This window comes from Canis lupus, chromosome 2, assembly GCF_048164855.1.
Source record: "Canis lupus baileyi chromosome 2, mCanLup2.hap1, whole genome shotgun sequence".
NCBI lineage: Eukaryota > Metazoa > Chordata > Mammalia > Carnivora > Canidae > Canis > Canis lupus.
In genome coordinates, this window is record NC_132839.1 from 65,577,918 (window position 1) to 65,704,807 (window position 126,890).

Consider the following 126,890-nt stretch of genomic DNA (forward strand, 5'->3'; position numbering starts at 1 on the left):
TATGCTCATCCTGTCTGCATTGCACACAAAGTACCCCCACCAACTGTCAACATCCTCCACAGATGGTGCATTTGTTACAATCAATGAACCTACGCTAACATGTCACAATTATCAAAGTCCACAGTTTACATGAAGCCTCACTCTGAGTGTATTTTATATTCCACAGGTTTGAACAAACATATAATGACATGTGTCTGCCATCGCTGTATCATACAGAATGGTTTCACTGCCTTAAAAATTCTTTGGGCTCACCTGTTCATCCATTTCTCCCTTGTCATAGTTGCTTTAAAAAAAAAAAAAACAAAAACAAAAACAAAAAAACCTTAGTATAGCTTTTTATTTTGCAATAACTTAAGATTTTCAGAAAGGTGTCAAAAATATTACATATAATTCCTATATATCCCTCCACCAGTTTCTTTCATTGTGAACATCCTACATTTTCAGGGTATATTTATCAAAAACAAAAACCTGATATTTGTACATTGCTATTAACTGAACTCCAGACTTTATTGTGATTTCATCATTTTTTATGAATATCTTTTATGTGTTCACCACCCAATCCAGAAAACCACATTGCATTTAGCTGTCATATATTCTGAGTCTCCTCTGGTTTGTGACAGTTTCTCAGTCTTTCCTTGGTGGTCATGACCTTGAAAGTCTTGAGGAGAATTGTTCAGGTAGTCTACAAAGTGTCCCATAATTTGAGTTTGTCTCATGTTTTTCTCATGATTAGTTTAGGATTACAGATTTATTTGAAAAAGAGGGGTTTTCTGGAAACTAAAGATGTAAATCCCCTTCTAACTACATCAATTAGGGAGTACATATTTGCATGACACTATCACATGACATGGTGATGTTAACTTTCACCACCTGGTTAAACTAGTGTTTGCCAGGTTTCGCCACTGTTAAGACATTATTTTTCCTTTTCCCTATGCTATTCTTTGGAAAGAGTGCAGCTCAAGCTGAATAGGTAGCAAGGAAGGGGAGTGATGAAAGGGGAACCATCCACATATATTATTTGGAATTCTCTTTCATTGCTTGCTCTTTGATATATGTGTTCCATTTTGTTTTGTTTTGTTTGTTTTAACCATATGTCAGTGGTGTGAAACAGTTGGTTCCTATCAGCTTGGGAGAGCCTATTGTTAAATTTTCAGGAATTTTGCAAGCTGGTTGACATATCTTGGCAACCTGAAATCAACCATGGTAGGTGTATTTACACCATGGATATTGGCAAACACTACAAACCAGGGCTTCCCCACTCACCTCTTCCTCCAGAGAGCTGGTTGTTAAACAGTTACCAGTACACCCCTGTATGCCATATATGCCAAATAAACATAAAATGCAAAAAAAAAAAAAAAGCAAAGAAAGATTACATTAGTGATTATATATCATTATGGGCTCTTTATTTATTTGCTGATTGAAACAGAAAAAAAAGAGTGAGAACCTATCCCTCCCCTGCCACCTCACTCCTATGTTGGATATTATACCAGTGTGTACGAAGAGGCTCAGCCATAAGTCTGGGCAACCTACCTGCTGATTGCTCCCTTCAATGAGTAAAATACACCATCTCTGGAGCCCTAACACTTTTTAGATTACCAGTTGATAAGCTTTTAATATTTATATTTATTTATTTATACATGTTTTTATATATAATATTTATATTTATTTATATTATCCTGAATGTAAACACAAGGTTTCTGAATCAAGACAATCATTATTACTTAGAGCAAAGGCTGTTTCCATTCTTCATGAGCCAATTCTTCCCCCTTCTGAGGTCGTACAATGAGACTCTCACCAGCAGGGGAGGAGTCCTGAAAATAGGAAGCTGAGGGCTTATGTACATATTGCCCCCTCCACTCCAGCAAGGAGAGAAACTCAATCTCCTTAACGTCTATATATTCTCTTTGGGAAGAGAAGGAGAAAGTTCCTGAGTTTGTACCCTTCAGAATATACATAAATGTCTCCATATGTATATATGTGGAGAACAAATGAGTTTATAACCAAGGGTTTTAATCCTCTGAGATATAGACACAGAAAAAGACAAGTTTCTAAATCCTTCCTGAGGTCTGTGGCTACTCAAATACACTTCAACTTCCCAGGCTAGTCCCTAAACCAAGCCTCATTTCTTTGCTCAGAAAGCCCTAGCCATGTAGAAACATAAAATTTTTTTTTCTACTGTCCCACACCACCTTCTGGTAGAAAGCAGAACAGTAGTGATTCTAAAGTTTTATTTAACAAGAACTAAAAGGAGAACAAAACTCCTTGGCTGTCCTCAGTCTCTGGGGTCTCACACTTTCTTTTGTTATCATCTTAAAAAAACAATGTTATGGTTTAATCAAAAGAGAAGAGGCAGCCCCGATTTATGAAAACCTAAAATTAAGCGCAAAAGATTTTTGAGGACAGTATTTGTTTGGTCTTGTGAAGAAACATTTTTTACAAATCCTGTGCTTCCTGGAGAATGACAAGCAAACTCATCAGGAGAGTTAAGATCTGTGTCCCAAAGTCAGCCCCAAGGTTAGAAGTTAAAGCCCTCTGAGGGCAGTGATTCTCAAACATAGCCGATGACCAACTATATCTCTAACGCCAGGGAACACTGCAGAACTCTGGAATTGGAATCTCTGATATTCTGGTGCCCAGGAGTCCATATTTTTACAGTCTCTAGGAAATCCCAAAAAGCAAACAAATTGGGCATCAACTGCTCCAAGTTTTTTCCCAACTCAAAGGATATGGTTCTGGGAAAGGTGTACAGCTCCACCTACAGGTGATCCTTGGTATTCAGCAATTCAATGTACATCTCCATATACACTAGTTAACCAGGAATATCCTCTGGGCGGATATAAAAATAGTAACCTAAAACATTTTTTTTCTACAATTATTGCCTTCAATTATACTCTTTGAAATGTCATTTGAAATATCCAGGGACATCTTGGGCAGACTCCATAACTTTCTAGACATATTCAGTTATTAAAAGTTCAGACTAGTTTAAAACTTCAGACTTAAACACTATTTAAATCTCATCTCTCCTCTGCACCTTCCTCACCACCAAGCAACTCGGGCTATATCAGTGACATAAAGGATTAAGATAGAAGTTTGGATCATGATCCACTCTTTTCTCCTCAATCCAAGAGTCTTTAAAGCAGAAGAGTTGCAATTAGCCCTGAATACAACAGTAGCTCCCTCCTTCTCCTTTGTCTTGCTCTCCTGAGGCTGCTGGAAAGCAAGGAGGAAAGATACTTGCTGCAGGGAGAGTCCCAGGGTCCTCTTGCCGACCACCTGGTAAGTCCCTCTACTCCTGCCTTATTCCCTGACTTCTGTTTCCCTCCTGTGGAGCCTAAAGAGCTACAGGTCCCTCTTCTCAGGGTCATCATCTAAGGAAACTTAGGGTAGGTGTCCCTCTCATTCTTTCCTCCCAGCTACTTGTCCTGCTAACACAGTTGGCTCTAGCAAGTCTTTTGCCTTCAGGAATATAGAAGCAAAACACAGTTAACATCCTTCAGGGGACATGTCATGCTTCCCAAGACCCCCTTTCCACTGTCCACTCCATTCTAATAGCAGTGCCAGTGGGCCTGCAGGGTCTGCTGCAGCTCAGCAAGCTACTGGTGGGGAAGCAAGATGGCAATCCTTCATGCCAATACCTCTGATTCCTACACATGGTTTTCTTGGAGCATCCCCTGGTTGGGCTTTTGGAGGATTGAGGTATGCTTCTCCTCCCTAACAAAGCCAACAGCTCTCCACCTGGTCAAGAGGTGAAGCTTGGCTAATAGTGGTAATGCCTATTTTGCTCACCTCTGCATAATCCCTGATTGGAGCCATCAGGCCCCAATCAATGATTGGTAGCTTTCTTTAGAATGGGGCATACTCCATACTTTTTTTTGTCTTCAGCCTCAGGTCCTCGTTACCAACAATACAGGGTAAGGAAAAATTCTAAGTAGCAGTCTGTTACACAGTAGTATTCCCCCTGAAGCTGATTGTAGGAAAGACCCTGAACTCTAACCCGTCTATTTACCATTGTATTTCCCATGACCAACAAGGTACCTGTGACATGGCAGGTACTCACTAACTCAAATGAATAAGTGAATGAATGAATGAATGAATGAATTTGGTTCTATATTGGGAACCAAATTAGAGAATAGATTCTGTTCTCTTCTTACATGTGTACTTACAGATATTGCTGAGAAGCAATAGCTACCTAGTAACTATAACTAGAAATAATAAGAGCAAACAGGCATCTGACCAAATGCTATGCAGGGATTATAGCTTTAACACATCCAATAGTCCTCTGAAATGAGTAGTATTATCCCATTTTACAGAAGAAGAAACCAAGCCCTAGTTACTTTAATAAAAAGCCTGAGTGCTCTCAGGCTATAGCATGATTTCTCTCATTGAACTTCTTTTCTTGACCACATTGAGTTGCTTCTCTTGACTGAAACTCCACCAAATTTTAATCTTTTGACCCTTAAGAGTAGGGATGGCAACTTGGTGTAATTTCACAGAATAATATCTGAATGCCACAGCTCTGTGTTGATGAGAATTCTGGAATCCCAGCATGATCGAGTAATTATGCCTGCCATAAGATGTAAGGGGCAAGTGGTGGAACACATGTGCCATCCTTGATCCAGGCATCCATCCATACTTTTTCTAGCAGAAGTTAGAAGCTGGCAAAGTCTGTCTTTGGCATCTCCAGCATTACCTCCTTCTACAACCTCCTTACCCTCCTCTTCCTTAGGCTCAGTGTCTGATCTTACCTCCACTCCTATTCTGTCATGGATCACTTTTATTTCAATCTACACATACATGAAAAAAAAATCTACACGTACATGTATTGTCCCAAACTTCCCATGGGTATTTGCATTTAATCTGTAGATTCACTGGCTGCTCTGCTAAAGTAGGAAGTGCACTGGACTTACAATCAAATTGCCTGAGTTTCAGTTCTACCTCCAGTATTGATTTCCTGTATGAGCCTGTAACACAGACTTCATTTCACTCAGATTATCACTTTTGCCGAAACAACTTCCAAGGTTGCTTTAAGAATCAGATAAAACCGTGAAATTACAAGGCAATATAAACCCTAATTATTTTTTTAATTAAAAAAATTTTTAAAGAGTGATTGATTTACGAGAGACACAGAGAGAGGCAGAGACACAGGCAGAAGGAAAAGCAGGCTCCTTACGGGGAGGCTGATGCAGAACTCAATCCCAGGACCCCAGATTCAGGACCTGAGCCAAAGGCAGATGCTCAATCACTAAGTCACCCAGCTGCCCCTAAACACTAATTATTAAGACCTTAGAGCATTTGTCTGTAGTTCAGGAGGTTCAGGATCTGGTGAGAAGCTAGAGGAAATATTCTCTATGACAGGTAAGGCCTCTCAGAACCTCTGGCTTTATCCCATATAGGCAACACTGAGCAATTCATAGTGACTAAGATGGTGGGTTAGAATTTCAGCTCCACTCTGTACCAGCCATCCAACCCTGGGAAATCTGTGTCTCCTTTTCCCTATCTAAAAGAAAATTTTTAAATGCAGTAATAGTAATAGTGCAATAGGGCAGTAATGAGACCTGATGCTAAGTGTTCAAAAAATGTTAGCCATTATCTTCTCCCTGAGCTTCTATTTCTCTCTCCTGTTCTGACAATCTTCATCTTGGTTGGAAAGCTGGTTCCTGAACACAGAGACCTGCATAACGGGCAGATACCTCAAAGAAGTGCACTCTCCCATCTCAGGTACTTCCTTTGTTTAAACCAGTTCTCACACCTGCTCTCATAGACCTTTCATGGACAACTCTATCACTGTGACTCCACAGCCAGGGGATGAACGGCTCTTCAGCTTATCTGGTCTATTAATTTCCCCATAAGGCACTTCCATGGATTGTTAGGAGAGTCTGACCAAGACTGGTGATTTAGTGAAAGCACACACTTTGGAAGCCAGTAGGTGTGTGTATGAATGGCTATGTAATATTGCACAAGTTTCTTAACCTCTGGTACACTCTAGCAGACACTCTTGTTTGGCCGATCCAATATTTATTTTCATCCTCTGTCTCCTTTCTCATCTTCCATTGTGGTGGTTGGAAGACTAAATATTCATTCTCATAACTTTCTTTGCAGCTTAATGTGGTCATGTGGCAATCTTCTGGCATGTAAATAGAAGTCTTCTGGGGCTGGAGGGGGCTTCTGGGGAATGTTCTACTCTTCCAATTAAAAAAAAAAAAACAACCAAATAATCTACTGCCATCCCTTTTACTGCTTCTTGACTGGAATGCAGACGTAACGGCTGACACTGGGGCAGCTGTCTTGCAACCATGAAGAAAAGGCTGAAAGAATTGCCCAGATGTGAACCCTACCATTGTTGAACTCCTGAGTCAGCATCAAACCTGCATGAGGTAAGCAAACCCCTATTCATTCCATCTACCCTAGAAAGTTTCTCAAGATCTTTTAGTCAAAAGCATTTCTACCTGAAATAGTCAATTCCATATCTCTCAAAGGAGATTAGCTGATTCATAAGGATATTGAAAGAATTAAATGAGATCCTATATGTAAATCACCTTGAAGCTAATACAATGTCCAACGAATGTTAGACCCCAAAGACCCATCCCTTGCCTTTCCTCCTTCTTTTTCCCCTGTGGATTTAGTGAAGTGCATCTTAGTCAACAATTACACCAGTTACCATAGTTCTTCTTATATCTCCCTGTTTCCCAAAAATAGTTCCAGCAACAGAAAATGGTGCAGCAGAGTAGACTTTGAGTCAATGAGATGTGGGTTCAACACCCAGGTTGACGACTAATTAGCTATATGACCTGGGGCACATTGTTTAACTATTTCTGAGCCTTGGTTTCCTCATCTATCAGATAATACTAACATCAAAGTGCTGTGATGATAATTATAAAAGGCTGTTTGCTTAGCATAGTGTCTGGCACAAGGTAAGCAATAAAGATGGTTGATGGCAATTGCTGTTCTCACTAATCTATAAGTGCCAAGAGGGCTAAAACCACGCCTGACATGTTTCCTTTGATTCTAGGGCCTAGCAAAAATTAATTACCAAATACAAATTGGACAAATGAATGAATGAGGCAAGATGCTTTTGGAAAGTAAGTCCCATCCATCTTGTTTGTAGTTGTATCCCTGTTATCTAAGACTGTTCCCAAAAAATTGTGGAAAATCAGTATTTGTTAAATGAATTTTTGGCCTTTAATCAAGATAAGTCTCCAATTGTATAATGGAAAGCACTAAAAGATGATATTCAATTTAAGAAAATTAATTTTGTGGACTTCTCAGAGATAAACCTTTCATTAATTTGAACATATTCAATTCTTATGCTCTTTCCCTTTGGAAATTATATATAAATAAAATCCTTGTACATCAATTCTTTCTTATAATGAGATAACTAATCATAAAAGTCATTTTAATGTCACATGACATTTTCTCCCCTACTTTGGCTTAAACAAATATCCCTGTGATACAGCCCTAATGTTTATACTTATGTTCAAAAACCTGAATTTTCCCATTTGATAATATCTCTGTATTTTTTGAAGTTCACGATCTTATAAGAGATCTTTCAGATTTACTATTATTTCCTTCTGTCTCTTCATTTGTTAATAATATATTCTAATCCCTCTTCAGATCCTTTTTGTAGATTTTTTATATATGAAACATTAGCAGGATATGCTGTGAAGGGTGGTATGACTGTCATTGACAACACTTTTCTTTATTTATTTGAACTGAATTATTGCCAATGGCTTTTAAAATGTACTGTCTTTTATAGTGTTTAATTTTCTACATATTTCTATAACCTTCTACTTGTTCTAACATAACTGATTTTTTTTCTCTTTCATTTTCCAGAACCCAGCCTAGAATTTTTCAGTTTGAATTGTTCTGAATGAAAAATAATATTAGTGATTCTCATTAATATTTTAGGAGAATAAAAAGAAATAATTTATTTATAATCTTTAGTGCTCACATTTTGCCCGAAGGAGTAACCATTTTTTATTTAAGGAAGAATGTTGTCATCATTACCTCTCAGTAATAATTCAAGATGCTTGTTATTAATGAATATAAAATTAAATTCAACGTAGAACTCACTGCTTATGCCAAGAACTTTTCAATAGTCAAGATTATTATAATCATAATTCACACTTGTATAACTTTTGGGGGGGTTACCAAAACATTTTTACAATCATTATCAAAAGTACTCAATAACACAACTCTATGAGGTGGGAATGGTTTTACCAATTTGAGGATAAGGAAATTGAGGCTCAGAGTAGTTACCCAAGATTTGAGTAGAAAGAATCAATCTGACAGCAATACTGGAACTCACTCCACTATTATTCGAAAGCTGTCTCAAGAGAACCAAAGAATGAAAAGAATTCAGAGACAAGTGATGGAGGTAAATATGGCAGCTGAGGCAGACCCAGACAAAGGCATTATGCATCCCACAAGGATTAGTTGGGGACCTACTATGTTCCACTGTTGCTCAGTTGTTGGGATAAAATGGTGAAACACACAGATGTGGTCTCTGCCCTCCATAAATTTACTCTCTAGCAAAGAAAAAAAGTAAATAAACAGGTATTGGCAATTACAAAGGGCATCCAAGATCTCCTCTTACAGCTCATTCACTTTGCAGGTAAAGACTACAAGGTCCTGAATGATGATAAGACTTGCCCAAGATCTCACAGGCAAATTGCAGAAATCCAAGACAGGAAGCTAAGATTCCAAACTTCTGGTATAATGGCTTCCCAATATATAAATATCATTTTCAATATTATTATTGAATAATAGGCCAAAGAAAACAGGAAGATTTAGAATCAGAATTCTTATTTCCATATTATTGTGGCCGCAGTCACTACAACAGCAGACTTGAGTAACTGTGATAGAAAACATTAAGGCCTGAAAAACCTAAAATATTTACCCTTTTCAACTTTATTTTTTTAAGATTTTATTTATTTATTCATTCATGAAAGACATACAAAGAGAGAGGCAGAGACACAAGCAGAGGGAGAAGCAGGTTCCATGCGAGGAGCCGATATGGGACTCAATCCTGGGTCTTTCTCCTGGGTCTCTAGGATCTCACCCTGGGCCAAAGGCAGGTGCTAAACTGTTGAGCCACCCAGGGATCCCCTCTTTTCAACTTTAAATAAATGTTTACTCACTCCTATAGTAGTAGAAAGAACTCCAAGTTGGAGTCAGAACATATTGATCTTAGTGCCATTTTTACTCTTTACTGTGTCCTGGAGATGGTTTAACTTTTCACCTGCCCAACATCCATCCCCTGTTTCTTCCAATAAATCACCAAGGTGAAGGTTTCCCTGTGACATAATAGCTGCATCCCTTAGAAGGGATTTAAGCTCCAGGTAGCTGAGGACTTCTTTAAATAATTAGGAAATACAGAACTAAAGTAAAACTGCTTTATTTTTTTTAAAGATTTTATTTATGTGTTTGTTTGTTTGTTTATTTATTTATTTTAGAGAGAGTAGAGAAGGAGAGCCAGAGGGAGAGAGAGAGAGAGACGGAGAATCTTCAGACTCCCCGCTGAGCACAGAGCCTGACACAGGGCTCCATCTCAAGGAACTTGTATCTCCCCTACCTAAGACTGTTCCCAGCAAATTGTGAAAAAGCAGCATTTGTTGGATGTATTTTGAGCAGTGGTTCTTCCCTCAGGTGTGGATGGGGCATGAGTTCTCCAGGTCCCAAATAATGTCATCACTCCCTTTTGCTTTACATTTTGCCTGCTTCACTCATTTCTATTGCTTGGCAGGCTATGAAGGGACATCACAGGCACTGATGTGGACTCAGATGTGCAGGAAAAGTAACTTTATTATGTTAAATTCCTGTCTTCTGCATCCAAATGGGTACACAACTATACCCAATGAATAGTAGGATGAAGTTAAGTTCTCTAAATTTCTTCCAGTTTAAAGCAATGCCATATCAGGTAAATAGCCCAAATTTCATAAGCCTGAACCTTCATAATTCACTCTTCTCCTCACTAAATTTAGCCGTGGGGCTAGATTAAGAGTAAGAGACATAGGAAAATTAAAAGACCAATACCTGTACCTCTGGATTGGACATAACAGAAGGTGTCACAAGAAACAAGAAGGAGGAATAATAAAACATCCACGATCTCCCCTTATTCTGGTTCCAGCCAGGAAATAACAGCCAAACAGACAGATGTGTCCTCATTTCCCCTCTCTGGAAAAGGAGAGGATGTACCCCAGAAATGAGAGGATAACAAAAGAGCAGGGTGCATGCCACACTTACATGTGGAGCTCTCCACATGATGCCCCAGCAACACTACTGGAAAGAAATATAATCCCTGAGTCACATTAGACAGACATTGACCAGATTCCCTCCTCTCATAAAGTTTACATTCCAGGGGAGACAGACAGATAGTAAGTGGATATCTAGGCAAATTATATAGAAAGGTCTTCGGTTGGGTTTCTAAAATATGACTTTGGCCACTATGGGAAGAATAGGTTCTAGGGGCCTAAGTGTCAGCAACTATTTTGGTAACCCAGGCAAAATATGCCAGTAGCTCCAACAGACTGTTGCAATAAAGTGAGGAGAAATCATTGAGTTTGGGAAATATTTGAAGATAGAGTCAGCACGAGTTTCTGTCCCACGGAATGTGGAAGTGGGAGAAAAATAGAAGAGTTACAGATGACACCAGTGTTCTTGGCTGTAGGCGAATGGAAAGTGAAGCTGACAGTACCTGAGGTGGGGAAAGATGTGAGTAGAGCAGTTTGGGGTGGGGGGACAGAGCGAAGATCAGGTGTCCATGTAAGGTCTGAAATGTTTAGTTGTTATCAAAGTCAGGATATTGAGGAAGAGCAAAGGGGATAGATTTGATGCTGCACAGGAAAGCAGAGACAGAGATATCCTCAGTTTCCACATAGTAAGAATGAGACACAGGACTCCCTGCCTGACCTTAAAGAAGGATGCAGCACGGAGTTGGGTTGAGAGCTAACTGCCTACTATGGGTCCCCTATGACAAAAGGCCAGATATGGAGGTGACAGGTGCTAAGACTTCTATGGTCCAAATAAAAGCTGAGATGAGGCCAAGTAGGTCAAGAAAGAGTGGTGGACCCTGACCAGGCCACAGGAGAAACGTCAATGGCCATACAGACTGCAGACCTCACGGGGTCTGCATGCACAGCTACATCCACCAGCACAACAACCAGGGTAGAATTACCAATCCAGGGAGCAGTCCCAACAACTTTTTCCTCAGCAGAGCCCTTGGAGGATCCAGATGTGTTTGAGAATCATGCTTCTTCCCAACTGCCTCCAGGATCTGGCCAAATTCCCCCTTAAGTTCAGAACTCTAGAAGAGAGAAGAGGTCTTACTTTGAACTCAGGACCAAAGGTCTCAGGGTGTCTGGGTTCTTTCCTATGGGACCCTCTGTTGGAGGAAATATTTTACTCACTTTTTAAGGCAGAAAACCGAGGTCCAGAGAAACCAAGTAATATATATATATAGGGCCACTAGGATGTATTATACATATGTACCAACTGAAATATGGAGAAAGATAATTATGTAGTAGAGCTGACAGTCAGGAAGACATCTGGGGGCTGGGCTTTCAGCCATTATTTAAGCTCTGCTCCAAGGAGGTTTAAGTCCCAGACACTCTGGGCTTTGCATAGGCTGCTTCCAGGAGCCCAGGAAAATTCTCAGGAAAGAGCCTTAGGCATAGGCTTTGGAAACAAAATATTCTGAAATGAGGAAAGGGACTCACAGATGCAGTAAAAGGAACCTAAACAGATCTATGCAGGATACAATGTTCAGCAGGATTTATCTTTTACTTTATTTATTCGTTTATTTTTAATTGTGGTAAAAAACACATAACATAAAATTTAACATCATAACCATTTCGAAGGAAATATCTCAGGGGTTTTAAGTACCCTCATACTGTCTTGCAAGCATCACCACCATCCACCTGCAGGACTCTTTCCATCTTGCAAAACTACAACTCTGTCCCCATTAAGCAACAACTCCTTATTCCCCTTCCTGCAGCACTTAGCAACCACCATCCTACCTTCTGTCTCTATGATTTGACTACTTCACATGCCTCATATAAGCAGAATCATGTACCATTTGTCTCTTTGTAACTGTATTACTTCACTTAGCATAATGTCCTCAACATTCCATCACGTTGTAGCATGTGTCAGGATGTCCTTCCTTTTTTTTTTTTTAAGATTTTATTTATTATTCATGAGAGACACAGAGAGACAGGCAGAGAAGCAGGCAGAGGGAGAAGCAGGCTCCATGCAGGGATCCCGGGACTCCAGGACCACGCTCTGGGCCAAAGGCAGGCGCTAAACTGCTGAGCCACCCAGGGATCCCCCCTTTTTAAGGCTATAAGCCCCTTATATGTATACACCACATTCTGTTTGTCCATTGACCCATTGATGGACATTGAAGGTGCTTCCACCTCTTGGCTATTGTGAATAGTGCTGTGATGAATATGGGTGTACAAAGGAACTTATTACTGCACCAGGCATCACTATCTCCTTGAATTCTCCCAACCACCACATGGCATGGGGTGGCAGACTGCTAGGCATCCCCAGTGTCCATTCCCCCTTCTTCCTTAGTAGTAGAGCCTTCTCTAGTTTTAAATGAGTACTGAGTAAATGAGCTCAGAGTAAACCAAAGAAAACAAAGGAAAGCTGCTGATGCTCGGCTTCCCTTGCAGCTAGATGTAACTATATTACCAAGTTCTCTCCAATAAGTATGAACAGAAGTGTTCTGTGCAACTTCCAGGCAGGCTATTCAAAGCTAGGGGTGCCTTTACCTACTCTTTCTTTCTTAAGAAAAAAAATACCTTCCCTTTCCAAAGGCTGGAATAGGGATGTGGCAGTGGCCTATTTGGTTTTTTGTTTGTTTGTTTGTTTGTTTGTTTGTTTTTAAAGATTTTATTCATTTTCTCATGAGAGACACACAGAGAGGCAGAGACAGACAAAGGGAGAAGCAGTCTCCATGCAGGGAGCCTGACGTGAGACTCCATCCCAGGTCTCCAGGATCAGGCCCTGGGCTGAAGGTGGCGCTAAACCGCTGAGACCCCCGGGCTACCCCAATTTCAGATCTCCTGAACAAGAGTACCACCCTCACCCACCCACCCCCACCACCCAGAGTGTGGGGAACAATAAGATAGAGGAAGCATGAATTTCTGATTTAGACTGTTTATGAGGGGCATGACATCCATCTGTCTTGCTTTCTGCTTTGAGGTCTCTGTTACAAGTGTCAAACTATATCCCAACCAATACTGATAGATTATTATTAATGCCATTTCACAGATGAGGAAGCTAATGCTCAGATGGTTAGAATTACTTGCAACTGTAGCCACAGATGGACCAGCTCTGCCTGTTTCTACATCTGCGTTCTTTCCATTATGTCATCTTGCCTCAGATAATGTTTAGGTGATGTATATGCATCTAGGAATGTGTGTGCCTGTGTGCACACACATGTATATGGGTATACATGAATTTAGGTTGTTTCACTGAATTAATCTTTCTTAAAAAATTTTTTTAAATTTACAGATTAAATGATATTTTAATTGCATCAGGGCACTTAAGATTTGAAAATATTTTTGACGATATTTTTTAAAAGAGTTATTTTATAAAGTGAAGGTTATGTCTCCAGTTTTGTTTTGCAAGTCCAGGTTTTCCTATATTACATTTAGTTTACTTAATACAGATTCCACATATGCCCACAGATAAATATGTCTCAATTGCCTTAATAGGCCTATAATATTTGTTTTCTCATTTCATTTGTTATATTGGAGGAGGGAGAAATCTAGAAGAGGGGAGGAGCAAGATGGGTAATTTACACTCAAATATTTAAGTAAAATTTTTGCACACCAATCACATTTGCAATTTAAATTGTTTTTCTGTTGCATGGGTGGTTTAAAAACTAAAAAACATAAGATAATGGAGCAAACTGAATCATACAACGACCATGAGCTTAGTGGGAGCATATGACTGTACTTCCTTAGTTCTGCCATCTGGCAAGGTTTTCCATGTGATTAATGAGAGACCGTTGAACAACATTACCAGGAGGGAAACAATTCCAATTACGCATAAATCTAAACCATAATTACTATGCAAATGATTTCAATAATGTAATAGAATGGGATATCTGGTCATTACAGGGCAGACAATTCACAATGCTAATTGGGGTTAGTCTGTTTTTGGAAGGTAAATAATATTAACAGCAAAATAATTCCAAACTAATATTAGGTTTGATTTTGCCTATAATCAAGGGGCATGGTCTGCTTTTGAAATTACATTTACATTAAAAAGATAAACCATACTTGCTGTGGTTCCTATCAGACATAAAATGACTTCGGATTGAAAATGCTGGGAACAAAGTGGTACTGAGATGAGATTTGAGGAACAGTTGAGGGTCTTCCAGCCAGAAGAACCATGAGGAAATAGACCAACTTTAACTCTCAGGGTTGCCCAAATAGACCTGGGGCAGGAGGTGATGCTCAGAATCTGAAGAACAAACAAACAAACAAACACCTCCTGGTCAGTCATCCTCTTAAAACCTTGTTCTTCCCCTCAGTTCTATTACCCAAGTTTAAGTTCTATACTACCACCTACTTGTTCTATTGTGATTATTTTCAAATCAGTTTCTTCTGACTCCCTCCTCCTCTCCATGCATGCTCACCTCTCCCCCATTCCATGCTATGGTAGCTCATGAGATCCTTCCTTCCCCTGCTAAGTCCCACACGTGTACCTCCAGTGGAAGTACCCAAAGGCTCCTTTCCCTCCCCATTCTGCACAGACACTGGGAGGGCACAGGACTGGAGTGTGGACAATCAGATGCATGAATTTTGAGCCATTTCATTGACATCACCCTCCCAGTCCCCCCTCAGCAGACATGATGTCTGTTGCGGCTCTTCCCATCCTATTCTTAGGCCAGATTTTCCAATTTCACTTTCACATTCCCTGATCCACACAGGATCCCTCCAACAAATTCCCCTTCTGAATGATCCTAACCAATGTTTATTTCTGTGGCTTTCCAGAAAGGAACCCAATGGATACACTTCTGAGAAATTTAAGATCTACGTGGCATTCAGTGAAGGGGAGTGAAAAGAAGGTCATGATCCTCTCCTAAATTGGAGCTGTTTCTAAAGATTGCTTGTGGTCAGTTTCAATTTGGAAATATCCTGTGAGCACATGACATCACCAGAAGCAGCGGAAGTAGCGGTTGAGAACCAAATTCCCAACACAGACCCAGTGGGTTTGAACCTCACTTCCTCCACCTGATAACTATATGGCCTTGGGCAAGCTGCTTGCTAGGAAAATGGAGAGACCAAGAATGCATTCCTCCTAGGGTTGCTCGGAGAATGAACGAGTTATATATGTGGATTTTCTAGAGAAGAGCCTGATTCCAATAAATTGTAAGTATGTAAAATGTGATTATTAAGATTTCTGAAAAGTAGCCTATGTGGGTAGGTAAATAAGATTTACAACATAATGACTTCATACACTTTCTTGACATCTGTGTACAAGGACTTATGTAGCATCCAAAGTAGTTCCCTGGGGGCTACAAATATCCCCATGATATTGTCATTATTCAAGTTTGGTGGGGTCTTTCTGCTTGTTTGTTTGGTTAGTTTTGGTTTTGTTTTGTTTGTTCCAGAATTTATCCATTACAACTTGATTTAGAGCCTGCTATACATAGGTTGTAGTGCCCTTGTTCTGGCCGGAAAGGGATTCAGTTACTAAAAACCGAAAGAAGGTGACTAATAGAGTAGGTAGATGATGTGTGACCACTGCTCCCGAGGTCATCCAAGCCCTGCCAAAAAATGAAATTACAGAAGTGACAGCATATGGATCTTTGCTCCCAAGGGCCCTACTGGCTCAGGGAACACAAGTCCTGTGACAAAATTGCAGGGACTTGCTCGCCTGACAACAAAGTCTCCAATCCAGGGCCTTAAGTGTCCTTGTGGTCTCTGACAGGGTCTCAGATGGCCTCCAAGAAAGCTCAGTCCTGAAACACATTTCTACCTCCCCTGCCTGCTCCTAGAAAGTGTTCATCAGGATCTGCTCCTGCTGCTGCTGCGTCTTGGTCCTTCACTCCTAGCCCTGTTCAGAGTGCCTATTAGGTTCTCCAAACGTAGCCAGAGTTTGATGCATGTTAACTTGAACTACTTTCCACAAGCAGATCCACCGGGTATTTGAGAACCCATTGGTGTCTTATTACATTTAATCCTCTACATGGTCCTAGATTTGAAGATAATGTTGCTCTTGGTACTCAGTGAGACACCTGAGCTCCCAGCTGCCAATAACAGCAGGAAATGAGTCCATGGGTCTCCTTCCCAGGCTCCACACACACAGTGCTTTGCATTCAGGACTCCCCAGTGCCCTCAGATATCTTGGGTTAAGGGTGGCAGTGGCATATTTCAATGCAGTCTGATTCAGATAAACAGTGGTGGTTGGATAGAAGCTTACCCAGTCATGTTCTGATCCCAGAAGGTCATCTAGTCACCAAGTCCTGTAAAGGACACAAGTGGTGATGTCATCTTCCAGGATCACTCATCTTAGGTGGTGGGCAGCTGACTCATCAGTAATGCAGTCCTTGGAAAGGTTCTGAGTTTACTGGCTAGGCTCTTTTTTTTTTTTTTTTTTTTCTTTTTTTTTTAGTTTTTTGGCTAGGCTCTTAGAAGAGTGCTCCCTTGGTTCCCTACAGCCTCAGACACAAGTTTTCACTGATAGTAGGTGCTATGGGTGTCAAGTATGGCTCACTGAGGGAGAGGAGGTTTAGGAATACAGTTGTAGTTAAACCTCTCTGCAAAAGCCAGTGCCACTCAGAAACAGGGCTATGGTTGGGGCTTTCCCATGGAAAGCTTCAGGGAGGGAAACCTCTGCTGGCACAGGGGCAGCAGTCCCTGAGATTGGCAGGTCTGAATGGAGGGGGCCCATTCACAAGGGGCTTTTGGATTAGAGATCCCCTGCATGAGCTCTGAGACTCTTTTGCAGCACTCAGTAGGCTGAGCCCAGCAGGTTTCAATTCTAGAGTTTAGTGTGGATCTCCCCTCTCACAGTTTTGGCACTGAGCACCTAACACCAGGCTAGCAAAAGATGCCAAGTAGCTGACATCCTAAATTCTGAGCACTATCAGGTGTTGGGATCAATTATCTCTATCTGCGTAAAGTGCTTACCAAACTGGGTCACTTCAGCAGAATGAGCACCAACCCCACTTCCAGCCACACATTGATGAAAAAATAGGGTAGGGATGGGGCAGAGGTTAATTTAGGGCTGCAGTAGGAGAACATTTAGATGTTGTGGAGTGCCAACCTATCCTCCTTTCCTTTTCAGACAGGAGCAATGTCTCTAATTAACCATATTACCTCCAGCACCTCGGGCTCTGTCTCTATCCAGTCGGAGCTGGATAAGTATTTATTCAGGAGCAGTCCCTCCCCTCCAAACAATTTTTAGGTCTTCAATAAGAGTGTCTAGGAGATATAAAGACATCTTTCAGTCCTGCTGGTCCAAACCTACTTCTGAATGGACACAGCAACAGTCATGATCCCTTTTCTTTTTTATTTTTATTCCATATTTTTTTCTAATTGTTTCAAGGATAAAATATGCTTTAAAAACTAGCAGCACAAAATAGAACATGACTAAATGTCTAGTAAGCTCTGTGGGAAAGAAACCTTGCTGTGTCCAGAGATAAGCAAGAATATGTGGTGTGAAACCTTCCATTCACTTCCACTGTACCCAATCTAAAAAGGTCCATCTCAAATAAGACCAATGCCAGGTCTTTCCCTAAGCCTCTCCTTTCCCAAAGGGAAACCTACCCCTTTTCTGAATCATCAAATTCCCAACGTACAGCTTGGTTTGATTGCCTTGGTTTCTTGCTCTCTGCTTTTAGGTTTGGGTTTTAAAAATAATATAAAAAATAAAAGTAGTATAGAAATGTATAGAGTAAAAACTAAAATTTCTCTCAGCCCTCAAGACTTGTTTGTGTTTCTCTTATACGATTTCTTTACTTTCCTTTTTTACTATAATGTTTTAAAATTTTGATTTGTGTCTCCCTGCCCTCCAACAACTTGAAAATTCATAGGAGGAAAATAACGTGTCTTACTCACTTCGATCCACTTCATTAGTGGCAGAATTTGGGATTTGAGTAGAACCTTAAAGAATGGGTAGGTTTTAATAGGGAGAAATGATAGAGGAAGCTATTTGGAGCTAGCAAAGTGTCTGGCACTTAGGAAAAAAAAAGTAGGTTTCTTACATGAATGAATGAGAGATTTATCCTCTGTGATAATAAAGTGATGGATTGAGATAAATTCAGAATCAATAAAGTTTATGAATAGAAAGTTTCCTTTAAAAAGTAAGAGGAGAAAAAAAAAGTAAGAGGAGAAGAAGGAAAAGTAAAGAAAACAAACAAAAAGTCTTAGTGATCATGTCTTTGTTAATGTTGCTAAATTTAAGGTAGTACAAATTATCAGTTTTCATTTCCCAGTTTTTGATACTTTCTTCTTCCTTAACTCCTAAGTCTTGTTCACATATATACAATGCTGAATTACATGTATTAAAATTTTGTTTCAAATTTTAAAAATAGATATTAAAAAAATTTTAAAGTACATAAGATTGGTCTATATTTTTATTTCTCTTTTTTGTCCTTGTTTTGTTTTCAAAGGGATATTGGCTTCATAAAATGAACTTAAGGGCTTTGTATCTTTCTCTGTTAATGGAACAGTTTGCATAATCTAGTATAAAACTTCCTTCATGATCTGACAGACTGAGTCATGAAAACAGTCCGATCTATGTGAGTGAGGGAGCGTGTGTGTGTTTATTTTGAAACCTGATTTAATTTCTTTTTTTTTTGATTTAATTTCTTTAATATTAATAGGACTCTTCAGAGTTTCTATGTCCTATTGATTCATTTTTGGTACTCTTCGTTTTTCTATAAGCTTAATGGACTTTATTGACATAAAGCTGCTCATGAATTCTCTTGTAATCTTTTTGTATGTGTGTGTAATCTCTTCTGCATCTGCCATTATGATTCCTTTTTCCCTCCTAACAGCAATCATCATTTACCATTGATGTTAATATCAGTTAATATTGCTGAAGTTTGTCTGTTGTGTTAGTTTTTTTGAAACAATTTGTTTTAATTAAAGTTTATTGATTGTCTATTAAAATCTGTTTCAATTTAATTATTTTCTGTGCTTTTCTTAAAGAGTCATCTATTTATTCGAGAGAGAGAGAGAGCATGCACGTGCATAAGTGGGAGGAGGAGCAGACTCCCCATCTAGAATGGAGCCCAATGCAGGGCTTCAACTATCAACCCATGAGATCATAGCCTGAACCAGACTAAGAGTTGGACACTCAACTGACTGAGCCACCCAGGTGCCCCAATTATTTTCTGTTCTTATCTTTAGTACTGCCCTCCTCTCTTGCTTTGGGTTTAGTCTGCCATTCTTTCCCACTTGTTGAATTAAATAGCTTTATTTATAATTTTTTATCATCTTCTGTCTAATGTATTAAGTCTATAAATTTAAATTATTCGAGTCACCCCATTATCCTCTATTTGTAGTGTTTTTATTGTTATTCAACTCTAAATATTTTGTAATTTTTATTATAATCTGTTCTTGAGATACACATTATTAACTTTCTTTCATTTTCAAAACTATGAGGATTGTTTATAGTATTGATTGTCAACTTGATTGCATTTAGTAGAACAACATAGTCTATAGTATATTTGTTTCAGTTATTTGCTGAGACTTTCTGTGGCTTTGTATATGTTTATTCTTTAGTTGATGGGATCAGGGTGGTTTTATTATGCCTACTCTATCGTATTATCCAAATCTCCTGAATCCTTAAAAAAATTCTGTCTGTCTTATTTATCAGATTCTAAAAAGAGATATGTGAAACTCTCTCATGATTAGTAAGAATTTCATCTTTCTCCTTGAAATTCTTTCAATATTGGCCTAAATATTTTGAAAATGATGCTGGTAGATGCAGATGAGTTCAGAGCTATTTTCATTTCCTAGAGAATTGCTTAATTTATTGGCCTCTGATGACCTTTTTTAAAATCTCTTACAGTGATTTTACTGCTGTGAAAAAGCTAATATCAATTATTAATATATCTGAATCATATATTAATAATTCATAATTACTGGTAACAAGTAGGCCAATATTAAATTGCTCTTAACTACTTTTTTTTTTTTTAAATTGGCTTTTATGGAATAGGGTGTTTCAGGAGTCCAGGAGGGTGGTTTGGGCTCAACCCCATTCAAGCAAGTTGTCAGTCCGTGAGCTCAGTATCCCTCTGCTTGGGCCAGCCTCACTTGTGAGGGATAGCAGATACATTCCCCGTAATTTCAGGAAATTCTCTCCTTTCCCTGCATGCCCTGGGTACAGATAAGGATGAGACTTGCAAGATGAGTAGATAAGATGTTGCCAATAAACACTCCTTTGTTGGCCCCAGACCATTCCAGATGCTGCAGAGCTAAGGTCTCCTCTTCTGATCAGGGTCATGTCGCTTCTGCTATTGCACTGCATCTCTTTTTCATCCCAGCTTAGCCTTATCAAGCTCTCTTCTCCAGGACAAGAAACACATCCTAGTGTCTAGGATGCTCAATGGCCATCAAGAGACTTCAGCTCAGCTCAGCTCAGCTGTAAAGAAGCCTGGTGACCAGGGGAAACCACATAGCCCATTTGGATATATGTTTATTCTATAAAGTGAAGGAGGTACATTTTTTTTAAAAATCTGAGGTCTTTTCTAGCTGAGGGAAGTGCTATGAATCTAATTGCAATAGGCGACCTGCCGCTTGTGTTGGGAATTTCAAATCCTAAGTACTTTGCTGAGTAAACAAAAAAATCCCCAGAACTGAGACAAGAAGGTTGGTAAGGGTATGGATATTAGAAAATTTTGGGATCCCTGGGTGGCGCAGCGGTTTGGCGCCTGCCTTTGGCTCGGGGCACGATCCTGGAGGCCTGGGATCGAATCCCACGTCGGGCTCCCTGCATGGAGCCTGCTTCTCCCTCTGCCTGTGTATCTGCCTCTCTGTCTCTCTGTGTGTAACTATCACGAATAAATAAATAAAATCTTTAAAAAAAAAAAGAAAATTTTACGGTGGAGCCTGGTGGAGCAGGACTTCAACAAACACTCAAACTAATGATGACTTTTTTCTAGGAAATTCCCCTTTTTTCGAAACTTCCATATATCTAACAAATGAAACATGCCAATTTTCAAAACAAAGCAAGCTATGTGTAAGTATAAAACATTTAAAAATATATAACATGCTTTTGAGTTTTATTTTAGTTCTCCAAAAATCTAACAAAGTAACTTTCTGTCTGTTAAAAAAAAAAAAAAGACTTAACAATGCCTACTATATAGACTCTCTATTTGTAGGAAATCTTTCCTATATCAGTGCTTTTAGTCTAAAGCTTTTTTTAAAAAGAGGGTTTTATGTATTAACTCATGAGAGACACAGACAGGGAGGCAGAGACACAGACAGAGGGAGAAGCAGACTTGCTGCGGGGAGCTTAGTGCGCAACTCTATCCCAAGACCCCAGGATCATGACCTGAGCCAAAGGCAGATGCTCAACACTGAGCCACCCAGGTGCCTAAAGTTTTATATAATTTAGGAGAATCCTAATACTTAACCAAAATTCAGATTCAAAAAGCATAAAATCTGAAATCGCCAGCACAGTGCTTTTGCTATTTCACTAGAGGGCAGCATGTTCTAACAAATAATGGTATTACAAAGTAATGAAGTAAAAAGCTATTTTAATAACAAATGTCAGCCTCACACAGACTCTTAAACAATGTAAAGAACTCGAGTGATTTTCAGCTTAACTTTAAAGTACCGTGGATCTATTAGAGGCATTATTTTACTCCACACATTCGCACATTCTATTTTAAGTACTAATTCTTGAGTCTAAAATATAATATGGATAGAAGGGTTGGATTCTCTGAGACATCTTTTCTTCATTTACGTTTAAACTAAAGGAAATGAAAACTGATCTCCTAGCCAAGAAGGCTTTCAACCGTTACCAAGAACCAGTTATAATAAAGCCTTTCTCAAAGTCAGATCTTGAATTTTATTTGGCAATTAATGATCTAGAAAAGAAACTTGAAACTTTAGGGAAACATACCAACACAACTGAAAAATTTATCTAGCAAAACTGTCATTCTACAAATTCAGGGCATGAACGTGTTTTGCTTGGCCTGAAGTATGTCTGTGTGAGTGTGTGTGTGTGTGTGTGTGTGTGTGTGTTTCAAGAACTGCCCATACTCAGATTCATGCTTTTCCCTATAAAAATCCAGATCCCTGGGTTATCTGGTGCACACAGAAGATCTGCCAACACCGAATCCGTATTTTCACACACAACCTGAGGCTGGAATCAAGTGGTGGCTACTCCTTTTTGACCAAGCAAGAGCCCTTCAGTTTTTTCTCATTTCTTTGGACTCTGTTATCTATTTTCTAGTTATATTTGTTTTCTATTCCCATGTAACAAATCACCACAAACTTGGAAGCTTAAAACAACACCCATGTATGAGCTCACAGTTCTGTGGGTCTCACAGTTCCAGACCTGGCATGACTGTAGTTTCTGCGCAGGGTCTTACAAAGCCAGCATCAATGTGTCAGCCAGGCTGCATTCCCGTCTGGAACTTAGAATCCTCTTCCAAGCATATGGTTGTGACAGAATTTATTTCTTTGTGGTTGTGGGCCTGAGCTCCCCATTTCCTTCCTGGTTCTGAGAGGGAGACTCTCATTTCCCATCGCATCTCTCACCGCATGATTCCCTTCCTCTTCAGAGCCAGCGACCGAGACCTTGGCACACACCAACTCCCACTCGTGCCTCCCATCTCTCTCCAGAGGCAGCCCAGCCCCTTAAGGGCTCACCCACTCAGCTCAGGGTACCCAGGTTCCTCTCCCTTTCTTAGAGTCAGATGTGCTGTATGACATAACCTAATCGTGAGACGGATGACCTGTCACATTTACCGTCCCAGAGGCTATCCAGGCCGTGTAACACGAGGCAGAAACCAGAATTCTATCTACTGCGCGTGGCCTAGAGCCAGTTTGTCGTTCACTCTTCAACATAAACTCTTTCAGAATAGAGTTTAAAGGAAATAGAGTTTTTAGGAATAGAGTGTGAAGGAAATTGAACAATTTCTATGCAAACACTTCTTTTAAAAATTGAGAAAGTGGTCAAAGGAAAGTCCATACAGTTTGAAAAAAAACAAAAACCCAAGAAAAATATGTCTGTGTGTTTCAAACGAAAACAGAATGTACTATTTTTAGATTCAGGCTTCTTGTTTCATTTATGCTACCCATCCAGCCATTTGGGGAGTTCCAGTCCTCAAACCTGAAAGGAATTGAACCTCAGATTGAATGCATCTTCTGACAACCTATCTCCACTGAAAACCTCTGAGTGCCTCTCAAAATGCATCCCATGTGATTCTTGGCTCTTGGCTCTTCTCCCTTTCCTTTTGACTTTAGTAGCTTAAACCTCAGGGGTTCCCTTAAGAGGAGTTTCCCTGCAGCAGTGCTTCCTAAACTATCTTGTGGTGAAGAAACTTTCTTCCCTCAATCTACCGCAGACTGATACTTTTGTAATTCCAAATAATACAATTGAAATAAAATGAGCTCACTGATTATGTTGTTGGATGTTGACATGACATTAAGTTGATATAAAAGTTTCTAAATTTTATCTTGTTAAAGACTGGTAACCAACTGTTCGTGGGCAGCCACCACTCCCCTGACCACACAAAGCTGACAGTGACCTTTTGTCAAACAAATTTTCAGTGCAAATCATATGTAGTATCAAATTACAAATATTGCTAAGGCTGTAATAACTAACTTTTCTTGTGGAATTATTATGTGCCACTGTCAAGGATTTTTCTAGTACACATTATCTCCTCTAGTCCTCAAAATCTACTCATGAAGTGGATTCTGTTATTTTAAAGGTATGAAAACTAGGCACAGATAATATAAGTAATTTGCCCACATTCACACAGATGGTCTGTGTTCTCAAATACCACACCCTGTGGCCATTCATATGGCCACAACAGGTGTTGGAAATTGTACCTATTTTGGTGTCAGGAACCAGGACTCAAACTACGACTCCTCTACCTCCCAGATACATGACATGGGTTGAATTATTTAACTTCTCTGAGTAACACTGTCTTCAATGAAATGCAGTACTTCAATGAATATACAGCTCCCTGGGGTAAAATAGGGAGAGATGGTAACATGATAGAATTTGTATTAGTACTTTACAAATTGTAAAATCCTCTTCAAGAGTTAATTATTTACACACATCAATTTTTTTCAAAGGTTTTATTTTTTTTATTTATTTGAGACAGAGACAGAGCACGAGCAAGGAGGGAAGGGCAGAGGCAGAGGGAGAAGCAGATTCCCTGCTGAGCAAGGAGCCTGATGTGGGGCTCAGCCCCAGGACCCTGAGATGTGCCCTGAGCTGAAGGCAGACACTTAAACAACTGCATCACCCAGGCACCCCACACGCATCATTTTTAAAGGTAATACTGGCATAGTCTCTAACCAATGTCCTTCAAAAATCTTCTTTCAAATATGCTGTACCAGTGAGGGCCCAGCAGGGGAAGAAAACCCACTCTTCCATACAGAAGGAATTGAATATAGGGAACTGATTACAGAATTGCTGGAAGAGCTGAAAATTCAGAGGATTAAGAGGTAACCCAGAGATGATCTGTATTAGTTAGGGTAATAACTGTTTATCTCTGCCAGAGAAACAGAACCAGTATATATACAGAGATGAGAGATTTTATATTTATAAATAAATATATATAATTATAAATATGTGTAATAAATATAAATATGTAACAAATATAAAATGCATATGATCTATATGGATTTAATACAAATAGCAAAGAACTTTCAGTCTATCTACAGTGCTTCACATTTTAATCTTTTGTTCTCAGTTTTGTTCATCTGCTTTTCTTTCTGTCGCCTAATGGCTGCACCAATCTGAACACACAATGTAGCTTTTCATAAATACATAGATACCCATCTGATTTACATAAAAATCCTGTCAGCCATAAGCTTACCATAGCAGACACTGGGACTAAGAAGTCAAATTTCCATACAATAGTAAATGCAGAGGATACCACGGATTTATTTTCACCAAATGAGCGAGGATCTAGAGAAGGTGGAAAGCATCGGGGAAACTGGCCTTGGGAAATATCCAGGAAACCAACTCATAGAAAAGAGGGAAGAAGAAGGGCTGAGCATAGAGGTGTTTGGAGGGGATGCTACAGAATTAGTGGTCTTTCGTCTCTGCATGCAGGAGGTAACATGGGCAGGGCTTGGATGGGGCTCAAGGAAAAAGAGAAAAGTTTACAATGGGCCCCTGTGAGGAACTGGAAGCAAGCTCACCAGAGAACAGCAGTTACAGGTCTGCCCAGGACCAGCAGTGGCCAGAAGTCATGGCTCTTGATGGTTCTAATCAGGTCTTGAGGCAAAATTTATCTCCTCCAAGAGTCCTGGTTCTTCTCTCCCCCTTTCACACGCAGGCATGTGAGCATTTTGAAAATGTGTACCTTACACACACATTATATATCTGCAGCTGGTGAGAATACCGAGCTGTTACGATCTATGTTACAATTTGTCCCTAAGTTTTCTCCTTTCTAGTTTAACATCTCAACCTGCAATTATTCCTCAGCTAGCAGTCATGTTGCCACCTTGGCAGCTTTTCCTTGGAAGCAGATAACTAACAACAGGAATTGTTACTTCCTTACACTACTTTTTGTGATGATTAATTTTATGTGTTAACCTGGCTGGGCCACAGTGACCAGATATTTGGTCAAACATTATTCTCCGTGTTTCTAGGAGGGATTTTTTGGGGGGAAAGATTAACATTTAAATCAGAGGGCTCTGAGTAAAGCAGATGCCCCCCTTAATGTGAGTGGGCCACATCCAATCAGTTGAAAGCCTTAAAAGAAAAGACTGACCTCACCAATGCAAGAAGGAATTCTGGCAACAGATTATCTTTGAATTCAAACTGCAGCTCTTCCCTCGGTCTCCAGACTGCTGGCCTACCCCAGCAGAGTTGAGGTCAACTAGCCTCCACAATTATATGAGCGGATTCTTCATTCTCTCATAGATGCGATGAATTCTTCATTCATCATAGATGTATTTTAAATAAATAGATTTAAAGATAGATCTAAAGATTAGAGAGATGCGGATGATAGAGATAGAGACATAGATAGAGGCAGAGACATCTCATTGGTTCTATTTCCCTGGAAACCTTGACTAATATGTTTGATGAAAAGTGCTTTCACATAAGCTATGCAGTAGGTGGATTCTGAAAGTCATTTGTGTCAGTCAACTTATATATCCTTTATAAACTTCTTTCACCTGCAAAGGGACATAAATATTTGTGATCCCTCCTCCATTTCTCTTCATTAATTTCCAAACTCCAAAACCCCCAGCATCCCCCTGAATTTTCATGATATTCAGTATGTCAATATAGATTTTAAAAGAGTTACATAGAAGCATGCTAAGTCTCAATTCATTTATAGCATTTGTAAAGAAAAAAAATCATTAGTTACCAGGAACTTGTTTATTCCCCAACTTTTCCTCCAATCTTTAAATAAGTTGCTTTTATTCAAATAATGCAGGGTCTCTAACCTACCAGTTATATTTTTACCAAAGTGGATTTGAAATTCAGCATCAATTCTGGAGAGAATGGTGAGGATTCTGTTGGAAAAAAAGATGACTAATAATGTATTATCAAAAGCAGCAACAGCTAAGGCTGATGCAATTGGCAAGTCACCCACGTATTTCCAAAAACAGACTGCCTTGTTTAGATCTATGATGTAATATTATCACCCTTCTAATGTGGAACTCTCTGGGTCTTCTCTTTGACCCAGTTCACCGACAACATTACTTTCAAGCAAACAACCCTTGGTTAGGATGAGAAGTGAACAGGAGAACAGTATACCCAGGCTATATTCTCTCTCTCCTTTCAAATCTAGTTTATGAAGGGTTTAGTTTGGGGACAGAGCTGCTCCAGATCACAGGCAACAGTCAACCTAGATTTTAAGATAGCAAAATTGCTTTGTACCTTCCGGAAAATACTTGCTACCCTGTGCAAATCCCTCCTCCCCATACCACCTCTTCTCCTTCTCTGGTCCCTGCTTGGGGTTACTCTGAGGCCTTCCCATAATTTCTAAGTAAAGGGATAATGCCTCAGTAGAGTGGAGGTCCTCAGAACCCTACTTTGGAGCTACTGTTGGCATCTCTTCTTATTGGTCAGTATTCATGCCCTACTGATTGGTTAATGTGCTAAATATCACACCTGGTTGGTAGGGAAAGTTTTGAGCATCCTTTTTTTTTTTTCATACAAAGATTTTTAACAAATCTATTTTTGTTGAAAAATAAATAATAAAATAAGAAGCAAAAGCATTTTTACAGTGATCTATACTTTGTAGCTTTTCCAATACATTAGTTTATTAAACAACTCTTGATTGATTCCTACTGTTCCAAGCACCATGATAGATATTCATACATACATACACACAAACATCATTTACTCCTCATGACAACCTTGTGATGTAGGTGCTTTGATGTCTTCCCCAATCATATTAATATTAGCTAATATTATTCCATATGCTAAATAGCAGGCACTATGCTAAACATTTTACATGGTTTAGCTAATTTAATCTACAACAATGTCATGAGATATGTGCTTTTTTTATTCCCTATATCTGGATGAGTCAATTGGCACTGAAAAGATTAAGTAACATCCTCAAGGCTAAGGAGCTGGTAGGAACAGAGCAAGGACGCTCATCAAGGCTTTCCAACCACACTGTGTCCTCCATTCTTGAATGTCCCTTTGCATCATTACAAGTTGATATTGGCAGAAGTATTGCATAACGGTGCTATTGTAATTTCTAAATGGCTAAAAGTGTATTAAGCTCTAAATTTCAGCTTTAGCATTGACAACTTACACATTTCACATCAGAAAAATTAGCATTGAACAGCTAACTGATCTCTAGATGAAACTCTGCTCCAATTTCTCATTGGTCATTCTTATCTCTAAAGGACGGGCATTTTGCTATCCCTCAAAGACTCTTTCTGTGCCTTTATTATACATTGTATTTAAGATTAAAAAAAATGGAGACTTCACCTTCCCAGGGATATTGTACAGCAGAGGGGTTACTGGAGATTTGTTGCTTTTGATTTGAGTTTACTGCCCCCAACCCACTTTTCCTCTCTCCTGTCCAGAGGAGAATGCTTCACAAAGCTTTGGGACAGGGCCTGTGCCGATTTCATTTTATCCCCAGTCATTAACCTAGTGCTTAGAACAAGAAAATAGAAAGCATTGCCATAACTATGGGTGATAGATAGTGCCTTTATGCCTCTCTAAAAGAGGCAACCCCCTAAGTTATGATGACTATCATACTTCCCACAATATACTTTCCAACCCCCTCAGGTTAAAAAGTCACCATATCCAGTATGTCACATCTGACACCTGGTTCTCTCTCCATTCTTTCATACAACAAGCACTACTGAAATATTCATTCATTTATTTAGCAAATATTTGTTGAATGCCTGTTATATATCAGGCAATGTGCTCGATTCTGGGAATACAGTGACTCACAAGAAAGTGAGTTCCTTTTCTTGGGGAGCTTATGCTCTAGTTGGGGAAAGAAGTGGAAATGAATGCATCCAAAAACAACTCAAAAAATAATACACAGAATACTTATCAATTGTATGAAGGGCTACGAAAAAGAATCAAGAAGGGAAGAGATGAAGAAACGAAAAGTAGCAATGAAAAGATGACCTTGAGCAGAGATCTAAAGGATGAGAATGATGTCACCATGCAAAATGGTGGAAAAGAGCATTCTAGGCAGAGAGAAGAGTAAATGCTAGGGCTCTTGAGGAACAGAAAGGAGGCTGGTCCTGCTTAGGACCAGTGAGAAATGTGGAGAGAACTGGGGGTGGGGAGGAGAAGGCAAGCCTTGCAAGGATTCATAGTACCAAGTTTGTCTTTTATTTTCAGAGAAATGCAAGACCAATGGAGGGGAATAAAAAAGAATTTTATGTCTACCACAGAGAGGACTAAAGAGGGAAAAATAAAGGCAAAGAGGTAATGGTGCCATGGACAGAGAAGGTAGCAGTAGAAATGGAAAGAAGTCAGTGGGTTGGAGGCCTACATGAACTGGGTGTATTGGATAGGGACAATCTGGATTAAGCAACAGAGATAGGGAAGAGTAAAAGAGGAACAGGTTACAATCAAGAATTTTTACTTTGTATATATTAGCTTTCTATTGCCTATTAAAGACCCAGGTGGGGATATCTAGTAAGAGTTGGATATACAAGACTTGGGTCCAAGGGAGAAAGAGAGAGAGCATGCACAGAGCTGGGAGTCATAAATTTGGGTATTGTCAATAGATGAAATCAAAACCAAAGTAATATATACAAGAATTTGTCTCTTTAAACACCAGTTAGAAACAATGCTAATCCTATGGTCTTGAGCAAATAACTTCTTCATGCCTCAATTTTCTTATCTGTAAAATGGGAATGAAAGTCTCACTTCTTAGGGCCATTGCAAGGATGAGTAATATAATCCTTGTACCCTCCCTAATCCTGGACAAACACTCCATGAGTGTTAATGTGATTTTTTCCCCCCACAACAGCCTTCACACTCATTCTGGATATGATTGTACTAAGACAACTCAAGTCTGAGGGCTTCCAGTGGGGTCACTTGGACGGGCTTGCTCTATCAAATTCTAGAAGTCCTGACCAGCCCCACTGCTGCCCTCAGTCCTTCTCTGCCATTTCAGGTAGCTTTGGCTACCCCCACATACTCACAGTTATTTAGACAAGAAGAAAGCACCAATCTCAGGGATGAGATGTCAAGATTCCCTGCAGGAAGATAGTCCCCCTTTGTAGGTTTGCTTTGAGGACCATCCTAAATAGGCTTCAGGAAACAAGCCCTTCTCCCTTCACCCAGAGTTGAGAAGATCAGGGAAAGGCCATGATCCTCTTACATGTATGAATCCCATTTAAAGATCTTCCCAACCTTTTCCTTATATAGTTGAAGATGGGTTGATAGAGCTCATAGTCAGAGGACCTGCTTGTTCATATCAAAGTCAGTTCTCCAGAAATGTGTCCAGTGTTAGTCTTTTTAATGCAGGGAATTTGTCATACATTATAACTAGCTTTGGTCATCAGCCAAAATTCCAACAGGAAACATCCATTTCTCATAATTTATGCTTTAGTTTTATTTTTTTAGTATCAAATTTATTACCTCATTATGACCCCCATGCAAATAAATACTGGCTCATGAATCTGAAGTTGTAAGAGATTTAGGAAGAATAATAGCATATAATACTGCCTTTCCATATGCTTATGATACTGGGTTACAAATCTGAATGAGACATTAAAACTATCTGTACTACATAGGAGTTCATAAAAAGGGTCATCTGGATGATGTTTGAGTTTAAAGGAGGGTGATAATTAATTGCTCCTTCTTCTCAAAGTTCAGAGCTAATTAAGAAGTCAGATACATGGAGACCAAAATATATGCCTTATAATTCAAAAGGCTATATTGGAGAATGTCGTTTATCCTGTAGCAAATGTAGGCTTCCCAAGACTCCCTTCACCCTCGCCTTACTCAAAAAAGCAAGATGACAACCTGTCTTTAGAACCCTACCATCTGCAGGCAGGAGCCACGAATGCATGCTTACTGTTGGCAGGCAGATCCCAGAGAGGGAATCACGTGGCCTGTTTTGAAGGGAGGGACAAACAATCACAGAAGCTTGGACTAGTGGAGATCAGACCCTCCTTGACTTCCAAATTAGGGTGGTAAAAGAGGAGAAAGGTACAAGTGTTCCTTCCACATTTTCCTTCCTTCCTCCTTTAAGGAAAAGTAGGAGGAGGGATAAAAATGGACCTTCAATAGGTAAATGAAAGAGCTAAGTGCTGTGAACATGCAAAGAGTTGAGAAAGATTCCCTGGAACTGGAAAAACCCAAGGAGGACAGCATCATGATGTTCATTTGCTCTGCGACCTCCAGGTATGAATTTTGGGGGGGAAGTTTTGCAGGCAATATTCCTGTGTGGGGAAGCGTGAGTGGAGATGAGAGGAAAGGCAGAGGTGCCTAGGGAAAGTGAGTATTCTAGACTGACTTGGAAACCAAAACTTTGATGGGGACTAGAGGCAGAAAGTGAAGTGAAGAGGCCATCTGGAGCCAGGTTGTAGAGGATCTTGGTTACAAGCCAGAGAGTTGTCTTTTATTTGGTCAGGAATTGGAAAGCAGTCAAAGTTTTTGAGTAAGAGAGAAACATAATTATAGCAATGCTTTCAGAAGATTAAGTGGGCAGCAGGGTTCAGAATATATTATCTGGGGAGTGTTTGGAAGCAGAAAGATCAGTCAGACATTCCTGTACAGGTTGGAAGTGGAAGTAACGTTAATTAGTATCATCACAGTGTGACTGGAAGGCAAATTGCTTGTGTAGTGCTTTAGAGTTTACGAAGTTCTTGTTGCATTAATTACCTTGTGTCATACAGCAACTGTGAAAAATAAGTAACTCAATGATAGACACACCCTAAGACAGACACTTTGCATCATTAATAAATATTAAACGAATAAGCTCAAGGAAGATTCTAAAGGACTTGGTAACTATAAATAAGAAGGAAGGCAAGTGAGCAGTTAAAGACGACCCAATGCCCCAAGAACTAGGGTAAATAATTTATTCATTGAGTATTTACTGAAGTCCTATTATAATGCCAGGAATTGTTCCAGATGCCAGGCTATACCAAGGAAACTGATAGACAAATAGCTTATCCTCAAGGAGCTTATATAGAAGGGAAAAGAAATAAAGAGATATGTAAAGAAACATAAAATTTCAGTGAGGAAAGGGGAAAAATCAGGGTAAGAGGATAGAGGGTCAGGCAGGTACTTTATAGATAATGCTATCAGAGAAGTCTTTTTCTGAAAGTGACTTCTGGGAAAAGACTGGACAGGAGTGGGTTGGAGATACACACAAAGTTCTGGAAGAAGAATACTTGATGCAGCAAGAACGGTAAAGGAAAATCCTCAAAGTAGTCATCCATCTGATATGTTTGAGGAGCAGCAAGGAAGCCTGTGCGCAAAGCAGAGACCACAAAGTGCAGGTGGTAGGAAATGAGTCTAGAGAGAGAGAGAGCCAAAGGCCAAATCCCAAAGGGTTTTGTAAGCCAGGCTAAGGACCTTTGGCCATTGTGCAGAATCATTTGTAGAGGGGCAAGTGTGAACTTGCAGGAGTCCAGGCGAGAGATGATGGTCACTTGGACTAATGTGATATTGTTAGAGATGAAAAACAGCCAGAATCTGTTTACGATAAGATAAGGGTTATAGGACTCTTCACTGGATTTGATGTGGAGTGGAAAAAAAAATAAGGACGCTTCCAAGGTTTGTGTCCTGAACAGTTGAATAAATAGCTGAGAAGGGGAATTGTGGGCAAAGGAGACAAGAGCTTTGCTTAGAGCCTGTTGTCTGTGATAAACCTGGAGATGTAAAAGGAAATATGATTCTGGAGTTAGAGGAAGGAGTCAGGGTTAGAGATATAAATTTGAGATGGCTTTACCATCATCAAAAATAGAAAAGCCAGGTAGGTGGTTCATATATTTATCCAGTATTTATTAAGTACTTAGTATGTGTGAAACACTTTTTTAGGCCTTGTGGATACAAAGCCCAAAGACAAAGTCTTCCTTTGCATAGGTTTCACCACTTACAAGCAAGGAAAAACCAAATACAGTGTAGTGGCATAAGCTTCCTGGGGATATTGTGGGAGACAGCAATGGGGCACTGAATCCAACAAGTCCGGCAAGTCTTTCTAAAGAAGATAATACCTGAGAGAAGTTTTGAGAGCTGTCTGGGGAGAAAAATCCAGGACGTGGGAGAAGGATGTTTCAGGTGGAGGAAACATAGTTAACAGCATAGAGGTGTGTGGTAGCATGACACATCTGTGCAATGGCAGTTCTATGGGTAGGACCAGAAAAGAAGGGGCTTGTGGGAAAGCAGCAGGAGATGAGATAGAAAAGTAGGCAGAGACAGATTATAAAACCCCTCTGGACCATGCTAAGGGAGTTGTTAGATAAGTAGAAGAGAAGTTCTATTTTAGAGATGCTGCGTTTGAGATATAAATGGCACATGTCTAGAAGGTAGCAGAAAACAGAAGATCAAAACTCCAGGGAAAATGAGGGCCAGATTAATATTCTTATATCTATCTGTATCAATCATATCTCAAAGTGTCCCTCATAGGGGTGATCTTTGAAGCCACAGATGCAGATTCAGGTATCATGATGTAGACAGTGCAGAGGAAAGAAAAGGAAAAGAAGAGAGTTGTAGGTAAGGCCCACAGTTCAAGGACTGGAAGAGGAGGAGGCATCAGGATGGAAGTCAGGGACAGTTAAAAACTGGAGGAGCACCCTGTCACTGTAGCCAAGGAAAGGGAAAGATTCATGAAGGCCTCTGGTTGGCAGGGTCCAGCACTGAGCAAGGTTAAGGAGGGTGAAAATGGAGAAAAGGTCATCAAACATGGTGACCAAATGATCCCTTGGTGACCTTTAGGAGAATAAATAGAAGGCAGGAGGTAAAACTCAGAAGCAGAGGTTGGAGTGACAAGGAGTACAGTGATGGTGAAGGCAGAGAAAGTGGACTTCCAAGCCTCTGTGCCCAAGCCGGTCCTATTTTCGTGCCTGGCATCTGCCTTTTGTACTCAACCTTCATGTGACCCTTTTCTCCTGGCTTTCGGTCCTGTCTCTCTTATTCTCACTGTCAACTGTTCCAGTGTGATGGCATCTCTTGCTAGCGGCAATTCTAGCATTCAGCCATCAGGCAAGTTAGGACCTGAATCCCAAGTACACTTTATCAGATAAGGAAATAGGTCAAAGGTTATCTTGATGAAGGATGTGCTGTCTTAGAGTCTGCAAAAACAGAATCTCTCTTCCCATTTTGTTTTGCCTGTTTGCTCATTCCCAATGAGTGGGTGGTGTTTTTTGCCCATTGATTTCCTCAATCTGCTGAAATGACTATATGCTTTTTCCCCTTATTTGGTCAATTTGAATGTTCAATTTTTATTTATTTAATGTTTTAAATTGAAGTATAACTGACCTGTAACATTATATTAATGCCAGCTCTACAACATAATGATTCCATCTTTGTATATATTATGAAATGAGTATAATAAGTCTAGTTAACATTCACCACTCGATAGAGTTAACCTAAAAATTTTTTTCTTGTGATGAGGATTTTTAAGACCTACTCTTCTAGCAACTTTCAAACATGTAATACAGTATTATTAACTATAGTCACCATGCTGTACATTCATCCCCAGGACTTATTTATTTTATAACAGGAAATCTGTAACTTTGACCCCCTTCATCCATTTCTGCCCACCCCCTACTCCCAGCCTCTGGCAATCTCCAATCTGTTTTCTGTATCTATGAGGTGTTGTTGTTGTTGTTTTTATTTCCACATATAAATGAGATCATATGGTATTCGTCTTTCTCAGCCTGACTTATTTCACTTAGCATAATACCCTGTAGTGCCATCCACATTGTTGCAAATGGCAAGATTTAATTCTTTCTTTAGGGCTGAATAATGTGTGTATGTGTGTGTGTGTGTGTGTGCACGTGCATCATGTCTTTTTTATCCATTCATCCATTGATGGACACTTAGGTTGTTTCCATAACTTGGCTTATAAATAATGCTAATATGAACATGAGGGGTATATATCTTTTCAAATTAATGTTTTCATTTTCTTTTTTTAAAAAAGATTTTATTTATTTATTCATGAGATACAGAGAGAGAGAGAGAGAGAGAGGCAGAGACACAGGCAGAGGAGAAGCAGGTTTCATGCAGGGAGCCTGACGTGGGACTCAATCCGGGGTCTCCAGGATCAAGCCCTGGGCTGAAGGCAGCGCTAAACGGCTGAGCCACCCAGGCTGCCCAATATTTTCATTTTCTTTGGATAAATACTTGAAAGTGGAACTGCTGGATCATATGGTAGGTCTACTTTTAATTCTTTGAGAAATCTCCTTACTGTTTTCCATAAGTGGCTGTACCAATTTAGATTCCCACCAACAGTGCACAAGGTTTCCCTGTCTCCATGTTCTCATCAGCTCTTGTTATCTCTTATCTTCTTAATAGCCATTTTCACAGGTGTGAAGTGGTATCTCATTGTGGTTTTGATCAGTATTTCCGTGATAAGTGATGTTGAGCTTCTTTTCATGTACCTGTTGGTCACCTGTATGCCTTCTTTGGAAAAAATATCTATTCAGATCTTCTGCCCATTTTTTAATTGAATTCTTTGGGTTTTTGCTATTGAATTCTATGAGCTTTTTAAAAAATATATTTTGGATATTGACCCTTTATCATATATATAATATTTGAAAATATTTTCTCCCACTCAGTAAGTTATCTTTTCATTTTATTGATGATCTCCTTTGCTGTGTGGAAGCTTTTTAGTTGGATGTTGATTTTTGTTACCTTTGCTTTTGGAGTCAGAGCCAAAAAAATCATCACCAAGACTGGCCAGGAGCTTACCGCTGGTGTGTTCTTAAGAGTTTTATGGTTTCAGGTCTTCATTCATGTCTTTAATCCACTTTGATTTTTTGTGTGTAGTATAAGACAGTAGTCTAATTTCATTCTTTTGCATGTGGCTGTCACCATTTTTTAAAGAGATTGTCCTTTCCCATTGTATATTCTTGGCTCCAGAATGTCTTTAAGGACACTTTCTAATAGGAAGAATACCCACCTATCTATTAACAGTAGTTACCTACCCAGGTCCTGGACAGTAGGAGGTTGTGGTGAAAGATGTTTTCGTTTTTTAATTTTTACAGTATACACCATTTTGTTGTTTTAGGTTATTGTTCTTGTTTTATAACAAAAGACTTGTTGGTTTTCTAATTTTAAACATTTTGTTTTAAAAAAAAAAAGACAAAAAAGATATCCCCTTGGTCCTTATAATCTGTAGAAGTACCATTTGGCTAAGATCATCCATATTTTTCTTTATATTTTCCACCCATCAGTCTTTGGCAGCCAGCATTAACTCAATGGAAATGTTGGCAAACTCTCGAGTTAGACATTTGTTCCCTTGAATGTCATGGCCATATCTAGATAATTGTTCTCCTACATCAATTGATATCTAGCTTTTAATGTAATTGGATTTTTGCATAAATGCCACTTATGCAAATTAAAACAATGACTCCATTCAATAAACTGGAAATGATAACCGCAGTCATAATGAAAGTAAGTGGAACTAATCAAAGCCCCATCTTCATAATTTTCTTTTTAGAGACCAACAACTGAAACAAATGATCAGGAAGAATAATTTGCCATTTATTCCAATCCCTGCTTTTTCTAATAGTAATAAAGAGCACAAATAGCAAACAAATTAAGCACTGCTCCCTCTGAGCCAATCAATTACCAAGTCATGACAGCTTTACCTCCTCCTACTTGAATCTTTTCCTTTTATCACTAGCTCATCCAGGCCCTGTTCTTTTCCTTTGAACCATGTCAACAGCCTCTCAGATTCTGTTCTTGCTTTTCTTAAATATGTCCTCCTCATTGGTCACTGAAATGAGCTCTCTACTACAAAAACCAAGCCATTGCCTTGCTTAAAAACTCTTTGGTGGCCCTTAGAGTACATAGAATGCTTAAACTTTGTCACGGCATTCAATATTATTGGTTTCCTTGATCCTACCTACCTGTGGATCTTCTGAATTCAGTTTCATAATATGCCAGATAGAGCTCTTCCCCCTGACTATGGGTTATTGTGTGGAGATCATGTCACTGCCAGACCTCCACTTTCTCTTGTGATGCATTTCCCTCTGGGGAAATTTAGTGTTCTCTTTTGTCACCTTGGTGAGGATGACTACAGTTCACTGTGGCAGGTTTTCCTAATTTTAGCATTTGGTTGAATGGATTGTTGACTTCCTTTCTTCCCTTTCAGGAGGCTTTTAGAATCCTATGCAGATACAACCACTCCCTTGCTAAACTTCTGTAAACTGAGAAGTCTTTTGCAACAGATTTTTTTTTTAAGTTTATTTCATACCATTTTCCAAAGTCAAGACATGCCTCAATTCTTATATTTGGATGAAGGATGCAGCTCCAATATGACTTTCAATGTTCACTTTTCAATAAAAAATTCTACCACACCAGGTACCGTATCACACATATATAATTGGATTTATATAAAATTCAACTCTATAGGTATAAGTGCACACATATATATTAAATAATTATATCTCTGCTTTAAAAATCACTTTCCTGGCTAATACTTTTAAATAATACTATTGCTGTTTTATAGGTGGTCTAACAGATCATTTCCTGGAGTCAATAGCGCTAAGATTAGAGAGTTCTATAACTTTAACCAGAGCCAAATGAATGAACCCTCTGAATTAACTGTTTTATTATTTCTTCTGTGCCAGATTTCTAAAATCTGAAAGTAGGAGAGAAGCTAACAGTTACAGATTTATCAGAGACCATTTTAAGGAGCTGTTGAAACAGCTTATGAATCTATAGACTTCAACCATACATGTGCACATAAAAATATATCTAGTTCTTTTTTTTAATTTTTTATTTTATTTTATTTACTTATGATAGCCACACAGTAAGAGAGAGAGAGAGGCAGAGACATAGGCAGAGGGAGAAGCAGGCTCCATGCACCGGGAGCCCGACATGGGATTCAATCCCGGGTCTCCAGGATTGCGCCCTGGGCCAAAGGCAGGCACTAAACCACTGCGCCACCCAGGGATCCCTAAAAATATATCTAGTTCTTAAGACCTAAAGACTTTTTAGGGGGAAAAGTGTTTAAGTTTGGCCCATGCAAGCCCTTCCACCATGTATAACCCTACTCTTGGAAGATCTTACTCAGGCATCTAGAAAATGATGACTGCAGAGATAGGACTTTCCACTGAAGACCAGATAGGAGAACACTGTAGAAACATAATACTGGACCCTCTGAAGGCAGTACAAATATCTGCGGGACCCAGATATCCAGTCAACTAACAAGCTGTGCTCTTCTAAAACCCTTAAATACATAAAAATACAAAATTGGCCACATATATGTCTTCAAGTTCTCCAGCTTTCTGGGGTCATTTATTCTTAAAAGGAACTTACTTAAGGAGCTCTAGAACCTCTGGGAGGAGCAAAGAGTTGCATCTGGAGCCACTCAAGTTATACAAGGAGTCTCCCTTGTGTAGTTTGAGATTACTGGGAGAGATTATTAAAACTTTGTGTCTTTCTTTACATTATAGTTCTCTTTTTTTTCTTTTTCAAATAATAAAAACTTTCTAACCCAACACTCCATTTTTGTCTCACTTATACAGAAGGCAGAGCTTGATTCAGAGCTTCCTTTAGTAACTTCCCACTTCCCTTTTGGAATAGCCTAATTTATATGGGTTAAACTTTATAAAACCAGGGTGGAAATTCCAAATAAAACAATTAAATTAAGTAGAAGGCATAACATGCAGCCATAGTCAATCACTGCTAGATCAATATACGAACATAGAATAGGTATGGCCTTTTAAATAGTCCCTGGATTATCAAAAACAAATAACTTCTACTTGTTTTCAGCCAAGTCCTTGTGTCTTCTGAGGTCATCATTCCTTAAAGATCCTGATAACACTGTCTGGGCCCCAATACCATATACCTTGGGAAACTCTGTGACCACCCTCCCCTGACACAGGCATGCATGTATAGACACAATATGCACACACTTTCCCCATCCCTGTGTCACTCTCTCCAAAGTACCCCAGTGAGGTCTTTCTGGTGCTTAATGAATCCTCTGAGCTATTCTCTGTCCCCAATCCTCTGCCCCAAGATTGTTGGTGTCATGGATGCTATCAGTGCTCAACCACGGGGAATTACTTTATTCAGGAGATTAAGTTTCTACCATTCTTCTTTCAGAGAAGACTAGGGGTGATGAGTCACTGACATGAGTTTAGAAAACCACAACACTTGTCTCAAAAGGGGACCAGCTCTATTGTGCAATTCATGCTCCAGAGCTCTCCAGGGAATCAGTCCCAAGTTAGTCCCTGATGAGACCATACCCATGTTGGGATGTCCATGTCTACTCTCACTCCTCTCTCCTGAGAGCACTTCCTCAATACATCACAGTCAGAGCAATCCCTGTCTCAGGCTCTGCTTCTAGGCAACCCAACCTGATACAGTTGGGTTTAGGTTTCCTCTTGAAGGAGAATAATGACCCAATATAGAAAAGCAATGATTTAGGTTTGAATTCAGTGCTCTTTGCTAAAACAAGCAGCATCAAAGTGGACAACTGCAGGGTATGTCGCCCTCTTTTCTATACAGGGCGATAGGACAATATTATATCTGTTTTGTGGTTTTACAGGACTTTATTCTGTCCTCTCTTAATTGCCTCCCAGAAAAGGAAATGAACACTAAAAGAAAGGACAGCAAGGCCTGGGTTCAGGGAGCTCCCAGAGTTTGACAATCGTATTATTTAAAATGTTTCTGAAAGCTCTTGAAGCAAAAACAAAGCACAGGAACCAGATAATTCAACTCTTGAAAAATCTGCCCTTCCCACAACTCATTTTTCTCATTTTCTTTCTCAAGCACTTTCACCCATAAACTGAAGAACCCTTCCCTCAATTCTTTAAGGGGCCATAACAAGGGCCGCAAATGGGAATGTGTGATGCTGTGAGGGAAGGCATGTTAAAAAATGAAATGCAACTGAATAAATTTGAAGATCAAACTGGCTTTATTCAGCAATTCATGAATCAATGTGGCATCCCATCTAGCAAGTGAAAAGGAGCTCTGAGAAAATGTACAAAATGGAAGACCTTTACAGGCAGAAGGAGGTAGAAAAGCAAGTTTTAATAGATTGGACTATTTCGGGCAAGTTACCTTTGGGGGAGAGGGGTCTATTGTGCAGATCACCTCACTAAGGCTAACCAGGTAATTCTAGGTTGACTGGGTAAGGATCACATTCCTGGGAGGAGCTGAAATTGCAATTACGGTAGGTGTTGAGTCTTGATTTGCTGACATTAGGCCTAGTACAAATAACTCCATTAGGGGCCTGTTGTCTCTTTTTTGTTAACAGGTATATAGAGAATTCTGTGGAAGCCAAGATATGCAGGATGCGATGACATCTCCCTCCGTAGGGCACAGGTGGCATGGCGTACATGTTCCCACTGCGGCAGAGGCTAGGTTAAGTTGGAGGGATGTACAAATTGCCATGGGACTACAGAAAATGAAACAACCAACATTACTTGGTGATGAGGAGGGGGAGGTCAGGAAAGTTTTTATAGAATATATGACATCTGATCTGTGCCTGGAAGGATGGGAGGTAGATGACCAAGGAGGAAAGAAGAAAGAAGGAAATCCCAGGGAAAGAGTCTCCCAAGGGACAGAGATGGGACCGCAGATGGCAATGCTAGGACCCAGTGAGCCCAGAGTGCTACAGAGACATGGCAGGAGATGACACTGGGCAGATAGCCTGGCATCAGCTTGAGGAGACCCAAAGCATCAGGAAAAGTGTTCAGTGGGAGGTGCCTTGTTCATATGTATTATAGAGACCAATCTGCCCAGCATGTGGGGGAATAGAGAAATTGAGAGACAGAGACAGAGACATAGAGAAATGAGAAGGTAGTGAAACCAGTTAGGAGGCTTTTGAAATGTCTCTCGGGTTTATTGTGTATTTGTGAAGTGCTAGGCATTCTTCCAAGCATTTTCCATATTTGATTTCACTTAATCCTGGCTATGACTGAGGGTCACAAATGCTATTGTGCATCTCAAGTGACAGGAGAAAATTGAAGCATAAGAAGTTAAGTAAGTTGCCAGGGGGGTCAAAGCTAGTAAGTACAGAGCCCTGAAGGAAACCCAGGGAGTCTGACTCCAGAGTCCACAGCCCTTTCTTCCCCACTCTGCTGAAATCATCCAGGCAAGATACGTGGAAGGACTCTCCAGGACAATAGTAGCTAGGATAGTTGGGAGACAAAACAAAGGATGTCTGCAGGGGGAATACAGGTGAGGCAAAGAGATAAGTCCAAATAACCAAGCTCTAGTTCTAGTGAACCAAGGAAGGGAATAGGAATTCATAAGAAAGGGTGCAACAGCTTCAGGAGTGAAGGTGTTACTACGTTTGCAGAGCTTGGGAGACATCCTGGTGAACCGTTGGGAAACATGTGACACACTCCCAGTCTCTGCTTCCTCCCTGTGCAGTAAGATATCCCCTCCATATTCTGCAACTGGGCCTCACCATGCCTGCTCTGTCCTCTGCTCTGTGAAGTGTCTTCTCAAGGAAGTGCCCACTTCCTTGAGAAGTGGACAATATCGTGATTTCAGAAGATATATGTGTTTGGTCTTCATCCTGGCTCCTGGCACAGAGTTCCTAAAACCGTTGTAATTTCCTAAGTGATAAAAATGTTAAAGGTGCTTTTTATGTGTGAATTAGGTGTCTTTTGGAAAGTACCTAAGGATGGGGGGTTGGTTGGGAGGGGAACCAACCACATCATTAGAGGGCTGGAACTTCCAGTCCCACTCCCACCCACCCCGAGGGTGGGGAGAGGGGCTAAAGGTTGAGTCAGTCACTAATGGCCAATGGTTTCATCAATTGTGCCTATGTAATGAAGTCTCCAAAAAAAACCAAAAGGAGGGGAACCTGGGTGACTCAGTCAGTTGAGTGTCAAGCATCTCTCTCTCTTTCTCTCTCTCTCTCACCCTCTCCACCGTGCCCTCCTCCTGCCTGCACTCCTATTAGTTTTTATTAAAACAAAGTCAGTGACAGAAGACTATTCATTGTGCCATTATTTATAATAGCAGGTTAGAAAGAATCCAAATGTTTATTAATAGGAGACTTATAAACTATGACACGTTCCCACGATTCTGTATAGTCAGTCTTGAAGACATGAGGAAGTTTCCTATGTACCTATCTGTGGATACAAAGATGAATTATTTCATGCAAATGCAAGGTACAAACTGCTAAGTCATACGCCACCTTTCATATATATATTCCTGTACTTGCAAAAAGAAATCCTGGAAGAATAAACCAGAAACAAAATTAATTCACAAACTGCTAAGTCATACGCCACCTTTCATATATATATTCTTGTACTTGCAAAAAGAAATCCTGGAAGAATAAAGCAGAAACAAAATTAATTCACAAACTGCTAAGTCATATGCCACCTTTCATATATATATTCTTATACTTGCAAAAAGAAATCCTGGAAGAATAAACCAGAAACAAAATTAATTCCCTGTAGACAGCTGAGGCAAACAGGGTGGAGGGCATAAGCATGGAAGCTAGAGGGCCCTGTGTACAACTAACTGGCTTTTCCTTTATGGGTGTCTGATGAGAGTGAAGGACACTGGCAGGGAAGAGATAGGGAATGGATAGAGAAAGAGACACAGTATGGCTCAGGATGAGAATGGCCAAGAGGGAAGGAACAAGAGAACAGGAACGGAGAAATGGTAGAGACATCACCTCCCCCAAGCAACTCTCCCTCAGTTTGCAAAATTTCCTCCCCCAGTCTCGCCTGAAATCTTTGTTGTTCACCCATACTTTTTGGCTTAAGTTAAAAATATTTTATTCGAAATATTTACAGGAGGCTATTTAGCAGTTTTGCTTGTGTGGCAGGACGCTGATTTGTGTCTTTTTCCTCGACGGGTGGGTGTGTTCCTCCCTCTCTCCTCGTCCCCGCCCCAACTGGAGCAGGAGGCAGCTGTGCGCTCACTGGCACCAGAGCAGAAGTGGAGGAGTAGGAGATAAGAGGCTGTCGGCTAACGTTTGCTGCCCCACCCCTCCCCACCCCCAGGCCTAGGCAAGGGTGAGGAAGGGGGAAATGACATCTGGGGTTCTGAGAAGGAGAAGAGCCATCTATCGTTACAGGCAGGGAGGGGAAGACGTGCCAGGAATGGTTATATGGCTGGGACCCTCTGGGCAGAGGGCATCAGGGGCAGCCCAGCCTGAGTCCTGTGCTCCAGGCAAGACAAGGAAACAGAGCCAGACCCATCATGGGTGAAGGGCCGTACAGACAGACCCTCAGGGACAGTGAACAAAGATTAAGTGGGCCCCCACACATTCTTTGGCAGGGGACATGATCCAGGAACTGTGACATACATCAGAGAGAGAGAGAGAGAGAGAGAGAGTGTGAGCCCTGGGACTGATGAAGTAAGGGTTTCCCCCTGTTTTCTTTTTCCAACACTCTGCCATAATGTGAATGTAAAGTTAGTATTAAATTGGTTTACAGATCATTTTACTGGAGTGTTTATTACACACTTCAATTTGGGGGACAAAATATATACCCAAAACCTCTGATTCTTTCTCCACCTAATTAGACATGCTTACACCCCCCACAGGAATAGCAGCTTGGTGCACAGAAACAAAAGCAGGGTATCTCTGGCTTTCCTGGAGTTCCCCCAGATCCCAGCTATCCCATCCACACTCAGGGTGCCAGTGCTGAGACCCAGAGGCAGCGGCATGTCAGCGTGATCAGGAAACAGCAAAGCAAGCAAAGTCAAGAGCTTGGAGAACTTGTCAGGGAGGGATGCAGATCATGACCGCTCAGTCCACCTTTATTTAATTCATGTCCCCAGAACTAAATTCCACAGAGGTCAAATACATTTGACTCGAGAACAGCCAACAAAATTGTCTTGCACTTTGTCCTGAAAGCAAACAGCAATAGAAAAAAGGGGCCAGAACAGGAGAATGGGGACAGGGTGGAAGAGGTACTAGCTAAAAATATAAAAAGATTCACAGAGAATGCCTTTTCTTTAATGTCCTGGAAATTCAGTAGCTGATCGTGGTTGCTACATAAGGAGACAAGTTTTCTTTTACGGTAATCACAGGTTTGGAAACCATCCACCTTCAAAAACAAATTTAACCTTTGGAGCTGTGTGAATCAGCAGGTGAAACAATTGCATTAGGACAAGAAGTGCATATTTTATATGTCCAACTGACTTCGTAAGATTGTTATAGATTCTACCAAAAAAAAAAATATTAAGGCACTCTACTAGTCCCTGCTTACCTAGATAAACTAGTTCTTTATTTTGCCCACCTTTCACACAGTATTGCAACAATGACAAGCTCACCTGCTAGAATGTGAGCTCTGAGAGTGCTGGGACACCATCTCTTCATATCTGAACCCCACTGCTTACCACAGTGCCTGGTGCTATTAAGTGCGTAACAAATGAGAAGTGAAGAGGTGTATGGATGGCAAGGTGGGAGCTCAATGGATAGACAGGTGGTGTGTGCATTGGCTACAGCCCCATGATTTAGGAGGTGGCCCAAGTTTTGCCATAACATGTGCAGACAAATGGAAGGAGCTGGGAATGGGCGGGGGGGGGGGGGCATTGTAGAGAGTTGTCTTTCAGTTTCATCTGCCCTGTGAGCGACAGATCTAAGTAGATGTGGTTAAAAAAAACAAAAACGAAGAAACAAAAAAACACCTCACAACTGTAGAGCAAGGATATCACAGTATATCTGATGTTATGGGCAATATGCAGCAGTAGGATATTCTCAAAAGTAGTAATATCCAAAGGTCAGGGCAGATGATAGTATTGTGGATTTAGGGACAATACTTAAGATCCTCTTGACTGAGGACTCTAAGTGGTAAGCAAATAGTTAATAGTTCAGGGTAGAGCTCCCAGTTGGGAATCAGGATTAATTAGGACACCAGAAGTAGAAGTCCAATTGGATAGGCAGATTTATGATGGCTACATCTTGTGGGGGCACATGACAGCTGATGACTCAGTGGATATGGAGCTTTAGGCAGCAAGCCTGATGTCAGATCCTATCCCCAGAAAGCATGACAGGCCTAATGTGCTCTTTGGGGATCCCATTCCCATTCTTGTGTATATTCATCTTCTCCCTGCAACAATCAGTGCCAGTCACCAAATAAGCAAACAAACTTCCCTTCTTACAGTCAACGTTGTCTATGCTATTGTCTCCTCTTCTTCACCTCCTTCTCAGTCCTCTTTGAGTACATCCAGTTAGGTATTTCTTTCTCTACTCATGAGGTGGTTCTCACTGAGGACAGTGATGGTGTTGCTGATGCTACATTCAAAGGACATGTTTCAGTATGTACCCAACATGCCCTCTGCAGCATCCATTATCTACTACTCCTGTTCCTTGACATGACTTCCATGGCCATGCCTCCTGAGGGCTTCTTCCTATCTCCTGCCTCTCCTTCATGGACTACCCATCTGGCCATTTTTTTCCCAAATGTTCATGTTCCTCCAAGATTTCCTGGCTGCTCTTCTCTCATGCTCTGCACCCTTCTTGTGAGATGTCACCTATTCCCTTCATTTCAACACCCGGATGAAAATGACTCTCAAGTTTATATTTGACTTTGGATTTCTCTCCACATCACCATAGCTGTATGGGTATATCCTATTTCCTAGACATCTCCCCTTGGCTATCCATGGACTGAAGTATGCCATTTTGAGGCAACTTGATATTAAGAACCAAATGAAACTGACATGGGCCCAAATGATACACAGCAAAATTTGTTATAGATGAAAAGCTTACTTGAGTTTGGTAAACTTAAAAATTGCAAAATTTACTTCAGGATAATTTTAGGCTTCATTAAAAAAAAACGTAAACTACAGCTGAGAAGAGCAAAATCAGTAAATGGTAAAAATTATTGCTCACAAATTAATGAAAAATTAAAAAGATTTGATAAAAGCTTACATGTGTAAAATCTGACATGGTAAAAATAGTAGAAATAAAAGAAAATTTACCATGGAAAAGCTATAATTGGTACAAATTTCACAAAGATAATGAAAAAGTTGAAAAATAAACTTTCTTGTAAATTGTACATAAGAAAGATTATATCCTGATGGAAATAATATTGGTAAAATAAAAATCAAAGTGGAAACAGTTTAAATATGCTATATAGAAAATGGACCAAGGAGCTAAATTGCCTTAATGGAATGCATCCTGGAATAAATCTTTGCCACAAAATTCATCAGTTGTTGATATCATCCTAACAGAAATGTTTATGCTCAAGAGTAAAGACCAGGCAGGGTCAAAAACATATACGAGCTCAAAATGATGAAGCCAAAATGTCCCACACTCCCCATGGGTACTTCAAACCCCAGTTTCCAAACTGGACTCACTTTGCCTTCCTCATACACTCCACATCACTCCTCTTGTTTCCTCTCCCTGATTCCTTTCCCTTTCTTACCACCTTTCTCCTAACACATCTGACCACATCCTGCCTTTTCTGGCTCCTACAGATCTCTCAATATATTCTATCTCCCCATTTCCACTCTAATTCCTGCTGTGGATGCCATCATCTCAGCCAGGCAAGAGCCTCTTAACTGGTCATACTAATTTCCTGAACGACCTCAAAGCACTCCACACACTGCCAAGGAGGGAGGTCTTTCAGAAAGGCAAATCTGATCATAGGTTCTTTATAGGTTCCCTCTGCCCTGTGCCTAGCTTGCAAGGCTCCTCATGGCATGTACATCTCCAGCCTCAGCCTCACAGCTGCTACTATATTAAGCTTCTCTCTGTGTCTTGACTTGCCAGCCTCTCTCTGGCTCAAAGGCAACGCATATGCTGTCTCTTCCACCTCGGATCCTGCTACCTTCACCCCAACCCCTAGAATCCCTTTGCTAGTGAATTTCTATTCATCTTTCAAGAATTAAATTGCAATTGTCTGTTTTCTTGTCTGTCTCTTCCCTAAATTATAAAGTTCTCAGGGCAGGATCATGCCTTATTCATCATTATATTCTTAGTTACCAAGTACAGAGACTGACATGTAATAGGGCCTCTCTATGTATCTGCTGAACTGATGGATGGATCTTATTTAATCTGCACAACAATCCTGCACAGCAGGCATTACTACCTTTATTTAAAGAAGCTCAAAGAAGTTAAATAACTTGTCCAAGTTCTACAGCAAGTAAGAAGCAGTAAAGACTTCACCCACGAGTTTAGCTATAAAGTACATATTCTCTCTATTCCACAATGCAGTGCTTTTTAATTGTATGCAACCAAAATACAGATATGAAGACACAGTTCCTACAAACATGGTATTGAGAGTCAACAGGGGAGAATAACGCATTAAAAAAAAAATCACTGGAACAGGGTGGGTTTTAGATGTATGGACTATGGGTACATAAAGAAAAAGAATTCTCTTCACCCGGGATCCCTGGGTGGCGCAGCGGTTTGGCGCCTGCCTTTGGCCCAGGGCGCGATCCTGGAGACCCGGGATCGAATCCCACATCAGGCTCCCGGTGCATGGAGCCTGCTTCTCCCTCTGCCTGTGTCTCTGCCTCTCTCTCTCTCTCTCTCTCTGTGACTATCATAAATAAATAAAAATTAAAAAAAATAATAAAAGAATGACCAAAGGTGAAAGGGAGGGTTAGGAAAGACATTGAGGGGGTATTAGAACTAGGGTTTAAAGGATAAGTCGGAGCTTGACTGGCAAAGCTGGAAAGTGAATTCTGGGCAGATGTAGAGAATGAGTTCAGTTTTTTTAGACATCAGTTGCTACATTGAATAAGCTTAAAAAATTAATATTCTTTTTGCATGTAGTATAGATGACAAAGCTACTAATGCCAATATTTCAACATTTCAAAACACTAAAATGATTAAATGTATAAGAGTTTAAGAGATGATTTCTCAGAAGCATTGAGCATGATGCTGCAAGCGTCTCTCCTGCCAGAGTCCTCGGGCAGGCCATTATGAACGTATTTCTCCATGTCTTGTACCTCATCAACCTATTCTGCTGTGTTCCAAGTGCTAATTAAAATTGTATGCTGCCTGCCAAAGTAAAAGCGCTTACATTAAAATAATAAGTGTCTAAATTAAATGGCTCAAAACAGAGTCTGATTCCAAGTTGACATATAGTTCTTACTCCAACCCATAATTGTGCGGGGAGAGGGATGAGACTCAGACATAAGATTTAATCAATAGTACGTTCTTTCTGCCATTTATAATTATTCAAACAATCTATAGCTTAAAGTTTATAGAAGCCATCATCCCATCTTATCCCTTCAATACACTGAAATGACTTAATCTGGAATTTTGAGGTGAAATGTGATGTTCTATAGGAAAGAATATGACGTTTATCATTACAGTGTATCTGCAATTCCCTATGCAAACCCCCACCCCCACAAAACCAAAATAGATTCCTTTCCCAAACACAACAAATTTTTTAAAAATGTTTGTTCAAAACAAATTTTTTAAAAAATATTTGTTCTGTGGGGCACCTGGGTAGCTCAGTCGGTTAAGCATCTGATTCTTGGTTTTGGTTCAAGTTCTGATCTCAGCATCATGAGATTGAGCCCCGTGAGGGCCCCTGCTCAGGGGGGAGTCTGCTTGAGATTCTTTCTTTCCCTCTCTTTCTGCCCCTACCCACCCCTGCTCATTTGCTCTTTCTTTCTCAAATAAATAAATGAATAAAATCTTTTAAAAAATGTTCTGCAAATGTTACGACTAAGATCAATTTTCGGAAAAAAATTATGTTGATACTACTTCTTAACTAGATATTGGAGTTGGACATTGTGTATAAGACTTAATACACAGTAAATGCCCAATAGACATGGACTAATGTTCTAATTATTCTACTCAACAATTATGAGCAGTAGGGCAAGCAAATCTCACTATACATCACGCTAAAAAAAAAAAAAAAACTGTTTTTGAGTTATTCTTCAAGAAGGCCCAGAGGTACTGATATCAACCTTTTAATCTCCTAATTCCTCATTTCACCTCAACCATTCCTGTTCATTCTTCTATTCATCAACCCTCCCCACCCCGATTTGTTCCCTTTGATTTAGCCCTGAAAACTGAAATAAATCTGGAGTTTCCATTCAAACACTACGAATCCTCCCACGTCTTCACTCTGTATATGCTCCTCCATCTGTGAGGCCCTTTTGTTACCTCCCTCAGTCCCATTTCCTACCGGGCAAACACATCTCCCAAAACCCATTCAAAGATACTTTCTAAGCTGTCCTGGTTCTCCCCAAAGCAGAATTACCCAGTCTCTTCTCTTAACTACCATGGCGCTTCATTCATTTGTCTACTACGGTCCTTAATACACCGCAATATTGTTACTTGTGGAGGGGAAACACATCTCACTTATCTTTACTACTCTAAGGCTTTGCACAGTACTTGGCATATACAAAAACATTCAACAAATATTTGTTGAATAAGCTGTAATAAAGTATGTTAATTAAAGGTAAGCAATTTTGGGTAAAGACCGCAATTTATTTATTTATTTTAAATTTTTTTTTTTTTTTTTAAGACTGCAATTTAGAACAGGGTTCTGGAGTTCATCGGAATAAAAACATTACAAATTTATGCCAAGTCCACATTTAACTTCAGCCTAAAATAACAAGGTACCTAAAATCTCATCATCTTAGAACTGAAAGGAAACTTTGAGGCAATCTAACCGACTGTCTGCTATATGGATCAAGAAACTAAGACCTGGATCTCATCTCAGGTTTCCTGCTAGTAAGCAGCAGCCCAGAATCCTAACGCAGGCCTCTCAACTCCAAGTTGACCGCTTTCTCCATTTTATTCCTCTGTCTCTCTACTGAAGACCTTTGCTAGTCTAATGCCATCAGTTGAGACTAAATTCTAGGGTCTAGTCCCAGACGAAAATTTTACCTACTTTGGTGCAGACACACACAAAAAACTGATTATTTTGAGAAAACCGTTAGCTAGAAACCAATGTTTGCATGGGTGAATCCACCTGTGTGTTTCTATGGGTCCCTGAAGGATTAACAGACACTGCCTATGAATACTTGGTTTAAAAAATGATAGACTCAGAAGAAAATTCTTTGTTGATATCTTATTTTAAAAATATATGCCCTTAATATGAAAAAAAGTATTAGCTTTCAAGAGAGAAGCTACTTACACTTTCCATAAAACAGAACACTGTCTATAAAACACCAGTGAAGAGATCACACCAATTAGGCTTTCTCTGCAAAACATGATTAAAATATTAGCAGAGGATTTAGAGTGGACATTAAGTTGCCTAAAATCAATGGCATTAATTTATTTTTGTACCTTTAATTATTTAACAGGAGACTGATTTTATTATCTTTGTTAAGATTAACTAGAAACTGTGAAAGAGCATATAAAGCTTGTTAAACTAAAATCAAATTGCATGAAACTTGATAGTTTAGAAAAAGGATATCTAACATGTCAGACCATAAATTCCAGCATAATGAACATTAAAATTGAATATTTAAAAATAATTCAAAGTACTAGACATGAATTTGTATTTATACAATTGGTGTGATGACATTTCTAAGTATATGGATGAAGGATCAGAGTGAAAATAAAGAGATGATAAATAATGACCAGTGCCTGATTTAGCCTCACTTTTCTCAGCAATCAAATATTTATGTATGAATTATGCATGCCAATTTTTAACTGCGCCATATATCTGTCATTAGTGTGCATATGCTCAGGGGAATGCGAATTAATGTTAGTACCAGCTTAGACAAAGCATAATTAGGAGGACAGCGCTATCCCAAGAAAATAATGTGCTAAAGCCACAATATATGTTTTCTTTTTATTGCTATTTTGAAAAATTAGCTGCATTACTGTTCCCCTTTAAAACTGTGCACCTAAGCTATAGCATCCATAGGGAAGATAAAGAGTAAAAGCTGTTCACGGTTTGAAATTGATACTAAATTAGAAAATGTCAGAAACAACAGGAGTTTGCACATAAACAAAAACTAGAATATTGAAACAAAAACTAGAATATTGAAAAGGTTATTATAGTAGAGGCATATAAAAGAGCAATCTGAAAATCCAAGGCCTTGAACTCCGATAAACACATTTCTAAAATCTGGAAGGCAGAAACTCTTAAGGGAGAAGTTTTGAGACTCTGAAAATCTATTCTGCATTTATAAGACATTTTGGTCACAAAGACAAAATAGAAATTTAGCTTTGCATAAGAAGAGATAAAATTTTAAAAATAAATGCTTATGAAACCCAGAAAATCCATTTACTTTTAACTATCTTAGAAAGAGGAAGGAGAAAGGAATAGAAAAAAAATATTAGGATGGAAACAATGATGAATGAACAGAATGAGAAGGAGTGCGTGATCACAGCCCCAAGAAACTTAATAGATATGCAAGGAAAGAGAACAAATTACTCTTATCTTGATCCATGAGAATTCAACCAGAAACACTAGAAAAATGTGAAAATTTATCCTAAATATCTTGTAAAATCTTCTGATTACCAACAACTATTTGATAAGTGGCCAAAAGAAGCAATAAATAGCTCATCACCAGGGAACAATAAAAACAGGACAATAAAAATTCTGAAAGGCAAAATCCAACAGGAACTCAATGATAAATAAAATCACCTTTACTGGGTGAATTCTAAAAATAAAGGCTTTGTTAGCTGGAGTGATAAAGAAGAATTTTAACGGTTATCAAAAAATTTTTTTGGAAAGTCTGAGTTCATTCTGCAAATAGATTTTTTAATTAACTGACTAAACGATTAAAACCATTATAAACATGACATGTCTGCTTTTTTTTAATGGGTATAATGAAAAATGAACAATGTTCTTTCTCTACATAAAGAGAAATCTGGAATGGAAAGCTTGCCAAGTCATCACCATGGTCCCTTTTCATCGGTATTTTGGAATTTTCCAGAAATTTAAAATCTAAACCTTTTATCTGATCACGAAAAGGTCCTAAGGTCCTATTAGCCAATATAATATGGGTTTGTGTTCATACACTCTTAGGACATAAACATAACTACCTTTAGGTCTTCAGAACAGAATTTTTTTTTTTTTAATAAAACATCCCTTTTAACAAAATAACCTTTTCAATAGAGTCCATTTCAAATGTTTTTCTATATTCTCCTGCTGCATAAATGCTTTTAGAAATAAGATTTTGCTCATGACTGTTTTAGTTAAATTGTAACAGGTACATTAGAATCAAAAGTACATTATTCAATTTGTGCTCCATCTTCTGGAAACAAACTACATTGGTGTCCTTTAGAAATGCATGGAATAAAGCCCAGACAGTATAAAACGTAATGAGTAGCAGTCCAAAAATGACTGCTGAATGATAGAAAATACTAGTACTCAAACTCAGAGATTCAATAAACTCAGATAAATTTGCTGCAAGCCTTGCTCTGGGTCCAGCGCTTTATTTTATTCCTTTAGAATATCAGTTGCAAAGCTGTTCTGATTTTTAAAAAACATCAACTCTTAACTTTTCTCTTTGAAGACAAAATGATTAATTAAATTCAGCAAGACAGTTTGCAAATTCAACACATGGCATTTATGGTTTGGAAAAAGTCATGTACTACTGAAATAAATTTTTGACTGAGAAATACAAAATTAATTTAAACCTGTATCTGTCCAGTGGTTGAATTTATACTACCAAAATTAACTGTCCAACAGTAATCATCTCAAATACCGTTTCAGTTGCCGTTAAATGCCACCTTAAACCAGTGTTCTTAGACTTAGGTATGCACAGGTACAATATGGGAAACTTGTTTAAAGTGGGTTTCTACCCTGAGGCCTGTAGTGTAGACCGGAAAGGTCAGTGAGAGCCTATTGGTTGGTTCTCATAATGGCATGCAGAACTAATGCACAGATCATAAAGTTATGTTAAAGACTAAACGTCTCCGATGTGTTAAGAGTAAAGTTACCGTATTTTAATTCCCTGCATTCAGATTTTAGACCACATTACAAAGTCATTCTGTAATTAAGGATTTCATACTTTTCTACAAATCTTCAGAGTATAGGCATATCGAGCTATTTTTAACCCAAGAGCCCGAGAATATAAAAAAGGGTTTGCAAGGATTTTATCCTGACATTTTGGAAGTGGCCATGAGGGAAATCTAGTCCAATATGCTACAACAGGAAAAATGAAGCAAAGAGAGGTCACATGTGTTACCCTTAGGTCAAAAGACTCTTTTAACTGGAGAGTTAGAGAGAGTACAGGCTTTCTCTTGATTCAGGATCCTTGCAAATCATCAAAGTACTTGATATTTTGGCACTAATTTCAAACATAGTTATGGACACGTATATATAAAACGCTATTGAGCTAAAATGCTTTGTAGTTGAAAAGTAAAACCTACTAAGTTTAAAGGAAACAGTCACAGGTATCACTAAAGAGAAAGAAAAGGGGAAATTGTATTTTTTTTCACCTCCTACTATAAAATAGGTGGGTGTTGCCCTATTTACCAATGAAAGAACCAGTATATAGACTTCATAAGACAGTTTTCTGTAGCTTGAATCCATGGTTCATGCAGAATGGGTTCAATTTGTTTTGTTTGGTCACAAAATCACAATTATTAAATCTTTATTAGAATATGGAGTTATGCAATGTATTTTTTTTTTTAAGTTGTGTATATTGGGGCACCTGAGTGGCTCAGTCAGTTGAGGGTCTGACTCTTGGTTTCTGTTCAGGTCATGATCTCATGGGTTGTGGGATTGAGCCCCTGCCCCTTCCTCTGTCTCCATGCTCAGTAGGGAGCCTGCTTGAGTTTCTGCCTCCCTCTTCCTCTGCCCTTCCTCCCTCTCATACATCTTTAAAAAATAGAATAAAATCGTGTATAAATTTCCATTCTTCTTAAAAATGATATTTTGTGCTTGCTATTTTCAAAATACAATAGCCACATGACAGATATTGCAACCAGAAAGTACAAGAATACACAATTAAAAATATGTGCAATTTTATACTCTTAAATTTATATCAATTATTCATGTATATTAAAATGTAGCTTTGAATATATAAATTCCTTTCTTATTTAAGAAAGGTTTTTTAGCTTATTGAATTTTTCCCCTCTCTTGTTTACATGGAAGACTCTCCCCGACTTCTTATTCATGTTCTTCACTTTCCTCTATTAGAAGTATTACCCATGAATAAAGTTATTTCTTTGATCAGCAGCTAGGACAGTGACATGTAAACAGCACACCAGCTCACTGCTTGCTGGTTTAAGTTACTGTAGCTCATTGTCATCCAAATTGTTTTTCCCTTCTACCTTAACTCAGAATGTCATCTGAGGTCTCTTTAACAGTGAGAGTTGTCATGTTTTTAAAATATTCTTACTGTTTTCTAATGGTGGTATTACAAATCTAGGCCTACATCTTTCTTTTTACAACAGATATATATATAAAAAAACCATTATATCTCAACTGCTATTTTCTTTCCTCAGGGAACTGGCTCTTCTGTGCCGTGTAACTATTTCTCACTTGAGATTATTTGTAAGTTAGTATTTTGAAGATTTAGAATACGCATATGAAAACGCCCTTTCCTGGATGCTGAATTAAGTTGCAGAAGGTTGAATTAACCCAAAGAAAATAAATTTTTGTATTACAGTGGGATATTTGTTATCTAACCATCAAAACCTATCCAAACGAAGAATAGTGTTAAATGAAAAAAAAGTTTTCTTTATAGTTTTCAAAATGCTTTTTAGTAATGTTGAGTTCATAATGGGTTTGAACTGGTGCAATTTCACAAAGTATTAGATAAAACAGCTCCAGTGAAAAGACCCAACTGATGAGAAGCTCCAAGTCCCTGTCTTCCCATCTTGGCACCTTCATACCTAGACTGCCCACAGATGTTCCCTTCCTCTTTGTTATCTAAAAGGATAGGTAGCCTTTGGAACAGTGTTTTTCCTCAGGCCTGATATTGAAAATGAGAGAAACCCATTCCTACGACCCGCTACCTTAGGAAACAGAATTTCAGATTCCTTTCCTTCCAGCTTCTGTTGAGTTAAAAGGCCGGGGCAATAAGCCAATAAATACGGAGAGGCAGTAAATAAGAACTGACATAAACAAGAAACAACAGTCTACTTCCTTCTTGACATCGGAAAACCACGGGATGAGGATGGTATTAAACTATGAAAGATCATAGAATTCGAGCTGTATCTCAAACGCCGTAAAATTTTCAGGGCCTTTGATTTTCAGAATGATTGTGAGGATTCGTCCTGAGCACTTGTTTTTGATTAAGGCTCGGTTTTGACGAAGTGTAACACAACACCACCACACGGAGGATGGTCACCCTAAGGTTCACAACTGTACTCCTGTGCACTCTTCTATTTTACGAAGGAGCCTAAGGACGTTCCAGGGATTGGTTCCCCTTGTTTCCGGGGCGGGTGAGGGTCAGGTCCCGGCTTCGGGGCCTTTCCCGTCCATCCTGGCCCCCCACTAGGGCTCTCCCTTGCCGGCACACTGGCAGGTGTCTGCTCTAGGCACACTGCCCCCACCTACCCGCTGTTAAATCTGCTGGGTCTGCAAATTCGCCAACTCCTAAGGGCACTAACCAGCGGCCCCGGAACCCCCAGGGTTCTCTGAAGGATCAACAGGAGCCCGGCTTTGCTCTATTCCTACCCGTTTACATCTGGCTGTCGGGTTTGGGTCTAGGCAAGGCTGCGGAGAGCTTACTGCTGGGGGAACAATTACGACTTCACGCTTGCTAACCAAAAGGGCAACAGGCGCGGGAAGGTTCTGAAGTTGGCAGCTCGGCCGGCCGCGGTCGTCCTAAGCAGAGCACGCGGCAACCACGTGGGGGCAGGTGCAAAGGCCCCCCGGGCCCTTCCCTGGAGCATCTTCGCCGGCGCCATCCCTGCGGCGGGGGCGCGGTCTCAGGCCCAGGCCGGAGCCGCGAGGGCCGGTGCAGGGAGAGCGGCCGCCCAGGTGATGGAGCGGGGGCACGGCGGCCGCCAGGAGCCCGACCCCAGCCCTCATCCCGAGGAAGGGTCCAGGGCGCCCGCGGGCTCCTCGGGCTCCCCCCCCCCCGCCCTGCCCGACGGTTTCGGACCGTCCACGGGAGCCCAGAGGCTAGGGAAATGTGACGGGCGACCATAAATATGCAGAAGAGATGGAGTCCCAACGGCGGACGCCGGAGCAGCCGGGGCTCGCGGGGGTCGGGGATCTGGGGCCGGGCCCTGGCGGCCGGGGCGGCGCGGGCGGTGCCAGGACGGGGCGGGCGGCGCCGGCGCACTCCGGGCACCCAGCCTGCAAAAAGGGCCCCGCGCGGGCGGCCGCGCACCTCGCAGACGGCGGGCAGCGTCCGCAGCGAGCGCCGCCCCGGGGCCCCTCCGCCGCCCCGCCGCCGCCGAGCCTCCGCCCCGAGCCCCGGAGGCGGCCGCCCTCCCCGGCCGCGCGGCCCGGCGACATGGAGCCCGGCGCGGGGTCCCGGACGGCCGAGCCCGCCGCGCCTCGGGAAGCCCCCGCGCGCCACGCCGAGGGCCGGAAGAAGATGGCGGCGGCCGTGGCGGCGGCGGCCTCCCACGCGCCGCTGACGCAAACAGCGCGCGCCGGCCGGCGAGCCGCGGATGGCGGCGGCGGCGGCGGCGGCGGCGGCGGCCCGGGCTCCGGCGAGGGGCGGGGCGAGGCCGGGAGGGGGCCGGCCGGAGGCGGAGGCCGGGCGGGAGGCTGGAGGGAGGCGGCGGGGACAGTTTGTTGTGCTCGGAACATGGCGGGCGTCGGCGATGCGGCCGCCCCGGGAGAAGGCGGCGGTGGCGGCGCGGACGGCCGCGGCGAGGCGGAGCAGCCGGGAGGCGGCGGCGGCGGCGGCCACGGGCCCTCGCCGGCGCCCCAGCTCACGGAGACGCTGGGCTTCTACGAGAGCGACCGGCGGCGGGAGCGGCGCCGCAGCCGCGCAGGTGAGGCGGGCGGGCGGGCGGGCGGAGGCGCTAGGCCGCGCCGCGGGCGGGGGGGGGGGGGGCATCGCCGCGGCCGCAGCTGCCCCCGGGGCGGCCCGGGGCGCGGGCGCGCGGGGTCGGCGGCCGCTGACAGCCCGTCGGGCGGGGGCGGCGCGCGGCACCGCCGGCTCCGGACGCGGCTCTGCGGGGAGACCCCGGGGCGCGCCCCCGCTGGCGCCCGCCGCCCGCGCCCGCGGAGCCCCGAACCCAGACGCTCCCGGCGGCTCTGTTCCCGCTTCCCGTGCCAAGGTGACTTTCTCGTAGTGTATCTTAAGCGAACTTGAGCCGTAGGAACCTGTTCCCTCGCGCTCCAAATGCGTGCTCCCCGCCGGCAGCTGGCGGCGCGGCGAGGACCGTGAACTTCAGTACTTTTGCCCAGAACGGAAATACCGTCAGCTCTCTTCAAAATGTTACTTACCTGTGAACTTTTCCTAAACCGAAACTTAAGCCTCTTTTTTTTTTTTTTAAAAAAAAAAAAAGAAAATTAAAAAAAAGAAAAAGTTGGCCGTATAGGGAAAAGACGCCTTTGTAAATCCTTTTTTCGACGACCGCTTTGAAGCATGTTGTTAGAATATTATTTTGTAAGCAGTGGGATTCTGATTTTTTTGTTTGTTTTTTAGTGTAGGTTGCATTTGTATTTCATGTTATAGTTGCGTGTTAGGCTTAAAATGGGATTCTGAGATACGTGTTTCGGTGAGTAGAGTGATCACAACATTTACGTTTTTTACATGACTCTAAGTTTTAAAACAGCCGCTGAGCCATTAAATTTCTTCCAGAAAAAAAAAATTTTTTTTTTTTTTTTTGCTTCTGGTGGGCAGTCGGGGCTCCATTAGCCCTTATTGCCATCAGTTCCTGCAAATGAATGTTAAGTCCTAAAGCTGACTGCATCATTGATTGTACTTGGGTATTGAAAATATAGCAGCACTCAGATCCCAGAAGGTTGATCAGGTGAGATCCTTGTTGAATTTGCCAGTTTTCAGAACCAGGCGCAGGTTAGATTTTGAAGAGGTCTGGGTCTTTGAAATACTGAGTACAGACCGCCTCGTTCCGTCTTTTCCTATTAACCACATAAAAAAAATTCTCGATTCTGTTTGGTTTAGTTGTCCGTTAAATACTTGCTTTCAAGAGTATTTACTTTCTCAACGGGCAGGAAGTAAGTAAGGGTATTAAATCTCTCAGCTGTTTGTTTACTGACTTAGACTTCAATCTTAAAGACTCTCTGATGCAAATGGAAACAAGAGTGGCCAGGTTTCACAACAATGTCTTTAACATATTTCTGAGTTTTCAGGAAAGCCAATATTACAAAAGCCATTTTTGTTGTTTGCATGCATAGAAAATGAAGTTGTCAGAAGTCTTTTGATGAGCACAGATGTTAGACTTTTGGAGTAACCCCTAACACCCCTTCCCTGGCCCTTCCCAAGCCGGGTCTGAATACCTGGTACCAGGGGCTTCCTGAGACTTCACACTCGCATTCTTCATCAACGTGAGTTTCCGAGCGTGGTATAGTTAACATTGTTGAAAATTGGACTTTTAACCCATAATTGCAGAAAGTCTTTATCTGGGAGACACTTCCAGCGCTAGTTGTTGGGATAGCCCTCATGGTTTCCCTAATTCCATCAGTTTTGTTTGAGGAGAGATGATAGTGGCAACTGTCCAAGATCAAGACTTAGGTCTAAGAATCCCAGGACTATTTCGGCTGGGGGTTATAAGCCAGTGTTATTCCATGGGGGCCTCTAATTCTTTCCCCCAAGTGTCTGTCTCTGCTCTGCTAGTCACACAGCTCTTGCCCCTGCTAGCATCGACTCTGATGCCGCATTGGTTCCAGGCACACCCAGGAGATTAGAATTCTTTCAGCCGTTCTTAAACACCTAGGCTAAGCGGCTTGGCTTCACCTTGCTGTTTTGGCATCGCCCCTTTCTACTGCTCTGTAACCTTTCCCTCTCTAGTGCAGAGTTGAGAAAACTGTTCCCTAGGTGCTGGCCTGGCCAGAGGGCCTTTGAGTGCACCACCTAGTGTCATGTGGGAAGCATTTCTCCCTGAATCAAATGTCTTCCAAGCCTCTGTCTTTATACCTAAGGTGTTACTTGTCCATTAATTTTTTTTTTTTTTTTTAGTATAGTTGACACACAATGTTGCATTCGTTTCAGGTGTACAGCAGAGTGATTCAACATCCCTATAGGTTTTTCTGTGCTCACAAGTATAGCTACCATCTTCACCACACATACTTGTCTACTCTTTTTATTCTCGCACTGCCTCTGATACTCTAGTCCTCCTCTCCAGTTTAGGGCAACCTTTGTTTTTCCCTTTGAAAGTCATAATCTTAGTGTCTCAGTGGCCTAACCATCAGTTAGCTCCAAAATTCTCTTTGTTAAATCTCCCAAGGAATTTAAGAGTCTTTTGAATGTTTGTTGGCCTTTCCCAACAACGTAGGATTTCGTGAATGAACATACAGACTAGATGCTTATCAACACCCTCCCTATCTAAGTAAAATAATTCAAGACATAGTACTTGAGGTTAAATCTTTGCTTTATATCTATCTTTGTCCATTTTTATGTTTAGAAAATATACTTGATATTTATTTGTGTATGGGCAGTGTATGGTCACTGTTCTTGGACTCGGTATAGTGCAAAGCTACAGATTCATCTCTTCTGTTTTCTTTTGTCCCTACTCTTAAAAGTACTGCCAACTTCTATTATCCTTTTTTGACTTAAGCTCAGATAATAAGTACCTATTACCATAGTTTTGTATTATTCCCCAACTTACTCATCTGTAAAAGTCCTGAGGGGGAGAATTTCTGTATTACCATGTTCCCATTTAGGAATCTAGGCCCAGCAAGTCAACTTTGGACTAAGAATTAGGCAATCTATTCTTGGCTTGGTTTGGTTGTCAAGTTGCTTTTAGACTGTGTGCTTGCTTAGACTGCTTGCCTAATTCTTTTGGCTCTGTTTCATGGCTCCACTACTAAATAGTTCAGTATCTGAAGTACCTGAGTTGGCTCTAGTGTCCATGGAGACTTAACAGTGGAAGAATTGGTGTAAATTAAGCCTCATACCTACTGGTGAGGACGAAACAATACCTATATGATGCAGGTGTAAGAATATGCATAGGGTGAGGTGTTGCTTGTAAAACAGAAGAGCTTAAAGTAAGGTTAGGGTGGATAGTATCGTGTCTCACTTCAGTAGTGCTGTGGGGCCCATGTTTTTCCTTTTGTTTCAATGGTGACTCTCCACATCTAGAGCTTAATGCTTGTTTTCCGTCTCTTTTGCTGCTTTTCTCTTTCTTTACCCATTTTAGTCCTCTTGCTTTACCTCCATGAGGGAATGAGCAGAGGTGGGAAGAAAGCCTAAACCCCAAAAAGCCCAACTGAGCTCCTTTTCACAGTTCCCACAAAAGACTTCACGTGGGACAAAGGTTTTAACTGGTCAAATTCTCTATGCCCTATTATTTGTAAATTGAAAATTTAAATTCTTATTACAATTAATTTATTTTAACTAAAATACCATTTCATTTATCGATCCTTCTCCTCTATAGAATGTGTTACATGGTTATCCCCATGACCCCAAACTTATTCTAAGGATGGATATTAAAGGTTGTTATTCTGAAATTGTATTCTAGTCCATTTCTCACTTACAAAGGGAAGTAATGATGACTATAAAACTGGGAAGTTACTCGGAGTAACCACAACCCTGAGATAGGTTAAGTAAAATTAGCTTCTCTCTGACACACTGTTGCTCTGCTTTTTTAAAACTCTCACTTTATTGAACTAGTACGTGTAAATTGAGCAATGAAAAGTTATTCATTTTGGTCAGTTCAGTATCCTGGCTTTTTAAAATGTGTAACTCCATCCTAGTTTACCCTTCACAGTTCAGCCCTGGCTGCTCATTTGTGGCCCAGTTTGAGGAATGCTTGCATGAATCAGGTCTTTGGAAAGACTGAGCATTGACTGTCAAATTAGTGACATTCTGATCCCATTTTTAGTCCTTAGCCCTGTGACCTTGTGACCTTTGAAAAAGTCGCTGCTGTTTGTGTCCCTTTTTCCATATAAATGTATAAGTTTATGAATATCCTACCTATTCTTTTCTTCCCTAAATGAGACTATTTGTGAGCAGTTTCAGGATCTTAAAAACTTGAAGGGTACCTTTACTTTTATTTAACTTAGGAAGATAGAATCACTGATGTATTGATTTTGAATTCGCCTTGTACAACGGCATACCTCTGTGTTTGTGTAACAAACTTACGTGTAACATTTTCATATAACCTTAGTAAAGTTTATTACTATTTTACATTATTTAACACTATGGAGATTTGCATGTTTTATAATATTTTCTTTAAAAAAATTTTTTTTAAAGGTTTTATTTATTTATTCATGAGCAACACACAGACAGAGACAGAGAGAGAAGCAGAGACACAGGCAGAGGGAGAAGCAGGCTCAATGCAGGGAGCCCGAAGTGGGACTCGATCCCAGGTCTCCAGGATCACGCCCCGGGCTACAGGCGGCGCCATACTGCTGCGCCACCAGGGCTGCCCTATAATATTTTCTTAACAACCAGTATTACTTTCCAGTTTTTTGATGGTCAATGGTATTTTAAGGAAAATATATTTAGACATATTACTTACCATTTAAATATATTTATGATTACGCATTACGTTTAATTAATACTTCTGTTTCCTGGGTTCTTATTTCTAAAATGAACTATCCCAGAAGATAATTAAACATAATCTTCTTTTAGGGATGAGGAAGAAGCAACTTATACTATGCTTTTTCTCAATTTAAGATACCAGAACACAGAGCATTTCTGCAGTAAAAGATGAATGTTGATTAAAAATACTCTGGAGGAACTGATTTGGACTTATGATTGGGTGGCAAAGCTTAGTTCTTCTAATGTAGAAGCACTTGTTTATATTATAAATAAATATTTTAAAAAGACGTGCTGACGTTTCTTCTTTGTGAGAGCTAGATAAATGAACTAAAATCGGTTGAATCTAAAAAGTTAAGTCAGTGTTTGGAAAATAAACATTTGGGTTATTTTTATTTTGGAAAATAACTTGTTCTTAAAATATAAAAACAGATGTTTGGCATAACAAATGAGAGTGACTTTTGCTGAGAAGGAATAACATGGCACCACAGTATGGAAGAAGTTACGGTGGACTTAGCAGAATTCTTGAGGGGTGGTACCTGCAAGTTGAAGGAATAACAGTCTTTTTAGATAATTAGCTAGGCAGCTATACCCAGTATCACAGGACAAGTGAGTTCAGGCAAATCTGTAGAATGCTAGAGAACAGTGTTTGAAATAACAAGAACAAAAGCTGAACCACTTCGGAACAGAAGATTAAGTAGCATCCTACAAAGTATATCTATGGCTAGAGAAGGTGGGTGCAGCCGACCGAGCAGCAAGGCTAACTTACTAGCTCAGGCTGCAGGGAAAAGTAAGCCCCTTCTCTTTTGGTAAAGATCAAAGGGCTCTTTCTGGCTGGTTGAAGCCAGGTTAGGGCTAGGTTATCTTCTCTTGTGTGATTGTCCATAGATGGATACTAAATTATGGCATAGAGGAGAAAGCACTCTGACCTCCTGGTCAGAGATCCAGATCCTATTCCCAATTTACATCTCAGCCTCTCAGTGACTTTGGACAAGTGTCTTAACCTCCAGGATCCTCAGTTTCTTCATTTGTAAAACATAAACACATTCTCTGCTCTCCTTAGCGCTCAGAATTGTTGTGAGAATTTTTTTTTTTTAATTTTTATTTATTTATGATAGTCACATACAGAGAGAGAGAGAGGCAGAGACACAGGCAGAGGGAGAAGCAGGCTCCATGCACCGGGAGCCCGACGTGGGATTCGATCCCGGGTCTCCAGGATCGCGCCCTGGGCCAAAGGCAGGCGCTAAACCGCTGCGCCACCCAGGGATCCCTGTTGTGAGAATTTTATGAAATACTGGGTGCTAGACCTTTGTAAACTGCCTCTTGAAAAAAAAAAAAAAAAAAAAAAAAACTGCCTCTTGGCATAAAGTGGGAGGATCCTAATCCCTTAAGCAGGACAAGTTTTCCAGGAGTGGGAGAGAAGAAGGTAAGATGAAGCTTCCAAAATAGTTCACCCCATGAAGCTTGGTTCTTTTGTCAGTATTGCTTTAATGTATCTTTACAAACCATTCCCTAGCCCATCAGCAATGGTGTTAATTGTATGCAGGCACTTCCCCCAGACTCAGAACTCACTGGGGGCTGGACATTGGGAAGATCAGGATTCGTGGTGCCTGCTTTCAGACAGCTCATGAGCTGGTAAGGGAGCCAACTAGTTAACACTGTAACTTCATAAAAGTAAACCCAGGGTGCTGTATATGAAACACAGAGAAAGAAGAGGACGGGAGTGGTGGTCCCAGTTTTCTAGAAAGTACACAGTGACCCGTCTACAAAAATTACTTAAGACAGTGATAGGCAAAATAATCTAGTACCACCTGCACCCCATGTTCATAGTAGCAATGTCCACATTACCCAAAGTACGGAAAGAGCCCAGATTTCCATCAAGAGATGAATGGATAAAGAAGATGTGGTGTGTGTGTGTGTGTGTATTGCTCAGCAATAAAAAAGAATGAAATTTTGCCATTTGCAACAATGTGGACAGAACTAGAGGGTATTATTCTAAGAGAAATAAGTCAGAGGAAGAGAAATACCATATGATTTCACTCATATGTAGAATTTAAGAAACAAAACAGATGAACATAGGGGAAGGAAAGGAAAAATAAGATGAAAACAGAGGGAGAGGCAAACCATAAGAGACTCTTAACTCTAGGAAACAAACTGAGGGTTGCTGGAGGGGAGGAGATGGGAGATGGGGTAACTGGTGATGGGCATTAAGGAGGGCACTTGATGTTATGAGTACAGGGTGTTATATACAACTGATGAATCACTAAATTCTACCCCAGAAACTAAAAATACATAAATGTTAACTAAATTGAATTTAAATTAAAAAATAATAGCAATCTCATGCCAAAAAGCACATACTTTGAGAATAGAATGCCTGATTTTGAATTCTGGCTCGACCACTTTCTTCCTTTATGACCCTGGAAACCTCCTTAACCTCCCTATCCCTTGGTTTCTTCATCTGCAAACTGGATGTAACAGAAGAATATGCCTCATAGTTGTGAGAGCTGTGCAGTAAAAACATGTTTTTATCATTTTGATTTTTTTAAGTACATACTTTAAATTTTTCCATTGTGGAATTTAAATTGGTGTTTATGACTAAGATTCTTGAATTTCTAGAAGTAGAATCCTGACATGTCACTTCAATTTATAATATAGTTAAGACACTTTTGTAGGTATATGCTGTGTGACTTGTTTATAGAAAATTAGTTACTAGGTTAGTTTGTTAAATATACTTATTTGCAACATACCTTTTATCCTTGAAAACAGAATTGCAGAAGCAGCACCAGTAAACATTAGGGAACCACCAGACCAGAATTGGGTAATATGTCAGGTCCTGTGAAATTACTAGTGAAGAGTTCAAGACCTTGTGTCATGCTCTGCACTTGTCATGTGCTTTCATCAAATCCTCTCAGTCCTTTGGCCATCCTGTGTGGATGGCAGGCAGGTTCTAAAACTGCTCCAAGCCTTAGTTTTCTGTTCTGTGAAATTGAACTTTATGACTTGAGCAGGGTCACAGGACTCATGTGTGATAGGATGCCAGAAGCCCCTTTTGATCGCTAATCCCTGCTTTTCTTGTGGATCATAACAAAACTCTTATTATGGTAAAACTCGGTCAACTGCGTCATCACGGAAGACGCCACTGTGGAGGATAATTTTCTAAGTACATAAGGTAGAGCTATCTCTTTTGATTTAATTTTCTGTTTTAAATGTAAAATTCTGTATTAACCTGTTTCTGTATTTCCTTACACAGCTGACATACTAGCAGGCTGGCCAGCTTCCCTCCCTTCCCTTACTGTGAATAATGCAAGCATCCTTGTCCCATACCCCAGGGCACTCCATGGCTGTGCCTGCCACCATGGCACCCTGTCCTTTTAGGGCAGAGGTTCAGATATGTGTTAGGTTACTTTACATTCACTTAGACACACATATACACGACATAGACACTCCTTATCTTCAGTGGCTGCTGCATCCAGTGAGGTGCCAGATCTTGTCATTCTTTCCCCTCTCACTCTCCCGTCTCAGAAAATTCTGTCTCAGTCACAGGCTGTTTTCTCAAGAATCTGGTGTTCTCTGCTTTTGCCACTTCTGATTTCTGATTCTGTTTTTGTTCTCTCTCTGCCACACTCCTCCTTGTGTTTTTTTTTCCCCTCCTTCTCCTCTCATAGTCTTTCAGCAAGTATTTGTTGAACACCTGTGACGTGCTGTACCCCAACGATGCCAAGTGAAGGACAAAACCAACCCCAAAACCTAGTATGGTATGGGTGGAGGGAAGCACAGGGTAGGATAGACGCTGTGCCAAGCCAGTGGAGAAAGGCTGCATTCCGTTTGGAAGACCTGGGGATGGCTTCCCAGAGCAGGCGCCTGTGCGTTTTCACCTGTGGGAAACTGGAAGCGAATTCTTGGGACAACAGACCTTGTGAACTGACTGCCCTGTTTGCAAGACATGAGAAGTAGTGTAACTAGAGAACTCTGACCTAAGAGACTCAGCGGAGGCAGGTGTGAGGCACAACTGAAAACCTAGCAGGGAGCCAAGTTGTAAAGGATCCAGTGTCCCCACTGCTGAGGTGGAGGGCCTGGCCCACAGGTGGCAGCACTGAAGGGGGGCTGGGCTGCTGCTGGCCTGTGAGCATGTGGCTCTGGCTGCCTGGCGGGGCCAGGACTGATGGGAGAAGAGATGGAAGGAGGGCATCAGTCAGGAAGCTTAGGTGGGAACTGTAGGGAGATGAAAAGGACCAAACTCAGGTGACAGATAGAGACGGGGGAGGGAGGGCTAAGTTAATCAATGTGCCAGAGAACGAATCAATGAGACTTAGTGAGGAGAGAGGGCCAGTAGCATCGAGTTTCCGACATACACTGTGTCACTGGCAGTGCACGAGCTAAAGCCAGGGCTGCAGGAGAGGGTGGATTGAAGGGCAAGATCTTGAGCTCCATTTGCAGGTTTAAAGGTGGGGCTGTGGGGGAGCTCCAGGTAGAGTGGCCCAAAGGCAGCTGGGAATACACGTACAGGTTCCTGGGGTCAGATACGGTGACTTTAGGATTCAAATGATGGCTTTAACCTTAGATTGTCCAAGGAGAATATATATATAGGAAAAAGAGAAAAGAAGAAGACACTCCAGGGAATATAGCCGTAAAGAATGGCTGACATTTTACTGTTACTGGTGCTTTGTTAGGACACAGTGACTGGAACACTGAACCTGCAAACGCTTACAGTCAGGTGGAGGGGAGAAGCCACCCAAGACACCCAGTTCCAAAAAGTTGGGCCATTTGAGAGGGGAGCGCTTGAGGGTGGAGGGTGGCAGGAGAGGGGACGGGAATCATGATGACATGACCTTTGGGGCTCACTGGTATCAGCGAAAGGTAGTGCAAGTACAATCTCTCCTGCCTTTGGAGAGGCCTGTTTTTACATGAAAGGATTAGTATTTATGACATTTATTGATATATATCAGCTAAGCAGAACATCCTTTGCTTTCTAATTGGAAACTGAATATATATGCATATATATATTTAAAATTTTATTTGAGAAAGACACAGAGCACAAGGAAGAGGACAGGGAGAGGGGGAGAGAAGGAGAAGCAGACTCCCCACTGAGCAGGGAGCCCAATGATATGGGGCTCGGTCGCAGCCACCCAGGTGCCCCAAGAGTATAATTTTTATCTTTCACTGGTTTGGCTGTTCTTGTTTGCAGCTCAAAAGGCTCTTTTTCTCCGCTTCAAACAGCAGATCACATTCTGTATCTAGCCAGCCTACAGTATATTAGAAAGTTCCCGATCAAAAATTTTACTCTGCATGGATTTGGTGATACCAAGGCCTTCTAATCTGAACATCTATTAATATGTGAGCGATACAGTTCACCTCTGGCGTCCATGGCTTCAACTGTAAACGTCCCAAAAGCATGATGCTGGCAGTGCATTTGACGATTCGGCCTGCCCTGTGCACGGCAGGAGTGGGTGGAAGTCTGCTCTTCTCTCCGTCTGTTTCAATCCCCAGATCTCTCTCGTGGTATCACCAACCCTCCAGAGAGATGATGAATCTGGAATTTAAAGAAATGTGTGCATGCATGTGTGTATTTTCTCTGTACTGTGACCTCGGTACACGTACAAGCCATTTGACCTGGTACTCAGAGAACTAGCCATCTGTTCGGTGCTGGAGGAAGTAAGCTGTCTTAGGCCCACTGAGAGGTAGTAAGTCTCCGTCTGGGTCTTCCTGAGGGCTTCTCAAGGGTGTTTTTGACCACAGGATCTTCCGTATACCTACAGACTTTACATCCTAGCACTCACATAAGATGCAATTCCCTGAGTCAGTCCTTATAAATGAAATCCACCTTCCCTCTTTGTCATTTTTTTGGAGGGAACACCAACACTGCATTTGGTAAAAGGACTACAAGGGCCAGCTCAGAGCAAAGAGGACAGATGGAAACTTTTGGTGTCCTGACTTCTGGAAGAGGGCTTGGCCTCATGGGTGGTAAGAATAGTAAGGTAATGTGAGTTAGGGGTCCAGAAAAGTCAGTGAGATGATGGGTTGTCAGGGAAGCACGCGCAACCTTAGATTCTTATCTCAGAGACTCCAGTTAGAGCCAAGGGAAAAGTACTCAACTTCCTTTGGCCTTACTTTCATTTGAGATGGAATGATTCTGGGTGAATTTGTTCTGGAGGAACAGAGAGAGCCGGTGGATAAATCCAAGGAAAGGGAAGTCTTTCAGATCTTGTTGAGGTTCTACTTTGTATGACTTAGTATGATTATTTTGTTGGTAAGCCTTCACCTAGGGGACTGGCATTTTTTAGATAGTTTTGCAGGCTCTCTGAGACTGAAGAAGGAAGAATTTGCACTGGTATCAGTGTAGTTCACCCAGGATGGTTTTTGGACCTGAGCAATGCCTGTTTAGGTGACTTGGCTCCCTCTTAGCATATAGAATCATTCATAGGTGTAGATGTATGGATATACGTATATGTATCTATCAGCATATAATATTCATATTACATATACTTGATCTCTACTCTTTTTACCCCTCTTCTGTCTATCAGTCCAGGTCCTATATCACTTATAAGACCCAGGACTGGGTTCTTGCAGACCCTTTTCTAACTGTTCTGGCTCATAGTAATCATTCCTTTTATATTCCTGTGGCATTTTCTCTTTATACCACACAGAGTAGCAATTTTGTCAATAATTTTTGCTGATCATTTGTGTGTAGCTGTTCAGTTCTGGGCACAGAATTATAGTTTGCTTTGTTTTATTCTCTTCTTGTGTTATATATGTATTATCTATGGCCCCAGCTAGCATGTAAGTTTCTTGATAAATACTGTTCTTTTTGTTTTGTGTCATTTTCTTTTCCTGTAGAGCTTTCATTGTTGAGGTTCCTCAGTGCTGAACTAACAAGAGGGTACTTCCTTGAACATAATGAGGCCAAGTATACAGAAAGAAGAGAAAGAGTATACACTTGTATGCGAATACCAAGAGAATTGGAAAAGGTACTATTTTTTTTTTCTATTACCAGACATCATTTTGAAAGTTATGTCGACATGTTAATTATACAAAAATAAATTGTGAACACCTCGAGTTGAGTTTTTAAAATATTGAAAGTAATATGATTATAGGTAACTAAATATATTGGGAATAGGAATTCCCATACAGGAAGAGGTTTTAACCTTGTATTTTTAGTGTGTTTCTTAACTTTGCTATGTATTAAACTTACCATATTCCCACTTGTGTACCATCCAAGTCACTTTTTCCAAGGAGTTAATCTCTACCTACTCCCTTAATTTTCATCAGTTCTCTTGGGCTAAGAGCAGTATTTTTTTCTCAGTATGACAAATTACTGAATTGTCAGCCCTTTTGAAGGTTTGTTTCCCAGAAAGCCCTTGTATTTAAAAACATTAATGACAGTCTCTTCAAAGAAAAAGACGATTCATTGCATCTTTGTCCTAGAAAACCTCACATCCCAGGGTGAGTGTAGCCACAAGCATAGCCACTGAATCTGTGCAAGCTGTATTCCCTTGGTTGTGTCTTAAGATATGACACTCAGATATGACAGGAAGGCCGCTCTTTTCCCTTTGCATTCTTGCAGCTGGTAAGTCTAAGCAATTCCAAGATTTCTTACTAGAAAGGAAGAATTAAGAAATAATTCAGTTTTGGCTGTACTAGAACACAGTTTCATACTTCTATAGTCACATAAAACTTGTAATAATTTGCTTCCTTAGAATCACACTTTCTTTTGGAGTGGCTGTCAGAGGAATTTTGCTGGTTAGCTCAGTCAGAGTGTTCTAGAACTGGAGGAGCAGTAGACAGGATTGAGGACCCAGCTGTTTTGGCTGCTGGTCTTTTACTTCTGACAGTCAGTGCATCGGTATGGTAGAGGGAAAGGAGTCAGCTGTCCAGTGACACTTTGAGAAGTATTGCTTCACATGGGCTCTTGGTGGCAGATTGCATGCTGAACTTTTGGGGAGTTCTTTGTTAAGGTAGGGAGGGGTGGGAGCAAGCGCAGGCTGGAGGGAGAACAGTCATGAAAATGAGACGGTTGTTGCCTGTGGTCAGGATCATTAACTGTGCTTAGGGTATGATTACATGGCTGCTTTTCTAGGGAGTCTCGGGTTCCATGAAAGAGTCGGTGCCTGGTAGGGGAGATGGAGAAGTGTGGCGCTGTCTGCACCTGCTGCCTTAGTGCGGCAGTGCCTTGATTCTGTACATTGGAATTTATTTAAGATTTTGGCCAGGGATGGGGGGTAATGTTTCTTTGGCTTGCCAATAATAATAACAACAACAATAATAAAATTAGTTCTTATGTCTTTCTTTCTTGAACACATTATTTTCAGAGCTCACTTTTTCCTTCCAATGATAAGCCAAGACTGGGAAGCATGAGGATATACTGCAGAGGGAATTGGAGGGAGGTTGGGGCCTAGGTCCTTGTACAGGGCAGTGCCAGCCACAGTCAGGTTTTACCCACCTGCTGTCCCCTGTCTGGATAGTTGTGGATTCCCTTTTTATCTGGGGAAAACACAGAAGTTTGCCTGCAATCCACAGCCAAACTACAGACGCACCCAGGGGATTGCCTCAAAGCAAGAAGTGTGTGTCTGGCCCCTTTTATTACCCCTCACATGGCAGAAATGATGAGCAGCGGCTATGCCCTTGTGATGGTGAGCTCATCAGAGTCAGGGTTGGTACACACATCCTCTTCTCTTCTCTCGGGCAGCACTGACATGCCAAGCAGTTTCTTGGTAGATCCCTCACAGAAACTTGCGAGCATTTCCTGGTGTCATTGTGAGTCTTGTCTTCTGGGGGAACTGCACACAGGTCTTGATAAGCCTTCACTATAAACCAGAGCGTATTTCAAACTATGGTGCATTAAGGGACCACTGATGGGATGAGTAACCCATGAGGTAGGTTACAATCAGTTAGGAATTTTTTTTTTTAAAGAAAAGTTAATCAGAATGGCATTGCCTGTAGGAAGGTAAATATCTTGTCATGAAACTTTGGTTTTATTTGTGTGTATATAAGAAGTGTAATGTCAGAAAAGTTGAATTAACACTGCTCATGCACAATTGTAATTATTTTCTAATCCTGTTTCCTATTATGAGGCTTTGGCTTTAGGCCTATTTAGGAACATTTGATTTAGTTTCTTAGAACAACACTCCAGAAGCTTTATTGCTTAAAATGTACAAAAGGTGTCACATTTTTCAATTTAGAGCAATTTCTTCTTAACTTCTCAGAGTAAGTGAAATGTAGAGGAAAGCAGAGTTCAGGGACACCTGGGTGGCTCAGTGGTTGGGCTCAGGGTGTGATCCCTGCCTTTGCTTTGGCTCAGGGTGTGATCCCGGGTCTGGGGATCGAGTCCTGCATCAGGGTCCCTGTGAGGAGCCTGCTTCTCCCTCTCTGCCTGTGTCTCTCTCTCTCTCGCTCTGTGTCTCTCATGAATGAATGAATAAATAAAATCTTTAAAAAAACCAAAACAAAACAGTTCAGTTTCAGTTGAATCACTGGCATAAATACCTTATAACAGGGTAGGTTCTTCTCTAGTGTCTCCCAGGCCTTGATGTTAGGAGTAGGGTTTCACCAGGCTTTTATTACAAGAGTTGAGGGGCTGTCTAGACATTCGCATTGGTAAACTTATTGTCTAATTGGTAATTCATAATATATAATACCTTTCCCTGATATAGAATATAGAATACTTCTAATATATATAACACCTTATTCATCTTTTTTTCTTGTTTTTTGGTAAATGCTATGATATTTTCATGTAGCCTTTTCAGGAGGAAAAATTTGACAATTAATGCTTCTACAAGGGTGGCACATGCCATAAAACATGTAGTTAATGTTTATACTTTCAAATTAAGAGAGTCGTCAATTCAGTATATCTTATTGAACTTGTTTACTAATGTAAAAAAAATTCCAGAACTTTTGTGTAATCTCAGTGGAAAAACACATTATACTTGACATTCAAAACACGTAAATTGTTTATACACTCAAAATAGTATTTCCAGTGGCTGGCACTTTTTTCATATTTGAACTTCTCATTCTAATGAAAGGGGATGAAATTTTGGAGTGTTGTGTTGGCTTTAGACAGCATTTCTTTTTTTTCTGCCACAAATCTCTTTTGGCCTGCAACTACACACCCCTTGGGTTCTTGTCCTAGGTCTGTTGCTCACTGTGTGTGATCCGTTTGGGGGCTCTGGTGTTTTCTTTGTACAGCAGAGAATACTGAACTGTACTTCTCTGCATTCTAAACTGAGAGACAGGATAGTGCAGTGGTCAAGGGCATGAGCTCTAAAGCCAGCCTGCCTGTATTTGCATCTCCATTCCACTATTTATCAGGTGCGGGGCCTTGAGTCATTTACTTCTGTCCATTTGCCTCAGTTTTCTCATCTGTATATTAATTGTGGGATGAGCCCTATATCACTGTTTTAAAATATATCATAGTCCTCACCTCAGCAACTTGAGGAATGCCCTGCCCTAGGAGAACAAGAAAAATTTGGGAAGGTTTCTTGTCTCCAGGTTGCATTCCAGGGGATGTCTCCTTGCAGGAGGGGTGGCTGTCATCTGGAGGGCTCCCTGCACAGCAGGAGGTGACCAGGAGGAGTCTGGTTTCCATGTCTCCCCCATGTCCCATTTGATCTCATGTTAGAATCTAACCTTCCTGTTTAACTTGCTGCTAAATTTGACTTTTCTAGCCCAGTAAGGGACATGATTTTCTGACTCTGCCTTCTCTGATTGCTGACCACAGGCAGAAAGAAGCTTTGGGGTAAAACTGTTTTCTTCCCTCTGTCTTTGTAATTAGGCTGTCTTCGAGTAAAACATGTCTCTTTCATGAAGGATTTAGCTGATGGTCAAAAGAGATAGCACACCCTGTCACCCTAACGTTTTCTGTCAGGCCTTCTAGAGTCTGTTCTCAGCAGGCACAGAACTTGGAGCTGATGGTTAGGTCAGACAACCAACACTTTAACTAGAAGCCTTGTGAAATCGGGGCAGGATCACCAGTTTCTTAGGAACTTCCTGGTGAGTAAGTGCTCACTGCTCCATAGCCCCCATTGATTGGCCGCTTATCCTACCCCTGGCAGCTATTTCTGTGTTGATAAAATGAATAGCAGTTACCACATAAGGATTAGGAGCCAGGCACTGTCCCAGGCACTAGAAATGAGTTAGCATTCAGTGTCACCCACTGCCTCACGGGATACATGTTCTCTATCTTCCCAGACCTGGCGGTCCTCTTGGTGTTTGTGCTGCATATGGACCCTGTGGGAACAGTGTATCCTGTACCCCATACAAAATTAACTCTTGACAGAGGCTGTCTGTGTGAATTCACCTGTGTGAATCCCAAATTATAGGAAACAAGAAATGCTCACCAAAGTATTCTTTCAAATTCCCTAATATATTTAAATGCTAATTTAGAGAGATACAGGTCACTCGTTCACTTATTTATTGATTTTGCTCAGGCTTTTTTGAGTACTGTCTATATTCTAGGCACTTTGACAGTGTGCATGTACAGAGCTCAGCCCCAGACTGGCAAGGTAATACATTGCCAGGTGACGAGAAAGGGAGGTTGATTTTGCACCTGTGTTTTAGGGCTTGGCATTGTGAGTGGGTGTGCTAGGAAGAGCCAGAGGTGGGAAATTGTTTGGGACAAGAAAGGACAGGTACCCTGAGAGGAGAGGCCAGATCCAGGTAACTGTGAGTGGTCACACCAAGCAGTGGAGACTAGCTATGGGAGGATTTTTAGGAATGCTTTTTCCTATGTAGGTCACAGACTACCTAACAGTGGCTTAAACAAGTTTACAATTTTTTTTGACTAGTCAGAGGATGGAGATCTCTTTTGCTCCAGCTGATAAATGAAGCCAGCATGGACTTGGACTCCTTTTAATGTTTCCATTTTGGCATCATTGACAAATTGGCTTTTGGTCCTCTTGCTTGCTGCCTTTTAATAGAAGGATGACAGCTGCGACCTCAGGCAATACCTCTGCATTATCACCCAAGAGAAGAGGAAACAGTGCCATCATTCGAATGTCCCTTTTATAAAGAATGTAAAGCTTTCCCAGAAGTGCCCCGGCGCACTTCCTTCTGTGTGTCTTATTGGTGGGAGTGAGTTCCACAGCCATCTGCCACTGCCTGGGAGACTAAGGACAGTGGATGTGATACTTTTCCAATGAAGGGAGAGGCAGACTGAGAATGGTGATTGGGTTAGCCACCCCTCAGAGCTCTGCCTCTGAAAAGTTCGTACAGCAATATTCAACATGGATTAGCAGTAAGAGAAGAGCTCAAGATCTTTCCATGTGCCTAATATTTCTTCAAATTAAATTTATTTATTTTATCTCTTAAGAAATATATGTGTTAAAAAAAAAAAAAAGAAATATATGTGTTAAATACATGTCAGGTGTAGGTTGTGATTATTACAAAGCCTTTCCATTACTTTCACATATTTATGTAACTATTTATTATAAAAGGTAGAACTAAAGCATAAATATGCTTTTGACTTTTCTTTACCTTGTAATTCTATGCTTTTTGGGAATTTTTTCATTGTTATCATAGTTTAATACATTTTTTCAAAGATGGAACCCAATTGCTTAGCCTTTAATGGAGCTGCTCAGTTGCCTTTAAGAATCTAGTAAATTTCCCCAAGCTTTAAATGTTGAAGGTGTAAACATTGCTATGGGTACAGAATATTGTTATTTTTCTCCATAGACTATTGCTATTATTGAAAGGGACAAAGATTACTGTGACATGGGAAAATTGAAAGTCAAGATTTAGAAATGTTAACTTTTCTTCTCAGGTCTACAGGTGATAGACAAATGGCTTGATCAAGGTGTTGAACCTAAGGCTTTGACTTTCTTTGTTATAGATTAGGGGGTTGGACTTGGGCATCTTGAGAAAGCTGATGGTCCGTGACTGAATGAGCTTGCGTTCGAGGAGCAGAGGGAACAGGAACAAATGGAAAGCTTCACAGAAAGGGAAACTACTTAATGTAGGGGAGGAACTTCTGCTTTTTGAGTCCAGGGTAGGGGTAGAGGATGTAACATTTGGAAAAAATAATTCAGTAAATTGTTTTCAAAACAATGAACTGAAAATATCACAGAAAGCCTTTTCATTGTTTCTCATGTGAGTGTGTGTTAACAAAATGTAGTCACGGCCATCGTTTCACCCTTATTTCAGGAAAACAGTCCTGGGACTCATGGTGAACCTGTATTGAGTACTTACCAAGACCCATGTGTATGGCAGCAGTTTCTTGGGCATCCTGCTCAGTTGCTAATTTCAAGGAAGTGTGTTTGGGGAATCATCCCTTTAAGTTCTTCTCATGTTGCAGCTCTTATCTGTGACATACCCTCATGCAGATATCCCACCACAAGGCTGCTCAGAAGCAGGAAAGCAATAGGGTTCCACATTTCTCAGAATCCAGCATCGGGGCAGCTTAGGCTGGCATTCCTCCCATTCTCTCTGAGGCTTGTTGCCCCATGCTTGGAGTGGTGGTGGCAGCAGCTTCTTCATGCCTCTGCAACAGTCTTAACCTTTCTTAACTCTCTTGGAGGACAGGGCCAGTTTGGCAGCAGCACCAGCAGCCCCCTCCAGAAGTGGAGCTTGGAGGTGATACAGGAGCCACCCGACATCCAGGGCCTCATAGTGTGATGGAGGCCCTACTACCTGTGGAGCATATAGGACCCATTTGAAGCTCTACAGCAACCAGCCAGAGACTTCAGGCTCTACCCCATTTACTGATATAGTTAACTGTGGGCCTATGTTTATCTTTTTGAATCGGTAATTTATTTCTGTCATATTAGCTTTGGAAACAATTTTAAATCTCCCTCTTCCTCTCTCTTTCCATTGTGCTATATCAGGCCATTGTGATCTCTCATTCGGACGATTGTTCTCCTTCACTATCCTCTCTGCTTACTCAGCCTGCTGTAGTGTGCCAATCACTCCCTAAAAAAGTAGATTTGAGCCGAGAAATGGTAAGATGGTGTGATCGTGGCAGGCAGCAGCAGCTAACACCTTTGTTCCTTAGGGTGACTCTCAGATGTGCCGTAGGATTTGAAGGACACACTCAGCGCCATGAGTTACAGCACTGTTTGTTGCCAAGTAAGGGTCTCTGCTTCAAGGGTTGTTGGGAGGATTCAAGAAATTAATGTGGGTCAAGTACTCAGAGTATATCAATATTCAACATTGCTTTAAAAGAAACAGGAAAACAGGAAAATCCAGGACCCTTCTCTGTGTGTGTGTGTGTGTGTGTGTGTGTGTAATCTTTTTACAAATTAAAATTCTCAATTTATTTCTTTACCTCTTAAGAAATGTATTCTTTGTGTTAAAATATATGTCAAGTGTAGATTGTGATTATTGTGAAGGCTTTCATCAACATTGCTTTGTTTTCAGCCATTACATATGTATATGCAACGTGCTTCTTATAAAGGTCCCTGGGTCACGATAATCCCATTGTTTGCCTTCTCCTAGAGTGCAGACTTCCTGGGAGTATGAATTTTTGAATTCAAGTGAATAAAAATTATTGTAGGGATGACCTTGAAGAGCAGTTGCTTTCAAAGTCAGTCATCTGTAGACTTTTTAAACTGATAACTTAATCTCTTAAGAATGATAATCCATTCTCCTAATGATAAATCTCTGCATGTGGATTTGTTGAGAACTCCTGAAATACAGGATAAAGTTCCTTAGTAATTACTTAAGATAGTGTCTACTTCTCTTCTATAATGATTGCATTCTCCCACTCACGTTACGCCTGGGCATGCGTGCCAAAACCTAGTTCCCATCTTGTCTCCTCTGTGGGGGATACTTGCTAACTCTGTTCCTCCTCCGCTGGGTACGCATATCCCATTGCCACCCCTCCACTTCTTCCACCCTGCCCAGACCTTATTTCTTCTCCAGCGTTTCCAGAGCACATCATTCACCAGCACTTACTATATGCTCATGTGTAGCTCACTAGATTATAAATTCCCTGGGGAAGATGTCCTCCCTAATGACCTTTGATCCCTCAGTGTATAGAATTGAGCCAAATATGGTCTCTGCTCTTTTGGGAAGAGACTCAGAGCTTTATAAATTGTGAGACCAGGGAAAAGGGAAACACTGCTTCCTGCTTTCCTTCTTTCCAGCTAACACTCCAGGCCAGCCACCCTCTACCAGTGTAGGTGCTGTTTGGGGTTGTGGTGGAGGAGATGGTATTCAGAATTGCCAGAAGTTGGTTTGCATAATTCAGAGAGGTGTATTCCAGAATTATGCTATTTAATTTTAGGCCTAAAATTTTACTTATTTTGAAATTTCAAGAGGAAGGCAGGAGATTTTTGTCAAAAGGGGACAGATTTCAAAAAGGTTAAGAAACCTCCATTCTCCATGAAGAGAGGTTGGCATTTTTATTTATTTCTTTTGAGGTGAGTATTTTTCAAATGAAGAGCAATAGTAGCAGGTTCAAAATGAATGTGGGAAGAGCCACTTGTGGAAATTTTCACCAGCCTTTGAAGTTTTGTTAACCAGTGTCACAGAATCAGTGCCATTTTAGTTTTCTTTACATTGAAGTTCAGATGTCAAAAGCTATGTTAAATCTTAAAAAAAACAAAAACCATGTAGAAGGCCAAATCCAGTAGCAAGGTTGAGGCTGGAAGGATGAGAAACAGGTGTCATAATAGAAACAGTGCTTCCATTTTCAGAGTTGTGTCTTGTGCATACTGAAGTCTGGCCCTGCCTCTGCTGTTTGGAAATCAGGCAAACTCTTTAGTCTCACTGCAGAGCAGGGGTGGGAGGGTGCTTCTTGCCTCTCAGTGTAGAGGGGAAGATGGACTGTGGAATGGGCACATGCTCGGCTGCTCTGCACGGTGCCTGGAGAAGACTTCTGAAGTCCCTTAACAGGAGAGCTCCTGTGAGACAGGCCAGCTTACATTTCTGCTCTTTTGATATTCCTACTTAGGGTTCTTTCATTCTGAAGATTAGCAAGAGCTATCTCATTAATTAAGCAGATTATTCTGAAAGAATTATTTGCCCCTGTAAATTTTAATAAGTCCCTACTCTGGGAATAAATTTTTAAGAGAAATATTCCCAATTTTAATATCCGCAATTTGCGTTTTGGTGCTTTTCATTGATTTTTGTACAAAGAACTTCTCAGTGTGTTCTTAACTCCAAAACTCTGCAAAGCTGAGTAGCCACTTGGAACTGTCTTCGCTGCCCCTGTGTCTGCCGGTGAAGGGAACTGAGTTCCAACCAGCCTGCCTCTCTGGGGACCTGTTTTTCAGACAGTGAGTTACTACCACTCTTTTGTGGGTTGTGAATTTAGTGAGACCAGAATTGCTTTATAAAAAGAGAAGTAGAAAATATCAACCTTTATTCCACGGAGTAAAAATTAACCTTATTTTGGTGAAAATTTTTTGGGGGGGTTTGAATGTATGTAAATGTGTGTGTGTAGTGAATTAGAGTGATTTTTCTCACAGTGGATCATGGTTAGAGTTTGAATCCTTTTCTTTGGGCAGTTTGCTCCTTAACAAGACTTTAACTTTTCTTTAAAAGATTTTATTTATTCATAAAGAGACAAGGAAACAGGGAGGCAGAGAGAGACAGAGGGAGAAGCACGCTCCCTGCAGGGAGCCTGATGCAGGACTCAATGCCAGGACCCTGGGATCCTGACCTGAGCCAATGGCAGATGCTCAACCAGTGAGTCACCCAGATGCCCCAACTTTAACTTTGTTTTTTTCTTTTTTAAGACTTTGACCTTCTTAAAATAGTGGTCATATATTTTATCTAGCTATTGCAGTCTCTGCCACATGAGAGCTGTACAATATTTGTTTGATTAAGAGAGAAGGAGGAACAACTCAGTGTTAGTCCAGGGAAGGTTTCACGTAAAACCATGTATATAGATAGATCGTGTCTTCCATCCCTGGGAAAATGCATAGAACGGAAAAGCAAAAGCCCTAAACTCCAGTATATGATGTCTTTTTGAAATATTTTCATCATGCTTTGGTTCTTTTGGTTCTTTGCCATATTATGTAGTGGCCAGTTTAGAGATGACATATTCATTAAAAGGTCTGCCCTATAGCCGTGAGATAGGTATAAAGTGAGATCTACATCCTACAGGATGTAGAGCGCAGCAGCTCTGGAGTGGCAGTATTGGGCACAACGGATGATTGCTACCTATTAGGACAGATTTTCACCTGTGCTGTAAAGAGGCACATTCCAAAAGCGTTATGCCTCATTAATGTTATTCATGACCTCGTATTCATTTTGAAACTCTAAGTGGCATTTAGAAGACAGCAGATTTTTGTGTTTCTCAGAAGGGCAACAGAGAGTGGCATGTGATACCGATTCCATTCTAGCCACACTTTGGATAATTCTGAGGTATTTTCATTAGACATTGCTTAAGACTGCTTGAATACCTTATGGTTATTTGGTCCAAATAAAAAGGAGATAGGAATTGCCTATTTTATCAAGGTGCTATGCAAAGTAATTGAAGGTGTGAAAGTACATATTATTCTCATGATAATATATACTCAAAGCTTTTAATTCTTAGTAACATATTTTAAAGTTAGCAGTAAGTCTAAATATATGAAATTTGCCTTTTATAAGTTCGAATCATTAAATGTCTATTTGCATTTCTTACGATACTAGGCAAATTAGCAAGAGTTAGCACAAAGAAAATGATGTTAACCCCCATGCCTAATAAAAATAGGGATCTTTTGCTGTGTTCAAACTGCTTCAGAGAGAGTATGTAGGGTCTTGGGTCAGGCCAACTCAGGCTCCAATGCCAGTTCCTTTACTCTGACCCCCAGCCTTGGGCAGGCATTCAGCTTCCAGAGCTGTGGTTTCCTCAAGTGTCAAGTAGGGTTGGTAATAACTAGCTCAAAGAGCTGTTGGAAAAAAAAAAAAAAAAAAGCTGTTGGGAGTAGTAAGTAGCAGGCTCTTACCACTTTGCCTAGAAAACACTGCTGCCTGGACCGTCCAAACTCTGGGGGCTGGGGTTAGGGATGTGAATTAACAGAGATTTCCATGCAGTGTCCTTTGGGGCACATCCTGCACCTGGCATGGCTTCCTTACCTCCCTCAAGAATGAATGTTTTTATGGTTATATCTTGTTTACTTTTTTAGGAAATTTTCTCGTTTTCATTTGTAAGGAATTTACAAGAGCTGGTGCCTTATGAGAAAGCACACCATCTGAGTAGCAGGCAGTAATTGAGTCCATGTTCCCACATTTCCAAACCCTGAAAGCCATTTCTGTTGCTCTTCTTGTGCATCCTGTGTTCTCACTACATGAGTGCTTTCTCTCCAACCAGCTGACATTTCCCCAGACCACAGACACTTGATTTCCTTCCACTTCTATGTTGCAGTCTATTACCTTGCCAGCTTCAGGCGGTCCACGTTTACCATACTGTGTGAGATGATTATTGCTTGCCCAATTAGTTTTGCAGGGCTGGTTTAAAATGTGAAGAGAAAGGCCCGGTAGACTTCTGTTACTGTTCATCATGAATGATGCAAATACAAATTCCTCTAAGCCAAAGAAAGGTGGCTCTACTGCTTTCTGCAAGAGTAGGTTTTACTCTTCACAATTTCTTTCCTCCTCTGTGCTCTTGCTCTGCCTCCCCCTCTGGAAATGTCTTCCCCTTTCCGTCCCCCCAGCCCGTCTTCTGTCAATCTGCCCTCTCCGTGTGGCAATATTCCTCATTTTCTCCGATGTCTTTAAGGGCCTCCTCTGGAGCTTTTTCTTAATCTCCCCAAATTGGTTTGGCCATTCTTTCTCTAGGGCTCCCTTGTACCTTGTAGACTTAGTTCTATTGCAGCAGCAGTCTCAGTGCTAAAATGTGAATAAGCTTAGTGAGGGTGGAAACCCCATCCTGGTGTCCTGCCTGGCTTTGTGCCTGCTGGGCTGAGCGTGTTACTTGGCACATATTCGCAGCCTAGTAGCTGTTGGGTGAATGAGTACTGTGCTCATTCAGTGTAAGGTCACGAGAAAGACAACCACTCACTCTTCCTAATATGCTATCTCCTGTTGCACACACACCGAGATACCTTCTGGGTTGTGCAGGCTTCTAGTAGTTTTTGCCTTTGGAGTAGAGCCTGCAGTCCACCAGGAAATAGGGAAAGGCTTCCTGGTGATGGGAGAGTAATAACTACAGGCCACCAGCTTTATGTGGACCATGCTGTCTTCTCCAACACTCCTCTGTATGTAAAACAAACAGATGGAGGACCGTGGCTGTGCTGGCGACACACAGGATGCCTGGCTGACCAGCTGCCGTGGAGGGAAGACTGGAAAGTGGTTGGCATGCAGTACAAGACTTGGTACTTTTGTTGGTGTTCATAGCGAGTCTAAATTATTTAAATAAATAAATAAACAAACAAACAAACTTTTAGGGTCTCTACATACTGATCAAGAAATCTGGCCCATATATGTATATATATTCTTTTAAGACATTCTTGCAAAAAGTTAATAAAATGCGTCCTTTCTCTTAAAGATTTGCTAGGGTTGCTGTCACAAAGTACCTTAGACCAGGTGGCTTAAACCACAGAAACTTAATTTTCTCACAGTTCTGGAGGCTGGAAATGGAGATCAGATGTCAACAGGGTTGATATCTTCTGAGGCCTCTCTTGTTGGCTTATAGATGGTGTCTTCTCCCCGCATCTTTCTATCATCTTTCCCCCATCCGTGTTTATGTCCAGATTTCCTCAACTGATAAGGACACCAGTCACATTGGATTAGGACTCACTCTAATGACTTCATTTTAACTTAATTAGCTCTTTCAAGAACCTATATCCAAACATGGTCACATTCTGAGGTCCTGGTGGCTAGGATTTCAACATGAATTTTGGGAGGACATAATTCTGCCAATAACATTGTGGATTTTAACTGCGCAATATATTCACATAGGACAATTCACTGCCTGAAGTTACATGGACTGTTGTGTGTGAGGGTATATAGATGGTAGCATGTTTGTGTACAGACATACGGAAAGTCACTACTCCTGCAATAGCAGAGTGTGGCCTGGGCGTGGCCACTTCAAGCCGTCAAAAGACTCCACCCTCCTGTGAAATATAGTCCTGTATTTAACAGGACAAATGTATAGCATTACAGAAAAATAGGAAGGATGGGACAAGGGCACAAGATAGGGGAAGAGGTGCAAACATCAGCAGCTACCCCTCGATGAAGAATAATGCCTTCTTTCATAGGAGAAAGGAGAGAAAATGAGTGGGAATAATCAGAGAGGGTGACCAAACATGAGAGACTCCTAACTCTGGGAAATGAACAAAGGGTAGTGGAAGGGGAGGTAGGTGGGGGGATGGGGTGATTGGGTAATGGGCACTGAGGGGGCCACTTGGCGGGTTGAGCACTGGGTGTTATACTGTGTGTTGGCAAATCAAACTCCAATAAAAAAACATATATAAAAAAATAATAATGCCTTCTGAATACAGCCAGTTTGAGCACACGTGAAATTCTGTTAAAATTAGTAATTACTTTTACACATTTGTGATATAAAGACAGTGTTTTAACTCAATGTATGTCCTAGTCTTTCCTGTCCAGGAAGCACTCTGATAAGTAGGAGTCTGAGAAATCATGAAGACTAGAGTTAAAGATTCTATCTGAAAGATTTTCTACAATATCTTTATAAAGTTTGAGGAAGTCCACATCCAGTGTTTCATAGCCATGGTCTGAGGGAGATTACATTTTGAGTAATTGACTTTTCTAGGTGGTAAACCAAAAGCTCCGGGAGAAGAACTACAGACTTGTGCTTTGAAAAGGATTTTTCATTAAATTGACACATGTACAAAAGTACAGCTACTGACTTGTTACTCAGCTGAGCTGTGAGAAACGAATCTCCAGCAGTTTAGAAATTCCGCTTTTGAAATTTTCATCTGCAGTTATTCAGAGAATATTTCTTTTACGTTTTGTTTTTTGTTTTCTTCTCTCCTTTTAAAATCCAGCTCATGGTTTTTGGAATCTTTCTGTGCCTGGATGCATTTCTGTATGTGTTCACGTTGCTTCCTCTAAGAGTCTTCCTAGCACTCTTCAGGCTCTTCACTTTGCCTTGCTATGGCTTAAGGTAAGTTTAAGATCATGAGCTGTTTCAAATGTTCACATTATTTTTGCTACTCGTAAAAGTATTTTACTACATGTAGTCGTTAAAGTCAGTAATCCATTAGATAGATTTTGTAGAATAGGGATCATTCACATAGTTCCATTCATTCTTTGGCCCTTAATGCATGAACTAATGTTCTTTTTCTTTTTAATGAATATTATGTGTTTTTATAATATTTGTACTTTTTCCTTGCGCATTCTTTTTTTCCAAATGGTTTTGAACCAAGACTTTGCTTTCGCCAGCCAGTACAATAATATTAATAATGCAGATGACCACACAGAAGAAAGAGTGGGGAGGCTTGGGGATTGAGAACCAAGGACCTGGTGGCCACTGTGCTGCTCACCCAGTACCTTCATGTTCTTAAAGTCCATTGACCTCTGAGGCATCATCTGTATAGTGAAAACGGGGTTCTGGGCCTGGAGTTATCAAGAATCTCCTAAGGACTCTTCCTCTCATTTAAGAATCATTGTCTTAGTGACCTGGGGAGCCTTAGTTACTGGTTCCCGATGCAACTCTCCACGATTTGTGAGAGCAGAAAACTCTTGAAGACCATTGTCCTTGTGGGAAGGCTCACATTGGTTAGCTGGTCAGGTGTGGGCAGCTGCCTAACTTCTCTGTTCTCTAGGCCTGTTTCCACATCACAGAAAAAGGGGATGTTGAGAGTCCGGCATCTTCTACCACAAAGATGGGAAGTGTAAAAAGAATACCCAGCATGGTGCCTTGGTTCACAGTAGACCAGAACAAATATTAGTTTCCTTCCTTCCGTCTCTACCAAAACTAGGAACAGGAAGACAAAAATATTAAGCTTGCATGAATCTTAATGCTTTATTGGTCTTTAGGTTAGAGGTTTGGGGTTTACAGTTTTCTTTTTTTGTACTGATATGTCAACATGTCTCCATTCTATGGAGTCATTCTCTAGAATATTATGCAGTTCTTAGCATAGTTGCCCAAGTGACATTTCTCACATGGATCACTTCTTTAGACACATTTCATTATGAAAAAATTTTAAAATGCTGAAATGGACAATAATATTAAACTTCATTTAACTGTAAAGTAGGCGACCATTCTATGGTATATAAAAATATAATTAATGTAATTATGGTAATAACTTAACCATGGAAACTGAGGTACAAATTAATAGTCAATATTCAGAATTATGCGTTGATTTTTTTTTTAATGACTAAACTCTTGGAAAGTTTTCTTTTAAAATAGTAAATGGGTATACACTTCATACTTAAGAAGCACTGAATAATACATAAAGTCCATTTAGAAATAAACCTTAACCAATTTCATAAGGAAGAAATCCTTCCAGTAATAACTGGAAGAATTCATTAGTCATGAAGATCATATTGTGAAAAGAGAAAAATTATTTGCCAGATTACAAGGAGTAAAACAATGACAAGAATTAAGATCACATCACTGTTATATGTGATACCAGACATGCTGTAACCTATCTGAATGAGAGAATTATGTTACATATTTTATTAATTACATGTTAGTCAAGTAGAAGACTCTTCTTAGGAATCTAATCATTAGCTTTAATTCAAGTACATTCTTTATACCTTTGGGAGAATTTTTAATGCTTTATTCTTAGTAGCAAACTTAAAAAAAAAAAAAAAGACATTTGTGGGCAGCCCGGGTGGCTTGGCGGTTTAGCACCACCTTTGGCCCTGGGCGTGATCCTGGAGAACCAGGATCGAGTCCCACGTCAGGCTTCCTGCATGGAGCCTGCTTCTCCCTCTGCCTGTGTCTCTGCCTTTCTCTGTGTCTCTCTTGAATAAATAAAATCTTTAAAAAAAAAAAAAAAAGACATTTGTAGCATGGTACTTTAACATTAGCAAAGCCTAATCTCGTATATATTTTTTTCTTTTTTTACTATTGGGGGACCAAATAAAATTAGGGTTATTTCAATTTTCGGAAGACCAGAAAAAAAATATCTAATAGAACATTACTAAATATAAATCTTCATGTGGACTGCATAGCATGGATAGACACATAGAAATTTGGGTAGAGCCAGGTGAGGCTACCTGACATAAAATAACTAAGGCCATGTAGAACTGTTCACGTTTGTATTATGAACTAAATTAACTTCTTAGTTATTCTTTGATCAGTAATGTGAGGCAAGTTTGTGCTCCAGCCATTTCTAAGTGAATGGCTTTCAAAGACATAAGGTGTTCCATATGGCTGTTCGCTTGATGAGATTAAACATTATAGGGAAATATATCCTAAAAACTCTTCCTCCTAGAGTGGGTCCCTCCTTGGGTGTGTTAGCACACAGACATAAGTGGCTGCTCACTGAGTGGGTGACTGTGGCGATTTGTCAGTGTGCCCAAAGCCCTTGTTATTTTTAGGTTCTATTTGAAGACCCATCTTACTGCACAGGCATCTAGAACTGTGTCATTTCTAGTGTTCCTTGTCATTTGGGGGAAGCAGAGTACCCAGATAGCATGAGGGAAGTGTTCTGAAAACTAAAAGAGGTGTTGCAGAGAGAACTGGCAGATCTTCAGCCCTCTCCTCCGTTTTGTTTGTTTGTTTTTCTGAGTGGCCGATGATCCTGGGAGCCAAACTTCTCTAGGTATTTTAAGATTTTCTTTTCTTTTTTTTTCTTTTTTTTTTTTTTTAGATATAAAGTAGAGATGGCTGCTTTTGTATATTACTTTAAAATACTTTCAGTCTAAATTAATTTGAGTAACTTTTCAAAACAAAATGTGTTCCATTGTCAAGATTCTAGAACTAAAATGACACCAGAGGGCAGTATGTCACCTCATATGCAAGACTGTTCCCCTGTCCTACACAAGCCAAACCATTCTTGCTATTTCTGTATCTTAGACCAACTGAAAAAAATTGTTTTATGCTGTCACTAATAAATATATGATGTGTGCACATAAAATGTTAAATGCAGTTAAGATTACATGACAGAACTTCTGCGACTTTGAGTATTCTGTGCGAGCATAGGCCAGATTACACAGAACGTGAGAATGCGGCCCTACTGTCTTAGGTCTTAGTATGTTAAGTTGCTCTATCAAAACTGAGGGATTTGTGCTTACAGTAGCATATGTTGTAATTTATTTTTTCTTGGAGCAATTTAGAAAGCAGTGTCTTTGAGCATTATTTTTAAAAGCACAAAATTTGAAATGTTTAAAACTTGAACTATGATGAGAAAAATTATATTAACAAAGCTATTATTAATATTATGTCTAAGACCTTTTCAATATTTTAGGACTATAAAAATATATTTGAACAAAATTATTATTTAGAAGTAGCCAAATTCTGCCTTATACCTTTTCTTTCAACATTCTCTACTTTCAGTAAAGGTTGTCTCACCCGTAGCTGTGTTGTGTTCCATCTTTTTCAGCAAGCAAAAAAGTGCTCTTTCCTTCAGTCTGACTTTTATTTTTCCAAAGGGATAGAAAGAAATTAAAAAGACCAATAAAGAAGTGGATTGTGTTTTTTTTTCCTAACTGTTCCCTTATCCTTACATTCTTATTATGTCTTTTTTCTAGGAGAAAGTCGCCATCTTCCTACTCTTAGTTCTTTTTAATTGTTCCCCCAAAGGAGGGGCAAGGATATTCGTCAGAGTAATCAAGATGCTGACATGCAAACAGTGACTTTTCCATCTCCAGTCTTGTCTGTTGGAATATCACAGCAATGATTGTGTTAGGTTGTTGCCTTCTTTCTGTATTTGTGATTACTGTGCTTGCCGCCTCTGTGTGCAAGTTGTATCTGGTACAGTATTTGTCAGAGGCTTTGGAAAACTGACAGCCTCTCAGATTTTCTACTTTAAAATTTATTCTTTGGGCCGGTTTCTAAATATTCTGTAAACTGGCCGTGGTTTTTGTTTTGGGCTTGGTTTTTTGCCACTTTTGACACCTAAGTACACAAGGACGCTGCCTTTCACTACAGCTAAGGACCAGTGCACTTCAGCATGTTTGTAAGAAAACCCAGCCTTCATTGTGATTGCTCCACTGGCAGGCATTTTGCCAGCTTTTGATCCTGTTAAAATATTGTTCATTTGAGAAGTTGGCAGGGTAATTATTTTGACTTGGTAGGTGTGTTTATGTTGCCTACAAAGGATATACTGCTTCCATAAAAAGCTTAGTGATCTCAGGAATACTTATTTGGATACTTTTTGCTAATGAATTGACAGTCTTGAAAAGTCTTCACTCCCAGATATTTTGGTGGAAACTAAAATAAATAAAGAGATATATCCAGATTGTTTAAAAGTGGATCCTTGTGTGTCTTCCCTCTTCCATATATAGGGTAGTATCATTTTAGAAAGACATTTGAGAAACTTCTTGAATTAGAATAATTTTTTAATGATGACGAGGAAATCAGAATTAAATTTTGGTTTATTATTTGAGGTACCTATGTTTTTTGGAAGAATGAAAATATTTCATTTTTTAGAAAAGTAGAGTGCTCTGGATTATGCTAAAGAGGTTATCAGACCTCATTTTTCCAAATTTACTGTAGAATAAACGAATAACCAATTGTGGAGGTATTTTTGACTTACCTGGCATTTCTGTGAATCCTCTTTCCTGCTCAAACTTGTGACTTAATTTTGTGTTTTAGAATTCTCCATAAAATTTGAAGAATGGTGAGAGAGATTATAGAGAAAAATGGTGCTATCTGGTGCCAAGGACTGAGTTATTTTTGAAAACTTTCCTAAAACATTTTAGTCAGTAATAAGTGTAGAGTAGGCTTAGGTAATAAATGCCAGAGTGTAGAGTGTTTTTCTTGTACTATCAGAGCAAATAAAATCTGTGCAAGCAAATTTCCTGATCGCACTTTGGTTTTAGGCAAGAGAACTCTTACTTGAGGCTTCACGGACGTTTTTGTGTTTAAGAGGCAATAGTGTCTTTTTCCTCTGAGAGTTTACCCCATAGGCTTTTATCTCCTATGAATTTAGAAGACTTTGATCTCCTGATGAATTTCAAATGCTTGAGAGTTTCTTAACCTGTTGGATTTCCTCTGTATGCCTTACCTTCTTCAAGATAATTTACCCAAAATTTACCTCACACACACACACACACTCACACACACTTCTCCTCTTCTGAAACATAAGACTCAATTGTGCCCTAACTGGTTTAATATCACCCTGTAGCACATGAAGGTAGAGCTCTTGATGGCTTTCTCTGGGGAAACAAGTATGTTTGTGATTTCCTCTTACCAGGGTTGATCTGCGTGGCTGATACGTAGAGAGCAATATATTTGTTTTATTAGAGAGTCTTCATAAATCAGGTTTTGTTGTCCCCTGTTTCCTCACCATGGCACTCTAAGTAGCGTAGCAACATTACAACCTTCTCTCTTTCTTTCTCTCTCGTGAATCAGACCGAAGGGAGGAGCACTTTCACTTCCTTTATAGAATGGAATGTGGTGTCACAGGGACTCCTTGTGGTGAGTAAACCCTGATTTTTCCTTCTCTACTCTTGGCCAAATTGACATCAGTGCAAACAGATATTAATTATAATGGAAACAATAAAAAGAGCATAGGCAGACATAACCACTTGAGGATGGATGCCTGAGGAAAACATGGTCTCTATCCTTGCTTGGTCCTAAAGCGTTGTCCACATTTTTGCAATATTTGACCATGATCTCACCTAACGTAGGAAAATCACTCCATCAAATGATATTTAATTACACTTGTTGCCTTAGACCTTGATAGCAAGTACTTTTAACCCAATGCCACAGCAGTCAACTGAGCTTATAATAAGTTCCTTTCATATAAGCAATTTTTATTTTGCATTACTCCATAGCTTTATTAAACTGGTTGGGTTTTTTCCTAGTATAGTTTGAAATTATTTTAAAGCCGAAGGAAAGACTTTAATCATTCGGTTTTAACACTTCATAATTATTTTTCTATTGTATGGCAGGAAAACATAAGATTTAAAATACTATTTTCTAATTAAGGAAAATATCTTAATCTCAATACTTTATTTGAATTTACTTCAAAATTATAAAGGAACTTCTCTTTTAAAAATGGGAGCCATATTGAATATATTACTTTATTTTACACTCTTTCAGGTATACTACAAATGGCTAAAAATGTTAAAAGAGAAAGAGAGAAAGAAAGAAAGAAAGATTCAGTCTATGTATTTTATAATGAAATATCTCATGCCGATAGCTTGACACATATCTACACCAATTTGAAAATCAGCCAGGCAGGGATTATGCCATTTTTCTTGCTCATTTGTGTTGCCTTTTTTTTTTCCTGATCTTTCTATATGCTGCTAGTTTTTGCCTTAATCTTCGTGTGTTACCTTCTGCTACTGAGCAGGAGGAAGAAGCTTACGTAGATCACCTTTTCCATTGCATTGTTCTGTTCCCATGAATCCACAAGCCCTTAGAAACAACGGCAGTGCTTTAATTGACAATGGCACATATCCAGTGGAAGTATTTGAATGAGTAAAAGATGAAACTTAGAAATGAGAAAATGTGGTTTCTGTATGAGTGGCTTAACATGAAAATTTTAAAAAATATCTTAAGTTCTGTTGAATATCTTGTTTAAAGTTAACTTCTCTTGCAGTAACTTACAGCCTAACCTGTGAATTAGATTAGTGGGTTTTTCACTTTGTCCAACGGCTTGCTCCATTTATTTATGTGTTTATGTGAGATTTTCAGCATTTGCGAAGTGAATTGCTAGTAACTATGGTTTAAAGGATCTTTATAAGAAAGAACTTGAACCTGAAAGTATTGTTTGAAAGCCAATTCCAAGTTGATTGGCAAGGCTGTGGATAAGCTTCTTATGGAGTTGGAAATGCTTACCAGATAGTCATCTAAAAATATCCTGACAGAGAAGGAAACAAATACTGGGACTGGTTCAAGTTCTTTTAATCCTGTGAACTTATTTTGAGGTCAGGTCTTTCCATACTCAGAGGTGCTGTGATACATACAGATGTCTTTTAAGGTGGCATCTTAGAAATAATTTTTATTTTTGTAGCTTTCCTTCTTATTAACGAGGACTTTTATATGAAAACAAAACTGTTTCTTAGGAATTCTTCGACTTTTATTCTTTATTTGAATAATGCTCCTTAATTTTGAATATCAGAGTCTTTGGAGCAACCACTTAGGACGTTAGCAATAGATTTTCACCAGAGTAGGGAGCACACAGGAAGCAGTAGATCCAGTGAAATATGGTCCTGTCTTTTTTAGAAATAAAGAACAAAAATGATGGGTGTGTTTGCTTTTTAGCACAAAATTTTTCCAGATAAGCTGTCAGTACAGTGTTAAGTTATATTCTATTAAATTATGCTGAAAGTGAAAGGGTACTGAGTTGTTGATTTAAAAGTTCTTTTAAAGAAAAGTCTAGAATGAGAGATGGTAGTAAAGAACATGCCTTCTGGAGCTAGACTGCCAAGGTTCATATCCCTCCTCCTCTACTCTTAATTAACTATCCGGCTGTGGGCACATTCCTGACTGCTTTCTGCCTCATCTGTAAAACTGAGATAGTCACAATAGTACCTTGCTCTTGCTGGATTATAGTGAAAACTGCAATGAATGTATTCCTGGTGCCTAGAACAATGCCTGCCACGTGGGAACTGAATTGTAGCATAAGATATTTGTACAACCTTCTATGGTTTTACAAGCTGGTTTGATCCTAGGCAAGATAAAGCTAAATTAAAGTTGTTTATGCTTGATTTTAAATTTTTATCATCTTAGTTCAAAATGTGTCATGTTGTGCTGTTTTGGGATATATATTTCTAATGTTTGATGCCTCTAATTTGCAACAATCACTTGTAATTAATACAACATTTCTTTATAGATATACTAATACATTGGTCCTTTGTTGTAAATGTTTATAAAGACATTAAAGACATAGGACTGGAGATATATATGTGTGTGTATATACACATATACGTGTGTGTGTGTGTGTGTGTGTATATGCTCTTTTTCTCTTAAATAAAATTACTTTGGCCGAGATCACTTAAGTAGATGCCAATCTAGTATGAAAAGCTCTAAGTATAGTTTCTTTAATTAGTTATCAAAGTCACCTTGGTAATTAATGCAAATTAATTAATACTACCCTACTTATGGTACCTATCATTCTCTTTAATTCATAAAGCATGACCTATAGTTCCCAAATACAAAAGCCCATGACTTTCAGTGATTTGTGGTATTCAGTATATGCTGAGCCTCTCCTACACTTTAGAAGAAGAGGTGGGCACCATACTCTGTACCGATGCCTATTCATTCCCTGGCTGTCCCAGAGGAGATGGTCACACATGGGCCAGGAGCCCAGGAGTGTTCAAAATATCTCCTCTTTGCATTGCTTGAATGAAAGACATGCTTAGTTCCCACTCTCAACAACTATAATACCTCTTCTGTTTTTAATCTCATGGGGTTGGAAGCAGGGAATTCCTTGATGATGGAATAGCCCTTGGCAGAGATATCTGTGTTCTGGGCTGCATGTTTGGGAGATGGGAGGTGAAGAGATCTTCTCTGATTCTATGAGGAGAACAGGCCAGAGCCCACTTGGGAGAGAAGAAAAGAGTCAGGGAAACAGGGAGATAGTGATAGGGATTGATTGGCTTTGTCCTTGAAGCAATTTTGCCCAAAACTTCAGCTGCTAAGAATAATTTGACTTGGTTTATCAGCTTATAGTGCTGGTCTCAAGACATACGATCTGACACAAATTCTGACTTGTCTCCCCATTTAGCCTCACTGGTTCAGCCCAGTGTCTTCCCACCTACTAATAAACCTTTGTGGACTTAGTTCTCACAGAATTTACCTCTTTTCAGGACTTTTGCAGTATCTCATATTCTTTCTGTGAACAGATCAAATTCATATCTGACTGAAAACCGTGTGTGGGGTGTGCATTGTAGAAAACAAGGATGAGGTTCTGTATCACCTGCTCACAGAGCTACTATTTCAAGCCTCATTTGTAAAATAATGCTGTTGATGGTTCAATAATTAAATGGTCATAAAACAGATTAACAGGAGAAAAATTTTGTACATACAAGAACTCATAAAAAATATGCAACTGAAAGAAGTGACCAGGCAGTTTGCTTTTATATACCTTTAAGACAAAGAAACAATAAATTTGTGAAGCATTAACAAGATGAAAAAGTCTGGGCTTGGGATAGCAGATTAATGTAAAAGTAACAAGGGTTGTTTCTACAACCTTCTCAGCCCTGAATTTCTTATCTCTGGTGATAAGGATACCTTCTGTGCCCAGGTGCAGGGAGGGTACATTCAATGGAGAATTTATCTCCCACTTTCAAGGGATCCGAGGAGGTCAGAGTGTCCTCCTTGCACCAGCTGTTTCTTAAATAACTTAAATTCAAAATAAGATGCCATGTTGGCATATTTTGAAGTGGATTGCCTTGAATCTCTCTGAAGTAAGCAATTATTCTGCTGCTAGTAATTAGGAAAAAGCATTTTCAATTCCTATAAAGCCCAAAAGAAAAGGGAAGAATTCACAGAAAATATAAAGAAAATATATAGAGAAATGCCGTTTTCCTCATGGGAAAAATTAACTAAAACTACAGTAGATGCTGTTTTTCAGCAGTGGGATTGGCAGAGATCCAACAGTTGGTGGAATCCTAGATTGCTGCATGTGTGCTGCAGCCTTCCTTGCGAGCTGCTAGTGGATGTGAACATGGGCACAGCCACCAGAGAGGGCAGTTTGCTGCTTCTGTTGAGGGAACATACCCTCCAATTGTAGGAATTCATCCTACAGATATATTGTCAAATATGAGGCATGACATGCACATTTGTAGCCGCAGAAGACTGGCCATCTGCCAGCAGTGTTGCATCAATTATGGTACATCCACACACCGGACCGTGACGCCATCATAGAAATAGAACTTGTGAAGTGACATGAAGAAACCTGCTCTGCTGGTAAATAAAAAAGTCCAGAGCTCTTCCAGTGTGTGGAAAGGGCTGATCCAGCAGGCTGTAGTACTTCAAGATAAGGTGAAAGGCTTAGGACAAAATCGTGGAAATCCATGGCTCCAAAGCATGTTATCAGCAGACACCCACCCTCTGCGTTCACTTGTTAAGAGGGCTTACCTCTAATAGTGGTTTAACATCTTTATTTTTTTGTACTTGGGTAGAAAACTTCACACGATTGAGTAGTCAGCATAACTTGTTAGTTCTTAAAAGAGCGTCTTAACTCTCATTATCATCTCTGTATGCCAGTGTATGTCCAGTAAAGATAATTCCAAGAGCATGTAAGGTAAAATTCATGTTTTTATTACGTCTTATGTATTTCAGGGACAGACGTTTGCTTCAGCCTGCTCAGGTGTGTGACATCCTGAAGGGTGTCATTTTGGTAATCTGCTATTTTATGATGCACTATGTTGACTACTCCATGATGTATCACCTGATAAGGGGACAGTCAGTCATCAAGCTCTACATCATCTACAATATGCTCGAGGTGAGTGAGGGCCCTCCTGTACCCACATGGTTAGCCTAGCCTCCGAAGCTGCACGGGCTTGATGAATGTCCGGACTTGGAGCCCTCTGATACAGAATTCTCATCTATCAACTCTAGTATTGGGACTCCTGGCCTTGATGTTTATACAGTCACCGGAGACCTTGTTAAAATGCAGATTCTGATTAAGTAGTTCTGGGCTGAGGCTGGAGAATCTCATCCTTACCAGATGGTGCCCAGTGCTGGTCCTTGGTCCCTAGGGTATGACATGTCCTCACATGGGAGAGAAGGGTACCTGCTACCTAGAGACTTTTTAGTCAGTACCCCCTTGAGAATGTAAATTGTCAAATGGTAGGGAAATTTGTTTAAACATTCATTGGAAACCCATGTATACATCTTACTAAAACTTGAAGCATTATGAAAAAATATTAGGATTATATATGTATTTGCTATAATAGATTTACACTTAAAGTGCTTTGTAATTTTTACATACAGCAGGGAAACAAAAGTTTGCAAATTTCTCTACATAATACTTTTAATACAGTATATTTCACTTGAGGGCAGGCAGCATGTGAAAATCTACTTACATGCAAAAAGTAAATCAAGCAGCTACACAAAGCAAAAAAACATGTTTTGCTATAAAACAAAGTAGAATTTTGATCAGTTCTTAAAATAGTAAGCTACCCTAGGTTATATAATAAAACTTTTGAGATACAAGTGCATTTTCCTGTACTTTTTAGGAATACAAGTAAGGTATACTTATCTTTTAAATTAACTGGGAAAGGATTTTTCCTAACTAGTGGACAGCTGGAGAGGTGTGGGTGCTCCTGGCTTTTCTGCTCTGAGGCTCCATTGGATGAGGTCTTTCCATCTCTTCACAGAAGCCATGGAACTCTGACCGTCACGGTTACTCCTAAATTCATTGACCAACATGATTTAAAACCACACCCCAGCTTCCTGATTCTAGACTCGTTGCATATGCTCTTGCTCAGCCACACCAAGTACCATCTGTACTGGATACAGATGGTGTGGATGAAGTTTGTGAGGCAGAGTAGTCATCCTGCCCTCGCATCCCTGTCACAGAGAGAGAAGCTTGGGCTTATCTTGTTCCGTCTGCTTTGTGAGTGGCTCTTCCTGCCGCCAGTGGCCTACTAGTCTCCCTCACTGCCTTCCCTCTTGGGGGATTGCAGGTGATGAGGGCTTCTTCCTACCCTCACACATAATGGGTGTGCCCCCTAATTTACAAAGCCCTCTACAGGGTGGCCTCAACACTGTTACTAGAGGACAGGCCTCAGGTGGAAAGGGTCCATGAACTGCTGATCAGAATGGCGTATTCACTTTGCAAACTATACTTGATAATGTGCTTTCAGCATAGTAGACAAGTGTCCCAGCTCTCATCTAGAGATAAACCATCTTTGACTGAACCCTACTTCTTCCCCTTCCCAGCCTCGGTGCCCTGGACACAGCTTCTGGTTGCTGAGTGTCTCTAATTCTTAGCTCATCTCATGAACCTCAGGTGCTAGGGGAATTACGAGCATTCAATGAGGCAGCGCATAGACAGGGTTTAGCACGATGCCAGACATGTGTTGAGTGTTCCCTAAACAGCAGGTAGCTATTACACCTGCATTTGGCAAATATTTAATTGACCATTACTGTATGCCAAGCACTGTCTTAGACCTTGAAGATCAGAGGCAAGCAGAGCCTGATCTTATGGAGCTTATATTCTGCAGGTGGAAAAGAGACCATAAATCAGGAGGTATTCAGAAATGATAAATACCATGATGAAAAAGAACAGGGGATGGATTAGAGACCGTGGGAGCCAGAGATTGATGGTCTGGGTGTGGATGCAACCATTCCAGCTGAAGCCTGAATGATATATGCCCTCCTTTCTTGCTTATGTGCTTATTTTTATTCATCATAACTCCATAGAGATTGCTACCTGAAAATGTCTTTAGGAAGTAAACCTGCATATTACATACTCTGTGATTAATCCAAACAAATTACAGCTACCATTGTCTACAAATATTAGGTACAAATACAGTGGGTCAAATGATGTATTTGTCCTAAAGGATTTAAGTTCAGATTCTGAATCTGAATTTTAAAAATCAAAACCAGAGGAACTATGATTTTGATGTGCCCTCTCCCTTTTTATTTTTGCCACTATAAAAGACTCTCCTTATAAATACATAGCTAATTAGACAAAGTCTAATTCAAATTAATACAGATTTTCAGCACTCACTGTCAGAGAATAAAGAGATCCCTGCTCTTTTGTAGCTTGCCTTCTAGTGGGATTTAAAAAGTCAGAGCTCCAGTATTTGAGTAAATCTGAGGTTTAGTAACATATTTAAGTGGAATATTAAGAAACACTTTTCAGAAAAAAAAATAAAAAGGAAACACCTTTCCAATAATTTTTCTCCTTAGGTAGCAGATCGTCTGTTTTCATCTTTTGGACAAGATATATTAGATGCTCTCTATTGGACAGCAACAGAGCCTAAAGAAAGAAAAAGAGCCCATATTGGAGTGATCCCTCACTTTTTCATGGCTGTTCTCTATGTCTGTATCCTTTAGACTTACTGGAAATTTCGAGTCAGTGCGTATTCTACATTATTTTATTTGGTTAACTTTTTCTCAGATTTAAAGGGGTGTGTGTGCGTGCGCGTATGTGTCCTGAAGATTAACATGAAATGTCTTTCTTTTAAAGTAATTGTAAATTAAAGAGCCTCATGTATGTTTGCTCCATTTAACTGGTAGAAAACAATTCTAGTCTCGGTGTGACTGATTTTATGGAAGGACTTGAGAATGCAAGGTTCATATTTAGACATACTTTATAGAGATCTATATAACTTTCATACCTATACTGGAATTGTTTGTAATTTATCTTTAAGCCTATGAATTTTTTGTTAAAACCTAGGGCGTAAAATGTATACGGTTCATCCAGAGGTAAAATTTGAGATTGATTGGGGAGGAATTTTAGAAGTTTTATCTCCTCTGCTCCCTATACCCCTCCTTAAAGTTTTTCTTTTGAAGAATTAAAGCTTTACTGTATAAACTGTGTGCATGTATGTGTGTGTGTATATACCCACACATATATTTGCCCGTGCACATGCATAGCTGTATTTAAGTCCTATACGTATACTGTCTCTGAAAGAGTGGTACATGAAAAAATGAGGTTATTATTTGGAAAGTTAAGGGACTAAGTGGGAAGGTTTCTATAAGCGTAAAAGTTCCAAGTACGTGGAGTAAAAGAGTTGCTATTCTCATTTAAATGAAATATTCCATGTGTAATATGAATATAATTCTGCAACTTGTGGGTGTCTTCAAAAATGACATTGTAAAGAAGAATCTCAATTATCAGACATTTCTTACTCTTACATTCCTCATCCCCTACAGAACTATAGAAGCCAATTCCTTCCAGACTTTTACTTAGTGTTCTTTTCTATTTTAGAATGCAAGTTAAATATCTTTTTTCAATATTAAAGAAAATTTGTTCCACTTATTTAACTTTTTCAAGGACCTGTTTCCCAGGCCTTGTGCCAAATGCCAGAAGTTCAAAAAGAGCAAGACTGCCATCTTCCAGGACTCACAGTCTAAGTGAAGGGATGCCCAGAGGCTCATTTCTGCTTCGTTTATGTGGGTCCCATACATTTTACTTGTCAAATTAGTATCAACTATAGCTAATAAGATAATAAAGCTCTAATGCAAGACTGGATTTAGAGATCATAATCATCCCCCCCTCCCATTTACTTTCAAAATTGTATAGTTTTATCTACTAATTAACATGAAAACAGACAAGCTTTTTCCTTGACATCACTCACTGCTAGTTTTGCATGCAATTCTCATCATGGTTCAAGCAACAACTCTCAATGTGGCTTTTAATTCACACAACAAGTCACTGCTTACTATCATGATGTCTAATAATGTAAGTATGAGATTTAATTTTACATTTTTGAGGCTCTGTGAACACTTTAATGGCAATATTCTGGATGGAATGAAATTATTTTTTTAAATGTTATTTACTCTCCAGAAAGTTTTACATGTAGCATGTCCATTTTTAAACTGCTCATAATAATAGTGATCTTTTTGTTTACTGTTTCAGTTTGTTGAAATTAAAGGAAGTGTTTTCAAGAAGTTTGAAAAGAATAATCTTTTTCAAATGTCAAATAGCGGTATGTACACTTAGGTTCTACATGAAGCTTTATGCAGTATTTTGCAACTCATTCTGAAACTCTCTGTCACATTTCCTCTGGGCTGCTGCTTTGACTTAGCTTAGCTTTCTTTTACTCCCTCAACATCTTTGCCAGGTTTTCTTACTATCTTGGTTATTGTAATTTCAAGACATTTAAGATAAAATATAACGAGCATTTGCATAGCACCATCCCATACTTTCAGAGCTTCTTATTAATCCAGAAATTTCTTTGTAGCAAATGATATTTCATGTTATAGATGTGGAAACTAACACACAGAGAAACTAATTTGACATCCCCAGGTCACCCACACAGATGCCAAGAGCAGAATTATGGCTGTAAACCTCAGATTATCTCTCTGTGCTCAGCTTTTTCAGTTATGGCTTACTGCCTCCTTATCCTAAGGTGAAAGTACAACATCTATCCCTAGAAATATTATCTTTCATAGGTACAAAAATCAAAGCAGCATAGTGTCTTGGTTCTCAAAATATAGCGTATGGGACACTGGAGGGGTATCCCTGGAAAGGAGTTCACAAAGTCAAGACTGTTTCCTAAGAATATGAAGACGTAATTTATCTCTCACCATGTTGATATTTGTACTGTGGTGGGAAATGGAGGTGGAAGTACCCTAATGAGCTATCGCTGCACACCCGCCAGGATGGCTGCTTCGGTAGTCTACCACCGATAAATGTTAGCAGGGGTGCGAAGTGACTGGTGTTGTCGTACTTTGATGGTGTAAGTGGAGAATATTACAATTGCCCTGGAAAACCTTCTGGCAGTTTCTTATACAGTTAAATGTTTGCCTATCCTGTAACTTAGCAGGGAGAATACATGTTCACAAAAGACTTGTACAAGACATGTGGCGGCCTTATTCATAGTAGCCAAAAACTGGAAACAACCCAATGTTTGTCAGGAAGAAAGCAGATAAACAAATGGTGGTGTAGTCATACTGTGGAACACTACAGCTATTAAAATAGAAAAAAACACCGATACTTTCAACCACGTACAGAACTGGAATTTCCATACTTGAATTATGTCAGTGAAAGATGTAAATGCCTTACCAGTGTAACACCAGCCTATGTATAAATAGTGTATTTATTTTGCAGACATTCATATGTAATTATACTCTCATTGTGTTCTGACTAAAAGAAAGTTACACATGCAATATATTATTGTTACTTATATACAGTACAGTTTGTATTCAATTTTTTTTTCAGATATTAAGGAACGATTCACAAATTATGTGCTTTTGCTAATAGTATGTTTAAGAAACATGGAGCAATTTTCTTGGAATCCAGGTATGTACCTTTTAACAGATACAGTGCCTTCTAATTTTACTCTTGAACCACAAATCATTCTTTTACATGGAATAGAGTGAATATTGCAGAGAACTTCAAAAGCTTGAGCTCTTCTGCTACTTGGGTGTTGGAAACACCTGTTCCAGCAAAAGGATTTGAGTATGTTCTGCTGAGTGTGGTGGGATACCACACCATGGGAAGTAGTCTTTGTCCCTTCATTTCCTGTAAACCTCACAGCATCTCTAGAGCTGTGTATTCAGTGGGTGAGTGGACGCTGCTAAGCAGTGTGGCCTCTTTGTTTATTTAACCTGTAGTGTGCTAGGGTTATCTAAATATAGTCAGCAATTTCTCATTTTCACAGTTCACCAGAATAACTTTGCTCTTTCTTAACATTTGTCTTTTACTCACTGCCTCTTAATTAGCATTTTGAATACGGATAAATTAAAAAATATATAATGTAAGGCAGTAAATTTGGTTACTTACGCATCTTTAAATCAAGACTGACAGGAAGTTGTTGAGATTCTATGAATTTTCATCATCCACTCACTTAGCAGACATTTACATAAAGCCAGGCACTGTGGTATACGTAGAGAGTACCAAGGTTTGTGTGGGACACCCAGGCTCATAGTGGAAATAAGTCATTACAACACAGTCTGGAAATGCTGAAGTGAGGTTGGTGGGAAATGGTCATGTCTTAAGTGAGAGTTTTTTATGTCTGATATTTTTATACAGCTTAGTTCTTATGGATTGTGATTATACTTTGCATTTTATTAATTACCCTCATTGCCATGCCATGCACGTTCTAGGCTTTTAATAACTTCTTGTTCACTTATTTTGATTCATTGCTACTTTTCAGATACCTGTGAAAATCCAGAAACAGATAGTAAATGAGATATATGATCTTGGAAATATATTTCCACAAGTTATATTCTTGTAGAAAGCATAAGACCAAATGATATATTTTCCAGTGACTTGAGTTCCTGTTTGAATAATCCAAAGTCTGCCTCACTTGTGACAGCAAAGCCCTCCCCTACACACACTGGGATTTGCTATGCACCTGGATTCTTGGTTTATAACTAAGGCACCTAACATGGTGTCTACGAGAGGCTGGATAGTGGGCATGTGTGGCTGGTCTCAGCAGGACTCACATGGGATCAGCAATCCTGAAGCAGGGCAATTGCACCAAAGGACAGTAATTTAAGCCTGCTGACTGCTCGATATTTGAAATCCTATTCTCACTTGTACTGTGATTTTCAGCTAATTACCTTAGGTCTTTTTTATTACTGTTATGGCAGAGAGTGTGATAAAAGGAACAATGTTGGTGAACTCATCATTCTTTCACTCTTTAGCTTCTTTTCATTTCTTTTCTTAAAAACCAAAATACCATTTATAGAAGCTTCCTGTAAGCTTCCAAGATCATGAGCAACGTAAAAATAATACTAGCTACTTTGTGTGCCAGGCACATTGTTCTGCACTTTCCCTCCTTATTTAATTCTCATAATGGTCAAGTATAGAGACTTTTTATTTTGTAGAAGAGGAAACTGGAGCTTAGGTCATTAAGAAACCTGCCCAAGGTGATGGAGCCAGTTAGTTGCAGTTTGACATTGAAAGAAGTTTCCTGATTCCCAAAACTCAACAGGATGCCAGACCCACTAAAACTGTCAGCATGGGTAGCCTGAACTATATTGTGTCCACCTCATCCAGTCTCCAGATCCCAAATTGCCTAGGTCTTTGTCAACATTTCTATCCTTTTCTTTCTCTGTCCCACCCTTATATCTTTCTTCACGATCTTTTTGTCAGGTGCTTGATACCAAATTGACATTTTAATAAATCTAAAGGTGAGCAAATTTGACAAATTGCGTCTGTGTGACAGTGAAATAAATGATTAGTATCTTTAAGTCATACTGATCAAAGAGTTTGGGAAATCATTGTTCAGTTGACTTCAGCACATGTCGCTACTAGCTATTTACTGTCACATTAGGCAGCTATAGAATTAAAGGATTTTATAATAAGCCTGTTTAATTAGCCATCCTACCAGTGTGTTGGCTCCATGAAGGAAGTCGGGGACTCTTCACCTCTGTGTCCTGCCCCTCAAGGGTCTGACACAGAGAAGTATAGAATAAATACCTATTAAATGAATTATCATTTAACTTGATAAAATATAGCTCTTTATATAATTAATTGAATGCTAGTTTTGTCTGTTATCATTTATTGACAACATTGTAGCTTAACCTTGTGGAGATTTCAGATTTCTTATTTTTTTTAATAATAAATTTATTTTTTATTGGTGTTCAATTTACCAACATACAGAATAACACCCAGTGCTCATCCCGTCAAGTACCCCCCTCAGTGCCCGTCACCCATTCACCCCCACCCCCCGCCCTCCTCCCCTTCCACCACCCCTAGTTCCTTTCCCAGAGTTAGGAGTCTTTATGTTCTGTCTCCCTTTCTGATATTTCCCACACATTTCTTCTCCCTTCCCTTATATTCCCTTTCACTATTATTTATATTCCCTAAATGAATGAGAACATACAATGTTTGTCCTTCTCCGATTGACTTACTTCACTCAGCATAATACCCTCCAGTTCCATCCACGTTGAAGCAAATGGTGGGTATTTGTCGTTTCTAATGGCTGAGGAATATTCCATTGTATACATAAACCACATCTTCTTTATCCATTCATCTTTCGATGGACACCGAGGCTCCTTCCACAGTTTGGCTATTGTGGACATTGCTGCTAGAAACATCGGGGTGCAGGTGTCCCGGCGTTTCATTGCATCTGTATCTTTGGGGTAAATCCCCAACAGTGCAATTGCCGGGTCGTAGGGCAGGTCTATTTTTAACTCTTTGAGGAACCTCCACACAGTTCTCCAGAGTGGCTGCTGCACCAGTTCACATTCCCACCAACAGTGCAGGAGGGTTCCCTTTTCTCTGCATCCTCTCCAACATTTGTGGTTTCCTGCCTTGTTAATTTTCCCCATTCTCACTGGTTTGAGGTGGTATCTCATTGTGGTTTTGATTTGTATTTCCCTGATGGCAAGTGATGCAGAGCATTTTCTCATGTGCATGTTGGCCATGTCTGTGTCTTCCTCTATGAGATTTCTCTTCATGTCTTTTGCCCATTTCATGATTGGATTGTTTGTTTCTTTGGTGTTGAGTTTAATAAGTTCTTTATAGATCTTGGAAACTAGCCCTTTATCTGATACATCATTTGCAAATATCTTCTCCCATTCTGTAGATTGTCTTTTAGTTTTGTTGACTGTATCCTTTGCTGTGCAAAAGCTTCTTATCTTGATGAAGTCCCAATAGTTCATTTTTGCTTTTGTTTCTTTTCCCTCGTGGATGTATCTTGCAAGAAGTTACTGTGGCTGAGTTCAAAAAGGGTGTTGCCTGTGTTCTCCTCTAGGATTTTGATGGAATCTTGTCTCACATTTAGATCTTTCATCCATTTTGAGTTTATCTTTGTGTATGGTGAAAGAGAGTGGTCTAGTTTCATTCTTCTGCATGTGGATGTCCAATTTTCCCAGCACCATTTATTGAAGAGACTGTCTTTCTTCTAATGGGTAGTCTTTCCTCCCTTATCGAATATTAGTTGACCATAAAGTTCAGGGTCCACTTCTGGGTTCTCTATTCTGTTCCATTGATCTATGTGTCTGTTTTTGTGCCAGTACCACAGTGTCTTGATGACCACAGCTTTGTAGTACAACCTGAAATCTGGCATTGTGATGCCCCCAGATATGGTTTTCTTTTTTAAAATTCCCCTGGCTATTCGGGGTCTTTTCTGATTCCACACAAATCTTAAAATAATTTGTTCTAACTCTTTGAAGAAAGTCCATGGTATTTTGATAGGGATTGCATTAAACGTGTAAATTGCCCTGGGTAACATTGACATTTTCACAATATTAATTCTGCCAATCCATGAGCATGGAATATTTTTCCATCTCTTTGTGTCTTCCTCAATTTCTTTCAGAAGTGTTCTATAGTTTTTAGGGTATAGATACTTTACCTCTTTGGTTAGGTTTATTCCTAGGTATCTTATGCCTTTGGGTGCAATTGTAAATGGGATTGACTCCTTAATTTCTCTTTCTTCAGTCTCATTGTTAGTGTATAGAAATGCCATTGATTTCTGGGCATTGATTTTGTATCCTGTCATGCTGCCAAATTGCTGTATGAGTTCTAGCAATCTTGGGGTGGAGGCTTTTGGGTTTTCTATGTAGAGTATCATGTCATCGGCGAAGAGGGAGAGTTTGACTTCTTCTTTGCCAATTTGAATGCCTTTAATGTCTTTTTGTTGTCTGATTGCTGAGGCTAGGACTTCCAGTACTATGTTGAATAGCAGTGGTGAGAGTGGACATCCCTGTCTTGTTCCTGATCTTAGGGGAAAGGCTCCCAGTGCTTCCCTATTGAGAATGATATTTGCTGTGGGCTTTTCGTAGATGGCTTTTAAGATGTTGAGGAATGTTCCCTCTATCCCTACGCTCTGAAGAGTTTTGATCAGGAATGGATGCTGTATTTCGTCAAATGCTTTCTCTGCATCTAATGAGAGGATCATATGGTTCTTGGTTTTTCTCTTGCTGATATGATGAATCACATTGATTGTTTTACGAGTGTTGAACCAGCCTTGTGTCCCGGGGATAAATCCTACTTGGTCATGGTGAATAATTTTCTTAATGTACTGTTGGATCCTATTGGCGAGTATCTTGTTGAGAATTTTTGCATCCATGTTCATCAGGGATATTGGTCTGTAATTCTCCTTTTTGGTGGGGTCTTTGTCTGGTTTTGGAATTAAGGTGATGATGGCCTCATAGAACGAATTTGGAAGTACTCCATCTCTTTCTATCTTTCCAAACAGCTTTAGTAGAATAGGTATGGTTTCTTCTTTAAACGTTTGATAGAATTCCCCTGGGAAGCCACCTGGCCCTGACTTTTGTGTCTTGGGAGGTTTTTGATGACTGCTTCAATTTCCTCTCTGGTTATTGGCCTGTTCAGGTTTTCTATTTCTTCCTGTTCCAGTTTTGGTAGTTTGTGGCTTTCCCGGAATGCGTCCATTTCTTCTAGATTGCCTAATTTATTGGCATATGCTGTTCATAATATGTTTTTAAAATCGTTTGTATTTCCTTGGTGTTGGTAGTGATCTCTCCTTTCTCATTCATGATTTTATTAATTTGAGTCTGCTCTCTCTTCTTTTTATTTTATTTTATTTTTTTTAAATATTTATTTATTTATGATAGTCACACACACAGAGAGAGAGAGAGAGAGAGAGAGAGGCAGAGACATAGGCAGAGGGAGAAGCAGGCTCCATGCACCAGGAGCCCGACGTGGGATTCGATCCTGGGTCTCCAGGATCGCGCTCTGGGCCAAAGGCAGGCGCTAAACCGCTGTGCCACCCAGGGATCCCTCTCTCTTCTTTTTAATAAGGCTGGCTAATGGTTTATCTATCTTATTAATTCTTTCAAAGAATCAACTCCTGGTTTTGTTGATCTGTTCCACAGTTCTTCTCGTCTCGATTTCGTTGAGTTCTGTTCGAATCTTAATTAACTCTCTTCTTCTGCTGGGTGTAGGATCTATTTGCTGTTTTTTCTCTAGCTCCTTTATGTGTAAGGTTAGCTTTTGTATTTGAGTTCTTTCCAGTTTTTGAATGGATGCTTGTATTGCGATGTATTTCCCTCTTAGGACTGCTTTTGCTGCATTCCAAAGATTTTGAACCGTTGTATCTTCATTCTCATTAGTTTCCATGAATCTTTTTAATTCTTCCTTAATTTCCTGGTTGACCCTTTCATCTTTTAGCAGGATGGTCCTTAACCTCCACGTGTTTGAGGTCCTTCCAAACTTCTTGTTGTGATTTAGTTCTAATTTCAAGGCATTATGGTCTGAGAATATGCAGGGGACGATCCCAATCTTTTGGTATCGGTTCAGACCTGATTTGTGACCCAGTATGTGGTCTATTCTGGAGAATGTTCTATGTGCACTTGAGAAGAATGTGTATTCAGTTGAGTTTGGATGTAAAGTTCTGTAGATATCTGTGAAATCCATCTGGTCCAGTGTATCATTTAAAGCTCTCGTTTCTTTGGAGATCTTGTGCTTAGAAGACCTATCGAGTATAGAAAGAGCTACATTGAAGTCACCAAGTATAAGTGTATTATTATCTAAGTATTTCTTCAGTTTGGTTATTAATTGATTTAAATATTTGGCAGCTCCCACATTCGGGGCATATATATTGAGGATTGTTAAGTCCTCTTGTTGGATAGATCCTTTAAGTATGATATAGTGTCCCTCTTCATCTCTCACTACAGTCTTCGGGGTATATTTTAGTTTATCTGATACAAGGATGGCCACCCCTGCTTTCTTTTGAAGACCATTTGAATGGTAAATGGTTCTCCAACCTTTTATTTTCAGGTTGTAGGTGTCCTTCTGTCTAAAATGAGTCTCTTGTAGACAGCAAATAGATGGGTCTTGCTTTTTTATCCAGTCTGAAACCCTGCGCCTTTTAAGCCCGTTCACGTTCAGAGTTACTATTGAAAGGTATGAGTTTAGTGTCATCATGATATCTATTCAGTGCTTGTTTTTTGGATTGTTCCACTGAACTTCTTCTTAAAGGGGAATTTTAAGAGTCCCCCTTAAAATTTCTTGCAGAGCTGGTTTGGAGGTCACATATTCTTTCAGTTCCTGCCTGTCTTGGAAGCTCTTTATCTCTCCTTCCATTTTGAATGAGAGCCTTGCTGGATAAAGTATTCTTGGTTGCATGTTCTTCTCATTTAGGACCCTGAATATATCCTGCCAGCCCTTTCTGGCCTGGTAGGTCTCTGTGGAGAGGTCTGCTGTTACCCAAATACTCCTCCCCATAAAAGTCAGGGATTTCTTGTCTCTTGCTGCTTTAAGGATCTTCTCTTTATCTTTGGAATTTGCAAGCTTAACTATTAAATGTCGAGGTGTTGAACGGTTTTTATTGATTTTAGGGGGGGATGTCTCTATTTCCTGGATCTGAATGCCTGTTTCCCTTCCCAGATTAGGAAAGTTTTCAGCTAGAATTTGTTCAATTACATATTTGGGCTCTCTGTCCATTTCGGCGCCCTCGGGAACCCCAATTAAACATAGGTTTTTCTTCTTCAGGCTGTCGTTTATTTCCCTTAATCTATCCTCATGGTCTTTTAATTGTTTGTCTCTTTTTTCCTCAGTTTCCCTCTTTGTCATCAACTTGTCTTCTATGTCACTCGTTCTTCCACCTCGTTAACCCTCGTCGTTAGGACTTCTAGTTTGGATTGCATCTCATTCAATTGATTTTTAATGTCTGCCTGATTAGATCTAAGTTCTGCAGTCATGAAGTCTCTTGAGTCCTTTATGCTTTTTTCTAGAGCCACCAGTAGCTGTATAATAGTGCTTCTGAATTGGCTTTCTGACATTGAATTGTAATCCAGATTTTGTAACTCTGTGGGAGAGAGGACTGTTTCTGATTCTTTCTTTTGAGGTGAGGTTTTCCTTCTAGTCATTTTGCTCAGTGCAGAGTGGCCAAAAACAAGTTGTATTGGGAAAAGGAGAAAAAGAGAGGAGAGAAAGAAGGAAAGAAAAGAGAAAAAGAAAAAAGGAAGAAAAAAAAAGAAAAAGAAAGGGGGAAAAAAGGGGGGTGGGGGAAGCAAACAGAAATCAAAAAGAAAAAAAAAAAAACAAAAAAAAAAAACACGGGGGAGTATCTTCTGATTCTGTATACTTTAAGTCCCTTGACTTCCCCTGGAACTGGTCCGTCTAGCTGGTCTTCTGGGGGGGGGGGGGCCTGTTGTGCTGATTTTCAGGTGTTAGCTTGGGGGAGCTGCTCTGCCCCCTGCCTGGTGCAGGGCTCGGTGGGGGTTGTTTACCCGGTGAGGCCCCAGGAGGAACAACCCCAGTGGTGGGGCCAGCTCTGGAGCCCTGGATTCAGCTCCCACAGTAACTCCGGAGCTCTCCGTCTGCAGGGCCTGGAGGCTCCGGGGCGGGGCCGCTGATCTGCTCAGCTCAGGGCAGGAGCGTCCTTGCTGTCCTGGGCCCTCCCGGCCTCTTCCTGTCCTTGGGGGGAGGCCGGATCCTGGGCTGTGTCCCGGGCGCCCTGTGCTCCGGGGCCTGCGCTGTTGGATTCTCGCTCCGGCCGCACAGCAGCCTCTCCGCGGAGCCGCAGCCCGAGCCCCTCCGAGCTGCTCTGGGTCCCGCCGTGCGCGCTGCAGCCCTTAGGGAGCTCGGCGCACTCTCCCGGGGCGCAGGTGTCTGTTAGTGTCCCAGGGAGCCTGAGGGCATCCCCGCCCTCCTGGGGACCTGCTCTAACTCCCTGCGGGCCCCTTTCCGCCGGGAAGGTTGGTGCAGCTCCTGCTTCTCTGGGACGGGGCTCTCCTGTCCTGGGGACACTCGCCCCGGCCTTAGCCCGGCTCCTCGTGGGGCCCCTCCCCCTTGGATGCCTTTTGTTTATTTCTTCCCCCCCCCCCCATCTTCCTACCTTGATAGAAGTGCGAACTCTTCTCACTGTAGCACTCCAGCTGTTCTCTCTTTAAATCTCAGGGCGAATTTGTAGATTTTCAGGATGATTTGAAGGTTATCTAGGTAATTTGGTGGGGACAGGTGATTTGGGGACCCTGCTCTTCCGCCATCTTGCCCCTCCTCCATGAGATTTCAGATTTTTGTGGCAGTCTATGATATTATAGTATATGATATTCTATTCATACTAAGAGATTTAATTGTTTCTTTTTCCCTATACTTTGTAGATCACCTCTGGGTGTTGTTTCCAGATGTCTGTATGGTGATTGCATCAGAAACTGCTGTGGATATTGTAAAACACGCCTTTATCACCAAGTTCAATGACATTACTGCAGATGTATGTATTTTAATAAGCAATTCAGTGTTTAATGTTGGCTTCTTTGCAAATTGGTATAGCCACTTTGGAAAACAGTATGGAGGTTCCTCAAAAACTTAAAAATAGAACTACCCTATGACCCAGCAATTGCACTATTAGGTATTTATCCAAAGGATACAGAAATACTGATTCGAAGGGGCACATGCACCCTTATGTTTTTAGCAGCAGCATCAATAATAGCCAAATTAGAAAAAAATGCAAATGTCTATTGACATTTGAATGGATAAAGAAGATGGGGGGGGGGTGCGCATGTGTGTGCTCTTGTGTGTACACGTGGGAATATTACTCCGCCATCACAAAGAATGAAATCTTGCCATTTGAACCACATGAATAGAACTAGAACATATTATTCTAAGTGAGATAAGTCAGAGAAAGACAAATACCATATGATTTCACTCATGTGGAATTTAAGAAACAGAACAGATGAACATAGGAGAAGGAAAGGAAAAATAAAACAAGATAAAAACCAAGAGGGAAGTAAACCATAAGAGACTCTTAACTATAGGGAATAAATGGAGGGTTGCTGGAGGGGAGGTGAGCAGAGGCTGGGATAAATGAGTAATGGGTATTAAAGAGGGCACTTGTTGGGATGAGCACTGGGTGTTATATGTAAGTGATAAATCACTAAATTCTACTGAAACCGGTACTACACTATGTGTTAACTAACTTGAATTCAAATTTTAAAAATAATTACAAAGGATATTTTCTAAAATAATGTTTTCTGCTTATTATTATAAAGATGTAAAATAAGCCTAGATTTACTCTATTTCTTAAAAGTACTATTTTGAAGTTAGATTATATTATTTTAAATTTCTAAATAATTTAAATTTAAATTTTAAATTATTGTACTACAAAAAGTATGTTATTTCAATATTGAACAGTTCTGGTTCATACTTTTGGGTAGCAGTATAAATTGGCCAATAGTTTAGGTCAGAACAGAGTGTCACTAACTCAGAATCATTATAAACTGTTAATACTGTCATAATCTATTTACTTAAACTTTTAAAAATCACATTGTTTCTATTTAAGCACAGACTATCAAAACTTTTATCTCTGGCTAGGTTTTTTTTTTAAAGTATTTTATATTTAAAAATTGATTTTTTTCTATGATTATAGATTTCTGAAAAGTCCTACAAGACAGAAGCCTTATATTTTTTGGTGAAAGCATTCAGATTTGCTTTATGTTTCAACCAGTTGTTCTGTGGAGTTTCCGCAAATAGATATGTGCTGTAGGCTCATCCTCCACAAAGCATGGTGTTCTGAGTGCCTTCCACATTCCTACCTCAGCCCCAAAATGAATATTCATTTTGATAGTTTCCTAGATTTTATTTGGGTTGTACTTTGTCTTACCATGGTACTATTCAAAAGGCATAGATCGGGGATCCCTGGGTGGCTCTGGTTAAGTGCCTGCCTTTGGCCCAGAGCGTGGTCCTGGAGACCCGGGATCGAGTCCCGCATCGGGCTCCCTGCATGTAGCCTGCTTCTCCTCTGCCTGTTTCTCTGCCTCTCCCTCTCTCTCTCTCTCTCTCTCTCTCTCTCTCTCTCTCTTTCTCTGTGTCTCTCATGAATAAATAAATAAAATCTTTTTTAAAAAGGCATAGATTTAAAATCTAATGTGGTTGCAACTGCTACAATATGATTTGATTAAGAGCTTCGGAATGCCTTAATATACTTTTTTTTTGTATTTCCTTTTTTTTCTTTTTTCCAAGATTTTATTTATTTATTCATGGGAGATACAGAGAGAAAGAGAGGCAGAGACACAGGCAGAGGAAGAACCAGGCTCCATGCAGGGAGCCCGATTGGGACTTGATCCCAGGTCTCCAGGGTCACACCCTGGGCTGAAGGCAGCACTAAACCGCTGAGCCACCAGGGCTGCCCCTTAATGTACTTAAATACAGTAAGGTTTTGCATTCTTTTGTAAAGCAGCGATCAAGTAATTTCACCGTTTTCCTTTCTGGTTTCCTCAGTGCAAAATGGTTCCTTTTCATGGGGTCATTTTCTCAGCATCTGAAGTCAAAATTAATAAACTTACCTCAAGGGCAGCCCGGGTGGCTCAGCGGTTTAGCACTGCCTTCAGCCCAGGGTGTGATCCTAGAGACCTAGGATCAAGTCCCACATTGGGCTCCCTGCATGGAACCTTCTCCCTCTGCCTGTGTCTCTGCCGCTCTCTCTCTCTCTCTCACTGTGTCTCTCATAAATAAATAAATAAAATCTTTAAAAAAATAAAAAATAAAATAAATAAACTTACCTCAAGGACTTAGTGCAATTTGTAGTGAAATGACAGTTTATAGGGCCTTCGCAGCTTTAGGTTCTGGAACTCAATTTGGCATCTTGCTTAGCATCCATTTTTTAAATGAGGTGTCATTATCTTTATATAAACTAATAATTTTTTAAACTATGCATTTAAAATTTCAAAAATGTTTTATATGTATTATACTACTTAAAATAGCCACTCTTCCCCAAATTCTAAACTCTCAGGATCATAACCATTGACTATCTCTTTGAAGAGAAGTCTGTAAAAGGCTTGTGAACCTAAAAGTTGGAGCTGAGGCTGTCTTACCCTTAATGTAGGGAAACAGAGGCACACTACCCAGGTGTGTGCTTGGTTAGCAGCACCTTTTTCCTGGTTAATTATTAAACGTTTTCATCTAGAAAGTCCATTAAATCTTTGCACATTATATATTTGCACTGTATCACTTAATATTTCACTTGTTTGTCTTTAGGTCTACAGTGAGTATCGAGCCAGCCTTGCTTTTGACCTTGTTAGCAGTCGACAGAAAAATGTGAGCATTGTGTCGAAGACATAGTCTGAAATCTCCTGAACAGTGATTTGATTTAGCATGGAATATTGGTTAAGGGAAAGTTCCATAAACTTCAACTTCCTACTTCTCTGTTCTCAACACTGTTTACAATTTAGTAAAATAATGATAGTACTTAATACTAAAATAAGATATGATTTCTGTAGCATTGTAACAGTTATACAATTTTCTATTTAAGACTTCTTAAGAACCTGTAGATTTCCACTTCATTTTACTCAATTACATAATAGTTGCCAGGTTTTCTTTTCATGCATAGCCCCACCTATTGAGAATGTTTGCTGGTGATAAGTGGAAGCAGACTTTTTAAATGCCATAAATCCTTCTCTCCTTGTTCTGTGCAGGCATATACTGATTACAGTGACTCCGTGGCACGGAGGATGGGGTTCATTCCTCTCCCATTAGCTGTTCTAGTAAGTTCATACTTTTTTTTCCTTTTTTACTATGAGATAGCTTTTTTCTGTGAGATAGCTGTCATGATAGAGTATTAAATGTATTATCAAGAAGTTTATTTCAGAAAGACTTTAAAAACTAAAGGTAAATAATTTGGAAGGAAATTTTGTCATTATTCATTTGGATTTTGAGCTGTTAATAGATAAGTAATTTTAACAAACATTTTATGTAATGGCTTTCCTAGCATGAGAGTACTCATTTTTGCTTATTCATTTGGCAAAGATTTTTCTTTTTGAACAGACATGGCTACTGGTAGGCATTGGTGTGATCATGTAAGCATGTATTAGTGGAAGTATAAGAAGTCAATCCAACATTTCTAAAAGGCAGTTTGACAGTATTATGCTTTGATGTAGTAATTCTAGTTCTAGGAATTCATCCCAAGAAAATAGTTATAAAAAGCACATGATGAATTATAGGCAATATTATGCATTGCAGGGGCATTTATAATAATAAAAATTTGGAAAGAAATGAAATGGGTTAAATAAATTTTGGTGTGCTCCAATGAAGACATGGTCTCTGTCCATTATAGTTACTACTTTTACAATTTTTCCAAAGTTTTCACAGTGAAAATTTTTACTGCTATGCTCAGAAAAAATATATATATACTTTGAATATTTTAATGAATTGCTTGGAACAGCCTTGTAAAAAGTTACTAGCCACATTGGGCTGTAATAATGTTAATTAAGATTTGCTGGCTGCACCTGTATTTGATTATGTTCCTCGTTGGCTACCTAGTCTCACATCAAAACAAATGCAACCATCTTTTTGCCAGTGGACATCTAGAGTTCTCCTGTAGATGCAAAGTGTCATGAAGTCAACTAAGAGATGTATAAAGAAATTGTAAGTGATGCCAGCTGTATCATAGACCAGCTTGCCTGACCTTTTTTAGAGACCGGAAGATTAATAGATTTAATATTATGTAAATTTCATTGTGACTCTCCAGACAACCACATCCTAAATATTTTCTATAGTAACTTGTTTGTTACATAATAATATGGCTTTCTTTTGTTTGGGAAAAGGAGCTTCTAGAAGTTTTGGGAAAACAATACTTTAAAGAGTAAATTATTTTTAAGAGATTGATAAAATGTTAAATATTTCTACATTTGTTTCCTACAACTGGAAATGTGATACTTAGAATGTAAGGATACACCTAGGTTGCCTGATTTTTTATTTTTAAAAGTTTAGTTAATGATTAGATTTAAATATGGCCCTGCTTTGCCAAGTAATTGACTGTCTCGTAATTTATTTGCCAGAAAACTCTATTCGTAATTAGTATGGATTTTTTTAATTTAGTATTTTTAAAATTTTCTCCAGCCTTTGTTTTATTCCTGAAATGACTTTTTATGGCTGTTCTATCAAAAGATTTAAGCTTAACTGGTAATTGGTTAACGAAATGCTTCTGGAGTACCTCTTGCATTTTCAGAGGGGATCTTGCAGTTAGACAGTGATCCAGTGGGTTTTCTCCTGTAGCACTCTTCTCTCAGAGCTCCAAGTAACCTTGAACTTTGGCAGCCATATAGGAGTCTTGAGGAATAGTCCATTAATAGTCTTTAATGCCCATGAGTGGCAGTGTTTCTCTCTAAATGTTACCTTATGTCCTAAAATGAACTCATATCCAGGAAAAGTAAATGATGCATTAAGGTCTCATGGAAATTACGCTTTGGACATATGTATTTTAAAATTCCCTAATAATATATTAGATAAAAGTGAAATCATTTAAGCCTTGAATGCAGCAGCTGGCTTGCCTTCATATTAATCAGTAAAATCCTAGGGCCACGTTAATATCCATCACAAACATTTGTCCAGCAGGTTGTCTCCTCAGTACAGCATGTGACAGAGATGAGGACTTCCACGTCAGTCCTCTCATAGGGACCTTTGTTGAACACGAGACAGTAGTTCTCTCTCCACCTAGTTATTCTTTCACTAAAAGCATTTGTAAAATGTTGTTTAAAACGTATCTTATGGTATTTATTTAAGACCCCTCAGTAGAGTTCCACTTGATGATAACCTAACCTTGCTGGATAAGGCCCCTTATTTTCCCAGACTTTGCATTTCTGTGTAGCAGCCCCTGGACCCTGATGTGTGGGTACATTATTAAGCTGAACCTGATGTATAAATATTTTCCGGTGACAGGCCCCACCAGATTTATTCAGCATACTTCCAAGGACAGTGCTGTTCCTCCTACATTTATGTGAGATAAGTAAGAAAACGTGTTTAACCATGACTATACCAAAGAGACCGAAAATTTTCATCTTTTAAATAATGAATTTTGTAATATTAGTTTTTTTAAAACAGTACAAAGCTCTTAAGGCTCCCTTTTCCCTCTTCCCCATTAGTCACTGTGGGTTCCTAAAAAGAGTCAAGGAAAGACCAAAAAAAAAAAAAAAGCAAGAATAAGGGAAGTGCCCACCACATAATGCTAGCTCTGGTGGGGACAGATGCAGCAAGATGAATCTATTTGTATTTTCCAGAGTGATTTTTCATTTTCAAAATCAGCTGACTTGACTCTCTGTGAGGTACAACTACACGTGTCATTCACGAACCCAGATAGAGTGCCTGACCTCAGTGTCAGTGACAGCTGAACCGGGCATTAGCCATAGGCATCCTAGATTTGCCTACACAGAGGTTTTCACGTGCAGCCAAATATTCTCATATGAATTGACAAATCTAGAACTACTTGGATTTAGACAAAGCCCACAGGAGTGTGCCCAGAGTGTTGAAATCAGCATGGAGAAGTTTATATTTAAATATTAACTAATAACTCTGTGGTTGTGTGTTTTTGTTGTTTTTGTTTGTTTCTGGCTAGCTCATCAGAGTCGTAACAAGCTCAATCAAAGTGCAAGGAATTCTGTCTTATGCCTGTGTCGTACTCTTCTATTTTGGGTAAGATTAACAGTTCCTGAATATATTTTTGGTTATACCATAAAGCATATATGCAAGATGTAATGGAAGCTAGTAGCATCCAAGTCAGCCTGCACCCCTTCTTACTGTCCCAGGGCTCCCCTCACAGCACGTACCTCCAGGTGGGTTTGCAGTTTGGTGAGACTCCGTGATGTATGCTGCTTTTTGGTACCAGTGTAAATGGCACCTTAGGGTTGATTTTAATCTTTAGTAGAATCAGTTAAAGCTCTTGCTGCTTAGGATTTCAGTTGCTTTCCTTTTTCTTTCACAGTAAAATCTGCCATTACAATCAGGCATTTTTCTGGGTTTAAAAACATCTTTAACTGAGTTGATCCATGGGGCTCTCCCCACCAAGGTTTTGCTCAGGTTCTAGGAGTTAGGCTGCCCCCCGTAGCCATCAGGCCTCTGTCCCTGCAGTGTCCCAAGCCATGTCATCAGTACCTTGATTGGTGGCTCTGGTTTGGGCCCGTAGGAAATTGTGTTGAGGCAGAGGGCCCAGGACTTGATTTCTCCTAGAGCCTGCCCCTTCTTCATATTGTGGGGACTGACTCACAGATTCTAAAGCCCAAGGAACCATATAGACTGACCTTGGGTTTTGACCTTAAAAACCTAAGACCCTCCTTCTGTGGTACAGATACTTACACAGTGCTCCCACGTTCTTGGTTCATCAAGGGCTGTTGCTGTAATCGCTTCCATCTTTGTTTAACAAAGTATTCTTGTGTGTGTGTGTGTGTGTGTGTGTGTGTGTGTGTGTTTACTTAAACTAGGAAGTGAAGCATGTATATGCAACTTAGAAAAATCTTTGTTTAGTTATAGTTGTGTGTGTAATTCACCACAGTGGACGTGCTTTAATCTAAATGACTGAAAATTCGTGCCTCCCCACCCCGACACCTCATCACTGGTCCCCCTGTAGCCCACAGAAGCACAGCTGCTCACTGACCTTTCCACTCAACTAATTTCTCTCTCTGAGCCTCAAATCAGGGTAGTACCCGAGTGTCCCCTTCTTGAGAATCTTACCCAAACCACCTGGTCAGTGAAGCTGTCTCTATTCTCTCACCCCACCCAGCCCAGGACTCTCATTCCAGTGCAGATAGGTCAGAACTCAGTTGGGCCTCTTGGTACCTGGTGCTGTGCTTTTTCCCCATGGCCCAGTTCAGCCTCTTTCCCTGCAGACCTACTGTGGCTGGCAGCCTCCACCCGCCTCATATGTTCAGCCCTCCTCAGTGAGCACCCGTGGGTACAGGACCAGGGGCCCTGCCTTTGTGGCCCTGCAAGTCTAGTGGAAAAATAGGCAACAGCCAGAAAAGCAAATCTCCATAAAGTGACAGTTGGCAGTAAGCTTCAGGAAGAAAAATAGAGTAGTAGAAGGAGATGGCGAACAACAGAGGGGCCTGCCTCTGAGCCTCTCTGGTGAGCTGGTGTTTGGTGAAGACCAGATGGAGTGAGGGAGAGAGCCACGCAGATGCCTGGGAGGATGGCACGCGCAGTAGAGGCAACACAGGACAGGCCTGACAGGAGCAACAGTGGGGAGCCTGGGAGGCTGGAGTCCAGCAGTCCAGACAGAGCGTCACAAAGAGGACCCTGCAACCCCGGGAAGGGCTCAGGTTCCAGCTGAGGGGAGGAGGAACCCTGGAGGCTTCCAAGCCGAAAAGGCCAAGATCCAGCTGGCTCTTGGCCAGGACCACTCTGGCGGCTATGTGAAGGATAGGCTGGAGTGTAGCAGGAGGAGAAGCAGACCTTGGGCCAAGTCAGGAAGTGGTTATGGTCCTCCCTGGGAAAGAGGCCCATGGCCACCACTCTAGTGGTAGCAGTGGAGTGCTAACAATTTGTCATCTGGTATATATTTTGAAAGGGGAGCCAGACAGGACTTGCCAGTGAATGACTGGATGTGAGGTGTAAGGGAACCAGAGGAATCAAGTGTGATTGCAGAGTTTGGGGCCCAAGCAGTTAGGGTAGTGGCATCGCCATATTATGATGGAGGAGCCTGTAAGAAACACACACGGGTGTGATTTTGTGTAATTTTCTGTTTTGCAAGGCTGCGTTGGAATCGAGTTCAGGCTTTAGTAAATTTGAAATCCCATTAGCCATCCCCAGTGCAAGGTCGGGGAAGCAAGGCAAAGTATGAGTAAGGAGTTGCAAGCAGAGTTGGGTCTGAGGGTAAATTAGGGGAGGAGGTTGCACGTGAAAATCCTTGGGCCGTTATCCAGGTGAGGTCCTCCCTGGATGTTTGCATTCTTAACTGGGGACAGTGAAGGAGACCTGTTTGCTTGACCTCTTCCTGACCCCCTCCTCAGACTCGCCCCCACTGACTCACAGATTCCTGTAATTGCCAAGATCTCATCTCAGCCATAAAGACAGCAGCTGCCTCTGCACTCACTGTAACACTGCCAGTGAGGTCCTTGCTGCTTTGTCCTGTAAGACCTCCCTTTGTGAGAAGATACTAACATGAAGAGTATTTTTTCAGGATTTTCTTGCCATATTTGTATCAAATACCTTAAAATATATACATTTGGTTCCCATAAATTCTACTTCTGGAACTGTAGCTATCTAGGCATTTATCTTAAGGAAATACAGATTTAGCCTAAGTTTTCTGAATTAGAAACTTTTAAATAGAAACAAAATATTAGAAATAACCCAAATATCCAGAAATTAAGGCCTTTGGGGGCCTTTGTTATAACAGCGTCCTTGAGGAACATTAACTGGTAAGGAAAATATTCATAATAATACGTAGTTATGTAAAACAACAATAGCATTTAATAGCAAAATTGGTTGACATCTCTGTGTGCCAAGAACTGTTCTGAGCACCAACTGGAGTCATCTCTGGATTACTGGTTAAGAAGTGCACTCAGGTCCACACAGGTTCGAAGAGATGAGTCAGGATTTGAACCCAGACACTTGGTGCCTAGAATCTGCCCTGGCCCCAAACTCCAGCCCCTACTGCTTTGTAAAATAGACCCCGTTTCCAGCAGTGGGAAAGTCGATAAAAGTCATCACAAAAACAACCAAAACATTGTATACCACATGTCACAGTGAGCAGTGCTGGAGGATGGAATTATAAGTTGTCTTGTTCACCTACATTTACTAAAGATATTTGTTTTGCGGTGAAAGAATAAATGTTAAATGATTTAGTACCAGGTAAAATTTCTAAGTGGTACAATTTCTTCTCGTCATGAGAACTAATGAATCGATCAAGCGTTTTCCCTTGTGGTAAAGAAGCGTCACGGGACACTTGCCCATTCCAGAAAACGGGGGCCTCTAGCTCCCGGGCCATGCACCTCCCCTGGCCCCAGGCCCTCTTATAAGAAGCGGGGGAGACAGCGTTTGCATTGATGGAGATGAATCCCAACCATGGTTGTTTCTGCTTGTAGGTTGATATCCCTGAAAGTACTTAATAGCATCGTGCTGTTGGGAAAATCATGCCAGTATGTGAAGGAGGCCAAGATGGAAGAGAAGCTATTTAATCCACCTCCAGCCAGTGCACCAGGCAAACCACCTAATAAATCACAGAACAAATGTAAACCCTCTCAAGGTATGTTTGGTTCCTCCCATCACTTGTGTGAATCATTTAACAAAGAGTTAATGGTCTAAATTCTACCTGATAAAAAAAATCACTGGTGGATGTTTAGCAATGCTTTCAAGATTTGGTTTCACTTTGCTGAGTTGTCTTTAGCATATTTATTTTAGATCTCCTTGCAGAGACACATAACCCAGTGCTCTGAGCTTTTACAGTTATTCATTGTCCAGGAGATGATTGTTGAACACCTATTACATGACAGACCCAGGAGTATAGCAACAGGGAAGAAAGGCAGCGCTGATTCTGACTTGGAGGGTGGGTGGAGAAAGTGAGGGGGCAGTCATACTGTAGAGAAGACTAAGGCCGGATGGATCTGAAAAGGGGAGTGTGACTGGGAGTCGGGAGCTCCCCCAGCCAAGGGGACAGCACCTTCCCAGGAGGAGCACCAGCAGCACATGCAAAGGCCGAGGGAGGAACCTGCTGGGTGTGTCGAGGGACTGCAGAGGTGCCATGGGAGAGGGACTGGAGAAGGAATCAGAGGCCACCCTGCTGCCTGTCGTGAGAACTATCTTTCACTGTGTGGGAGGGGTCTGTTTCAGGGTTTGGAGCAGAGACATGACCCAGCTGACATTTTAAAAGGATCATTCTCCAGCTTTGTGGAAAGAGGACTCAAGAGGAATGAGCGCAGAGGCGCAAGGGCCAGCGGGGAGGCTGCCTGGCTCAGAGCAGGGCTTAGTGGTGTGAATAGGAGAGCTGGCCAGATTCCGGAGAGACCTGGAAGAGCACAGGGTGTGCTGATGAGGTTTTACAGTGTGAGACCCAAGAAGTGAAGGATGATTCCAGAGCTGCTGGCCTGGAAGATTTGGAGGAAGAAGTGGGACACTGATGTCATTTTTGTCAGTAGATGGCAGTTCCCTATTGTCATGATTATCTGTTCACGTGACTTTTCATTTAAATGGTTTATTTTAAATATGTGGAGCTGCTGTGTGCCAGGTAATACACTCGATGCTAGAGATACAAAGGTAAATAAATTGTGCTTGCAGGGCCTCACAGACTGACGGAGGAGATAGCAAAAGTGGATAATCCAGACAGGAGAGTGAGTTGTAGACAGGCTTGGAGAGGACAGGAGAGGGCCCCTTCCTGGAGGTGGTGATGTCTGAACTGAATCTCAAAGAACAGAAGAAGTGGGTCCCAGTGAAGATGGGGGAGAGGACACTTCAGGAATGGACCAGCATGAGCTGAATCTGGAGGCCTGAAAAGCAGCCAGGGACGTAGCAGCTCAGTATTCTGGATGTGACTTTTGCTGTGGGAAGGGGCCAAGTTCAGACTGAAGGGAGGGCCACGCTCATGCGTGCTTCCTAGAGAGCCAAGAGTAAAAAGTCTTGTATGACCACTTGAAAATAGTTTTTTTTCATAACAAAGAACATGCAAATACTCTTAGTAATATGGGGTTGCCTTCGTTTCAACTGGGTGATGGATAGTGGTCCACATGTGTTCTGTCTAGCTAGGCCCCTTGGACACTTTAACACGTGAGTACGTGTTTGTCATGGTGTGGGGGAGCCTTCAGTCTGACGGGCCGGGGAGATAAAGCTTTAAGTGCATGTCTCAGTTCAGGGCCATTGGATCCAGAGCCACATACTAAATGCATTTTGGGCGAGTGTCTGAGTATCTGTATAGGGTGTTCTGGAGGGTAGGAGACCACAGACCAGACACCATCAGGAAGGTTTTGCAAGTCAGGTGGCTCAGGTTCAATTCAAGGATGAAAAGAAGAGCCGGCTCTCAGAACAGCATTGTGTTGGTTATGTTCTAGAAGAAGCAAAGGACAGCAGCGGGGTGAGGGCACAGGAAAAGAGACTCCGCGTGCATTGTCACTCGTGGGGGTGGTTTCTGCAGATGTGTACATGTGTCAGCACCCATCAGATGATTCATTTTAAGTATGTGCACTTGGCGTGATGTCATTTTTACCCTGATGAAGAATGTGCGGTTCAGGCCCCAACCCAGCTGTCCCGCAGATCAGGTTCCAGGATTCCCAGCACCCAAAGTAAACATTCAGGTTTTGTTGGTTGGTTGGTTTTTGCCTCTGTTTTGGACTTCCCAGAGGTGAAAGGCTAAGTCTTGCTCAGGCAACTACACAGAAGAGGTCGGATGCCCTACAGTCTGCTTGTCCCTGCCGTCCAGAGTATAGGAGCCAAGGCTAATTTTTCAGGCCACAGACATGTTTGGACTTGGCCGTGTAGGAGGGAGTTTGTTAAATGGGAGTCCTCATCTTTCCAAAATCAGGTAGTAGTGTAATCCGTGTGACACAGTTCACATAACAGCCCTTCTATGAAATTTTAATTGAACAAACAAATGGCATAGCCACTGAGTTTCAACATAAACCATGGCCGCTTATATGCCGCGTGCTTTTTTGGTTGTCACTTGCTTTACTTAAAAGGATGGATGATGGACACTTTTTTCCATCCCACTCTTTTGGTAAACTTATTATAAGTCGGGGGGAAATTCTTTTCTGATTAGCTGGATCTGCTTTTCCACAGAAGAAAACCTGTCTGCTTCAGTTACCAGCCAGCCCGTTCATCCCAAGGAAAGCGTCGTACCGTTCCTTGTGGCGAGCAGTTCTGACCAGTTTCTGACGACTCCAGACGGCGATGAGAAGGACATAACGCAGGAGAGCTCTGAATTAAAGCACAGATCCTCGAAGAAAGATTTGTTAGAGGTGGACAGGTTCACAATCTGTGGAAACCGAATCGACTGAACTCCATGCCTCCCGTGCCCAAGATGCCGGGTCCCGGGCAGGAGGTGCAGAAAATGGCACTTAAATATTTATTTAAAAACTTAAATTATTAATGGAAAGTGAATCTTAGTATCTTTCTTCCAGTGATGGAGTCTGGCTGCAGGTTGGGTCACAGAACCTCGGCGGCCTCCAGCCTGGACTCTGGGGACCTGCCGGGCAGGAGGAGCCCCTCGTGCGTGGCCGGGAGCAGTCACTTCCAGGCCCGCGATGCAGCGTCAGCACCACCCTGCTCGTCCGTCTGCGCTTCCGGAACATCGAGGCCTCTCAGTACAAGGATGTACCTGGAAAACTGTGAAGCTTTTACCACATTACCTTTCCAGTCCCATACTGTTTCCACAAACAGTTTTCAAACTGTACTTCATCTGCCAAAGCATTAAAAAGAAAAATGGTAATTAAACTTAAGTCAAGATAAATGTTCTTACCACCAGAATAATCCTTGAAGATGTGTCTGAATTAATCAGAATAAAAGGCTACTTAAAATAATTCATGATGAATAGTAGCATTTTATAGGGAAAAAACCCCTAAGCTGGTTTGTTTGTTTAAAAAATATTCATTTAATGAAGGTGGTTATGCATCACGGAGAAAATGTTTCATAATTTTTCAGTTTACTCTTTAAAGCAAAATGTGAGCTGTGTATTGTTCAATTGCAACGGATAAAATAGAAATACCCTTACAAAAGGCACTTTTATACTGAAAAAGAGCAGTGTTAACTTTTAATGTATAGTTAACGGGTTTCGCTTTAAAACTAATTGCTTCATAAATTGTTGCAGTTCAAAGGATGTGTTGAAGGGGCTGAAGAATTTGTTGGTGTACAAAATCCAAAGGTGTCAACTTTAACAGAGTTTTTAAAGTGACAGCTTTAAATATTCTGAACGATTTGGGCAGCGTCTTGCTTGGGCTTGCAAAAGGCGTGAGCCCTGCTGACAGGAGTGTCCAGGGGTGTTCCCAAGCTGGGGGCAGGCGGCCGTGTCTCTGGGGTGTGTGTGTGGAGATGTGTGTATGGACACTGGGAACAGGAACGAAAAGGTGCTTTTGGGTTTTGAGATTTATTCTGTTTAATTACTAGTTTGTGGCCTGCATCATAGGACAAGTCATTTCCCACCACAGTTTTATCTTGAGAAAACTTTCTGCACTTTTATAAAAATTTTACAGTGTCTCATTTCAAAATGTGCAGATGTTACTGTTAACAGTCATTTCCTTTGATGTTTCCATGTTGAAGTTCGGCTCTTGTGCTGATACTTTGGGTATATGACATGCAAAAGGTAAATTTTAGGAGCTTCATCTCTTTCCTGGGTGAAATACAAAGCACGCTTTAATGTTTTGGCTTCTTTGGCCTCCATAGAAGTACAGAAGTAAATCTTAACGTTTTGCACTAACTAAAGAAATCTGAAGGTAATGTTCACTTAGGGTAAAAGGAAATCTTACCTAAATGCTTTTGTGAAACCAGGAAGTATTTTAAGTTAAAAATGAAAAGATTTGTGTTTTGTGTATGTTTCAATGAAGCCCCATCATAGAATCATTCTTCTATCCATCTCTTCGCCACCAAAAGGAACGGAATCCACGTGAATGGACTAGTTTGGGGAAAACTTTGCCAAACGTAGCCCTGATCAGAGCAAGAATATGATTTGGGTTTATCTTTCAATTCAGCTTGAATTATCCTGTTGTTATTGTGCTGTCATTTTCAGAAGATTTCATTTCCTTTGCAGAACCTATTGGGAGTTCGGAATGATGTTCATTTCTTCTGTTAAAATGGCATTCAGTACTAATTTTATAAGTGCATCTTGTGTGAAACTCAATAAATTCAATTTTGTAATCTTTTTTAAAAAGGTCACTGAATTTATTTTAATAATGTTTACTGTTATATTTGCTGGAGTAAATACCCACTCTGTAATAAGAATTTTACTTCTAATTTACAAGTGACAAGACTGTTTAATATGACTTCTTCTCTTAGTCTTAATGGTAGCAAAATGTTGGATTTTTGTCCTGGGGTGGAAAAGGCTAGTACTTGATCATAGAACATTTCATATCTATCAGCCAATGGATGTACAGGTGTTTTGAATCTCACACAGTGTGTTTTTCACATCTGAGAGTCAAGTTCAAGACAGTACTTTGCTTTTTAAAATTAAGGCACAACTTAGGTCAGACTCTAATTTGCTTTATCATTTAAACAGTATAAACCCCAAGGGTCATTCAGGAGTTTATCCAAATTTTCTTTGTACGTTGTACTTCTGTACCTTGGCCAGCATTCAGACTGTACATTCATTATATGTATACATGGAAGAAACGTGTTGTAGTTAGATCCCCAAAACATTTCTGCCACTCCTGATAACTAGCAGAGGAGGGTATAAATTCACAAAATAATTTAAAATCACTACATTTTGATATGTTTCAGATTTATATCTATTCCTCCAACAGGGATTTATGAATCATTTTATGTGTCTGGGGCTTTTCTAGATGCTGGAATCAGCAATGAACCAAGCTCCAGCCCTTCTGGAAGGACCAACAGTAAGCAAGTCAGTGAAATAACATCCCCTCCAGATACATTGCCTAATGACCATAAAACCTGGTCTGAAACAAATATGGTTCTTTAACATTTTATAGAAATCTTACTTTTTTCCCGTTTTTTTTTTTTTTTTTTTTTTTGAAGATTTTATGTATTTATTCATGAGAGACACACAGAGAGGCAGAGACACAGGCAGAGGGAGAAGCAGGCTCCATGCAGGGAGCCCAGTGTGGGACTCGATCCCAGGACCCCAGGATCGGGCCCTGAGCTGAAGGCAGACGCTCAACCGCTGAGCCACCCAGCGGTTGTATTTTTGTAAAATAAAAGAATTATGTAGCAGTTTCACAGTACTTCTATAAAATAGAAATAGGATTTTTTTTTTTTTTTTTTTTTTTTTTACACTACAGAGTGCCAGTTGTCCACCAAACTCTGTTCTGTTCTGTACACAGAGTTGCAGCCAAGCACATAAGCTGCCTTGGCAGTTCAGAACTACATCTCTGAGTCCTTGCTCTTCCTTCTGGGCTAGTGACATTTCTACCAAGGGATGGAAGTCAGAAGGATATATGCCATTATGGATCCCCTTCCACCCTCTCTTCCCTTCCCACCAACTGGAACCCAAAGAAGGTGTGACTTTGCCCCAACCATGCAGGTAAATGCTGTGCCCACAGGATGGCAGAGCCACAGGGGTGCGGATCCTGGGTCCTTGAATGCCTCTCGAGCAGAGTTGCCTATCGATGAGGGACACTCAGCTTAGACTATACATGAGAGAGGAATAAACACCTTTGTATCATAGCTACTAAATCTAGAGGGTCTATATTACAGCCCAAATTGATACACTAAGAAATCTGGAAGGGTCTACTTAGAGATCTTTAGATAAATGAGGTGTTTGACCTCTAAAACATACTCGTGAAAACACTCCATTCTCATACGTACTCTTCGTAAGGAAAAGATAAAGATGATTATGTCCCACTCATTCGGAGGTCAGATTCCCAGCACCCTTGGCCATCTTGAACTGAACCTTAAATTTGCTCATAAATGGCAAAGTCATGTTTGTTCGTGTTCTCTGCTGACCAGATGCGCCTTTCCCCTTATCGCTCAGGAAATTGTGTGCAGAAAGAGTGGATCATGGATATAATCAAAGAGCACAGAGAAGTGGAAGCAAAGAAGTTAATACATCAAAAGAGCAGCAAAAATATAGTCATCTGGGGCCAGATTGAGGCAAATGATTCTGAGCAAGTGATTGCTCAAAATATCCCTGTGTTAGTGTTCAGTATGATATGTGGCATTGGTGAGTGCCTGAGACATCTAGGATGGTTTAGGTCATGTTTAATCTGATTGAGACATGTCTACAATGGAGGAGGAAGTTGTTAAGGAAATTGGCATTCTAAGAGTTTCAATGATCTGAAAAGTTGGCTAACGGAACAGCTCATGTTCAATAGCTCTTGCTTGTTCTAAATTTCAATAAGAAAAGATAACATATTGGCAAGTTAGTAAAAGGCACACTTTGGCATGGTGTAGTAGAGCTGAATTGGAAGTTGTTTGATATTTAATGAAAAAGCTAAGTATCCTCACAACATATTTTGCTTTCAACTTTCTTTTTGGCAGGTGAGGAAGTTAAGGGCGGTGCAGGGAGGGGGTCTTGGGGTACAGGTGGCACCTTTTATAAAAGATTGGATCGGAAATTACAGAATATATATGCCCCTGAAGAGTAAATCACCTGCAATTATTTTTAATAAGCATATTCTCATTTCATTTTAGGTATGTCTGCATAAGAATGTAAACACTGGGAAATTGCTATAATATCAGGCTAACCAGATAAACTGAAATTTTTAAAAATGCATAACATATCTTGCAGGGCTTGATTTTTTTTTTAAGATTTTATTTGACAAGCAAGTGGGCACAAGAGAGGCAGAGGGAGAGGAAGAATTGGGCTCCCCACAAAGCAGGGAGCCCAACCTGGGGCTCAATCCCAGGACCTTGAGATCATGATCTGAGCTGACACTTAACAGACTGGGCCACCCAGGCACCCCTTGTAGGGCTTGATTTAGCAAATATTAAGTATGCAGTCCCTATGGAAAGCACTGAAGTGAATAAGCCCTGCTTTGCTCACAGAGCTTATCTAAGGCCTAGTGGGCAGACTGTTGGTTGAACTGGCTTGGCAGTTACAGTCCTGTGAGCTACGTGCTGCCATAAACGGTACCGGTTGCAGCATAACATCTGGCGCAGATGGGGTCCCAGCATCTATCTGGTACAGTTCCTGGCACATGCAGGTGGCCAATGTATGCTTACTGGATGAATAAACATGGGGGCCATTTTGGGAAAAGTGCACTTGGACTGCCTGGAAAAGAAAGTAGGAATTAAATGGATAAGAAGGAAAGGAAGGGCGGGCCAGACACAGACGAAGGAAGAAAGCACCGTGTGACCTCACGTGACCTCACATGTCTGAATGCCTGCCGAGTGCCAACCATCATGCTGAAAATTCGAGAAGGAAGAGCTTCACTCCAGAGGGAGGGTGGAGGAGACAGGAGCTGGATCTGGAGAGCTTTGAATGCCTTAACAAGAATCTTGGACTCGATCCTACAGGCAGTGGAGGGAGCTTACATGGAATCTTAAATTGGATCATTGGAACTATCAAATGAGAGGATAAATGGGAAAAAAATTAAAAGGCTACTTGTAAACTATCAAGTGTTAGGTAACTTGCCAGCACATATCGGAGGGGAAAGCTAAATCTCTTCTGTAACTCGGAAGCCTGTGCTCTGTGCTGCTCTTGAGAGAAAGAGACCAGGAGACCCAAGACCATGGCCATTCCCACCAGAGGAATGGGACTTACCAGATGTAGGGCATGGTGACTTTTCAGATGTTGGGTGTCTAAGATGTTTATCCCTTTGAGAAGTTCAGGGAGGGCTAGCTGGCTGTGTGGGGCTGGAGATGGGGACTTGCTCTGTGACACTGCAAAGCTGCTAATCTGTAGATCAGGCTTGATAATACTCATTTCTCAGGGTTGTTGGGAGGAATAAGCGTGCATCTGACAGGGTTCTTGGGTTGCTCTGTCGGTTAAACGTCCGACTCTTGATTTTGGCTCAGGTCATGATCTCAGGGTTTTGAGATTGAGCCCCATGTCGGGCTCTGCGCTGGGCATGGAGTCTGTTTAAGATTCTCTCTCTCTCCCTCCACCCCTGCCCCTCCCAAAAAAGTGCATCTGACGCTGGAACTGTAAATGGTATAGCACTGTGCAAACCTAAGTTGTTGACCCTCATTGCCCGAGGCCTCACAGCCAAGATTAGTGGTCCTCGAAGTGTGCTTCCCCACCAGCAGCATCCCATCACCTGGGGACATGTTAGAAATGCAGATTATGTTGCCCTCACCCAGACCTGCTGAACAGAAACGCTGCAGCCCAACAACCTGTTTTTACAGCTCTCCTGGTGATTCACAAGCTCCTTAAGTTTGAGAACCCAGGCCTAGAGCCATCACTCTCTAGGATCTAGATCTCGGAATTATGGAGCCCCAAACAACACCATCTGCATTTCCCAAGGTAAAGATTGGAGAGGTTAAAACAGAATTTTGGTCTTTAGCATATATACCTACAGTTTATTTAAAATCTATATTTTACTGATGTCACTTGCTTAAGGCCAGGCCGCCAGATAAGAGAGCGGGATTAGACGCGGGGGCTTCTAGATCTTTCTCAAACCTCACTTGGCATTCTTCTGCCTATTACACCCTCAAGGTTCTGCCCCCATCCCCTGGCACTAGAATCTTCCAGATGAGTCGTGCAGACATCATAAAGCACAGGGTCAAGGTATCACATGAGACTCCAGCACTTTAATCACCAAAGCTGAGGAAGAAAAGACGCACAGTCCACTACGTGGTGCAACGGAGCTCCAGACTTTCTGAGGCGGATTGGCTCTCGGGAGCACCCCTACTCCCCTAGAGGAGCAGGGGAGCAAGCAGGGTCCTTCTCTTTGGAAGCTTAGATTCCAATATCCCTGTGGGGAAAGCAGATAATAAACAGGAGAACAGCGGAGTATTTGCAGAAGGTAACGGATACTCTAGAGAAAACAAGGTGATGAGAAACTCGGGCTCGGGCAGGCCTGGCTCAGGCCGGCGCAGGGCACAGCCGCAGGCCCGGGCACCTCGCGGCCTTCACCTGCGGGGGGCGAAGCGCCGGCGCGTCTGCAGGAACCTCGAAGCCTCCCCTGGAGGGACAGCCTGGGCTCCACGGACTCCAGGCCGCCCGCTGCCCACCAGCCTTCGGCCGCTGCCCCGCGGCAACGACGCCCCGGGCGGGCTGGACAGCGCCGCGGCCGCGCAGAGGCCGCCCCGGAGCCGGGATGGCCGGGGTGGGGGGGGTGGGGGGGGCGCACAGGCCCCCAGCTGGGCGGCGGGGCTCAGCTCTCCGGCCTTGGCCCTGGGGCGGGGAGAAGCCGAAGCCGCTGGCAGGTGCAATAAAGCCAGGCGGCTGCAGATCCTGTCCACCTTGCATGGAAACAGCTGGAAAGAACATGACTTTCCCTTGTGAGTATAAGGGACGTGGCCACTGTTCCTGCGGCCCTCAAACACCGCGTGTGCAGAGGTGGCCCGCGGCCAGGCCGGCGCGTCTCTGCCTGGAAGGGGTCTCACAGGGCACCCGGCCTGTCCCCAGGGCCAAGCTGCTTTCTCCCGCACCCCTGAGATGTCGTCGTCTAGCTGGGACATGAAGTAACTATAATAGTAATAGTAGTGACTTAAAAAGCAGTACCTACGGGACGCCTGGGGGGCTCAGCGGTTTAGCGCGCGCCTCTGGTCCAAGGGCGTGATCCTGGGGTTCCGAGATCGAGTCCCCCATCGGGCTCCCTGCGTGGGGCCCGCTTCTTCCTCTGCCTCTGTCTCTGCCCCCGCCCCTCTCATGAATAAATAAATAAGATCTTAAAAAAAAAAAAAGCAGTACTTCCTAGACTGGATCCACGA

General features: G+C 40.8%; 1 protein-coding gene across 2 annotated transcripts; it reads left to right on the plus strand.

The window, feature by feature from the left end:
* Positions 1 to 56,337: 56,337 nt before the first annotated feature.
* Positions 56,338 to 121,269, plus strand: TAPT1 (transmembrane anterior posterior transformation 1). 2 transcript variants are annotated; one of them, XM_072804877.1, is made up of 14 exons: positions 56,338 to 56,542; positions 68,053 to 68,183; positions 82,089 to 82,207; positions 92,456 to 92,618; positions 95,036 to 95,171; positions 96,436 to 96,533; positions 96,711 to 96,780; positions 98,016 to 98,096; positions 106,820 to 106,929; positions 109,692 to 109,751; positions 110,129 to 110,197; positions 113,044 to 113,120; positions 116,507 to 116,667; positions 119,187 to 121,269. In XM_072804877.1, the coding sequence occupies exons 1-14, from the start codon at positions 56,353 to 56,355 to the stop codon at positions 119,402 to 119,404; spliced, it is 1,683 nt and encodes a 560-aa protein (XP_072660978.1). In that variant the 5' UTR covers positions 56,338 to 56,352; the 3' UTR covers positions 119,405 to 121,269. The 2 variants fall into 2 exon arrangements, with proteins under 2 accessions (XP_072660978.1, XP_072660986.1); XM_072804885.1 differs by lacking the exon at positions 68,053 to 68,183 and having other exon boundaries at positions 56,354 to 56,542.
* Positions 121,270 to 126,890: the final 5,621 nt, after the last annotated feature.

Excerpts from the sequence above, each read along its gene's own strand:
- TAPT1 (XM_072804877.1), top strand. The coding sequence starts at position 56,353 with ATGGCGGGCGTCGGCGATGCGGCCGCCCCGGGAGAAGGCGGCGGTGGC. Across the intron at positions 106,930-109,691 it reads TCAATGACATTACTGCAGAT|GTCTACAGTGAGTATCGAGC; the intron begins GTATGTATTTTA and ends GTTTGTCTTTAG. Across the intron at positions 113,121-116,506 it reads GTCGTACTCTTCTATTTTGG|GTTGATATCCCTGAAAGTAC; the intron begins GTAAGATTAACA and ends TTCTGCTTGTAG.